The following is a 121896-nucleotide window of genomic DNA, read 5'->3' as shown; positions in this document are numbered from 1 at the left end:
ATAAACATGAGTTTAGAACTTGCCTCTCAATTTGATGTTTATAATATAGATTACAACCCTTACAAGTGATTATTATTTATTGAGATACAGCACGGAATAGGCCCATCCAGCCCTTTGATCCGCACCCTCCAACAACTCCCGAGTTAACCCTAATGGGGCAATTTACGATGACCTACCAACTGGTACGTCTAGAATGTGGGAGGAAACTGGAGCACCCAGAGAAAACCCATGTAGTCGGGGAGAACGTACAAGCTCCTCACAGGCAGCGGCGGGAATTGAACCCAGGTTGCCATGTCATTAAGTGGCATTGATAAAGGCACTGGTTGAAGTGAGATGAGATGTAATATGTCTTCTTGATGCACAAAGTTTTCAAGGTATCGATAGAATGCAACAGCTGTAAACGTACTAGAAGATTTTAGTGTATATGATGGAGAAAAAGGTGCATTTGGGTTAACTTTATAATTGCATTCTCCTTTGTAAATAATTGTATAATTGCAGATGTAGGTAACTTAATATGTGTTGACATTACAAAATCTCAAAAGAGTAATCAATTTAATGATTTTAACAAATGCAGTTACAAAATTTATTTTGCACATTATTATGATCTCAGTGGTAATAGTTTCTAAAAGCAAAAATCTTAAGATGCTGGAAATCTTTGCTTCACAGAAACATGGCTTACCCCTACCATTTCAGATGCAGCACTGCAGCCCGAGGACTTGAAAAGATGGGACATCTGAGGAGTATAGTTTATGGTTAACTCATTGTGGTACACAGATGTGGCAGTTCTGTCTCAGTCCTGCTCACCTGCCTTGAAACATCTAGCAGTCAAGTGTCATTCATTTTATCTGCCAAGGGGGCTTTTTCATTGTTAATCATAGTAATGGTGTACATTCCTCCTCTGGCCAATGTCAGGCACCACTGGAAGAGCTGAGCACCGTGAACAGCAGACATGAATCAACACACCCTATCACTGAGTGAAATTTCAACCAGGCCAGCTTGAAGAAGTCTCTGAACAACTACTTCCAATATATCACCTGTGGAACCAGAGAAGCCAACATACCTGACCATTGTTGTACCACCATCAAGAATGCTTACCGTGCCATTACCACACCACTCTTTGGAGAGTCTGAACACCTGGCTGTACATCTACTCATAGCGTACAGGCAGTAATTGAAGATCGCAGCACCAGTGGTGATGACCAGAGAGGTGGAGGAGTGCTTACAGGACTGCTTTGAGTCGGTGGTCTGGACAGTAGTCAGAGACTTATTCAGGGGTAATTGGAGGCAGAGCGGAGTGAAGATGGCACTAACCGGCGACTCCTTTGCTTGCAACTTTGGGACCAGCTCTTTTTCCATCTTCAATATCTTTATTTTTCCCTTTCAGGGTTCTTTTGAAGACCCTGACCTGGAGTTACACGTTGACTTCAGTTCTTTGCAGGAATGGGACAGGCTCTCAGGGTTTCACAACTGGCCATTGTTTGGCATGCCAAGGGCTCGGCCTAAAGAGTCCAGCTCAGCTCTGGAGACAGCCAGATGAAAGGTCGGTGTCTGGGCAGGAGACCTGTGTGTCGTCGGGAGAGTCAGAATATCAATGGATGTGTGACCAGATCTTTGGGTTTTAAAAAAAAAGCAACTTAACAGACTTTTAACATGGTAAACTATGAGTTGTTCGTTATGTCTCTCTGCTTGCTGTGAAAACGGAGCCACCTCTTTCTCCCTTATTAGGGAGGGGAGAGAGCCTGTGGGATGTTGAATACTGGGTGAAATGCGAAGTCTTTGGGGTAACTGCAAATCTGTGTCTTTGCTGTTGCTTTGCTCATGCTTCAGTGCTCAGTAGTGGGTACCGATGTTTTTTTTTGCCGGTGAGGCCGGGGGGGGGGGGGGGGGGGGTTGTTTGCTGCTGCTTATGTGCGGGAGGGAGGGGGGAGCTGGTGGGAACTTTGGGGTTCTAACATTCAACTGTCATTCATTCTTTGGGGCACTCCTTTGTTTTCCTGGATGGTTGTGAAGGAAAAGCATTTCAAGAAGTATATTGTATACATTTCTCTGACATTAAATGCACCTTTGAAACCTTTGTCATCTGAATAAATGCTTCACACTTGTCTTTGAGTTTATCAGGACTTGTGTGGATGAATGTGTGCCTTTAAGAACATACCAGACATGCTCTAACCAAAAACTGGATGAATCATGAGATTGATAGTCTACTGAGGACTAGATATGTGGCATTCAAGACTGGTGATCCAGAACTATATAAGAAGTCCAGGTACAACCTACGGAAGGCTATTTTAAGAGTGAAAAGACAATTCCAATTGAAGATAGAAATGTAATTGGATGCATGCCAGTTCTGGCAGGGTTTGCAGGCTATTACTACTCACAAGGCACAATTTAACACTGAATGGCAGTGATGCTTCACTCCCAGGTGAGTTCAATACCTTCTATACATGTGTTTTGAAAGGGAGAACAAAACTACACATTTGAATCCCTGCAGTATCTGTTGACCCTGTGATCTCTGCCGATAACAGAACATCTTTCGAGGGGGTGACCTTGCAAGGTGTCAGGCCCTGATGGTGTACCTGAAAACCTGTGCCAGCCAACTGCTGGAAGTGTTCGAGGATATCCTCAATCTTTTATTGCTGCAGGCAAAGTTTTCCACCTGCTTCAAAAAGGCAATGATCATACCAGTACCTAAGAGAGCAAGGTGAGCTGCCTCAATGACTAATGAGCTGCACTCACATCTGTGATTAAATGCTTTGAGAAGTTGTCATGACCACAGTCAAGTCCTACCTAAGCAAGGACTGGGACCTGCTGGAATTTGCCTGTCACCAAATAGATCTATAGCAGATGCCATCTCACTGGTTCTCCACTTGGTTCACCTGGACAATAGGGATACCTATGTCAGCATGCTGTTTGTTGGTTACAGCTCAGCATTAAACACCATCATACCCTCAGTACTAATCAACAATCTCCAGAATCTGGGTCTCTGTACCTCACTCTGCAACTGGTCAACAGGAGACCATAGTCAGTGCGGATCGGAAATAACATCTCATTGACAGTCAACACTGGCACACCTCAAAGATGTGTGCTCAGCTCACTGATGTCTTCTCTTTACACCCAGGACGGTGTGGCTAGGGTCAGCTCAAACATAATCTATAAATTTAGCAGCAACTCAACTCTTATTGGCGGTATTTCAGATTGTGACAAAGAGGCATATAGGAGTGTAATAGCTGGTTGAGGGTGATGTAGCAACAACCTTCACTCAATGCCAGTAAGACCAAGGAATTAATTGCGGCTTTCAGAAAGGGGAATTTGAGGGAACACACACTAGTCCCCTCATTGAGGGATCGGTGGTAGAAAGGGTGAGCAATTTCAAGTTCCTGGGTATCAACATCTCATATTTCATCAGGAGTTTGAGGAGACTTAGTGTCTCAAATTTCTACAGATGTATTATGCAGAGCATTTTAACTGGTTGCATCGCTGTCTAAAGTGGAAGAGCAACTACACAGGATTGGAAAAAGCTGTGGAAAGTTGCAAACAGCCAGCTCCATCATGAGTGCTAGCCTCCCCAGCAGCCAGAACATCTTAAAAAGATGATGTCTCAAAGACGCAGCATCCATCAGTCAGGGCCCCATCATCCAATACCTGCCCTCTTGTCATTGGTACCTTCAAGGAGGAGATAAGGGGACCTAAGGACACATACTTAATGTTTTAGGAACAGTTTCTGTACACTACCTCAATATTTTTTTGGTTTCTCTTGCTCTCACACTATTTTTTAAAAACGTTCCTTATTTTAATGTGTTTTTAAAATTACTATGTTATACATTGTGCTGCTGCCACAAAGCAACAGATTTCAAGACATATGTCAGTGATACTGATTCTGATCTGATCTGAAATGATGTATGTGCATGCACATGACTGTTAATGTCTTCAGTATGAACATAAGAAATAAGAGCAGGAGTAGGCCATCTGGCCTGTTGAGCTTGCTCCGCCATTCAGTAAGATCATGGCTGATCTGGCCATGGGCTCATCTCCACCTGCCTGCGTTTTCCCCATAACCCTTACTTCCCCTCCTATGCAAAATCTATACAGCCTTGTCTTAAATGTATTTACTGAGATAAATAATTTTAATATTGTTGTACCAAGCTTCTTGATGTCTTGTTCTCAATAAAAGATATTCTGTTAAAGGCCAGTCTGACTGATCGTACTTACAGTAACACCAAAGACAATTAGTTGCCCCAGTATATCCTTGGGTAGGTTGGAGCACACAAATGCCTCATTTCACTGCATGTTTCCATGTACCTGTAATAAATAAATCTGAATCTGAGCTGATTTTAGTTTATGTTGTATTCCCCTGTGTGAAATTAATGATCGTTCTTGGGGAACTAATCATATTCAAAGGTAGCTTTGAGAGATAAACTTAATTGTTTTAACTCTGACATTCACTCTTTCCCAATGGTTTCCATTTTTTTTACTTCCTTTTTAGTTTCTAGCCGCGGTAGCCATTTGTGTTCTCGTATCTCCCGCAAGCAACTGTTCCAACGCTCACACCCCACTTCCCCCACAACCCCATTCCACCTGCCTTTCCTTTTTTTCCCCTCATTGTCTGCCTCCATCTGTTTTTCAACTGCCACTGTGTCCGATATCCATCCCGCCTCTCTTCCCTTACCTGGCGCAACCTGCCACCGTCATTTACACTTTGTCTACCATTCACCGTTCTCCTTATAATGGTAACTCTTAGTCCATATGAATGATTGCAACTCGAAGCATTGGCATTTCCTTTTTCTCACAGATACTGCTCGAACCAACGTTTTGTTGCTCCAGCATCTGCAGCCTCGCGTCTTTTAGCAGGAATTATTTTCGTTCGTGAGTTCTACAAGGTGTTGGTTTTAAATTTCACATCTTAGTTTTTTCCCCCCACTTATGTTAATCAGCCGCTGGTAAATTACAACAGGTTTTATGTGAAGAATGCTGGGATTAAAAGTATTATACTGAGCTTCCCATTCAAAAAGTATTGACACCACGCTATGGTTTGCTCCATAATTCATTTTAATAACTATTGCGAATAGTTTTACACAAAGCAGGTACTGTAGCACCGGTCTGGGTTGGACGGTACCGCCACTGCATCCTGCAGCAGTCGCAATGCCGCGCACAACAGCCGGCAGCGGCACCGGATTACCCAGCAGGCGCAGCCGGCCGCGCAAGCGCAGTACACCCGATTCAGACTTCAATGGCGGTCTGTGTCCTCTCCCGGCTCTGTCTCGGGTCAAATGGAAGATCCGTGGCTTGTCGCTTCTCCAGGGTGAGTGCCGATAAAGAGAGGGGCTGCTGAGCTGGGGGTTTGGGTGCGGAGAAGTTGGTGTGCTAGCAGCCGCACGACACTGCGATCGCAGGCCTAAAGGCGACCGTGCAGATTAACCCTCCCCATGCCCAACACTCTCGACCTTTACCCTATCCTTTGCCAGTCTTTCCAACCCCCCCAGCTCACGCTGACTCCTCCCCGCTAGCCTTTCCTACCACTCAACTTGCCGACTCCCCAATCCCCGCCTGTTCTATCCTATCCCTCCCTCCCCTCCCCATCCACTCCACTCCCCACCTCATCCGCTCCCCGCCCCATCCTCTCCCCTCCCCATCCCTTCCCCCTCCTTCTAGCCAACCCCTCCCCATCCTCACTCCTCCCCTCCCCATCACCCCTCCTCTCGCCCTTAGCCCTCCTCTCCCCCTCACCCCTCCCCATCCTCACCCTTCAAACCAGACTTCCTACTCCTTACCATTATAGTTGGGTAAAGAAGTAATAGGAATTCCTTCTGACCTCTCCCCAAGTCCTCTGACCACCAGTGTCTTTTTCTTCTTTCCTCATCCCTCCAGACTAACGTGTTCTTTCCTCTTATTTTGTTGTTCCTGGCCCCTCTTTACCTTCTGTTCTTGCCTGTGCATTCTCCTGTATATGAGTGTTTTTTCTGCCCTCCATCTATCCATCCTCCATGCCTTGCATTCTTTGGACAGTGCCTGCTCTTTTCTCTCCCTCTTGCTCTCCTCAACTACATTGCTGCTCTGTACCTGCTTTCATTCCTTTGTGTATCCATGTTTCAATCTTGCGTGCTTTCTTAAACCCTTTGTTTCTTGTTCACCTGTCTCTGGGATGTGTGCCTCTCATCCTACCAGATAACCATGCTGTTCTTTTTTTCAATTACTTTAACCCGCGTTCATTTGCAATGAGGTCTCTTGCTGGTGTCCTTTCCACTCTTATTATTTGTAACTTCTTTGTGTTGCTGGGTTGTGTCATTTCTTTTGCTCCCTTTTTTCTGTCAGATACTGCAGATACTTCCCCTGCATACTCACTTCCCAATTCACCAGTGCCACTAGTCTTTTATTCCTTATCCTCCAGCAGTTTTTTTGCTCTAGATTTAAGCATCTTGGATCTCTTAGCTTACTCTATCGTCAATAATTTGAATTTAAAACTTACTCTGTTGTCTATGTTGAAATTTTCATTTGTCTCTTTCCTCATGAACTGAGTAGTTCAAAATATTTGCTTTGAATCACTTAAAGTTTTTTTTAAATCACTGCTGTATGCTTCTGTAATCAATTCTTCTTTAATCCAGGAATTATTTGAAATTACTTGCTCTCAGTTTACTTTGTGGACTTCTCCCCATCTTGGATTACTGTCAGCATCAATTATCCTTGTTGTTCTTCAATTCTGACTTTTCAGTCATCTCTTGCTGGCTGTGTCTTCAACCATCAACACCACAACCTCAAATACTAAAGGGCATAGCTTGAAGGTGAGAGGGTAAACATTTAAAAGAAATGAGTGAGACAAATTTGTTTTATAGTGTTAGCTGTCTGGAACACACGGCTGGGTTGGGCGTGGGGAGAGGGGTAGTTGTGGGGGTGTAAAATACAACAGAGATACTTAAGAACTATCAGTCAAGCACATGAACTGCATTACCTGCAGGTACATGGAGTTAGTTTAATTTAGCACAGGCATTTCTAGTGCTGCACTGTGGCATATCAGCATCACACAATCTTAATGACAACAGCAAACTCTTTGAAGTTGCCACCTGCACTAACATACAAAACATTGTGTACACATCACAAACAGCACTGATCTTTGTTGAGCACTAAGCACAGATATCCAATCACAAAATCACATTTGCCACCCTAACCACTTGCTGCACTCTCCACCTGCTAACATTTTGTGATTCACATACAGGAACACCTAGTTCCCTTTGTACTTTGTTCATATGCAATCTTTCTGGTTAGATAACAGCCTGCCTTTAGATTTGACTTAGCAAAATGGATGACCTCACAATTTCCCACATTAAACTCCATTTGCAACTGATCTGCAGAGTCCAAGTACCCTCATCGCAGTATGTCCTTCCACTTAATTTTTGTCTGCATCACCTTGGATAGCTTTCACTCTGCCACCTGATTCAGATCATTAATAACAATTGTAGATAATTAACCAATTACAGCCTATCCTCGATATATGCGGGGGATACATCCTGTGAATAATTATTTAAATAGAGAAAACAGGGTTGCGTTCTGGAGGGCCTTCTAAGTAAGTTTTATCTGTAATTTATTCACATTTTCATACCAATACGATACAAAGGCAGTACCACAAGGCAACATTCGTATTATATTTAATCAATTTAAGGTATTATTCGATGTAATAAATCATAAGAAGTTAACATACTAGGGTGTACTAACAATGGCAGGTGTGTTGGCTCCAGGAGATGAGAGGTTGTTGTGGTGTCTGGCAGCTTTACATGGATGAGGTGGATGGTTGTGTGTTGTCAGGATCATCAGAGGTCTCAAGATGGCGCTTATGGAGTGAAGCAGTTTCAGGCTTCGCTCCAATCCTTTTACTTTTTTTTACCTACAAGCACCCCCTAATTGATCTGTTGATACCTATTCTAAAGGGGTTCAGACATATGAAATCTTTTTCAATTGTTTGAATCATTTTCAACTCATTGAAATGTCTAAAGAAAAGAATTGAAACAGATGAAAGAACCATTACCTTTGGAAGCAATTGCGAAACTTATGGACAACTGGTGAATAAATTAACCTCAAAGCTTTCTACGTTTGATGAAATTTTAAAGACACTTGACGCAAAACTTCAATCACTTACACTGGATTCACAAAAACAACAAGCAAGTATTTTAGTTCTTGAAGATGCCGCTGGCTAGAGAGATCACAGAATTGAAACTCTGCAACAACAGCAAGCTTCGTCTTCTCAACTGCTGATCGTTATAAATCTAAAATCACTGATCTTGAAAACCGCTCTTGAAGACAAAATCTCCGGATAATTGGGATTCCAGAAAAATTCGGGAATGGTGATCTCACTGTATTTTTCTCCAACTTTGTAATGGATGTCTTCGGCTCAGAAGTACTGGATACCCCTCCAATAATCGACCGTGCACATCGCATTTCTTGTTTTCAATCAGCTTCAGGTTTGAAACCACGACAAGTAATTCTCCGGATCCATTATCCTCATACCAAAGAATGTTTGATTCGGGCTGTCCGGAAAAAGGGTATGATCAGCTTTCAAGATTTTAAATTCCGTATTCTGGAAGACTATAGTCCCGAAGTTTTAAGGGCAAGAATGGCTTTTAAATTGATTATGTGGGAAATTCATCAGGAAGCGCTGTTATTTCCAGCACAATTGAGAGTTACTCTCAAAGATGGGACTTATCGGCTGTTCAAATCTCCAGCGGATGCTCAAAGATTCCTTGAAGAATAATACTTTTTTTCTACTATGGGTTGACTAATGTAATAATTAGTTTATAGATTTGGATCTTTTATAAAATGATGATTTTTTTACGTGCTGGCTTACACGTATTTCTTACGGTTAAAGTCCATTTTTGGTTTATTCTGAGTTTGTTCTTTTTATATTATTATTCTGTTAGTTTTGAAAGTAACTCAGAGTTTTCTTTTAAGTTCATATTCACTTTTTTATATTTTTGATGTTTAAGTATTAAGATTTTTAAAATAAAAAACTTTTCTAAGATGTCATTTCTTTTCCCCGAAAGTGCTTGGATACGTCACATCTGTTTTGATGTGTCTGAATAAGTTTAAGGACTTTCTTTTAAAACATTAATACAATATTATCCATTTATGGGTTTTATTGTTTTAATTTTTTAAAATCTTTTTTATATATATAATACTAATTTTATACTTTAATCTTTGTTATACTAACCCTTTCTTATGATATGGGTGGTTTGTATCTTTTATTTAACTTTTTTGTTTGAGTTACCGTCTTGAGACATGGGGGTAAATTTAGTATTAGATCGCTTGCTTGCCTCTTTTTGGCTTTTTTCCTGGGGTTTTGAGGGTGGAGGGAGGGAGATTTTTCTTTTTGCTTGCTTCACACTTAGTTTTACTTCATGGGCTGATTCGCAACTACAAAAATGGTTGCAGTGTCCTGACTTCCGGTTCCTCCTTGAACTTACTTCCATCTTCCGGATTCATGAGTTCATCTTTTTTTTAACCTTATGTGTTAATTGTAATAAATATTGGCAATATGGATAAGATTATTAATTTTGTTTCTTGGAATACTAATGGTTTAAATCATCCGATCAAATGGAAAAAAATATTCAAATTATTCCACAGAATGAATGCTAATGTTATCTTTGTACAAGAGACTCATGTGAGGAAGGTGGATAGTCAACGTTTTTTTAGGTTTTGGAAAGGACAATAGTATCACTCGAATTCCCAAGCCAAAGTAAGAGGCGTTTCCATTTCTATAGATTCTTCAACCTCCTTTATACACTATGAAACAATTTCAGACCCACAAGGTAGATTTTTGCTTATTACTGGTCTACTTTTTAATCAAAAAGTTGTTTTAGTTAATGTTTATGCTCCAAACACTGATTGTCCTGAATTTTTCCTAATTTGAATCAGTACATGCTGATAATGGGTGGGGATTTTAACTGTTGTTTGAACCCTTTGATGGATAGATCTAAGCCCACCCAAACTCTTCCAAATAAATCGGCCTCTCTTATTAATTCCTTTATGATTGATTCTGGAATTTCCGAAATTAGGCATTTTTTACACCCCAATGACAAAGAGTTTTCATACTTTTCTCATGTTTATCATAATTATTCAAGAATTGTTTACTTTTTTATTGATCACCATTTACTTACAGATGTTGATTGTAAATATCATTACCATTTCTGACCATGCACCTTTGAAGCTATCTATTAAGACAATGGACTCATCTACTAATGCTAAATCTTGGAGGTTCAATTCTATTTTATTGCAGGACTTAGACTTTCTTAATTTTATTAAACAACAAATTGATTTGTTTTTCTCAACAAATTCTACAGCAGAGATCGCTAGTGGAATTTTATGGGACACTTTTAAAGCATTTATTCGTGGACAGATTATTTCCATACTCTGCTGGAGTTAGGAAACGAACTAATTCTAAAATATTAACATTGGTTGATAAAATCAAAGCAATTGATAAGATTTATTCAGTGACCCCCAGCAAAGAACTTTATAAAGAAAGAGTTGAACTTCAAATGGAGCATGGTTTGTTGTTATTCTCTTCGATTGAAAATCAGTTAATTAAATCTAGAACCCAGTTTTAAGTACATGCAGTTAAGTCTGGCAAATTATTGGCTAATCAATTGAAAACTGCTTCGGTTAAATGACAAATTACTAGGGTTCATAAACGAGCTGGCACTCTGACAATCGACCATAAAGAGATAAATAAAGCCTTTCAAGATTTTTATTATTCTTTATATCAATCAGAATTTATTGAGGATTCTTCTATAATAGATGAATTTTTAAGAAAATTGAATATCCCAAAATTAACAACAGAGGATAGTGTATTCCTAGATGCACCTATTACGGAAACTGAAATAAAAGAGGCTACTTTTTCAATGAATTCCGGGAAAGCTCCTGGTCTGGATGGTTATACTGTAGAATTTTTAAAATCCTTTTCTTCTATACCCTCTCCTTGGCTTTGTAAAATTTTTAAAGATGCGTTAACTATAGGTAAATTGCCACAATCTTTTTATGAAGCTTCTATTTCTTTAATTCTTAAAAAAGATAAAGACCCCACTGAATGTGCATCCTATCGGTCTATATCCTTGCTGAATACGGATTTTAAGATTTTCAGTAAAATTTTGGCCACTAGATTAGAAAATATATTATCTCAAATTATTTCTGAAGATCAGACTGGATTTATTAAAAACCGCTACTCATCTTTTAACATTAGAAAATTAATTAATATTATTTATACTCCTTCACCCAAAATACCAGAACGTGTCATTTCCTTAGATGCTGAAAAGGCATTTGATAGAGTTGAATGGCCATATTTATTTAATACATTGCAGCATTTTAATTTTAGTTTGAAATTTATATCATGGATTAAATTAATATACTATCAACCCTTGGCTTCGGTCTTTACCAATAATCAAAGATCTTTTTTTTCAGTTATTCCGTGGTACAAGGCAAGGTTGTCCTTTAAGTCCTTTACTATTTGATACTGTTTTGGAACCCTAAGCTATAGCCATTTGTGAATCACCTAATATTTTGGGTATTACTCATGGGGAAGGGACGTATAAGATCATTATATGCTGATGATTTGTTACTATACATATCCGACCCTGAGAGATCTATTCCTGCTATTTTGTCCTTGCTTGCTTAGTTTAGTAACTTTTCTGGTTACAAATTGAATTTTAATAAGAGCAAATTATTTCCATTAAATATACAAGTTCCAATTTATAAACATTTACCATTTAACGTTGTCACAGATTATTTTACTTATTTGGGTATAAAAATTACCAAAAAAACAAAGATTTATTTAAAGTTAATTTTTTACCTTTAATTGACAAAATTAAGCAACTTGTTACCAGGTTGTCTCCATTATCTTTGTCATTGGTTGGTTGAATTAATGCTATTAAGATGATGGTATTACCCAAATTCTTATATTTATTTCAAGCATTGCCAATTTTTATTCCTAAATCTTTTTTTGATATTATTGACTCCAAAATATCTTCCTATCTGTGGCAGAACAAAAATCCTAGACTAAGCAAAAAATATTTACAGAAGCCTAAGAAGGAGGGTGGTTTGGCTTTGCCAAACCAGAGATTTTACTATTGGGCAGTTAATATACGATATTTAATATTTTGGACACAAGAATCGACTATAGCAGCTTGCCCACAATGGGTAAGTTTGGAATGTAAATCTGTACAAGACTTTTCATTGATTTCAATTTTAGGATTTTCACTTCCTTTTTCTTTATCTAAATTGAATAAACAGATAACTAATCCTATAGTTAAACTTACATCGCAAATATGGTTTCAATTTCGTAAATTTTTTGGCTTGAATAAGTTTATCTTATCAAGCCCTATAATATCTAACTTTCTTTTTCGGCCCTCTTTTATGGATCAAGCCTTTGTTTTATGGAAAACAGAAGGTATAACATGTTTTCGTGATCTATTTTTAGATAATAGTTTTATGTCCTTTGAACAGCTATCTAATAAATATAATTTAACTAAAACTCATTTTTTTAGATATTTGCAAGTCAGAAATTTTTTGAATAATGAGTTACAGTCTTCCGAAATTATGTCCATCGGACATTACGGAAATTTTTTTAGCTCTGAATCCTTGTCAGAAGAGTTTAGTAGCCATCATTTATTTATAATATGATCATGAAAATACAACCAGAAGTATCAGAAAAAATTAAGAAGGAATGGGAAAAAGAACTTCATTGTCTTATACCTACTGAGCAGTGGGGGAAAATTTTACAATTAGTCAATTCTTCTTCTATTTGTGCTAAGCATGCCCTAATACAATTTAAGGTTGTACATAGAGCTCATATGTTTAAGGATAAACTTGCTCGATTTTATTCTTATGTTAATCCAACCTGTGGCAGATGTCATTCTGAAGTTGCTTCATTGACCCACGTGTTTTGGTCTTGCCCTTGTTTGCAAAATTACTGGAAAGGTATTTTCGGTATTATTTCAACAGTTCTGAATATCAATTTTCCAGCTGCATCCTATTACTACAATTTTTGGTTTACCAATGGCAGATAATAGTCGTTTATCCCCCTCAGCTCGACGGATGATTGCATTTATTACATTAATGGCTAGCAGATCTATTCTACTGAATTGGAAAGAAATTAATCCTCCAACTATATTTCAGTGGTTTTCTCAAACTATCTCGTTTGAGCTTAGAAAAAATTAGAAGTGTTGTCTTTGATCCTTAAGTTAAATTTGAAGAAACTTTGGAGACCATTTATTCAACATTTTCATACGAGTTAAATTGTCTTTTCCTAAACCTCACTTTTATTATCCTTAATTATTTGGATGGAGGTTCGGAGTTATTGGCACTACTGTATATATTTGACATTATGCAATGGCCCATGTTGGTTAGTTTTTTTTTCTTTTTTTTTGGGTTTTTTTTTACTTTTGTTCGTAATTACCATGAGTTTGGGAGGTTATTATATATTGATTATCATCTATTTGAATGTTTGTTTAAACTATTAACTATGTACTCTCAAACTCTCTGTATTCATGTTTCATTTATGTTGGTTTAAAAATTAATAAAAAGATTTTAAAAGAAAAGAAAGGATCATCAAGGACAGTAAGGGGTGAAGGAAGACTCACCTGGCCTCTTTCCAAGATTCATCAATGTTGTTGATGGCATGTCTGATGTTGAAGGACTTCCACCATTCCCTCACCGTTAGTAAACTCCCGGGAGTTTCAAAATCTTCTGTTGCTTGCAGCATCTGAGAGATAGTTCGCTGTAAAAAAAAATGCCTTGAATTTGGATAGCACACTTTGGTCGAGTGGTTGAATCAGTGATGTTGTGTTAGGCGGCAGGAAACGCACTGTTAGGTCAGGATGGATGCTGTCCAAATGTTTAGGATGGACTGGCGCATTGTCAAGCAACAAAAGAACTTTAAAGGCAAGATTCTGTTCCCGGCAGTAGCGTTCAGCCTCAACAGCAAAATTATTAGCAAATCCATCTTCAAAGATTTGACTAGTGACCCATGGCTTTCTTGTTAGCTGCCCAGAGTACAGGAAGAATATTCTTACTCAAACCCTCAAGAGCATGGGAGTTTAGTGAATTGTAAACTAAGAGAGGTTTCATCTTACAGTCTCCTTCGGCACTGGAACAATCTATCCTTTGCTGCTTTGAAACCTGCCGCAGTTTTTTCATCCTTACTTAGCTAAGTACGTTTCGGCATATGCTTCCAAAAAAGCCTGGTCTTATCTGACGCCACTCTGTTTATAATTTCCAACTTTTTTTTCCAAGTGTTAAAGCAGTTTTCTGCCACTTGGCTGATGGACTAGGACTTGACATCGGACACTTAGGAGGCATAGTTAAATATTTCAAGCACAAAATCACTGCAGCATAGGTAAAAACAACAAAAGTTTAAGAGCGCAAGATCGTGCGTCCATATGTTGCCAAAACCAATGCGAGACTGGTGTGAGTGAGACGTGAACACGTTACTTGTATTGGTGGGAAAGCAGTGCTCCTCGCATAACTGAGTTTTGGATGCATATAAAGAGACATTGGTAGAAATAGGTTCCTTGTATAAGTGTGAATCTGCATAATCTGAAGACACATATAACGAGGATAGGTTATACTGCTGTCAGCCTAAAGAAGGGCTTGTTTATTCTAACTGTGCTTATAAGATGTTCAAACCATGCTGGCATACCTCCCCAACACCATAAACTCCTACCTTTTGCACCAGCTTTTCAAATGCTTTTGAAAATCTAAATGCTGTATATCAGCAGGTTTCTCTGACTCTCTTTGTTTCATCCATGAAGATTGTTAGCAAGTTTGTCAAACACAGTTACCAATCATAAGATCATGTTAACTTAGTTTGATTGTGTTAAGCTTCCTAAAAAAGCAGCTATTTCTTCCTTGATTTCAGAGATCAGTGTCTTGCCAACAAAGAAGATTAAGCTAACACTTAACACAGTAGGTCAAGAAAAACATTAAAGTCAAAAACTCAAGCATACAAAAATGCCTTTATGTTTGAGTCCCATTTATGGTTTTCCAATCCACTAGTATGTTCTAGGAACTAGCTGTGTTTTGAAAAATGGTTCTACTGTTTCTGAGGTAACTTCTTTTAAAACCATCTTACTTGTCTGTCTTTAGTCCCATTAGTTTTTCCCAGTACATTGCCCATTATGATACTTGTAGCGTGTCCTTCCATTCTGTGTGAAACTAGAGTATCAAGTATCTTTGTGGGATATTTGTGATATCCTCCACCTTAAAGACTGATGCAAAGTATTGATTTGATTTAGCTAGCATTTCTTTGTTTCTAGTTAATCTCTCCCTGCCTCTCTCCTCCCCCCTTTTTTATATTTCATTAGAAGCTCTTACTGTTTATTTTGCTATTAATTGCCAGTTTTCTCTCATTATTTTTCTCCTTCCTTTTTAGCTTTTTGGTCTTTCCCTGTTGCTTGTAAATTTCCTGGTCCTCTTGCCTGCCACAAGCCACTTTGCCGTTTTTGTAAGCTTGAATCTTTAATTTAATGCTTTTCTTGACTCACTGTGTTAACTACAATCTTGCTCCTGGATCTCTTTAATTGGGATCATTTTGTGTATGAACCATCTGTTTAAATACTTGCCACAGCTCATCCACTGACCTATTCCTTAGCCTTTTTTTATCCAATCCACTCTAAATACTCCACCTTTTATACCATTATAATTGTCCTTATTTATATGGAAGATGTTGCTTATGAACCTCTGGCGTTTACCCTTGAAGTGCATCCAGAATTCCTCTATGTTGATATGTTGCTTGCTAGGGGATCCTTAAACAATAATTTTCTTTCTTACTCATGACCAAATCTAAAGAGCCTGTTATCTGGTAGGGTCTTTCTTCTTTTACTCTAAGCAACAATTCCCGATGCACTCTACAAATTCTTTCATGAAACCCCTGTGTGTTTAACTAATCCAATCAAAATGCCAGTGGAAAACATCAACAATAATTCCTTGCATATCCTTGATATTTTCCAATTAATGCTCAATTGGAATTATGAGAAACAACACCTTGTTCTTTGTAAATTTCTCCCTCCGCTTTATTTTTGCGCTATTTCTTATTTTTACCCAAATTGTTCCAACTCATTCACTGCATTCTATTGATACTCAATAGTATATGTATTCCTTTCTTGTTAAACAAAGCTACCCTATCTTCTTTCCCTCTCAATTGCCCTATGTTTCTTTAAAAGTGCAATTTTTAACAACGTTATTTGTTTTTCATTGAATGTCTAGGGTAAGTGATTAGATTCTTTCGTGATGGAGGTTGTCGTTGCCCACTACTTTTGTGGTGCAAATGTTGCTTGCTACCATCAATCTGCAACTGAATATTTTTTAGGGTAGTGGTAACCAGCCAAGATCCCCGGAGGCAAGTTCAACCTACTAAATCGGTTAGTCACTCGCATGCGCACCGGGGAGAAAAGACCAGAAGTAGAACCCCACAACCTGGAAGTTGAAATAATGTATGTACACTGTGTAGTTTCATTTAACAGAATCGGGAAGATTAAGCCAAAACCGATTTGTAGAAAAAAATCGACATGTACACGCATGTGCACATACGAGCCAGCGCAGGGCTTCATAGTCATGGTAGCCTTTTTCGGGGAAAACACAAGTGTCCCGTATTCGTCTGCTACTTTTGTCCCTTATCTGGGAGTGAGAAAGTTGGCTCATAACTACAGACAGCCAGACTGTAACAGTCTGTGAGATGTCTGTCAGTAAGACAGCTTCTGTACTTAGATTTAATAATTTTCATCTGTTTCAGCAGAGCACCCTCGCAAACCTCCTGACAGACTGAATATTTGAATGAACAGTTTCCTTTGTTAGACTGAATGTTGAATCTGCCATGTTTTTCAGGTGTTTCGTATTGGTAAACTGTTACTGAGACACCAGTATAAGTTTCAGAGGTACACAAGATAATGACACCACTGTTTGTTTGTTTCCCAGTTATTTACATTTTGGGAATGTTGGAATTTAAAGGGGGAGAAGTGTTCTAATGTGAGCATTATAAAGATATGTTAATACAAATTAGGATAATGATAATATAGCAATAACCCTCGCTGCGGAAAGCTGTTTGTAAAGAGAGGTTGCTTCTGGGTTGCGGGGTTTTACTTCATGTCTTTTCTACCGCGGTGCATGGCAGGGGAGCTACACACATGCACAGTGGGCAGAAAGAATGGAACTAAAACTCCGCAACCCGGAAACAATCTCTCTTTATAAACAGCTTTCGGTAGCGGTAGTATTTCTATATTACCGTTATCCTAATTAGTATTACTTATTTTTATAATGCTCACATTACAACAGCATTTGTGTATTTATTTTTCATTTCTTTTGGGATCTACTGGGAAAGTCTCAAAGATTGACCGGTCGATCGTGATCGACGGATTGACGACCACTAGTTTAGGTCTTGCTGCATGCAGACATGAGCAGCTTCATTTGCTGAGGAATTGAAAAAGAAATTCTATTCTCAATTATCAGTAAACATTTTCTACTTCTGACATTACGGTGGAAAGAAAGTTATTGATTAAACAACTGAAGATGTACATCTAAGACTGCCCTGATGTATTCCTACAGTGGTGTCTTGGATTGAGATGAATGACCTCTGCCACTTACACCTATCTTTCTTTGTTCAGTGTGTGACTCCATGAAATGTTTTCCCCTTTGATGTATGTTGACTACAGTTTTACCAGGATGCCTTAAGGTCAAGAATAGACACTCACACCTAATCTCTGATACTCAGTTCTTTGTCCATGTTTGTCTTAAGGCTGTGGTGAGATCTGTCATGCGGTCTTGGTAAAACCCAAACTGGACATTAGTAATTTGGTTATTGGTCTATGTGTGCCACTTGAAGGCACCATTTACAACGGGTTCCATCTTTTCTGAGTAATTGATTCATTTAAACCCACGTCCGTTTCAGCTGTCAAGTATCTATCTCTGCTAATTCCAGTTTCCAGTAAGCGTAAAGAGAGACAGCTTGGAAGCAGGCCAATCTAAACTAATTCCATCTGTCTGTACATGGCCCATTTCCTTCTATTTCCTGTCAGTTTTTGTATACCTAAATACCGCTTAAATGTTGCTGTTCCATCTGATTCTGCCAGCAACCCTGACTGTCTGTTTGAGGACCTACCACTTTGTGATGAGGGAGAACACTCCCCATTCATATCTCCTTTAAGTTTGCCCCTCTCACTTTAATTTGATGACCTCCAGTATTTGACCTTTCCGCTTTGGGGGAAAGCCAACTCATCTATCTCATGTATCTCATAATTTTATATTCTTCTATCAGATCACTGAAGCTCTGGAGAAAACAATACAAGTTTGTATACTCCATTATGCATATAATATATTTCATTATATGTAGGAGCTTCTTTGGCACCCTGTCCAAAGCCTCTATGTCCTTTCTATAGAGCAGTAAAGAGAACTGCACGCAATGCCCTCAAATATGTAACCAAAGATTTATTCACCAACATTACAACTTACCAGTATTTATACTCAATGCTCAGATCGATGAAGGCAAGCATTGCCTTATGCTTTTTTTTAACCACCCTCCGGTTGTGTTGCCATTTACAAGTAGGAGTGAATTTGTATGCCACAATTCCTCTGTATGTTAATGTTCCTACGGGTCCTACTATTTACTGTAAACTGCATGTTCCTCTTTCGTTTGACACCCCAAAATATTTCATCTCATACTTGTCCAGATTTATCTCAATTTGTCATTTCATTACCCAAGTACTCAACTTGTCCACATCCTACTCAATCCTTGACAGCGTTCCTCCCTGTCCAGAACTCCCATCAATTTTTGCCTAACATTGCCTAATATTATAACAAACAACAGATGTCCCAGCATGTATCCTTGTGGAAAATCACTGCATACACTAGAGTTTGATCTCTAGTCAAAGAAACACCCATCCTTCACTACCCCCTGTCTTCTATGACCAAACAAACAGTAAACTGGATATTCAGTGAGGCTTTGTGTGTGGAAAATCATGTATTATAAATTTGATTGAGTTTTATGAAGAGGTACCTCAAGAATTTACAAGGGCAGAGTAGCAGACGTTGTCCACAAAGTCCCACTTTGTATGCTGGCCTGGAACGTGACATCCATCAGGTCCACCATGAGTTACCCAGATACAGAGTTGGCTTGGTGTAAAGAGGCAGAACATGGTATTGTTTTGTTTTTCAGATTGGAACCCTGTGACTAGTGCTTTTCTGTATGGATTGGTGCAGGGTCCACTGTTGTAAGAAACAATTTGTGAACCCTTTGCAATTACCTGGTTTTCTGCTTTAATTACTCATAAAATTGAAGTCACAATAATAGACAACAATCTGCCTAAACTAATAATACATAAACAACTGAATTTCTTTTCGTCAATCTTGAATATACCATTTAAACAACAACAGTCTAGATTCAAAGTACACGAATGTCTGGGGTAGTGTGTTCCAAAAATGCTATTTGGCATTGGGTGTTCCAATCAATGAAAGCAGATTGGAGGTGTGGATGTATAGATGGCCTGCCCTGTAAAAAAGACAGAGAAAGTCAGGTTACTGACAGAGCCTGCTCTTCTCAGGAAACATTTGTTTATGTGCACCATGCCTTGATCAAAACAGTTTTCCGAGGACCTTAAAAGAAGAATTGTAGAGATGTTTGAAGCTGAAAAAGGCTACAGAAGCATTCCTAAATACTTGAGTGTTCATAAGTCCACAATAAGAGAAACTGTCCACAAACGGAGGCAATTTAATACTATTGCTACTCTTTCTAGGAGTGGACATCCTGCAAAGATCACACCAAGAACGCAGCATGCAATGCTGAAGGAGGTGAAACTGAACCCAAGAGTAACAGCAAAAGACCTGCTGACATGTTTAGAACATGCTAAAGTTTCTGTTCATGAGTGAACACTGAACACTGAACATGAGTGGTTTTCCTAGAGGGACATCATAGAGGAAACCACTGCTCTCCAAAACAGTGCTGGATGTCTCAAGTTTGCAAATGACCACCTGAATGTGCCACAACACTTCTAGGGCAGTGTTCTGTGTACAGATGAAACAAAAGTTGAACTTTTAAACAGAAGTATACACCTCTATATTTGGCGGGAAAAGGGCATAGTACACCAACACCCAAACTTCATCCCAACTGTGGAGCATGGTGGAAGGAACATCATGGTTTGGGACTATTTTGCTTTCTCAGGGCCTGGGCAGCTTGCAATTAATTCAAAGTTGTATCAAGACATTTTACAGGAGAATGTCAGGGTAGTAGTCTGGCACCTGAAGCTTAGTAGAAGTTGGATGATGCGACAAGGCAGTGATCCAAAACACATGAGTAAATCAACAACAGAATGGTTTAAAAAGAAGAAAATCTGTGTTTTGTAGTGGCCAAGTCAGAGTCCAGGTCTTAACCCAATTGTGATGCTGTGCCATGACCTAAAGAAGGTTGTTCATGCCTGGTATCTCAGAAATAATGGATGAACTGACACAGTTTTGTATGGAGGAGTGGTATAAAATTCTTCCTTGCCATTGTGCAAGTTTGATCATCAGCTACAGGAAACATTTGGTGGAGGTTATTGCTGCTAAAGGAGGTTCTACCAGTTATTACATATAAGGGTTCACATACTTTTTCCACACTGGACTGAATGATTAAACTATGTGTTTAATAAAGACATGAAAAAGTACAATTGCTTGTGTGTTACTAGTTTAGGCAGATTGTGTTTGTCTATTATTGTGACATATGAAGGTCAGACCACATTTTATGAGGAATTCATACAGTGCAAAGGGTTCACACATTTTTCTTGCAACTGTATGTACACTCATTGGCTACTTTAGTAGGTACACTTTTATACCTTGTTAATGAAAATATCCTATCAGCCAATCATGTGGCAGCAACTCAACACATAGGAGGTTAATTTGTTGTTTAGACCAAAGATCAGAATGGGAAAGAAATATAATCTAAATGACTTTGGCCGTGTAATGATCATTAGTGCTAGACACGGTGGTTTGAGTATCTCAGAAACTGCTGATCTGGGATTTTCACACGTAATAGTCTCTGTCTAGAGTTTACCGAGAACGATGTGAAAAACAAAAAACATCCAGTGAGCGGCAGTTCTGTGGGCAGAAACTCCTTTGTTAATTAGAGAGGTCAGAGGAAAATGACTGGATAGGTTCAAACTGACAGGAACTCAGAATTCCATGCTTTGCAGCAGTGGTGTGCAGAAGAACAGCTCTGAATGCACAACACGTTGAACCTTGAGATGGGCTACGACAGCAGGAGGCCACACCAGGTTCTACTATGTTACTTAATAAAGTGGCCACTGACTATAAATGTTAATACTTTGGATGGGAATTAGGTTGTATGATGAGACTCTGCATAAGTCTCAAACCTTGTGGAGCAGCCAGATGAACCTGCTCATCCTTTGCCTCCGGCCCCAACACCTTGACCATTTCAGTCTGGTTTGCTGATTAAATCGTTCTGCGTTCTCAGGCTCAAGCCACCGCCTTGTTTTGGCCCATATCTGATCTTTTCTATTTGGCCTGGCGCTTAAATGAGTCAAACTTTGGGTTTGATTGATTTAAGCCCCTCACCCACCCTGGCACTCCTTCTCTGCTACCTGTCTCACAGTCCTCCTGCAACGCTCTATCCTCGTATTTCCCAGTGTCCTCTGCTCTCGCCAGATTTAAAGACTTGCTCTCCACTCTATGTTAACAAGTAGAATACTGTACAATAGTCTTAAGTGCCCTAGCTATATATGTACAGTGGCATGCAAAAGTTTGGGCACCCCTGGTCAAAATTTCTGTTACTGTGAATAGCTAAGCAAGTAAAAGATGACATGATTTCCAAAAGGCATAAAGTTAAAGATGAAGCATTTCTTTAATATTTAAAGCAAGATTACTTTTTTTACTTCCATCTTTTACAGTTTCAGAATAACTAAAAAGGAAAAGGGCAGAAGCAAAAGTTTGGACACCTTGCATGGTCAGTACCTAGTAACACCCTCTTTGGCAAGTATCACAGCTTGTAAACGCTTTCTGTAGCCAGCTAAGAATCCCTCAATTCTTGTTTGGGGGATTTTCGCCTATTCTTCCTTGCAAAAGGCTTCCAGTTCTGTGAGATTCTTGGGCTGTCTTGCATGCACTGCTCTTTTGAAGTCTATCACAGATTTTCAATGATGTTTTTGTCGGGGGACTGTGAGAGCCATGGCAAAACTTTCAGCTTGCGCCTCTTGAGGTAGTCCATTGTGGATTTTGAGGTGTGTTTAGGATCATTATCCTCTTTTCATCTTCAGCTTTTTTGCAGACGATGTGATGCTTGCTTACAGAATTTGTTGGTATTTAATTGAATTCATTCTTCCCTCTACCAGTGAAATGTTCCCCGTGCCACTGGCTGCAACACAAGCCCCAAAGTATGATCGATCCACCCCCATGCTTAACAGTTGGAGAGGTGTTCTTTTCATGAATTTTTGCACCCTTTTTTCTCCAAACATACCTTTGCTCATTGTGGCCAAGAATTTCTATTTTAACTTCATCAGTCCACAGGACTTGTTTCCAAAATGCATCAGGCTTGTTTAGTTGTTCCTTTGCAAACTTCTGATGCTGAATTTTGATGGTGGGGATGCAGGAAAGGTTTTCTTCTGATGACTCTTCCACGAAGGTCATATTTGTGCAGGTGTCACTGCACAGTAGAACAGTGCACCACCACTCCAGAGTCTGCTAAATCTTCCTGAAGGTCTTTTGCAGTCAAACGGGGGTTTTGATTTGCTTTTCTAGCAATCCAACGAGCAGTTCTCTTGGAAAGTTTTCTTGGCCTTCCAGACCTCAACTTGACCTCCACCATTCCTGTTAACTGCCATTTCTTAATTACATTACAAACTGAGGAAGCAGCTACCTGAAAACGCTTTGCTATCTTCTTATAGCCTTCTGCTTTGTGGGTATCATTTATTTTAATTTTCATAGTACTAGGCAGCTGCTTAGAGGAGCCCATGGCTGCTGATTGTTGGGACAAGGTTTGAGGAGTCAGTGTATTTATAAAGCTTTGTAATTTGCATCACCTGGTCTTTCCTAATGATGATTGTGAACAAACCATAGTCCTAACAAGCTAATTAAGGTCTGAGACCTTGGTAAAAGCTATCTGAGAGCTCAAATCTCTTGGGGTGCGCAAACTTTTGCATGGTGCTCCTTTCCTTTTTTTCCACACTAAAATTGTACAAAACAAAAATAGTACACTCATCTTGCTTAAAATGTTGAAAAGAATGTTTCATCTGTAACTTTATGACTTGGATATCAGTTCATCTTCTACTCGTTTAACTATTTACAGTAACAGAAATTTTGCCCAGGGGTGCCCAAACTTACATGCCACTGTATGTGCCTAAGACTTCTGCACAGTACTGTAAATTTGCGGATAACGCCACAATTGATATAGCGGCTAATGAAGCAGATTACCTCAGTTTATAAGAGTATCTAGATCGATTGCGAAAGAGAGCAAACTCAGACAAGTGCGAAATAATGCATTTTGGTAAGTTAAACCAGAGCTTGAAATACCGAGTGATTGACATGGCCGTGGGAATTGTTGTAAAACAGTGAGACCTGGGGTACACTTACATTATTCCTTGAAGGTAATAACATAGTTAAATAGGGGGATGAAGAAAGCATATGGCGTGCTTCCGTTTGTTGGTCAGGATGAAGCACGTGAGTTGGGACACGATGTTACAGCTATGCATGAAGTTGGTAAGATTGCTTGGAGTATTGTGTACTTTTGTTTGCCATTCTATAGGAAAGATGTGACTAAGTTGGAGAGGGTGCAGAGCAGATTGAAAAGGATGTTGATGGAACTGGAGGACTTGAGTTATAAGCAAAGACTAATAAGCTTGGTACTGTTTTACCAATAGCAGGGAAGGGTGAGGAAATGAATTTATTTGTTGTTGTTCAGTCTTTAAGTCGAGTCCGACTCTTTATGACCTCATGGACTCCTGCACACCAAGCCTTCTTGTTGGAAGCTGCCTCTCTAAGATCCCCCAAGGATCATACGCATTGTCTGAGTAATATTATCTATCCATCGTAGTCTCTCATCCTCTCCTTTTACCTTCTGTTTTACCTAACATTAGAGTCTTCTCCAAGGAATCCTGTCTTTTCATGATGTGGCCAAAATATTTGAGCTTTTGTCTCATAATCGAGCCTCCTAGTGAGTAGTCTGGCTGTATTTCTTCAGTATTGACTTATTGGATCTTCTTGCTGTCCAACAAACTCTTAACACTTTCCTCCAGCACCCAAGTTCAAAGGCATCGATTCTTTTGTATTCAGCCTTACTAATAATCGAGCTCTCACAGCCATACATCACAACTGGAAATACCATAGACTTGACTATATGGATCCTTGTAGACAATGTTATGTCTCTGTTCTTCAGTATTTTATCAAAATTTGCCATTGCCGCCCTCCCCAGAAGTAAGCGTTCTTTAATTTTGTGGCTGCCGTTACCATGTATAGAAATCTTTGAACTGAGGAAGACAAAATTTGTCACTGCTTCCACTTCGTTTCCATTTATTACCACTGAGTTAATAGGGCTGGTCAATATAATCTTGGTTTTCTTAAAATTGAGCAACAAGCCAGCTTTTGCATTTTCTTCTTTCACTTTGATTAGAAGCTTCCTCAGATCCTCCTCACATTCAGCCATTAGACTAGTATCATCCACATATCTGAGGTTGTTAATATTTCGTCTGGCAATTTTGATTGGAAAATTTGAGTCCTCTAGACCAGCATTCCTGATGATGTGTTCAGCATATAAATTAAATAAGTGGGGTGACAGTATTCAGCCTTGTCGTACTCCTTTCCCAATCTTGACCAGTTTTTTTGTTCTGTGTTCATTTCTAACTGTTGTTTCTTGATCTTCGTACAAGTTTCTCATAAGGCAGATCAGATGTCCGGGTATCCCCATTTCTTTAAGGATCTGCCATAGTTTATTATGGTCCACACTGTTGAAGGCTTTAGAGTAGTTATTAAAATATAGATAAATACTTTTCTAGAATTCCCTCAATTTCTCCATTATCCAGCATAGGTTAGCAATTTGGTCTCTGGTGCCTCTTGCCTCTTCTAAAACTAGCGTGTACATAAAGGTTATAGATGAGCTTACAGAGGTTCATAAAATCATGTGCTGTATAAGACAGGTGGATGATCATAATCTTTTTCCTAGGTCGGTGAGGTTGAAAGCTAAAGGGCATAGGTATAAGGTGAAGTGGAAAACTTTTAAGATCTCAGAGTTAAGTTTTTCACACAAATGGTGAATGGAATGAGCTTCCTGAGGAAACTGGACCGAGGAAGATCAATATTCTTGTGGGCAGATTTGTTAGAGCTGTTGGGGATAGTTTAAACTAATTTGGCAGGGTAGTGGGAACCGGAGGGAAAGGACTCAGAATAGGATAGATTTAAAAAAAAAAGATAGCGTGCAGTCAGACTGTCAGGAAGGGCAGGTAGGTGATAAGGACAATGTTGCAGTCAGCTGGGTGAGTATCATTGCATTAGGGATGCAGAATCAAATACTGTATTCAAAGTGTAATATCTCAATGCATGGAGTATAAAAATAAGGTGCATGATCTTGTTGCACTATTATAGGTCGGGCAGGTATGATGATGTAGCCACCAGTGAATCATGGTTGTAGTTGGGAGCTGAATGTCCAAGGTTACATGTTGTATTAGAGGGATCGGAAGGTAGGCAGAGAGGGTGGCTTGGCTCTGCTGGTAAAGAATGGCAGGAACTCCATGGAAAGATGTGACATAGGATCAGAAGATGTTGAATCCTTGCAGTTGAGATGAGAAACTGCAAGGGTAAAAGGACCCTGATATACAGGCCTCCCAGTAGTTGCTGAGATGTGGACTACAGATTACAACGGGAAATAGGTGTGTCAAAAGGGCAATGTTATGATAGTTCAGGGAGATTTTAGCATGCAGACTGATTGGAAAAATCAGTTTAGTAATGGATCTCAAGAGAGTGAGTTTGATTCTTTCGAGACGGCTTTTTAGAGCAGTTTGTTATTGATCTTACTAGCAGACGAGCTATACTGGATTGGGTGTTATCTAACGAACCAAAGCTTAAGATAAAAGAACCCTTAGGAGGCAGTTATCATAGTATGATTGAGTTCAACTTAAAATTTGATAGGGAGAAAGTAAAATCTGACATAGCAATATTTCAGTGGAGTAAAAAAAAATTACAGTGGTATGAGAGAGGAGTTGGCCAAAGTAAATTGGAAGGAAATGCTGGCAGGGATGACAGCAGGGCAGCAGTGCAGTACGTTTTTGGGAAAAATGAGGAAGATTCAGGATAGATATATTCTAGAAATGAAGAAATACTCAAATGGCAAAATAGTGTAACTGGCTGACAAGGGAAGTCAAAGCTAATGTAAAAGCAAAATAGAGGCATACAACAAAGCAAAAACTAGCAGTAAAATTGTGAAGGAGGATTGGGAAGCTTTTCAAACGCTACAGAGTGCAACTAAAAGAATCATTAGGCAGAAAAAAGATAGCAAAAAAAATAGCAAACCAACCTAGCAAATAATATCAAAGTGGATAGTAAAAGCTTCTTCAAGTCTCTAAAAAATCAAAGAGAAATGAGAGTGGATATAGGACCACTAGAAAATGAGTCTGGGGGAATAATAATATGGGACAAGGAGATAGCAGATGAATTAAATGAGTAACTTGCATCATCAGTGTTCACTGTGGAAGACACTTTGTAGGCCTCCATTAGTTTCAATAGACTATGGATTTGCGCCTTGGAAAGTTTCCAGGGTGCAAGCCTGGGCAAGGTTTTTAATGGAAGACCGGCAGTTGCCCAAGCTGCAAGTGTCTCCTCTCCACGCCACTGATGTTGTCCAAGGGAAGGGCATTAGGACCCATACAACTTGGCACCAGTGCCGTCGCAGAGCAATGTGTGGTTAAGTGCTTTTCTTAAGAACACACACGCAGTCTCAGCCAAGGCTCGAACTGGCGACCTTCAAATCACTCAACGAACACTTTAACTACTTGACAACACGCCAACTCTGTGGAAGACACTAGCGGTGTACCAGATACTGAACGGTGTGAGAGAAGAGAGGTGGGTGCAGTTATTATTACAACGGAGAAAGTGCTCAAAAAGCTGAAAGACATAAGAGTACATAAGTCACCCAGACCAGATAAACTGCATCCTACTTCTGAAAGAAGTACTGGTAGAGATTGTGGAGGCATTAGTAATGATCTTTCAAAAATCATTGGACTTTGGCATGGTGCCAGAGGATTGAAACATTATAAATGTCACTCTTTGTAAGAACAAAGGAAGGCAGCAAAAAGGAAACAATAGACCAGTTAGCCTGACCTCAGTGGTTGGGAAGATGTTGGAGTCAATTAATAAGGATGAGGTTATGGTGTACTTGATGACACAGGACAAAAAAGGACAAAGGCAGCACGGTGTCCTTAAGGGAAAATCTTCCCATAAAAAGCTGTTGGAATTCTTTGAGGAGATTACATGTAGGATAGTTAAAGGGAATGTTGTACATTTGGACTTTCAGAAGACTTTTGACAGGGTGCCACACCTGAGGCTGCTTACCAAGTTAAGAGTCCCATGGTATTACAGGAAAGTTACTGGCATGTTTAGAGCATTGGTGGATTAGTGAGGTAGCGAGTGTGAATAAAAGAATCCTTTTCTGTTTGGCTGCCAGTGACTAGTGGTGTTCTGTAGGGGTTGGTGTTGGGATTGCTTCTTTTTATGCTGTATATCAGTGATTTAGATGATGCAATGGATGGCATTGTTGCAAGTTTGCAGGTGATATGATATTGCTGAAGGGGCAGGAAGCGTTGAGGAAACAGGAAAGCTGCCAAAGGACTTAGACATACTAGGAGGATGTAGAAATAGATGTGTAGACTACTTTCTAAACAGGGAGAAAATCCAAAAATCTGAGACGCAAGGAGCCTTGTGAGTCCTTGTGCAGAACACCCTGAAGGTTAACTTACAGGTAGAGTCAGTGGTGAGGAAGGCAAATGCAATGTTAGCATTCATTTCATTTCAAGAGGTCTGGAATACAAGAGCTGAGGCTTTATGAGGCACTAGTGAGGTCTCACTTTGAGTACTGTGAACTGTTTTGGGCTCTTCATCTAAGAAAACATGTGCTGGCGTTGGAGAAAGTTCAAAGGAAGTTCACAAAGATGATTCTGGGAATTGAAGGGTACGAGGAATGTGTGATGGCTGAGTCTGTACTCGCTGGAATTTAGAAGGATGAAGGATGATCTCATTGAAACCTTTCAAATGTTGAAAGGCCTAGACAGAGATGTGAAATGATGTTTCTTGTGGTGTGGGAGTCTAGGATAAGAGGGCACTGCCTCAGGATAGAGGGGCATCCATTTAAAACAGATGTGAAGAAATATGTTTACCGAGTGGTGGATTTATGGAATTTGTTACCACAGGCAGCTGCGAAGGCCTGGTCATTGGGTGCATTGATAGGATTTTGATTGGTTACGCATCAAAGGTTACAGGGAGTGGGGCTAAGGAGGGGAAAAAGGATCAGCCATGATTGAATGGTGGAGTTGACTCGATGGACCATTGGCCTAATTCTACTCCTTTGTCTTGTGGTCTCATGATCTTATGAAATGATGGGGGCAGGAATAATTACAGCATTTAAAAGACATTTGGACAGGTAAATGGATAGGAAAGGTTTGGGGATATGGGCTAAATTCAGACAAATAGCACTAGCTTAGGTTTAGAGGGATGAATTGTGCTGAGGGACCTTCTTCCATGTTATGTAACTCTATTACTCCTGCTAACTCCTGCGGATCTCGTGTAATTTAATCTACTGGGCCACCCTAAGAGGGAACTTACTAAATACCAAATGGTGTACTAAAGTCCATTAATTTCCCTATCCCTGTCAACCTTCTTAAAAATCCTGTCATATTTGTGAAGTAGTAGCTTCTCTGCACAAAGCCTTGCTGACCATCCCTAAAATGTTCACGATTTTTCAGGTAAATACAGTAGTTCAGAATTTTCTCCCATAATTTCCTTGCCAGTCTGGTAAATGCATCAGCCTGTAATTCCAAGGATTATCCCTGCTGCCCTTAAACAAAGGAACAACTCTGGTTGTTCTCCAGTCTTCTGTGACCTCACCAGTCCGGAACTACTTCCTTTGGCTCCATACATTAATTCCCTGTTTGTTCTTGAGTGGATCGCCCCTTCCCCTCCATTTCTGCTTGTAAAATGCATTAATATTATCTTTAATTCTACTTGCCAATGACAATTGATGGCCTCTTCAGTTCTTTCTTTGTTGTTTGTCCTTTCTGTTCTTCAAGAGCCTTTCCTGATTTTGGCTTCTGCTTGACTAAACTTAGAATATCTTGTCATCCAAGGTTCACAGGATTAGTCCTGACGAAGGGTCTCGGCCCGAAACGACGACAGTGCTTTTCCCTATAGATGCTGCCTGGCCTGCTGTGTTCCACCAGCATTTTGTGTGTGTTGTTGGAATTTCCAGCATCTACAGATTTCCTCGTGTTCACAGGAACATGCTGTTCCTGTACTTTGACCAGCTGGCTTATAAAAGATTCTCACTTATTAGAGGTGGATTTAACCTGAAACCACCTCTGACAGTCTAGGTGATTGTTCTGATGACTGTTGACTGTTCCCAATGTGCTCCCTGCTGAAATTTGGATTACCTATTAAAACTCCTTTCTTCATCAAACAATTTACATATTGATGCTTATACAATGTCTTTTTGCTCCCAGCAAACAAAAGTAGCTTCTCTCTATAATATAGAATAACTCTTAATAACATACAGAAACTCATATGTTTCTGTGAAATTCACTGTTTCCCCCAAACACAGTGTATCCTACCTGAGGTACGATGCAGATCTCCAGTTGAAAGCTGGACCATTCTTTTTGAAACCTGATGCTGGTCAGCTAAAGGTCTTGATCTTTCATATTTGGGTTTTGTTTATGTGACTAAACTGGCAGTTGGTGATTGTATTATATCCCTCTTAAGTGCTTTGAATATTAGCTAAGTTAAAGAAGTTATCCAAATGCAGTTTTTGACCCTGCAATGATGAAAAAATGGCAAAATATTTCCAATGTACTCAGCTGTGTAACTGATAGGGGATCTTGGCAATATCATGTTCTAAGATTTTGCTCACAAATCCTATGGTCAGTTGTATAGCAAAATCACCACAGAATTGTTTTAAAATTACAAAACACCTTCACATTGTCCACTGCAAATGGCAAAATCTCCCTGTGGCTACTCATTTCGGTTTTACTTCCCATTCCCTTTCTGACATATCTGTCTGTGTGTCTCAGGTTGAAGGAGTAACACCTTATATTCCATCTGGGATGGCAACCTGATGGAGTAAACATTGATTTCTCCTGAGTAATTTCTCCCCCTCTCTTCACACTCTTTTTCCATACCTTATTTTGGTTACACTCTCACCCCTTATCTTCTCCTCACCTGCCCATCACCTTCTTCTGGTTTCCCTCCTTCCCTTTCTGCAATGGTCCACCATCCTCTCCTATAAGATTCTTCCTTTTTCAGCCCTTTACTTCTTCCGCCTATCCCAGGGGTCAGCAACCTTTACCACTGAAAGAGCCACTTGGACCCATTTCCCACAGAAAAGAAAACACTGGGAGCCGCAAAACCCGTTTGACATTTAAAATGAAATAACACTACATACAACGTTTTTTTTGCCTTTATGCTATGTATAAACAAACTATAATGTGTTGCATTTATGAAATTGATGAACTCCTGCAGAGAAAACGAAATTACATTTCTGCATGCAACAAAAACATTTTGAACTCCGAAAAAAAGACGTTGGGTTGAAAGTTACTTTTAAGTAAAATATTCAATGTCTATTTGAGTCCTTCTTGTATTTATGAAAAACGCCGAACTTAAATTTTCCGCCAGCAGCAAACCAAAAATAACGTCAGCCAGCTGTCATCCTGAAAAATGAAAGGACTATTTCACTGAACAATGAAAAAATATGAATATAAGTAAAATAATAGGCAATTAAAATATTTATCATACTTGGTTAATGGGATTTCTGCTCCTGGACAGCGCACAGCGTCTGCACATCAGGGCTGTATGATGTCACCTTCATCTTTACACAGGATCGCAAGCTGTCATCTGTGAGGTTTTCAATATCACTCCATTTGTGTTTCTGAGCAAGAACGGCCTTCTGACGGGCAACATCTTCAAGGTCTGCTGTCAAGCGTCTAAACTTGGACACCCATATGTCTTTGTCGGCTATGTCGGCCAGTTCCATCTCAAGATCAGGTTGACTCACACCTGCCAATGCAGTCGTATTCAGTAGGGAAGGATCGATGCTTAAGGGAGTGACCGGGAAGGATAATGTGTTTTTTTCCTCTCTGAACTCACAGAAGCGTTTCCCAAACGATGTTTGCATTGCGATGATTGCAGAATGTAAATACTCCGAAATTATCATGTCGTGACCTTGTTTGAACTCTCTCAAATTGGGGAAGTGAGACAAAGTGCCTTTCTGTAAATCTCTGGCAAGCACTGTCAACTTGCGCTCGAATGCCAAAACATCCTCCAACATGTGCAGGGCTGTACGTCCTTTCCCCTGAAGAGCTGTGTTCAGCGTGTTCAGGTGCGCTGTCATGTCTACCATGAAGTGTAGCTTTTCCAGCCACTCTGGCTGTTCCAGCTCAGGAAAGGTGAGCCCTTTGCTGCCCAGGAAAGTTTTCACTTCTTCCAGACACGCGACAAAGCGTTTCAGCACCTTCCGTCTGGACAGCCAGCGATAAAAACACGTTGTAGCGGTGTCAGTAAACTGCAGTCAAAGATAGCTTTATTCGAACTAAACAGCCTTGCTTTTCAGCTTCCCTCAACCCAGCCCCCATGGACGCAGATGCTGCAAAAGACGCGTACTCACAAACCCCCGTAGGCTATCTCCCTTAGCCGGAATGCTGGCTAATTGTGAGCCGTTTCGGATGTGGCAGGAAATGTGTCGCTACACTTAGGTTGTACAAGATCACCATAATTACATTTCAAAAGCTAACAAACTAACATAAAATACATTTTAATTAAATACTGACCAATTATTTCCCAAAGCCACAGGGAGCCGCAGCACAGAGGTGAAAGAGCCACAAATGGCTCAGGAGCCGCAGGTTGCCGACCCCCGGCCTATCCCCTTTCAACTTCTTCATAGCCTGCCCCACCCACACACCTTTCCCCTCGCCTGGTCTCACCTATCACTTACCAGCTTGTACTCGTTTCCCTCCCCCATCTTATTATTCTGGCTTCTGCTCTCTTTATTTCCAGTCCTGATGAAGGGTTTCGCCCCGAAGCATTGACTGTTTATTCCCCTTCTGTAGATGCTACCTGACTTGCTGAGTTCCTTCAGCATTTTGTCTATATTGCTTAAGATTTCCAGCATCTGCAGAATCTTTTGTTTAAAATACAAAATTATTTTGTGATAATGATATTTTTGAGTTCTGAAACAAAAATTTCTATTTAAATTTATACTTAATTTTTTTTTGTGGAAGGAATTAACCAATTTTGAAATAGGAACATGTTAATTTCAGTAACTGTGATGATTGCGCTCCTTCAGGAATCATTCATAATCTAGAGTAGTGGCATGACACGTTTCTGTTCCTCACATCATCTATCTGGCATTTCTCTTCAGTTAAAGTGGAAACTTGATAGTTCATTTCTGCATAGTTGATAACCACTGATTTGACTGAGGTTGCCCACCCTTGCAGCTAAGTGTCAGAGGAGATTTGCTGATTGCTCTTGGCTGTTTTGGAAGCTTTGTCCCAGAATTGAAAAGCCACTGAGTTTTTTTTGTAGGAATGATATCTGCGGAGGCTAAAGAATGGTTGATCTTTCAGAACAAGACCTTGCATCAGTTGCAAGATGATCATGGGGGCATTAGCAAAGAAGCATGCCTTTGTGAGAGTGAGATTGTTTTCTACCAGGCTATTCATTGACCTCTTACTATAGTCTACAGTCTTTCCATTTTATTTAAAAGTAGCACTGAGTTTCAAAACACAAAAGGTACAGAGTCTTAAAGTTTTGCCTTTACTGGGATTTTGCTGATTCCACTTCGCTCATATCAATTTAAATATGGAATTTAAGAGAGCCATGACTTACTGATATCAATCTCCCTTTGTAACAGTGCCCTACTTATCTTATATTCAGTTTGATTTACACAAACCTATTGGACTGAGGCGCATGTTTACCTAGAAGTTGCTGTGCTGTTAAGTGAAATTTGCTGTGGCATCTGAAGAGGGCAGTAATGCTTTAAAATATGCATTAGCTGGCATTCAATTCAGTGTTTGCTGAACATCGCATTTGTTGTTTTAGCTAACAGAAGTACATAAAATGTTCAAATATTCTCAAATATATTATTTTAGAAATTTTTCTAATTCCACTGCTTTACAATTCTTTAGGTAACAAATTCCTATTATTCTGGAGCTACAATGCCAAGCTCTTTGCCTTCTATTGCACTTAACCCCTGGATCTTATTTTTTAAACATCTTTTTCCATTTAGATTTTTGGTGGGCCCCTAAATCTGGTTGGAAATGAAGCTCAACAACAAGACAAAAGAAATCTTTCCCTTCATGAGTACCTCAGCATGGATTTACTGAAAGATGCAGGCATAAGGATCCCTAAAGGACAAGTTGCCAGCTCTGCTGATGAGGCCTTCAAGGCTGCCAAAGCAATAGGTATGTCTGTGCATGCAAGTTAACCTGTTATGACGATTTAAATATCTTGCTCGTTTTGATGTTATGTTTGTATTTAAATAAAGATGAGATTGAGAACCAAAGAAGGGCAATTAAAATATCTATTCATTATTTTTTTTTAAACTTTTTTTATTGCATTTTTAAATGGTTACAAAGTATGAAAAAACAATGTATATAACCCTTACCCCCTCCCCTTAACCCCTCCCCCCTAACTGCCCTATAGGAAAAAAAAGAAAGAAAGAAAGAAAGAATGCCTGGTTGTTGGAAGATCTCCACATGCTCCATGAAATTCGTAATAACTTTAATATGTATATTTATTTCTTTCCCCTAATAACCAATTGTTTCAGAATCAGAAAGAATTTATAAAAATTGCACTGGCAGTAGCCAAAAAAGCTATTGCAGTTACTTGGAAATCGGATACACATTTAAGTATAGATTCTTGGAAGAAAGAAATCTATGGTTGTATTCCATTAGAAAAAATTACTTATAATTTAAGAGATAAATATGAAACATTTTTGAAAATTTGGAGCCCTTATTTACAAAAATCCATTCATTATTTTGAAGGAATCTGAAGGAAGCATTTAGAGAATTTCAATGTTATTTCTGAATTTCAGGTGATTGGCTTTTGCCAGGAGGTTGAATTAAAAATAAGTATATAAAGCAATGCTAATGCGAGTAGTACCTATCTTTGATCACTGGGTGGTATGAGTCACTAGTATAATGTATAGAAAAAATATCAGGGATGAGAGAAGGCTACTTGCCTTCTGCAAAGATTTTTCCTACATTTTTTAATCTTGTCTAGCAAATATTCTAAATATTGACAAATACTATCACCTAAATGCTAGAATGCAGCATAATTTCCTTTTGAAGCGCCTGTGTATGCCTCAGGTGAGCTCTTCTACATCTAATTGTGAATGAATTATCTTGTGATGAGTTTATACCGTATCTGGACACTGTCCTTTTGTCCTCATTCAGACGAAGCATGCACTCCAGTTGTTGTCAGCTACCTCATGGCTCTTCAAGATCCATTACATGCTTTCATTTATATATGTGCCTACAAATTGTATTTTATTAAAGAGAAATTGCACATAGCGCAAACATAAGAAAAAGAGGATATTGGCCACAGATCTAGTCTTTAAAAACAAAATTTGGTGCACTTTTCACCGAGTCAAACGGTAAAACTTTTACTTATACTGTACCCAATCATTGGATTCCTGGAAATGAGGAGTTTATCTTGTGAGGAGCAGGTAAGTTATACTGCACTAAGTATAACTAAGAATGAAAGGTGATCAACCTTCTGATAAAACTTCTGACCAACACTTTGGTAGTGACTCATTGTTCACCTATGGTAGAGTTCTTAATAGTGAAGTGCAGGCCCTTCTATATATCAAGGGAGTTCACTGTTATTGTGATTGTTGCTGCTTACATTCTCCCCCACCCCCTTGTGCTGTTGCTGGGGAAGCACTCTGCGAGCTCTGTGGTGCCATGAGTGACTTGTGAACCACATACCCCGACGGTTTCTTTGTTGTTACTGGCAACTTCAACCATGCTAACTTAAAAAAAAGTCCTGCCTAAATTCTATCAACTTGTTGACCTTGCTACCTGGATGAAGACACATTAGACCTGGTTTATACCAACATCTGGTACAAACGAAGCTGCTTCCCTTTGGATTGGATTCTCTGAAACTGTTAAGCTAATGCTTCCATATAGACCACTGCAGCTCAGTTAATTGAAGTTCCAAGAGACATTTTCAGCATCTCTCTGGAACAGTCCACTGTCCTCTCAGGCTTCAAGGCAGCCACCGTCTGTCAGGGTCTGGTCCGGAACCACGTTCCGGGTTTCGATCCGGTCTGAGGGCTCTGGACTCCGGGTCCTGCAGTTGTCCCTCCCGTCACCTGTGATCTAGTTGGGACCCTCCTGGTTCAAGGAGACACTCGTGTAACTCATTGAGCTGCAGGTGTTTATAAGGGGCCTTGGGACTGGGACCAGGCGGGTGGTCATTTTGTTCTGTTTCCTGTTTCCCCGCCGGCTCCGAACTCTTCTCTGCATTCTGTTATCCTGCCTGGGCTCAGATCTATTCTTCATCATGCTTCACTGCCCGTACCAGTACTGCCAGGTTGGTCCTCTCCCCCACCTTTCTTCCCATGCACTGGTCCCGCTTCTCCACTCGTTTGTTTTTTTCGCGCGGTTGCGCTGTCTGCCGGCCATTTCTGATTTTCCCATTATCATGACTGTTGTGTTGGTCACCCTGGACCTATGCCCACTCCTATCCCTTGCCTCCGTCGGGCAGGTCCGGCCAACCTGTCGCTGCCTGACGGTGGTTCTGCCTGTTCCTATCCCTTGCCTCTGTCGGGCAGGTCCGGCTGACCTGCTGCTGCCCGACAGTGGTTCTGCCTGTTCCTATCCCTTGCCTCTGTCGGGCAGGTCCGGCCGACCTGCCGCTTCCCGACAGTGGTTCTGCCCGTTCTTATCCCTTGCCTCTGTCGGGCAGGTCCGGCCGACCTGCTGCTGCCCGACAGTGGTTCTGCCTGTTTCTATCCCTTGCCTCTGTCGGGCAGGTCCGGCCGACCTGCCGCTGCCTGACGGTGGTTCTGCCTGTTCCTATCCCTTGCCTCTGTCGGGCAGGTCCGGCCGACCTGCTGCTGCCCGACAGTGGTTCTGCCTGTTCCTATCCCTTGCCTTTGTCGGGCAGGTCCGGCCGACCTGCCGCTGCCCGACAGTGGTTCTGTCTGTTCCTATCCCTTGCCTTTGTCGGGCAGGTCCGGCCGACCTGCCGCTGCCTGACGGTGGTTCTGCCTGTTCCTATCCCTTGCCTTTGTCGGGCAGGTCCAGCCGACCTGCCGCTGCCTGACGGTGGTTCTGCCTGTCCCTATCCCTTGGCTCCGTCAGGCGGATTCGGCCGACCCGCCGCGGCCTGGCAGTGGTTCTGCCCCGTCCTCCTCTTCCGCCCGAACCTTGGGATAGTGCCCCACACCTGCCTAGGGGTCCGTTTGTGCCCAGGCCGGAGTTTCCGCCTGGGAGGCAGCCCTACCTGGGATATATGTGGCCCGCCCAGGGAAAGCTCTTTTCTGCCCCGTCCTCCTCTTCCGCTCGAACTCTGGGATTGTGCCCTGCACCCGCCTAAGGGTTCACGCCTTGCCCAGGCTGCCGGTGTTTCCGTCTGGGGTGCGTCTATACCCGGGATATATGCGGCCCTCCCAGGGAGGGCTCTGCACCAGCTTATCTAGCCTGAACCCCAGGGAGCTGCCTGCCTGCCTGCCTGAACCCCGGGGACCTGCCAGCCTGCCTGCCTGAACCCCGGGGACCTGCCAGCCTGCCTGAACCCCGGGGACCTGTCTGCCTGCCTGCCTGAACCCCGGGGACCTGCCAGCCTGCCTGCCTGAACCCCGGGGACCTGCCAGCCTGCCTGCCTGAACCCCGGGGACCTGTCTACCTGCCTGAACCCTGAACCCCGGGTCCTGTCTGCCTGCCTGCCTGCCTGAACCCTGAGGACCTGTCTACCTGCCTGCCTGAACCCCGGGTCCTGTCTGCCTGCCTGCCTGAACCCTGAACCCAGGGTTCTGTCTACCTGAACCCCGAGGACATGTCTACCTGACTGCCTGAACCCCGGGGACCTGTCTGCCTGCCTGTCTGAACTCCGGGAGCCCGCTCCGCTCTGCCTACCTGAACTCTATCTACCTGAACCCCAGCTCTACCCTGCCATGGCATCCCCATCCTGTCCTCCCCCTAGTACTTCAGTGTCTGCTTCCTGCGTTTGGGTCCATCCGGCCCCTCCTGACACCGTCATCCCAGTACCTTGGAAGGTAACGGTAACCTGCCTCAATGACCACCATCCAATGGCACAGACCTCAACAATGATGAAGTGGCTGGTTATGGGTCACATTAAATCCCATCTTCCTTGTACATTGGACCCTTTTACCTTTTGCTTATTGCTCTAGTCAGTCTACTAATGATGCCAAGCCCCTGCACTCCACTCCATCCTGTCCTAGCTAGAAAATGGTACTTTGTATGCCGGGTTGCTGTATCTTGACTTCAGCTTGGTGTTTATTATGATCAAACCTCAGAAACTGGTGGGATAACTGTCCACATCTTCTCTCTGTAACTGGATCCTGTACTTCTTGACAGAAAGGCCACAGTTAGCTGTGTTGACAGAAACATCTCTACCTCCATCGTACTGAGCACCAGTGCGCTCCATGACTATATGGTTACCCTGCTGCTGTTTATGTTGCTGGTGCATGACTGCACTGCTAGATGTAGTCCAAACTGAATCATTAAGTTTGCTGATGACACAACAGTGGTTGGCCTCTTCAGCAACGAAGATGAGATGAGGAGGTAGAGCAGCTGGTAAAATTGTAAAATTGTAAAATTGTGTGAGCTCAAGGTGGACAAGACTCCTCAACCATCGGGCTCATGAACAAGAGGAGTTAACTATACTCATTTAAGGACTCTTTTATCTAGTTATTTCATGTTCATTATTTATTGTTGTTTATTTATTATCTGCATTTCCACAGTTTGTTTAGTTTACAGTTCCTGATGTTTATAGTTTACAGTTACTACTCTATAGATTTGCTAAGTATGCCCGCAGAAAATGAATCTCAGGGTTGTATGTGGTGATGTGTATGTATTCTGATAATAAACTTTGAATCAGAGAAATGATTGTGGACTCCAGGAAGGTGCAGGCTGACCTCTCCTCACTGCACCACTGTGGAGAGAGTTAGGAACACCAGATTTCCAGGAGTGTACATGACAGACAATCTTACCTGGTCCCTCAACATTACCTCTTTGGTCAAGAAAGCGCAGCAGCATCTCCACTTCCTGAGGAGATTAAGACGAGTGAGACGCTCTCTCTGCACACCCCCATTTTAACCCATTTTTACTAGTGCATCATCGAGTATCCTGACCAGCAGCATCACTGTCTGGTATGGGAATTGTAAGGCACCTGTGTATGCAATGTCAGTGATCCTTCCCATCCATCCAACAATGTGTTTGACCCCTACCATCAGGCACGAGGTACTGTAGCATTAGGACAAGAACTGTTAGGTTGAGAAACAGATTCTACCCTCAGGTCATAAGATTACCGAACTCCATGCCGCCCTTTGGGTCTCATCACGTATGAAGCATCAATAGCTTTATACGGTTTCCTTTTTAACTTGTAACATATATGTACCTTATTAGTTATTTTATTTGTGGTAATATCACTTAATGTGTTAAGTGTGTGAGTTATATGTACTATGTAGTGTACCTTGTCAGGAAGAACGTTTTGTTTGGCAGTACAAACGGTATGGTTGAATGACAATAAACTGATCTTGAACTTGATAGTGTTTATCTTTTCAGCTGTGTAAAATTTCAATGAGTATAATTATATCCTTGTTTTCTCCTCAAAAGACCCACCCTCCTTTCACAAACCATCGTAAATTGAGTAACATTGCATCTGAATTAACTTCAGTACCTGCAAGACAAGTATATTTTTACATATTGTAAGCAGTTGTCAAAACGACCTACAAGATGTGGAAAGATTTACCTGCCCTTATAGTTCAACAGTCTTGTTATGACACTCAGTCTTTATGAATGATTGTTCGATAATATTTTCTGCATCAGTACGCCTAGCTCTCTCTATAACTCAACGTTTCCAAGATTTATGTCTTTTAAGCATTATTCTGTATTTGTATACGTACCTACCAAAATCAAAAATATAATATTTCCTCATTACATATCATTTACAATTTGGTACTTTCTTGTTCACTTAGCATCTTTAGCCTTTTGTATATGCTTTGCTCCACACAGTCCAATCCAGTATTCATTCCTTATCTGTATTAAGGGTCATGTCTTTCACCTCTGTGACATGTGTAGTTTGGAAATTAGCTGCCATATTTTCTTCAGTACAACAATAGCTACATTTCAGATACAGTTTATTGACAGTAGTCTGCGAGGTTCTCTTAATAAAAGTTTGTTGTTTTGTTAAAAACACAAAATGCTGGCAGAACTCAGCAGGCCAGACAGCATCTATGGGAGGAGGTGTCGTCACTATCTCTTCCCATAGATGCTGTCTGGCCTGCTGAGTTTTGCCAGCATTTTGTGTTTTTATTTATTTCCAGCATCTGCAGATTCACTTTTGTTGTTTTGTTGTTGGCTATACATCAGCTGATACATATTGTCATCCAAAAGTGAACAATTCCTGATTGTGGGTAGACTCATTTGTCTCCCTTCCCTCTTTGGCATCCGCCCCCCAGTCCTTCATAGAAAAATGTCAGATGTTTGTGCTCATTGGATTAATGAATCCTTCTTGCTTTGACAGGGTCAAAAGATGTGGTGGTGAAAGCTCAAGTGCTTGCTGGTGGTCGTGGGAAAGGAGAATTTGAAGGTGGTCTGAAGGGAGGAGTGAAAATTGTATACTCGTAAGTCTGGAGATTACAATTCAGTGTACTGTAATTAAATGCACTGCTTCCACAGAAGGTTCTCCTGTCCCACCATTCAGACTGTTGAAATTGTATGCTGAGCAGTACTCAGTGAGTTCTCTCTTGACTATGGCAGTGAAAATATGATTATATTCAAGAATAATCAAGAATGAACATTTTGTCATGTTGCCAAAGTTATGTTGCTTCATGCAGCTTAAGTAGTTTCAAACTTTTTTGGAATTTAAAATTGTGGAAAGTGTCCAATATATCATTAGTTGAAAGAATTTTTACCTTTTCTCTCTGGACTCTCACTTTCTCCTGGGTAGCCTCCTCCTTTCCTTTCTCCTATAGTCGTCTTTCCTCTCTTATCATATTCTTTCTCCAGCCAGCCTTTTACCTTTCCCACTCACCTGGCTTCACCTATCACCTCTAGCTAGCCTCCTTCCTCTCACCCCACCTTTTTATTCCAGCATTGCCTCCTTCCTTTTCAGTCTTGGAGAAGGGTCTCAGCCCGAAATGTCGACTGCTGTTCAATTCAGTAGGTGCTGCTTGACCTGCTGATTTCCCCCAGTATTTTGTGTGTGCTTTGGATTTCCAACATCTGCTGACTTTCTCTTGTTTAAAATTGTAGGTGAGTTGGCATGATGTAATTGTGTGGTAAGATGTTAGAGTCCATTATTAGGGGCAAGGTTTGGGGTTATTTAGAGGCACACGATAAAATAAGCCGATTTTAGCTTGGTTTCTTTAAGGGGAAATCTTAGCTGTTGGAATTCTTTGAGGAAGTAACAGGCAACATAGACAATAGAGTGTCAGTGGATTATGTTTAGATGAATTTTCAAAAGGACTTTAACAAGGTACCACACATAAGGCTGGTAGATAAGATAAACGTAGTATTACAGGAAAGACCATAGATTAGACAGAAGAGTGACTGACTGGAAGAAGGCAAAGTGTGGGACTTCCCTGGTTTGTCTGCCGGTGACAGGTGTTGTTCTGCAAGAGGCAGTGTTAATTCCGCTATTTTACATGTAATTGATGGCTCTGTGGTGAGGTTTGCAAATGATACAAAGTGGAGGGGTGAATAGTGTTGAGGAAGCAGGAAGTCGACAGAAGGATTTGGACAGATTCGGTGAATGCACAAGAAATTGGCAGATGGAGTAAGTGTAGCGAAGTGTAAGGTCATGCACTTTGGTAGAAGAAATAAAGGCATAGACTATTTCCAAATGGGGAGCAAATTCAGAAATCAGAGGTGCAAAGGTACTTTGGAGTTCTCGTGCAAGATTCACTGAAGGTCACTTGCTGATTAATGTGCAAATGCAGTGTTAGCATTCATTTTGAGAGGACTAGAATATAAAAACAAGGTTATAATGCTGAGGCTTTATAAAACAGTGGTCAGATCACACTTCTGAACAGTTTTGGGCCTCATATCTAAGAAAGGATGTAGTAGGGAAGATTTATGAGAATGATTCCAGTAATGAAAAGGTTCATGTATAAGGAGCGTTCATTGGGCCCTGGTCCTGTACTTGCTGGAGTTTAGAAGAATGAAGGGGGTGTTTTCACTGAAAGTTGTGGAATACTGAATGGCCCAGATAGAGTGCAGAGTATATTTCCAATAGCAGCAGAGTCTCAGAATGGGACAGAGAAGAGGAATATCTTTAGCCAGAGAGTGGAATCTGTAGAATTCATTGTCACAGACATCGGTGGAGGCCAAATTGTTCAGTATATTTAAAGCAGAGGTTGATAAGTTTTTTTGATTAGTAAGGGTGTTGAAAGGTTACAGAATAAAGACTGGAGGGTTGGTTTGAGAGGGGAAATAAAACAGTTATGATTGAATGGCTGAGAAGTCTCAGTAGGCCAAATGGTCAAATTGTGCTCATATGTCTTGTGGTCTTGGAGTCCCCAGGGCCTGATGGCATATATCCCAGAATACAGAAAAAAAGCAAGTGAAGAGATTGCTGGAGTTTTACAGTTAGTAATAGACGAGGTCCTGGAGGACTGGAGAGTAGCAAATGTTTCTTTGTTCAAGAAGAGAAATGAGGATAATCCAGACAATAATAGTCAGTGAACGTCATATTAGTACTGGGGAAGCTATTGGAGGGATTGCTGTGAAATAGGATTTATGGACATTTGGAAAAGCTTGGCCTGCTTGTCAACAGTTAGCTTGACTGTACAGGGCTGGTCACACCTTATAAATTTACAATTTTTGAGGAAGTGACAAAGCTGCTTGATGAGGGTAGGTTGTGGACATTACCTGCATGGACTCTAGCAAGGCATTTGCTAAGTTCTCTTGTATTAGCTTGATTCAGAAGATAAAATGTAGGTGATCCAGAATATATCGCTAGCATGATCTCAGAACTGGCTTGCCCATAGAAGACAGACAGTCTTCTGGAGTGGAACGATGTAATCCGACTGGAGATCTGTGATCGGTGGTGTTCTTTAATGATCTCTTCTTTGTTACTTGTGATATGTAATCATGATTTGAGTGGAATAGGAAGTTTGCTGATATTACATGGGTTGTGGACAGTGTGAAGGACTATGACAGAATACAGTGGAACATGGATCAACTCCAGATATGGAAAGGGAAGTAGCAGATGGAGTCTAACCTGGGCATGTGTGAGGTGTTGTACTTTAGGAGGTCAAATGGGGGGGGAAAAAGTATACGGTTAACAATAAACGCCTGAAGTTAATAGTAGATGGGTGAATGGAAATGTAGAGTGCTGTTTAGGAGGGAATGGTTTAGTCTGATTTTTAGATTTGATTGAAAGGTTGGGAAAGCTTAAGGGCCTGTACCTGGCTGTTATGTTCTATACATTGAGGTACAGAAGGGTCTTGGGGCCCAAGTCAATAGTTCATTAAAAATGTCATTGCAGGTGGTTAAGGTGGCAAAGATGGTGTATGGAATGTTTATCTTCATATGTAGAGGTGATGAGTAGAAGAGTAAGAAAGTTATGCTGCAGCTATTTAAAACTGTAGTCACACCACACTTGGAGTTAGTGTGCAGTTCTGGTCACCCTATTCCAGGAAGGATGAGGAGACTGGAAGAAGCTGCAGAAGAGGTTTATTAGGATGCTGCTTGGATTAGACAGTAGGAACTATAAGGAAAGGTTGGGCAAATTTCAGTTGTTTTTCCTAGAGCTTCAGAGATTAAAGGGAGACATAGTAGAGGGTTTTAAAATAATGACAGGGATAGATTGGGTCAGTAATCAGAGTCTTTTCCCCAGTGTAGAATGCTAATGCTACAATGGATAGCTTCAATGTAAGAGAGGGACAGATGTGCATGGTAAGTTTTATGTACAGAGAGCGGTAGGTGTCTAGAAAGTACTGCCAAGTTGGGTGGTGGAGGCAGAGACAATGGTAGCATTTTACAGGCATTTGGACATTCCATGTGAACATACAGGGAACGGAGGGACATAGATCACATGCAGGCAGATTAATTTGGCATCATGGTCAATGCAAATATTGTGTGCCAATGGGCCTCTTCCTGTGCTGCGTTTTGATATTTTGCTGCTGGCTTTTGGTTTTATTGAGCTACAGGCAGAAATTGTCTCATACTTACTTACTACAATAGGATCACATTTTGCTCCTAACAGATTATTTGCAGCACAAAGCTCCCATCTGCAAGCAAACTTTGTACAAGAGCTGATCTGACTCAGTGACAACAGATTTACATCAGAGATGGCTAGCACTGCTTTGACAAGGGCAGATCGTGTCTGGTCAATCCTGTTGAACCTTTAATGGCAAAATGAGTTGTTGAGGGCAATGCAGTTGTATAAGTGGGAGACTTAACATTTGTCAAACCACAGCTGGAGTACTCCATACAGTTCTGGTCACCACATTGTAGAAGTGATAGTGATAGTGATGGAAAGGTTGCAGAAATGATTCACCAGGATGTTGCCTGGTGTGGAGCATTTCAATTATGAAGTGAGGCTGGGTCTATTTCCCTGGAGCAGAGAAGGTTAAGAGGGACATGGTTAAAAGCTTGAGAACATGTACCACTGGGCTCAAGAATAAATTCTATCCCACTGTTGTAAGACACTTGAATGGACTTTCTATGATAAAAATGAACTCTTGATCTCTAAATCTACCTTATCACAGCCCTTGTACCTAATTTGTCCACCTGCACTGCACTTTTTCTGTAACTGTGACACTATATTCTGCGGTTAATCATTTAAATTCCTTTTGTACTCCTTAAATGTCTGAATGGCATGCAGCTGAAAACATCTCATTATCCTAGTATATGTGACGATAGTAAACCATCTGTAGCTAATGAAGATGCAAAAATCTTTGTTAGCTCTCTAGCAATTTCCTCCCTTTCTTCCTACAGCTTCCTGGGATAGATAGGATGCATGGAGTTGGGGGCGATGTATTAGCATGGATAGAGGATTGGTTAACTAATAGAAAGCAGAGAGTTTGGGATACATGGATGTTACTCTGGTTGGCAATCACTGGTGAGCGGTGTGCTGCAGGGCTCAGTGCTAGGCCTGCAACTGTTCACGATATACATTAACGATCTGGAAGAGAGGACTGAGTGTAGTGTTTGTTGATGATACTAAATTGAGTGGAAAAGCAAATTGTGCAGAAGATAAGGAGAGTCTGCAGAGAGATATAGATAGGTTAAGTGAGTGGGCAAGGTTCTGGTAGATGGAATACAATGTTGGTAAATGTGAGGTTATCCACTTTGGAAGGAAAAATGAAAGGACATATTATTATTTAACTGATAGAATATTGCAGCATGCTGCAGAGGGATTTGGGAGTGCTTGTGCATGAATCACAAAAGGTTGGTTTACAGGTCCAGCAGGCTATCAAGAAGGCAAATGGGATGTTGGCCTTCATTGCTAGGAGAACAGGGAGATTATGCAGCATCTGTACAGGGTACTGGTGAGGCTGCAACCTGGAATACAATGTGCAGTTCTGGTCTCCTTACTTGAGGAAGGATATACTGGCTTTGGAGGTAGTACAGAGGAGGTTCACCAGGTTGATCCTAGAGATGAGGGGGTTAGATATGAGGAGAGATTAAGTTGCCTGGGATGGTACTCGTTGGAATTCAGAAGAATGAAAGGAGATCTTATAGAAACATAAAATTATGAAAGGGATAGATAAAGATGGAGGCAGGGAAGTTCTTTTCAGTGGTAGGTGAGACTAGAACTAGGGGACATAACCTCAAGATTCAGGGGAATAGATTTAGGAGGGAGATGAGGAAGAACTGCTTATCCCAGAGGGTGGTGAATCTGTGGAATTCTCTGCCCAATGAAGCAGTGAAGGCTACCTCAATAAATATATTTAAGGCAACGTTGGATAGATTTTTACATAGTAGGGGAATTAAGGGTTAAGGGCAGGTAGGTGGAGATGAGTCGATGACCAAATCAGCCATAATCTTATTGAATGGTGGATGTCCTACTCCTGCTCTTAATTCTTATGTTCTTATACTATCAGCTCTGGGGTTTTATTTGTTTTAAAGTGCTCCAATAATTTTAGCTCTTCCACTTTTCTAATACAATATGCTGTAGAATATCCCCACGTACCTCTCCCTTAAATCTCCCGCTTCCATGTCCTTCTCCCTGGAGACTACAAATGCAGAGTATTAATTTAAGATCTGATTCCTGTCTCCTGATTTCATGACTTCCTGTAGTTGCTGAGGAGCCTGTTCCTTCCTTAGCTATAACAAACCAATTTACTGATTACTTGGAGACTATTTACTTTCAACTTTTTTGATGTTCAATTTAAAGCTTTGGAATACAGGCAGTCCCTGAGTTATGAATGTGCAACTTACGAACAACTCGTACTTATGGACGGAGGAAGGAGAACACCGTCCGCCATTTTAAGTCAGATCACGGCGTCTTCTGCCATTTTAATTTGTTGTCGTTAACGCTGTGTTGAGTGTGTTACTTTGTACTTAGCTTAAATTTTTCTTAGCAAGATTCGCCCTGACCCCCCCCCCCCCCCCCACTTTTCCAGTCAGTACTGCCCCCAGTGCGGGTGGACTTTAGGACCTGGGGGAGCCAGGACCCACCGCTCGCGGCTGCTGCTGAATCCGCAGTGTTTCTGTTGACGGAAAACGATCACGATTGAAATAAAGTGGAAATAATACAGTGATCGGAAAGAGGTGAAACGCTATCGGTCATTGGAAAAGCATTAAGTCAGTCAGCGATCAGAACCATTTTAAAGGATGAAGTGAGAATAATGGAGCATGTGAAAGACCTTGCCCTGATGAAAGCTACGATTATTACTAAGCAACACACTGATTTAATTATTGAAATAATAAATTTAAGTGTTTTATATGCATAGAAAGGTAAAATATATACTATATACTGAGACAAATGTTTGACTAACTGACGCTAAATACCTGTTCCGACTTGCATACAAATCTGACTTAAAGACGGACTCAGGAACGGAACTCATTTGTAACCCGGGGACTGCCTGTACTTCTCTTAAGTCAGGTACTGCCATTGTTAAGTAAATGTCATTCTGTTTAGTAAGTATATTGAAATTACTGAGGAAAAAACCTTTCGAAGTCCCCGTTGTGAGCATATGATGGATCTCTTTGAATAAGATAAACCTAACTGTAATTTAAAATCTAATTAAATATGAATCACAGACTTGTGTCAATTGTCTGCTCTACTGTAATTAATATGATTCTTTGACTATATTTCTGAATTCTGTTTCAAAGAACATTAAATCTAGTGTTAAGGATGCCTTGCAGCCTATCTTATTTCCCCAGCTACTTGCTTAAAGTCAGTCCAGCAATGAATGTTTATTAGATTCTTCCTTCAGTTAGGTCACAGTATTGCCCTTTGGACTATCAAGTTTGTTCCAGCTCTGTATACTGTAAATACCCTTGTTTTTATACTTGTCCTTCGCTCCATAGCCCCACAAATTCTTTTCTTTCATAGACTTGCTCAGGTCTCCTTTTGAATACTCAAGTTTAGTATGGTATACATCAGAAATCCTAATTACTTGATGTGTGATTAAACAAAAATATCTTTGTGTCACTTTTGGAACAAGTAGAGTATTAATTATTGATTTGAAAATGGGAAGTGTGAGAAGGGCAGGGTTACCAAGATGTGCCAGTGTCAGCTGTTGCTGTCCACTTGGACCTAGTCGGAAAACTACACTAAGTTGACCAAACTGAGCTGATAGTATTACTGTGTTCCATGGTTAGGTCATTAATGAAAGACCCATCAGGTTATCTGATTGCTAAATGTCAAAATGATCAGATGTCTGACTATATGGCTTATCAGACAGTCTTACAAAGGATTAAGTTAATAATATGTGGGATAGGCTAAGTTGGGATGCCAAGTTACTCCCTTGGGTGATATTAATATATGTGTTTATTGCCCAGAATTATTGAGTTATCCGGGTGGAAATTGAATTTTTTGGTTTGGGATAATTCCATTCTATTCTCTCTTTTTTTAATTGTGAGAGGACCAATTGTTCTGGACAACATGCACTTCCATTTCCTTGCACATTTGCTCCGAATGGAGGTGAATAGCACTCTTCCATAGTGACTCAATTGTGTAAAAGAACTTAAGATTTTTGTGTAGTGTCTGTGACAAAGTCGACGCTTTAATTTTACGAACAAGAGATCCAGTCCGCATGAAGGATTTTGACCTGAAACTTTGACTGTTTACTTTTTTCCATTGATGCTGCCTGGCATGCTGAGATCCTGCAGTATTTTTGTCTATTCAATTTTTAGATGGTTCCTGGTTTTTCATACGTCATTTTTGAAGAATGAAAAGAAAAGAATTAAATATCTAATCTAAAACAGCTCCACAAAAAAGGCACCTTCAGGGGAAAGATTTGTTGCTTGAATTATTTTTTCTCTAAATTCATGGTTACATTGTAAAATTACAGTTTTGGTCTTTGATTTGACTTGATTTGTCTGTTTATTTCAAGTTTGCACATGTTGATCAGTTAGATGAGAGTTTCAAAAACATTTAAAAATTTCTTGTATTAAAAACTGTCAATTTATGTATTTTGCTAATTATGTTCAGTAAAGTATTGATCCCCTTGCAGCCCAGAAGAAGTCCGAGATATTGCTTCAAGGATGATTGGAAGAAAATTAATCACTAAACAAACTGGAGAGAAAGGAAGGATATGCAACAAGGTGTTTATCTGTGAACGCAGGTATCCAAGAAGAGAGTACTATTTTGCTATCACAATGGACAGATCTTTTCAGGTGAATAATTAATGTTGTTCGTATCTTCATTAGTCAAATACTAAGGATGAAAAGCAAGAATTATTGAAACATTCAACTTTTTGGGCAGTATTTGTGGTATAGATAAACAGCTGATCTTTTTGGGTTGAAGAATGAAGATGCTGAAATTCTGAAATAGAGGTTTTTATGTTTAGCTTGGTGAATGATCATTGATCTGAAATGTTTATCTCAAACCACAAATACTGTCTAATATCTGGAATGTTTCCAGCATTTTTTATTTTATTCATGTTAGTTTATGGCTGCAATATTTAAATATAGCAATTCTTTTGGAACAGGGGATTGCAGAGAATTAGTTAATGCTTTGTTTGAAGGGTATTGACAATACTCGAGTTTACATCATATTGAAATTTTTGTGTGAGATGTTACAATAAGTATCACCAGACTAGTTCCTATCTAACCTTGGCTCAAGTAAGCTTTGCAGCATTTGGATCATGAATAGAATTATTGTAGTTCTTGTCTTTTCCATATCCTTTGAGAAAGATTCAAGCTGTAATTTTCCAATCGCCATATTGTTTGAAGTTGACTAATCCTGCATTGGAACTAAACTTGCATCTTAGAATTTTTTGACAACCATGGCAAGTTGTTGTTAACTTGTTGTATTGCCATACAGACTGTAAATAGATTGATAGGTCCTTTAGCCACTGACTGCACACCCATCAAGTACCTGTATGCACCACTCTGAAATTTTTGCTCAATCCAAGATAACCAAATTAATTTGAAAGCGGATATTATCTCTTTTTTTAAAACTGTCTAACTTAAATTAATTGGACAGAGTCTTAAAATGAAATCATGGATTTCTGCAGAACGTGTAACGATTAATGAAATTTTATGTGAAGAAATTTAGGTTAAAATGAGGCTTAAATCTATTTAATTTGACAATTATAACTAATATAAAAGTATATAAGGGCAAAAAGAAGTATTGTAAGAGAGTGAAGAAGTCTCCCAGGTTATGTATAGTATGCGGCAAAAATCAAGGATTGTATACAGAATAAGTTAACTCATCAGGATATGATTGAGCTGATTTGGAAGTAAACAGAAATGTTTTAACACTGGTTAAAGGCATGGCATAATATTAATTGACTCCTTTGTATCAGATTTTACAAAGAAAGATTGTAGAAATTAGAGGAGAAATAGGAAGTGAAAATGCTCATGTTGTTAGAGATGTAACATAGGATTTGGTTTAACATACTTCCAGATTGGCAGTTTAATGAGAGGATGTTCACAGTTTTTCATCTTTGCTCATGTAAGAGAAAGGGTTAAAAAGCACCTGTACAAAATGCCCATCCAAACTAACCGGTTGCATACCGCCTCATCTCACATTCCCATTCTATCAGTTGGCTTTGACTTCTCTCGTTAGCCACAGTTGATTCATCTTTTGTTTAGAATACTTCTTCAATTTTGGGATGTACATATCTTGTGCCTTCCAAATTGTTTCCGGAAATTCCAGCCATTGTTACTCTGCCATCGTCACTGCCAGTGTTCTTTTCCAATCAGTCCTGGCCAACTCCTCTCATGCCTTTGTAATTCCCTTTACTCCACTATAATTCTAATGTATCTGGCTTTAGCTTCTCCTTCTCAAATTTCTTGGTGAATTTGTTCATATTATAATCACTTGCACCTAAGGGTTCTTTTACCTTATGATCTCTAATTAATTCTAGTGGGCTCAACCACGAGCTGCTCTAAGAAGCCATCTCGTTGGCTCTCTAGAAATTCCTCCTCCTGTAATCCAGAATCAAACTGATTTTCCCAATCTTTCTGGATTTTGAAATCCCCCATGACTATTGTAACATTGCCCTTTTGGCATGCATTTTCAATCTCCCGTTGTAATTTGTAGGCCATATCCTTACTATTGTTTGGGGGTCTGTATGCAACTCCTATCAGGGTCTTTTTCCCTTTGAAGTTCCTTAGCTCTATCCATAATGATTAAATACCTTCTGACTGTATGTCACCTCTTTCTAATGATTTGATTTTTTTTTAACAACAGAGCAACGGCCTTCCTGCCTGTCCTTTCAATACAATGTGTATCCTTGGACATTACAGCTAAAATATTCTTTCAGCATTGATTTAGTGATGCCTACAACATCATACCTGACAATTTGCAACTGCGCTGCAAGTTCATCTGCATTATCCCGCATTCTGCACACATTCTGTTCTGTATTCACCTTTCTTGATTTTGTTTGATTTTTATGTTGCAATTCATTCTGTTGACTGCAATTTTGCCCTATCATCAGCCTTTCCTGACTACACATTGCCTCTGTTTATAAACCAGCTATTCCTATGATTCTTCAAAATAAATTGTTGAACCAAAATTCAGTCTTCTGGCATATTAGGCTTTGTACCGACCTACTGGTGCCTTATCAGCTAAACCACTGGGGAAGCTAAAGGTGATCCTGTTTGCTTTTGGAGGAGCGGTTAGCGGGTATGGTGAACATAACAGCAGAAGTAGGAGGAGAGGTCCATTTATTCTATTGTTTCATAAGGCCATCGTTGATTTTCTTCTGAGCATCACTTCTCTGCACATATCACATGGTTCTTTTAGAGCCAAAACAAAATCTAGCTGTACTTATTTTGAATGTTGGTCTTAACTGTGTCTCCACAACCATCTTGGGTAGGGTGTTCTAAATATTTACTACCTCTCGGTGAAGAAATTTCTTTTCATCTCAGTCATGAATAGTTGACCTCTTTATATTGGGTTTGTGATCCCTGGTCCAGCCAGGGAAAACAACATTTCCACATTGAGCCTGTCAAGCTCTTAAAGAATTTGATGTATATGACTGAGATCCCCTTTTTGTTTTTCTAAGTGCTGGAGAGTGTAGGCCCTGTCTGATTAATCTCTCTTCACAAGACAAATTCCAGTTGCCTACCACCAAATTCCAGGAATTAATCTGGTAACTCTTTACTCTCTGTCTACCATGATTCGGGGAATCAGAAATGCAAGCAATATTCCATGTGTACGCTCTACAATTGATCTATGTGAGCATGATAATATGTTTTTACTACTGTGTTTCTTCCTCATGTGAAGGCCAGTGTAGTATTTGCCTTCCTAATTGCTTACATAACATACATATATGTTCACTGGCGGTGAGTTCTAGAACATAGAATAGTACAGCACATTACAGGCCCTTTGGCCCACAATGCTGTGCCAACCTTTAAACCCTGCCTCCCATATAACCCCCCACCTTAAGTCTTTCCATATACCTGTCTGGTAGTCTCTTAAATTTCACTGGTGTATCTGCCTCCATCACTGACTCAGGCAGTGCATTCCACGCACCAACTACGCTTTGAGTAAAAAGCCTTCCTCTAATATCCCCCTTGAACTTCCCACCCTTTACCTTAAAGCCATGTCCTCTTATATTGAGCAGTGGTGCCCTGGGGAAGAGGCGCTGGCTGTCCATGCTATCTATTGCTCTTAATATTTTGTATACCTCTATCATGTCTCCTCTCATCCTCCTCTCCAAAAAATAAAGCCCTAGCTCCCTTAATCTCTGATCATAATGCATACTCTCTAAATTAGGCAGCATCCTGGTAAATCTCCTCTGTATCCTTTCCAATGCTTCCACATCCTTTTTATAGTGAGGCAACCAGAACTGGACACAGTACTCCAAGTGTGGCCTAACCAGAGTTTTATGGAGCTGCATCATTACCTCACGACTCTTAAACTCTATCCTTCAACTTATGGAAGTTAACACCCCATAAGCTTTCTAACTACCCTATCTAACTGTGAGGCAACTTTCAGGGATCAGTGGACATATACCCCCAGATCCCTCTGCTCCTCCACACTACCAAGAATCCTTCTGTAGTCTCTCTACTTCCTCAAAACTAACTACCCCTCACCTGTCTTCATATTGTCTGCAAACTTTGCAACAAAGCCATCAATTCCATCATCCAAATCATTGACATATAACTTAAAAAAGAATTGGTCCCAACACAGACCCCTGTGGAACACCACTAGTCACCAGCAGAAAACGCTCCCTTTATTCCCATTCTTTCCTTCCTGTCAATCAGCTGGAATCTTTTGTGTAATATTATGGGCTTGTAGCTTGTTAAGCAGCCTCGTGTGGCACCTTGTCAAAGGCCTGAAAATCCAAATACGCAGCATCAACTATTTGTCCTTTGTCTATCCTGCTTGTTATTTCTTCAAAGAATTCCAACAGATTTGTCAGGTAAGATATTCCCTTGAGGAATCCATGCTGACTACGAACTATTTTATCTTGTGCCTCCAAGTGGCCTGAAACCGCATCCTTAAGAATTGGCTCCAACATCTTCCCAACCACTGAGTTCAAACTAACTAGTCTATAGTTTCCTTTCTTCTGCCTCTCTCCCTTCTTGAAGAGTGGAGTAATATTTACAATATACCAGTCATCCGGAACTATTCCAATATCTAATGATTCTTGAAAGATCATTACTAATGCCTCCGTAATCTTGTAAGCCAATGCTTTCAAAACTCTGGGGTGTATATCATCTGGTCCAGGGGACTTATCTTTCTCCAGACCTTTCAGTTTCCTAAGAACCTTTCCCTTTAGAAACAAAACAACAGCAGTACAAGCCCCTTTCCTCCTTCCTTCCACTTGCACAGGCCTCCAACCTTGGGACAGACCACCCCTGTGCCACACTTGCAGACTGGGCCTCGGACTTCCAGGCATGCCAACTCAGGAATTTTGACCTTCGGGCTCGCCAAATTTGGACTTCAGATTTCATGCTTTGATCTCCAGTATCAAACCAGGTTATGCTGATCAGACTTTTGAATTCTGGGCTTCAAATTCCAGACTCATATGGACCTCTGACCTCAGGATTTATCAGCCTCATCCATGAGGCTCACCAACCTCCATCATTGACCATGGGGATCGTGGGCTTTGTCCTCAGAGCCCGCTGACCCGGCATCTGCCCACAAGGATTGTTGACCTTTGACTATGGTACATTCTAACTTGGAGTTGATCACTGGCTCCAGCCCTTACTCTGCTTTACCTCATTTTCCCTAAACCCTGATCTAACCCCTAGCTCCATGTGCTGTCCCCTGAACCACCCTTATGAACCTATAAAACAACTAAGTCTGAGTTATGACTCCGATGGGAACTGCATCTTGACCAGAAGCAAGTGTGCATTAACCCGCTTATATTTTCCAATACCCTTGCATTTTCCTCACAGCCCACAATGCCACCCAGCTTTGTATCATCAGAAAACCTGTAAATATTACTCTAGGTATGTGCTCCTTTAATAAGATTGGCAAAAGATGTTCCGCCCCTCCCCCCACCTCCTTTTCCCATACTCTGAACTAAAAACATTTTGAGTTGAAATGGCGTGGTCTCATCTGGTGTAATGCATGAAAAGATGAAGCAGTAGTAGAGTTCATAGGAACTTTTAAAAACTTTCTACATGTTTTTGCTTGAAGGGGCCAGTTCTCATTGGTAGCAGTCACGGAGGGGTGAACATTGAAGATGTGGCAGCTGAGACACCAGATGCAATTATCAAAGAACCGGTGGATATTATGGAGGGCATCAAAGGAGAGCAGGCTGCCAAGGTATTGTTAATTCACTATTTAACAAAGAGAAATTGTAGAAAGCATTTTTGGCAGAGCTTTGTATGATTTTGATTCCAGAGGATGCTACGCGGCTAATTTTATTTTACGGTGAACACATGGCTTTGGTTGCTGACTGTGCAGCTTTCACTTTAATCAGTCTTCAGAGATGCAGCTGTGATGCCAGAATATATTTTGGAATCCAGCAGGATATTTAGGCATTTGTTGCCAAAGTAATCATTTGACCTTGTGCAACACATACAAAATGCTGAAGATACTCAGCAGGTTAGGCCTCTTAATGTCATTGTCCATTGTGGTTGGAGTGATGTTTTATAACATTGATCTTCTCACACTCCTTTCACGTAAGGTGAAGAGCTTCCTGGCTGCAAGATTTATTAAGGCTTTGTTTAACCTCAGATCTGCAGAAATGAAACAATCTTGTCCAGTTCATTACAGCTCACTTCCTATAGCACCTTAATTATGTAACTTTATATTATAGAAAAAAACTTAAGGGGTGCTATTTTAGATTAAAAAATGTCTATTCAAGTTCATTGAAGAGCAAAAATGCAAATGGCAGTTGAAAGAAAATCAGAATCAGGTTTATTATCACCGGCATGTAACATGAAATTTGTTAACTTAGCAGCAGTAGTTCAATGCAATATAGAGAAAAAAAAGCATTAATAATAATAAATAAACAAGTAAGTCAATTACATATATTGAATAGATTTGAAAAATATGCAAAAACAGAAATACTGTATATTTAAAAAAAAAGTGAGATAGTGTCCAAAGATTCAATGTCCATTTAGGAATCAGATGGCAGAGGGGAAGAAGCTGTTCCTGAATCAGTGAGTGTGTGCCTTCAGGCTTCTGTACCTCCTACCTGATGGTAACAGTGAGAAAAGGGCATGACCTGGGTGCTGGAGGTCCTTAATAATGGATGCTACCTTTCTGAGACACTGCTCCCTGAAGATGTCCTGGGTACTTTGTTGGCTAGTGCCCACAATGGAGCTGACTAGATTTACAACCCTCTGCAGCTTCTTTCGGTCCTGTGCAGTAGCCCCTCCATACCAGACAGTGACGCAGCCCGTCAGAATGCTCTCCATGGTACAACTATAGAAGTTTTTGAGTGCATTTGTTGACATGCCAAATCTCTTCAAACTCCTAATAAAGTATAGCTGGTGTCTTGCTTTCTTTATAACTACATCAATATGTTGGGACCAGGTTAGATCCTCAGAGATCTTGACATCCAGGAACTTGAATCTACTCACTCTCTCTACTTCTGATCCCTCTTTGAGGATTGGTATGTGTTCCTTTGACTTATCCTTCCCGAAGTCCACAGTCAGCTCTTTTGTCTTACTGACGTTGAACACCAGGTTGTTACTGTGACACCACTCCACTAATTGGCATATCTCACTCCTGTACGCCCTCTTGTCACCACCTGAGATCCTACCGACAATGGTTGTATCATCAGCAAATTTATAGATGGAATTTGAGCTATGCCTAGCCACACAGTCATGTGTATGTAGAGAGTAGAGCAGTGGGCTAAGCACACAGCCCTCACATGCGCCAGTGTTGATTATCAGTGAGGAGGACATGTTATCACCAATTCACACAGATTGTGGTCTTGCGATTAGGAAGTTGGGGATCTAATTGCAGAGGGAAGTACAGAGGCCCAGGTTCTGCAACTTCTCAATCAGGATTGTGGGAATGATGGTATTAAATGCTGAGCTATATTCGATGAACAGCATCCAGATGAAGGTGTTTGTGTTGTTCAGGTAGTCTAAAGCCCTGTGGAGAGCCATTGAACTATTGTGGCAATAGGCAAAATGCAATGTTTCCAGGTCCTTTTTGAGGCAGGAGTTGAGTCTGGTCATAACCAACCTCGCAAAGCATTTCATCACTGTCGATGTGAGTGCTACCAAGCAATAGTCATTAAGGCAGCCCACATTATTCTTCTTAGGCACTGGTACAATTGTTGCCATTTTGAAACAAGTGACAACTTCCGCCCGTAGCAGTGAGAGGTTGAAAACAGAAACTGCTGCAAATACTCAGCAAATCAGGCAGCTTCTTTGGAGAAACCCTTGTTTCTCTCTCCAAAGATGAGCTTGACTTAAGTATTTACATTATTTTCTATTTCTAATTCTCTTGTTTCTTCTATTTTAAGTAAAATGGATAAAGAGTTAATGGAAATCCTTCTATGTTAATGACCTACCAATGTTAAATCTATAATTTGCCTAGGTTCCCAACCACTAGAAATTTATCTAGTTGTGTTGATGTAAATAATTTATGTAATGGATGTTTAACTAATACTGTGTGGTAAAATAAATTTGATATATTGTCTCAGTACTTGCAAAGTATTTCTTCACACCCTTCTAAGAGATGCAAGGTAACCTACCCATTTCAAAGGGCTTCTTCACTTCATAACTCCATGATTAGTTCTTCCATTCCCACCTACCTCTTCCTTTGCTGTGGAACTACAGATGATATACCTGTCCTTTCACTCTTCCCTTCCCTGAATCTAGGGAAGCAAATAGCTTACTCAGGTGAAACAGCACTTCATCCACTCAGTGTTTACAATGAGATGTTTCCTGCATATTGAAGAAACCAAGCACATATTACGTGATCACTTTGCAGCATATCTGCATTTGATCTTCAAGTGACCCTAGCTTCCATTTGCCATATTCTTCTATCTGAGCCTTCCAGATTTGAAGTGAATTCTCCAACTTCAGAAACCTCGCTCTTTCTGGTTCTATCATAGAGTTGTACAACTCAGCAAAAGGCCCTTCGGCCCAATTTGTACATGCTGACTAAGTTCCATGTTCTACCAATATCCCTGTCACTCTGTCTTTGTCCTGATGGAAGGTTTCATCCCGAATTGTCAACTATTTATTCCCTCCACATTTTCTGCCTGGCCTCCTAAGTTTTTCCAGCATTTTGTGTGTGTTGATCAAGGTTTCCATCATCTATAGAATCACTTGTGTTCATGGTGACACACAGGGACACTAGTTCCCAATGATGGTGCTAGCTTTAAACTTCTAGATAGCATTTCAAAGATCTTAGCCAGGAATATCAGTCGACCAAAGGTCAGTGAATGCAGCATCACTGAGCTCTTAAGCAAACTTACTTTTAATCCGCCAGCAGCAGAGTTAATAGCGATGCTCAATAGACCACAGATTCTAGAGACGCCAGGTCTGGTGACAGTAGCCGGTCTAAGCAGCGCAGCAGAGGAAGCGGCAGGTGCAGGCTGTGCAAGAGGAAGCAGAAACATGGCAAGAGAGCTGGGGCACTAGTAAACTGAGAGCTAACCTGATAAGATCAGGATTGACTTTTCAAGTTTTGATTTGTCAAGATGACTCATTTCAGCACAGACAGGAATTCCCTGTCCGGGAGATCCAAAAGAAGAGAAATCTGTGTGTACATTAACAAAGGTTGGTGCACAAACTTATCCGTTGTTACTAGTATTGAGCAACTTACAATTAAAAGCCAGCCACATTACCTGCTCAGGGAGTATACTGTTGTATTTGTCACATACTTCCAAACGCAGTCACCAAGGACACACTGGGTGAGCTTCACAGTATCATCAACTCTCTACAAAACAAACATCCAGATGGTCTCTTTATAATTGCAGGAGACTTCAATCATGTTAACCTCCAGGATGTTTTACCCAAATTCCACCAAAGCATCACTATGGACATTAGGGGAGCAAATAGACTGGACCATGTTTATACAGATGCGGTACCTGGAAAGCCATCCCATACCATCATCCTGGCCTCTGAGCATATCTCCATAATGTTAATCCACTGCTGAAAATGGAGAAACCAGTCAAGAGGACCATCACTGGATGGCCTACTGAGGCAATCTTTATACTACAGGACTGGTTTGTACGGACCAACTGGCAGATGTTCAAGGAGGGCTCTACAGAAGGAGTAGATGCAGTGTCTGGAATAAGGTCGATGATCTTGTAGCACAGTTAGAGATTGGCATGTATGATGTTCTGGGCTTTAGTGAATCATGGCCAAAAGAAGATTATAGTTGGGAGCTTAACATCCAAGGATACACGTTGTAATGAAAGGATAGGCAGAGGGAGAGGAATGGCACTGTTGATAAAAAAAATGAAATCAAATCCTTAGAAAAAGGTGACATAGGATCAGAAGATGTAGATTCTCTATGGTTAGGATTAAGAAACTGCAAGGTAAAAGGACTCTGCTGGATGTATACAGGCCTCCGAACAGTAGCCAGGATGTGGGCTACAAATTACAATGGGAGATAGAAAAGGCATGTCAAAAGGGCAATGTTATGATAGTTATGGTGGATTTCAGTATGGTGGTATACTGGGAGAATCAGATTGGTGCTGGATCCCGAGAAGGAATTTATAGAATACCTGCAAGATGGCTTTAAAGAACAGCTTGTCGTTGAGTGCACTAGGGAATCAGCTATTGTGGATTGGGTGTGTGTAATGAACTGGATTTGACTAGGGAGCTTAAGGTAAAGAATCCTTTGGAGACAGTGATAATAATATGATAGAATTCACAAACACGAGACAATCTGCAGATGCTGGAAATCCAAAGCAATACACACAAAATGCTGGAGGAACTCAGCAGGTCAGGCAGCATCAATGTAAAACAGTAAACAGTCAATGCTTCAGGCCAAGACTCTTTATCAGGACCATAAAGGAAGGGAGAATGAGAAGGTGGGGGGAAGGAAGGAAGAAGTACAGGTGGCAGGTGATAGATGAAAATGGAAGAGGGGAAGGAGTGAAGTAAAGAGCTGGGAAGTTGTTTGGTGAAAGAGATAATGGGTGAGAGAAGAGGGAATGTGATAAAGGATTGAAGACCATGAAAGAAAGGGAAAGAGGAGGATACCAGAGAGAGGAGGACAGGTAAGATGAGGTGTGAGAGAGAAATAGGAATGGGGAATTGTGAAGGAGTGGGGGGGGGGGGGGGGTGGGAAATAGTGGTTGCATAGTGGCAAGTGCACCACTATGCAACCAGGTGTTGGAGCTCCTAACAAACAAACCTCAGATAGTCGGGAGTCATGCCCACTCCTCCTTACCCATCATCCTCAACCCATTGCTAAGCCCATTCTTGTACACTCTGCTCGCACATCTGACTGTACAGCCATACACCCGATCAATCACATTGCCAAACTTGCTGATGACATGAAAATGGTGGGGCTCATCACCAACAACGATGAGACAACCTGCAGAGAGGAGGTGGAAGAGCTCAAGGCCTGGTGTCAGACAAATAGCCTCTTCCTTAATGTCAGCAAGACAATGAAGGTGGTTATCGACTTAAGGAGAACTCGCATCACGCACAGCCCTCTTTACATCAGCGGCACAGCAGTAGAAACTGCAAAATGTTTCAAACCTCTTCTGGTCCAGGAACACATCCTACACTGTCAAGAAAGCTCATCACTGCCTCTACTTTCTGAGGAGGTGGAAGAGAGCTGAACTGTGCACATCCAGATACAAACAAGAAAATGTACAGATGCTGGAACATTTATACTTGGGTCAGTCTACAAATGTACGGTAACAAATGAATCGTAACAAACTGCACCACTGCTTAGTATGAAAATTGCACTGCGGTGATAGGAAGGCTCTAACGGGTAGTCAAAACTACTCAACACGTTACTGGAACCAGCCTCCATGTCACCGAAGACACATATTTTGCAGGATAGTGCGAAGTAGGCACTTCCGGCCCTTCAACCCACTCAGTCACAGCAGCCCCACAACCCCAATTAACACTACCTTTTACAATGACCATTTAACCTACCCAGTACATACTTGGGCTGTGGAAGGAAACTGGAGCACCCAGGGAAAACTTACTCCACAAAGAGGACATTCCGAAGCCTACAGAACGGTGCTGGAATTGAATTCTGTAATAGTGATTTGCTGACCACTACACTAGATGTCAGAAAAGGGCACTAAAATCATGAACGATCCCACACACCCTGCTCACGGACTCGCTCCCTGTCTCACCCCCCTCCGGGAGGAGGTTACATAGCATCCACGTCAGGACCATCAGACTCAAAGACAGTTGTTATTCCCAAGCAGTAATGCTGATCAACTCCTCCACCAACTAACTATGTTATTATTTCCCATCAGTCACCTTGTGTACAGTGTGTGTCACTTAATGAACATACAATCAATCTATGTATATAAGAAAGCATAGGGTGCATTGGACTTCACCAGTCGTGGGATTGAGTTTAGGAGCGGAGAGGTAATGTTGTAGCTATATTGGACCTTGGTCAGACCCCACTTGGAGTACTGTGCTCAGTTCTAGTTGCCTCACTACAGGAAGGATGTGGAAGCCATAGAAAGGGTGTAGAGGAGATTTACAAGGATGTTGCCTGGATTGGGGAGCATGCCTTATGAGAATAGGTTGAGTGAACTCAGCCTTTTCCCCTTGGAGTGATGGAGGATGAGAGCTGACCTGATAGAGCTATATAAGATGATGACCAGGCGTTGATCATGTGGATAGTCAGAGGCTTTTTCTTAAGGCTGAAATGGCTAGCATGAGAGAGCACAGTTTTAAGGTGCTTGGAAGTAGGTACAGAGGAGCTGTCAGGGCTAAGTTTTTTTACACAGATAGTGGTGAGTGCGTGGAATAGGCTGCCAGCAATGGTGGTGGAGGCAGATATGATAGGGTCTCCTGGATAGGTACATGGATTTCAGAAAAATAGTGGGTGATGGGTAACCCTAGGTAATTTCTAAGGTAAGGACATGTTTGACACAGCTTTGTTTTCTGCTGCATTGGATCCGGATAACAATTATTTCGTTCTCCTTACACTTCTGTACAGGAAATGACATTAAACAATCTTGAGTCTTGAATTTGCCTAAATGTCTTAAACATTGTAATTTTATCTGATGTACCACTTCCTTTGGCAGCTCATTTCATATACTCACCTAATTTCAGTCTCTGCTACCCTGGGAAAAAGACTAACCTTTCACCTTATTTCTGCCCCTTTTATATATCTGTAATGTAATACCTCAAATTTCCTACACTCCAGTGAAAAATGCTGCCCCCCCCCCCCCCGTTTTCTAGTAATATCTTTCAAATCTTTTCTGGAGCCTTTTCTGTTTAAGGACATCCTTCCTTTAGTTTGGTGACCATAACTGCACACAGTATGCCAGGCATCATCTCAACGATGTTTTCTACAACATCCTGTTCCAACTCTTGCCCTCAGGGCATGCATGCCAAATGACTTTTTCATCACATTGTTTACCTGTGTCACTACTTCCAGGGAACCATGCATTTGTAACCAACCCTAGGTCTCTGTTCTACAGCACTGTTCAGGGCCCTGTCATTTACTGTGAATTCCTTCCCTGGCTGAACTCTCCAAAAGGCGACACAGCCTATTTTCCCAATTGATCTAGATCAATATGTAATCTTAAATAGCTTGCACTGTCCACTATACCTCCAATTTTGGTGTCTTCTGCAGATTTTTAATTGTGCCAGCTACATTATCATTCAAATCATTAATGTATCAGACCTGGTCACTTGTGCCTAACATCAACTTCGTTCAGTTTTTCTTTTTCTGTCTTATGTAGTGTGACCTGCTGGGCAATTAGCAACACAAACCACAAAGTGGAAGAGTATCCTAACTACTACTCCTGTTGCTACATTTGCTCATTTTGTCTCATTCTGTCAGAAATATCCTCTTTTATCCACCCTCCCCTCACTTTCTTAGTGACTGGAAGTTAACTTGTTTTTCTCTTAGTTCTGATGAGGGTCCTGGGCCTGAAATGTCAGCTGTTTCTTTTTTAACAGTTGCTGTCTGACTTGCTGAGCATTTATTTATTATCCAGTATCTGTAGTTTTATTTGACTTTTGTTTACTGCCACTATGTTGGCTTAAATATTATTTCCCTAACGCCTGACAGGTCTTCTATTTAGACTCAGATCAGGTGAGACAGGCTGAAGCATTTTGTTTAGTACCAGTTCCTTTACTAGTTACAGTGTAGAGTTTGAAAAACTGGTGTGGACAAAACAGTTACACATGGGTGTAAAGATTAGTGTGGGTTTTGAGGGGGGGTGGTGCATGATTCTGATGATTTAATTGCTGTCTACTGATGGGTGCTATTAAAGAACTTGAATAGTTCAGGTAATGTTCTCCTGTTTTAGGACTTCTATAAAGTTATGGACAGAACAGTTAACTGATATACTTTGTAAATAAGCAGCAAATACAACCAAAATATAGTATATGCAGTTCAGTCTTGACATCAAAAGTAAGACGGTGAATGGTTTGCTAGGAGTATGGCAAAATTGTGCATTTGTGATAAATGGTATTATTTTTATATAGAGGTTCGGTGTTATTCTTGTTGCAGGTACGAAAGGCACCACAAAGGTAGATCTTGCAAAATCCAGCTAGTTCGCTATTTAGTTTTTTAGCATATAATCAAGATAAGCACACATTAGCAGATATTTATCATGTAACTGAAACAACCCCTTCCATTCTCAAGATTTTCAACATAGTACTATTTTGCAAATAACCAAATTGTTGATTAACATGTTTCCAATAGATGAATCAACAACAAACATGTATAAAGCTCATTTATTCAAGTAATTCCTTTATCCATTTGTTTAACGTCCTTGCAGTCAATTCAGTATACAGCTAAATTAGATTAACACAAAAGTCAAAAATGATGTTCTGAAATTAATGTAGGAAAATTATGTAGGAATCAGAAAAAAATTGTGGATTTCTAATTAGGTCTGGGTATTTGAGAAGGCTGCGCTTGATTTAATTTATAAAATAGTTCCAATGTCAAAAAATTAGAAACTTGGATCACAATCTGACTTAGTAGTCAAATTGAAGCTTTCCTATTTAAAACTGTGTTAGTTCTGGGTAATGATATTGGGAGATGATAAATATCACGAACATGAAATAGAATTTATTTGCTTGTTACATACACCTGTTAGGGTGCATTTTCCAGATAACTTATGAGGTAACCGTAGCCTTCAGCCAGGAGCAGATGTCATCCCGTGGTTCCCGTTCCCAACCTTCACAGAGTGTTTCGATCCTTAACCACAATATTGTCCAGTTGGTGGGCCGGCAGTGGTGGCCAAATCACTGCCCATCTGCTCCTGGCTTCCAGCTTCCCTCCTCTCGCCTACTCCAAATCCAACACGAGGCTCGTTCTGCCTCTTCCCCATCCTACGAGCTGCTTATTTTTTGATCCTTTCGTCCAGGCCCAGAGCTGACAACAACCGCCATGCTGATTTGGCTGGGAAACCTCTGCAGCCGGTCTCCACAAGGAACAACCATGCCTGCCATCCCTTGTCTTTGCACTCCTGCACTAAGGGCTGGTACTTCAAGACCTTTCTCTTGTGGGCCTCTTCTCATCCCTCCTCCCACAACACCGTCAGCTCAACCAGAGTTATTTTCTGGTCTTCAGTTGACCATAATACAATGTCTGGGTGGAGGTTTGTGTGCACCACCTCCGGGAACTGCAGCCTCCTTCCCACATCGACCCTCATCTCCCAGGACCTGGCCGTTAGCAGCAGATTTGGCTTTGGTTGTTTGGTTACGAAAGGCCTTGCTCCCTCTTTGATGAAGGTGATGGTCTTCCTCAAATCTGTGTCAGCTGTCTTCTTCTTGAATTTCTCTCGCTGTGGTGTGTCAGCAAGAGCCAGCAGCACCTTATCATGGCACCACTTATACTGTCCTTGAATTAGAGTCTCAGAGAGTGCAAAGTTTTAAAGGTTTATCGTGCATGTAGATAAAGGGAGAAATGTATTGGTTGGTCAGGTGCACATACAGTTAACCAAATAGAATTGTGGATCATGGCAACAACAAAGACCTGGTTTTCAAAAAAAAAGGCAGGAATAGGTTCTAAATATTCCCACATACAAGGTATTCCGGAGGTATTGAGAAGGAAAGAAATGAATATTGATTATAGACAATATTTCAGTGCAAGACAGAGGATATCTTTGAATGACAGAATATTTCTGTTCCTCTAAAATTAAGGTACAGTAGAGGTGTGATAACATTTCATTATTGGCCACCATCTAGTGTAAAAGATGTTGGGGAATGGATTTTCAGGAAAATTGCTCAGTGTGCAAAATACATGATGATAATGGGAGATTTCTATTCCCCAAATATGGACTTTGATAGCAATTAAGGGCCAGAAAATGAAGTTGTTTCTTAAGTGTATTCAGGAGAATGTTCTTGATCTGTAGGTCTTGGTTGTGGGAAATAGGTCAGGTCAAATGGAGGAAATGTCAGTGGTGAGCATCCAGGGAACAGTGGGAACCTATATAAAGTTCAAAATAGCATTGGAAAAGAATGCAGTATACTCCAGCTAGAAAAGAGCCACTTACATTTGGATGTGAGTGATAGATCTGGCCTGGATAAATTTAATTAAAGCTTGGCAGGGAAAAGTAAAACTTTAAAGTTCAGCTGTACTGTATGCACATTTCCACAACAGAATTAAAACCAGAACAAGATCATAAAGGTACAAGAACATATGACAGATGCCGAGTTTATAGAGATGTGAACCAGGTTGCTTATACATGTTTAAAGTAATAATAAAGTATGAGAGACAGGAGTGAACGTGACCAAAAGTGACAGCAAATGTAAAAGGGAAGCAGAAACAGCCAGGTGGGAGGGGTAGGCAAAGGGAGAGATTGAGGCTGAGGATAATGAGTGGAGACATAGGAGGTGTGAGAGCTGGAAGAACAAGTGGGAGAAATCTGAAGTACAGAAAGAAATTCCCACGGTTACCACCAACATGTAAACCACACAGAGGTCAGGATTGAAAATGGTGTCATGAATCAATGGCTTTCATGGGAAAACTGCAAGTAACAAAAAAGGATTCTTGAGCAAATTATTGTGCCTCTAGGTACTAATGAATTTAATGCCAGAGTTGTACAAGCAGTGTCTGGTGCCTGATGGTTGCTTTAATTTTCCAGAATTCCTTAGGATTGGGAAAGGGTCCATCAGAGTGGCAAGTAACAAATTTCATTTATTCAAATAGGACAGAGAGGGGAAACAAAGCAGGAAACTGGAGGCCAGTCAGCTTACTATCCACCATGAGAAAGCATCATTAAATGTGTTGTAGAATGTAATGAGGCAAAGTCAACATAGTTTTGTGATTAGAAATGTTTGACTAATTAATTGGAATTCTTTGAAGTATTGTAGATAAATGAGAATGACATTTGTACAGTATCAGAAGTCATTTTGATAAGGTGTTGCATCAAAGGTTCTCATAAAACTTAAAATCGCATGGTTTAGGAGGTAGCACTTTGTGTAGAAGGTTGACTATCAACAAGCTCTTTACTAGTTGGTATGATGTAATGAATGCTTTGTTGCAGGAATTGGATCTGGCATCTAAACTTTTTACATCATATAAATTGTCTGGACAAAGGCACTAGGTATAGTTGATAAATATGGTAAGGACACAAATATAGATAAACTGAAAGCAAGAAAAGGGTGATGGCAGAAATCCTAGCATATTAGATCATAAGACCATAAGATTTAGGAGCAGAAGTAGGCCATTCAACCCATTAAGTCTGCTCTGTGATTCAATCATGAGCTGATCTATTTCATCCAGTCATCCCCACTCCCCTGCCTTCACCCCATACCCTTTGATGCCCTGGCTAATCAAGAACCTATCTATCTCTGCCTTAAATACACCGAATGACTTGGCCTCCACAGCCACTTGTGGCAACAAATTCCACAGACTTACCACCCCCTAAGTAATTTATCCACATCTCAGTTCTAAAAGGATGTCCTTCAATCCTGAAGTTGTGCCCTCTTGTCCTAGAATCCCTTACCATGGGAAGTAACTTTGCCATGTCTAATCTGTTCAGGCCTTTTAACATTTGGAATGTTTCTGTGAGATCCCCCTTCAGTTTCCTGAACTACAGGGAATACAGCCCAGGAGCTGCCCAGAGCATTCCTCACATGGTAACACTCTCTTTCCTGGAATCATTCTTACTTACATTGTGGGAAAGCTGTTTATTTTGGCAAGATAATTACAAAAACAGCTCAATGTAAGTGGCAAGAGATTGCAAAGTTGTGTCTAAGTTGCAGAGTTAAGTGAAGTATCCAAAGGGACAATTTGGAAAGAGCTAGTGTGCAATTACAGCAAGTAATGAGGACAGCTAATAGAATCTTACTGTTTGTGGCTAGGAGAATTCAGTGGAAACTTTACTGGTGAGACAGCTACAATTCTGTGTATAGTACTAGTCTCCTTATTTAGGAAAGTATGTTAATATATTGAGAGTAATTTAGAAAAGGGTTCGAGAATAGGCAATTTGAGTTGGGAATAAAGACTCTACCAGCTAAGCTTGTGATGCTCTCCCTCTTGGACACCTCTTTCTGGCCTTTTATCCTCTCTTGATCTCTTATTTTCCGGTTGCCAATGTGATAGCAGCCACCTTGACGCCTCCATTCCTCGCATCATCTCCAATCTCACACTAAATGGTTAAGAAATGGTTTGCTCTTCCATTGGTGGAGGAGAAAACAAATTCAGTTGTAGTTTTAAAATGGGAGCTAGGTCAGTATCTGAAAGGGAAAAGAAAGTTACAGGGTTATAAGTACAGAACAGGAGAGTGGAATGAGCCAAGTTGTTGTTGCATAGAATCAATGACTAGAGTAGCTAAATGGGCTCCTGCCATACTGTAAACAATTTGTAAACAGAGCATTAACAAAGAGAATTGTGTTTGCTGCAATATAGACCCAAAAGAAAATGCACCTTAAAACTTCCTTTGCGAAGCAGTAAGTTTTGATTGTATGCATGATTACCATCAAGTTACTTTGGAAAATCTAATATAAAATCATCATCCTTTATGTTCCTCTGGGCCCATTTGTAAAATCAAGTCATGCCACAGCAATATACCACTGGGTTTGTGGTAGACTAGCAACACTTTTACTTGCTCTGGGAGTTTAATTATTTCATTTGGTTCCCATTATTCAGGATAATTAAAAATAATCTTACTTTTAATTCATTTTTTATAGGTCAACTCCAGCCAAATTATTACAAAGTACTTGTAATATTTAAATCCTTATGCTTTAAAATACCTCCTTAATCAGTTTATGGGCCTTGAATGTTCACTGTTGTTGAAGGAGTTCTTTGTTTTTTTATATTGTAGCCACAGCTGATTTTTTAAAATTTCATTTTATAATAGGTTGCTCAGCAAATGGATTTCCCAGCTGCACTAATAGACGACGCTGCTGACATTATTGTACGTTTGTATGAACTGTTTTTGAAATATGATGCTACTTTAATTGAAATAAACCCAATGGTGGAAGACTCATCGGGCATGGGTAAGGTAACTCTTAACGTTCTGTCTTCTGGAATTCACTCACATTAAAGTACTTTAAAAGTGCTTACTAAAAAAGCAGATTCATAAAAGTAATTGAACTGTTAAGAGTTAAATTTCTGCTTCAATTTTTTTGGAATTATTTAATTGTTAAGTAAAACAGAATTCTACATTTAATTTATTAGCTGATTATTTAATTCTAACTCTGTTTTCAGATTTTATGTAAGGATTTTGGTAGAATAGAAAGCATAATTTAGTAAGGAAGTGATTAATAAATTAGCCAAAGTGATAGAAAGATAACGAATGAAGGGTCTTCAGTTAAACATTTTGGAATAATGAACACTATGTATCATGCAAGATTATTGTTTATATCCATCTTCAAATGAGATTGTACTTTTGTTACTATCTCAACTTAAATGGTAAGCTATTGTAAAGTTACTAATCTCTAATAGGTAACTTTCTTAAAAAAAGTCACTTATAGCAAGATCCATTTTTACAAACTCCTACACTCATTGCAGATTTATTAAGTCCATGTCTAAATGACATCTGTACAGCAATAAACTGAAATAAAACAGAACAGAAATGGTGTTCACATTCAGCAGTTTAAATAGCATAAATATGTGGAAAGAGAAATGGGTAATGTTTTAGGGTGAAGACCCCTCATTAGAATTGGGGGAAAAAATTGGCTTTAGGTTCCTGAGGAGATGGAGAGAAGTGGGTCGGACAAAAGTATTTTAGGTAAGGGCTGCCATTGTGCGACTTTTGGTCAACACCTTATCAAAGACAAAACTGAAAGCAGGAACAACTGAGAGCGAAGAAGGCAAAAGAGACTGATGGGACTCCTGCTGGAGAAGTAGCAATATTTTTTCTAGAGTGGCATTCTTGAAAGACTTGCGCAATTAACTGTCCCATCTCCCACTGAGTGTTGTAGAACTTTAATATGCAAATCACGGATTCATTCCTCAATAGCAACACCACAAAATGCCAGAGGAACTCTGCAGGCCAGGCAGCATCAGTGGAAAAGAGTAAACAGTTGAAGTATCGCGCCGAGACCCTTCAGCAGTCCTGAAATGTTGACTGATCACTCTTTTTTGTACATGCTGCCTGGCCTGCTGAGTTCCTCCAGCAATTTGTGTGGTTGCTTGGATTTCCAGTATCTGCAAATTTTCTCTTGTTTATTCCTCAATATACTCTGTTTCTTGTTACAATCCCATTGAATGGAATAAAAGTTTTCTGATCTTGGTCATCTGACTATGGGTTGAGAATTTGCAAATTTCATGTATTTTTGTCCATTTTCTAATCTTTATGTTTTAATTTGATCATCATTGCTTTTAAATTTTCTTTGAACTTAGGCTTAGTAAGCTTAAAATGCTGCTTACACCCAGCAGCACAGACAGGATCTGAATAGAGAAAATAATTGATATCTCAGGTGAACATCCTTTTACAACAAGCTCACAAGCTGCCACAGCTTCTTGATCACGTTTCTTCCCACCCTATTTGCTGTAAGTGCTGTATTCTGTTCCCACAGATTCTGTTATATCTTTTCTGACTGCTCATCCTTGAACAAAAAAGTAAACTGATGCAGGAAGTCAGCAGATGGACCCAGGTGGTAAGATTCATTTGAGGGAGGGTATAGGAAATAGGTGACCCAGTGGGTTAAGTGTATGGGTGACAGACAAACAGAACTGGTTCGATGACTGGAGTGGGATTATTGGAAAAAGAACAAGAGAGAACTTGGGTCAATCAGAAGGAGTGAGAAAAGAACATAGAGTATACATTGCTTACGTTTGGAAAATACCATAGGTTTATAGACTACCCAGGCAAATTTTGAGGTATTATTGTTGTCGTTCCTGTTTCTTCACCCTGTCAACAGAGAAGGTCATGGATGGACAGGCCAGTTTCGGAAGGGCAGTTGACATGCCATACAATTGGGACTTCTGGTCATACCGTACAGTGCACAAATCTGCACAAACCATCACCTATTCTATGCTTGGCTTGGCGAGCAATTTTTATTGATGCATGGGAACCTGCTTGGAATTTCACTTGCTTTTTGTTCAGCTGTTACAGCACAAAAAGCTCTGGAAATTGAGAACACATGCCCTAAAGATTCAATTGTAAGAACCATTCAGCAATTGAGATGCCTAAATTCCAAAGGGACCGATCCATCAGGAGTGATCTGGTTTTAAGTTCCATCATTGATAAAATCCACATCCATTCTCTTGGTATTTTACTAGGCAACTTCAGGAAGGACTAGACCTGCTCTTTATCCTCCAGCCACCCTTGTCACCATTCAGATGAAGCTGCTGTTTAGTGTCACTGCTAGTTTATTGTTCTACGTTTGCAGCTCACACAGTCAATGCAAATTGAGTGGCCACTTTTGAGAATGTTTCTCCTTGTGGGAGAATTTTATACTAGGGGTCTGTGGTTAAAAATAAGAGGTCATCCAGTTGAAATAGATCAGGTTTTATTTTGAGGTGCCATGATGCTTTGGAACTTTACATAGTAGGATAGAGGAAGCTAAATATCGAATACTTTTAAGGCAGATGTAAATAGATCCTTGAAAAATGAGGAGGTGAAAGATTATTGGAAATAGGCAGATTTGAGGTTAGTCAGATCACTGAATGGTAGTACAGTTTCGGCCTCCAGGGGTTCTTTGCTGCTAATTTGATGCTCCAGCCTGGAATTCAGCAAGTTTTATCTTTATACCTTACACTTGAGTACAGGTTTTTCCCAGCTATTTATTCATCTTCTTGAAACAACACGTCAACTCCAGTTTGTTATTCACTGATGCTTTATCATCTGATTTCACTTAGTTCCATTAATACCTTTGACAGGTAATCTCTCCTGCCTGCCATCTTGTCAGAGACTTAATGCTGTCTCCAGTTTTTCTGATCTTCATAAGCTTGTTTACCCGAACCTTTTCTCAGTTCTGACAAGATCATTGACATGAAACTTTAATTCAAGTTCAAGTTTGAAGGTCATTCAACCACATACATGAGTACAGCCAAATGAAACAGCGTTCCTATGGGGCCATGGGGCCAAATACAGAGCACAGCACATTTAGCACAAATAATTATAACAAAAAAAACACAGTTACAAAAAACAAAATTAAGAAGTAATAATATAGAGTGTCCTGGCCTGTAGATTGATGGTGCATAGATGTTATCCTGGAGCCACTTTCTGCAAGAACAGGCACAGAGGTTCCTCATATCATGCAATGCAGATCAAGGCAATCCAGCTTGTCTCCCACTGAACTTTGTTCCTCTCTGTACTTATTCTGACCTGAATATTTGCTGCCTTTTCTGATTTATTACAAGCCTTCAGCATGTATATTTTATTTTTCGATTAGTAAATTTTTTGGTCTGTTTTTCAGTCATGTGCATGGATGCAAAAATCACTTTTGATTCTAATGCTGCATATCGCCAAAAACAAATCTTTGAGTTGCAAGACTGGAGTCAAGAAGATGAAAGAGACCAGGAAGCAGCGAAGTCGGACCTGAACTACATTGGACTAGATGGCAACATTGGCTGTTTGGGTAGGAAAGAATGTGGTTAGAAAAAAAAGTGATTCAGTTAATTAAGAGATTATATCAGCTTATGTATGCTTGCTTCCACTTTTTTTGTTATCATTCCTTCTCCTCTCTTTCAGTAATTTTTAAATATGCCACTCATTGAAAGATGACTTATAAAGGTATCCAGTAACTTAACAAATTGTAATGTGTAAGGCAAGCCTATTATTTATAGACACTATTTAATTGTTTTGTCTACATTGCAGTCTCATCTTTTCTTATCCTATGTCGCAAAGTTTTCCAAAGTATGGCCGTATAGTGTTCTAGAGTGGGGCATTTGGCTGGCTTTATCTCCTATCACTGTATGCCTTATTTGAACCTGTAATGCCAGTGGCATTGAAGAGTGACAGTGGAATTCTAAACTGGCCGAAACAAACTGTTCAACACTGAGCATAAGTTTTGCATGGGATAGCTGCTGTCCATGGCCTTTAGTACTCAGGCCATTGACACTACTGGATATTTTTATTTCAATCATGCAATAGTTTCATATAACCTAACGAATGGCTGGAAACCATATGTAAACTCTCAGCCTAGTTCAGCTTTTTACCCTCTCCTATTATCTATTTGCATTCTGACCTAACTTATTTTTGGCACATAGTAAGTGCTATTTTTAAATTTTCAAGCATATTTTTTCTTTAAAAAAATCTTAGTATCACTCCAGCAGTTTGTTGATCACAATAATTTTCACATTATTTTGTGAAAATGTTATCATTTACCCTCTAAACAGCATTTGTAACATTTCTCTACACAAAATGTCTGGTGCCTTTTGTGAATTTTGCAAAACTTGAATCTTTTTCATTCCCAATGTGATTTTGAAAATCAAAATTACTTTTCTATTATCATGCCCAAATACTTGTGCAGGTTGTTGAGTGCTTTAATTGGTTTCTGTCATTGCAGTGAATGGTGCAGGACTGGCTATGGCAACAATGGATATTATAAAACTTCATGGTGGTACTCCAGCTAACTTTCTAGATGTGGGAGGTGGAGCAACTGCCCAACAAGTTACACAAGCCTTTAAGCTAATTACTTCAGACAAAAAGGTAGGCATAAAAAAAATTAAAAATGGACTTGAAATTTGAAGTTGATGACTCATGCTGAATTGTAATATCATAATTGAATATGCCTCTGGGTAATGTATTTAACTGTGTTTGGCATCACACTAGCTTACTATGATGGCACCATTAAGTGGTGACTATTTGAGTGCAGCTCTGATGGGAACCATGAAATATTACAGTTTAAGGCTACTATAGCTGAAATTCGCAGTGTCAGCCATGGGTACTTCAGTAAGCAGCATTGCTTTAAAACGTTTAAAAAAATCTATTGATGTGGAAAACCAATGAACTTGGGACGGCAGAATCAGGCCGCGAGTGCAGTTAACTTTTAAGAAAGCAGAAGCAAGGAAGCCAAACCAGTTTAGCTTGAAATGTAGAGGTGTTAGACCTCCACTCCCGATGATCCTGCCTCCCAACTGCTGTACTGTCTCTGGAAAATAAAATTCAAGACCTCAGAGCAAGATTGCTGTACCAGAGGGACATCAGGGACTGCTTTGTACTCTGCTTCACGGAAACATGAAGCTCGATGGCTTCGCCATTCTCCATAAAGGTAGAACAGCTCAGTCTTAAAGGCAGAGAAGGTGGAGAACAGTATGCTTTTTGATTAACTCATTGTAGTGCACAGACATGGCGGTTCTGCTTCAGTCCTGCTCATCTGACCTGGATCACCTAGTCGCTAAATGCTGTCCATTTTATCTGCTGAGGGAGTTTTCCGCCATCATCCTGGTGGCAGTGAACACTTTATCTCAGGCCAGCATCAGGCAGACACTGGAGGATCTGAGCAACATAATCAGCAGGCATGAAACTGTGCACCCTGATGCCTTCCACATCATTGCAGGGGATTTCAACCAGGCCAGCTTGAAGAAGTCTCTGAACAAATACCACTAACATATCTCCTGTGGAACCAGAGGAGCCAGCACATTTGACCACTGTTATACCACCATCAAAAAGACTTACCATGCCATCCCACACTTACACTTTGGAAAATCCGATCACCTGGCTGTACTTCTTCTCCCTTATAGGACTGTTTTGAGTTGGTGGACTGGATGGTATTTAAGAATCCACCTTCAAATCCGAATGAATATGCAATTGTTGCCACAGATTTCATCAAGACTTATGTGAATGAGTGTGTGCCTGCAAGATCATACCAGACGTGTAAACCAAAAGCTGTGGATGAACCAGGAGATTCATAGTCTGCTGAGGGCTAGATCTGTGGCATTCAAGACCAGTAATCCAGAACTACACAAGAAATCCAGGTACAACCTTTGGAAGGCTATTTTAAGAGTGAAAAAACAATTCCAATTTAGGTTAGAGATGGAATTGAATGCATGTCAGCTCTGGCAGGGTTTGCAGGCCATTACTTCCTCCAAAGCAAAACCTAACATCATGAATGGCAGTGATGCTTCGCTCCCAGATGAGCTCAATGCATTTTATGTGAATCTCTTTGGTATCTACTGACCCTGTAATCTCTGTCTTGGAGGCTGATGTCAGTTCATCTTTCAAAAGGGTGAATGAACCCTTATAGGGTGTCGGGGCCCTGCTGGCATACCTGGTAGGGCTCTGACAATCAGTGCCAGGTGTTCAATTTCTCACTGCTGCAGTCGGAGGTTTCCACCTGCTTCAAAAGGGCAGCAATCATACCAGTGCCCACAAAGATCAGGATGAGCTGTCTCAATGACTATCGCCTAGTGGCACTTATATCTTTCTGTGACAAAGAACTTTGATCATAACTAGAATCAACTCCTGCCTAAGCAAGGACCTTCACCTGCTGCAATTTACCCATTGTCATAATAGGTCTACAGCAGAAGCAATTTCACTGGCTCTCCTGAGCAGGGATATGATGCAATTAATCTGAAGCCCGGACAAATGATTTGGAGATTTGAGTTCAAATCTTGTGATGGAAATTGAACTCTGTTAGTTAAATGTTGGAATTTAAGAAAAGCACAACCTCAGTCAGGGTTACAATAAAATCACTGCGGTGTTCATATAAACCCAACCATTTTACTAATGCCTTTCAGGTGAAGAACTCTTCCCACTTGTCTGGATGTGAATCCAGGTCTATGGCAATTTACATACACTGACCTGCCCTCCAAAGCTGGATCATCTTCAACAGCTGCACTCTGTCCTCAGCAGTTGCAATGGAGCCTCAACACCAACAGTTACTGCAATTAATGAGTCATGATTCTTCTCATTTACCAGATTATAATTAGTAACTCCTTATTATAAATTATCTCAGTAGGTTGAATTTATAATCGGGAACTTCAACACTTTCCAGTGTAATTTCAGTGTATATTTAAGATGGGGTTTTTTTAGACAGAAAACTAGTGTAAAAACTGTTCCTATGAACTGTTAGTTCAAGGACCGATTGTAAAACCCTCAATATAAAAAGTGGTTATTATCTGGAACTCACTGCCACACCAGACACCAATTTCACAAAGAGTTCCAATAGAGTTAAGCTTCAGATTGGCCATGCTCCAATTTAATTCTGAATAAGAGTGATGGTCTCAAATGGCTTACTTCTGTTTGAGTTTCTTAACTTTTAAATAAGAGCAAAGATAAATTGGTGCAACTTTATTTCTTGGTATTTTTGTTCCATGAACAACCTGCAGGGTGATTGTTCTACTTGGCTGCTTTCATTCGTATTCATAATACCAGAGTTCCTAATAATAACCCTGAAATTAAATTTGATCAGCTTTATTTCCCACGGCGAGCCTGCTGATAAGAACAAGAAATTCATTGGAAACTAATGATTTATTTGGGCTTTGAATGAATTTAAGGTTTACCAGTGGTTCAGAAAATCTTTTAAGGAGTGATCTGTTCCATGATTGTGCAGAAGGAAAGTTACTTATAGACTGTCTTGAAAATATCTTGTGACCATTTAGTGCAAAATTCAAGTATTATTTTAAAGAAATTGTGGAGATGAAAGTCAAACCTAGAGGAGCTGGAAAAATGCTAAAGTACTGGAAAAACTCAGAATTTTAGTTAAACTTTTATCAGTTTAGTGATGTGACCCTTCTCAAGCTTAAATGACCAAGACTAGAAGGGCAATGATGGTTCTCAACTGATAATGGTAAATTGAATTTTCTCTTTAAAGGCCATGATGACCAGGTGAATAATATTATATTACTGATGGTTAGTTGTAATCTGAATAACTCTCTGCCCTCTTGAAATGATGTATACCTTATCAATTTATTGCTAGACTATGTTTTTTTCTCTCCACACACAGACACTATTTGTAAGACTGTAAAGACATTGCATAAGGGCAAGTTGTTAACCCTTACAAATAGTAAAGGTAACAAAAATTTCATGAAATAAAAATATAACTGATCTGAAAAGGCATCTTGACTATTCAGTGCAGCCTTTTATAAAAGATGGTATAAGCTAGCAACAGGACTGAATAAAGGGTAGAAGAATCAGAAGTAACAATCTATATAGAAATCACTTCACAACAACAGCAACATGTGGTAATATGGAACAATTAATGTAACAAAAGGCATTTCATTACAGCTTATCAAACAAACCACATAACAGGATATTGGGGCAGCTTGACGAAAGAATGCTTTAAGGGTCACCTTAAGTGAGGAGAGAGAGGAGAAATTAGAGAAAAAAATTCCAGATCACAAAGCCTTGGTCACTTAATACATAGATACTAAAGGTGTAACCATGGGAGAATGAGCAAGGTTGAAACTTGCTACTTATCATTGGAGGAAGGCAGTTTTCATAGGTTGTGTGGCTGGAAAAGATTAAAATAAGAAGAGGTAAGGTCTTGGAGGAAAAAAGGTTAAAAATTTGAAAACAGGAATAACCAATTTTGATGGATTTGATGAGCGGCTAATATATAATACAATTGAGAAGATGGACTGCTAAGCTTAGAAGACCTCAGGGTGGAGTGAAATGTGGGAATAGTCAACTCTGAAGGTTGTCTTCCTTGATACTCTTGTGGAGACATAGATAACTTCTACTTGAGCAAAAAACAGAATGCTGAAGGAAGCCATTGGGTCAGACAGCATCTCTGGAGGCAAAGCATATACATCAAGTTTTCATCAGGACCGAGAAGAGAAAAGATTGCCGGTTATGTAGCAGTACAAGGAATGAGTGTGATAGAGGCGGTAAGGTAAAGAAGGGTGATAATGGGCAAATGGAACTGGGAGAGTATGGGAAAGGTGGACAAAGGAAGGAGGAAACGTGGGAATATGTGTGTGTATTGGAAGAAAACATGGAGGGAATTGGTTAACTGAAATTGGAAAATTTAGCATTCATGCTGTTGAGGTGTTGGCAGAGTGTGGATAAATGTAATAGCAACTGGGTAGTTGTATTGGGTGACTTTAATTCTCCCAGTATTGCTTGGGACTCTCTTGATGCCAAGGCCTTAGATAGGGTAAAATTTCTTGAAATATTTAGATAGACCAACTAGAAAGGGGGTTTTATTAAACCTTATACAGGGGAATCTGTCTGGCCAGGTTATTGAAGTTATATTGGAGGAGCATTTTAGGGACAGTGATCATAAATCTGAAAGTTTTAAGATGGTTTAGGATATGATAGTTCTGGATGAAAGTGTTAAATTGGAAAAAGACTAATTACAGCATTATTAGTCAGGAACTGGAAAGAATAGTCCAGAGGTAAGTCCACATCGAACATTAAAGGCCAGCTGCATTGAGGTCATGACCAGCATGTTTGTGTGACAATGAAAGATAAGGATAGCAAGGTTCAGGAATCTTGGATGACAAGAAATGTTGCAAATGTAGCCAAAAGAAAAAGGCAGAACACATATGAAATCAGGCAAGGACCAGAAAATGTAAAAGAAGCAGGAAATAGGCCTAAGGTCACAAGAAATGCCCTTGCTAAGATGGATTAAGGCAAATTTCAAGATAATTTATGCATATATTAAAAGCAAGATGATAACTAGGGAATGAGGAAATGAGGAAAGCTATTTCAGGTCAAAGGAAGGAATTTATTTCTTGAGTCAGAAGAAGTGTATGAGGGCTAAATGAGTTACTCACATTAGTATTCACTGTTGGATCTCTGTTTTCTGATCCTCTGGGAGACAGGAATGGTGAGCAGTCTTAATTCCAATATTTCAGTTTATTTTTTAGAGTACAAACAAGTGTACAAATAATAAGCAAATAAAATAAAGAGCTGAGAAACGATGCTAAGAGGTGATTGCAAAGTCAAGAGAATAAAGAAGTGAAGATGGGACCTCTGAAAAAGCCATTACTTTTATAGATAACTGTGGTGAACTACATATACCTGTCTGGACACCCCCCCCCCCACCCCCCCCTGACTGCTCTTGTGGGAGAGTTATTGATGTTGCATCAATAATGAAAGAAAAATTCCTTATTAAGAGTAAACTAGCTAATAGACTATATAATTAAAACAATTACATCATGTAGGTAATGTGCTACTACTTAGCCAATGAAAGATGATAAAGGTGATAAACTGTTAGTTTAGATTCTGTACCGCTTTCAGCCAGTGATTGGGGATGAATAACCACATACTGTGAAAAATACATGAGATTGTTTAAAAAGTACATAGCTTATGAAAAATATTATTAAAAAATCAGTGCTTTCCAACATCACCAAAGAGAACAAATAGATGAAGGTGAGGTCAGGGCAAGAGCATGTTGATATTCTAGGACAAGTCAGTATTGAGAAGGATGAAGTATTGTGTACAGTCGGCGCTCCTTATCTGCAGATTCCGCATGCACGAGTTCAACCAACCGTGAATCGCGAAAACCCTGAAGTGCTCTTCCAGCACTTCTTGTTCGAACATGTACAGATTTTTATTTCTTGTCATTATTCCCTAAACAATGCAGTATAACAACTATTTAACATTTACATTGTATTAGCTATTATAAGTAATCTAGAGATTATCGGAACAGGTACATCCAGTATTATTTAGCGTCAGTTAGTCAAACGTTTGTCTTGGTATATAGTATATATTTTACCTTTCTATGCATATAAAACACTTAAGGACATATGTTTCAGCGCTGGACTCGGGAAGTTCCCGAGTTCAATCCAGTGACAGATCGCTATGGAGTGCGCTCTCCAATGTGCCGGGTTGACGTGGAGGATCAAAAACCCAAAAATTAAACCACTGCGTTGCTTAGTAATAATTGTAACTTTCATCGGGACAGAGTCTTCCTCATTTTATCCTTTAAAACTGTTCTGATCGCTTTATTACCACTTTATTTTCAATCATAATCGTGATTATTTTCGTGAACAGAAACACTGCACATTTAGAGCCCTGGCGCTGGGTCCTAATGTCCATTGCACTGAGACAGGTTAAATAAGGTCTGGGGTTCCTCTGGGTCCTAAGGTCTACCGGATTGAGACAAGTTGAATAAGGGACTTGAGCATCCGCGAGGGGTCCCGGAACCAATCCCCCACAGATCAGGAGGGCTGACTGTATCTTGAAAAACGCTTAAGAGTGGATAAACCTCCAGGCCTGATGGAATCTCCCAGGATACTAAGGGAGGAAAGTGCTGTGGCCTTGACTGAGATCATTATATCCTTTATAGCCACAGGTGAGATCCCGGCAGACTGAAGAACAGTCAGTGATGTTCATTATTTAAGGAGAGTAGCAGGAAAAATCCAGGAAATTGCTGGTGAACCTTGCACCAATGGTATGGAAATTATTGAAGAAGACTCTTAGGATAGGATTTACCTGCATTTGGAAAAGTATAGAGTCATCAGGGATAAACTGTGGACAAGGAAAGTTCTGTCTCACAAATTTGAGTTGAGGAGGTGGTGAAGATAATTGAGGATAAGGCAGTGGACGTCGTGTACATGGATAATGTCCTTAGCTGGCCCAGAGGAGTAGGTTAATTAAATAGGATACAAAATTGGCTTTGAAATAAAAGATAGGTAGTGGAGGGAAGATGTTATTCTGATTGGAAGTCTGTGATCAATGCTGTTCTGCAAGGATAATTACTTGGATGTCCAATGCATGAAAATGTAAATGGATTGATTAATAAGCTGGTAAGAGTCATACACTCAGTTGCTGTTTTATTAGATACACCTATAACCTCATTAATGCAAATATCTAATCAGTCAATCATGTGGCTGCAATTCAATGCATAAAAGCATGCAGAAATGGTCAAGAGGTTCAGTTGTTGTTCAGACCAAACTTCAGAATGGGGAACAAATGTGATCGAAGTGACTGACCTTGGTATAATTGTTGGTGCCAGAAGGGGTGGTTTGAGTATCTCAGAAACTGCTAATCTCCTTGGATTTTCATGCATAACGGTCTATAGAGTTTACAGAGGATGATGCAAAAATCAAAAAAAATCCGGTGAGCAGCAGTACTGTCAGCGAAAATGCCTTTTTAATGAGAGAGGACAGAAGAGAATGGTCAGACTGACTGAAGCTGACACCAAGGCGACAATAAGTCAAATTACCATGAGTTACAACAGAGGTGTGCAGAAGAGCACCTCTGAACACAAAACACAATGAACTGTGAAATAGGCTGGCTACAGTTGCAAATGACAACAAACATCCAGTCAGTGGCCATTTTATTAGATATGGGGTACCTAATAAAGTAGCCTTTTGAGTGTAGATAGTAAGAAAAGTTGTCAAAAGATGTTGCAGATTTGAGTCAAATGGAAATGAGTAGAGAAATGATGAATGGAGTTCAATCTGGACACATCTGTGGTGTTGCATTTCAGAGACCAAATACGAGAATATATTACTTGGCAGAACCCCTGTGAGCATTGGGTGTACAGAGGGACATTTTGGTGCAACTCTATAGTTCCCTGAAAGTAGGAACACAAACAGATAAAATTGTCATGCTTACTGTTATGGGTTATGGAGAATATAAAAATTGGGAAGTGACATTGCAGTTGTATAAAACTTCAGTTTAGTTCACTTTTGAAGTGTGGTGTACTGTTTTGGTCACCTTGCTATCTATATTAAGGATGTGGAAGCTTTGGAGAGGGTGCAGAATAGTATGTTGCCTGGATTAGAGACAATGTTCCCTCTAATTTATAATGACCAGGGTGCACAAAAACCTTGTGCTGTGCAATTTTTTTGTGCAGTGACAACAACGTGTACACTGAATTTTATATATAGAGATATTCATTTTAACAGCTAGCAAAACACTGACAATAAGAGCTTTGATTGTTTTCACTCACATTCATCTGCACTCTCCCAAAACATATGTAGAAGGTAATGAAGAATTTTCTCGCTGGAGCTTTTGCACACCGTCCAGCTATGATTTGCAAAATAAATGACATTTTAAAAAATCAAGATTCCAAATATCACTCCACCTCTTCCCACTTGCAAATTCTCCAGCACTTTTGCATCACAATAATATATTCAAATATCGTCAATTTCTGTATTAAACATTATTATGTCTCGTGGCTGCTCATTCCTGACCTCATGAGCTTCGGTCTAATAGCATCTACTGTTTCGTAAGCCATTCTGATTCAAATCAACTAGCAGCTCTTATGCACTTTATATCCTTTCCTTCTTTGGAATTCGACATAGTGAATTCCACTATGAAATTATACTAATTTCTTTGATGAAAATAGTATAAATAAAACAGTTTCAAAATCTGCAGACAAATCATCGCAAACTCCATGTTGTCCGCATCAGAAACCAGAAGCGGAAATGTGATTATGTATGATTGTGAAATATACTTAACATGCCGATGAGTTAAACCTTTTGAGCGTAATTTAAATTCTTTTGTGCACTAGTAGCAAAAGCTGTGCGCAATCACACACCTTAGAGGGAACATTAATTAGAGAGTATTAGCTGTAAGAGGTATTTGGACAATTAGTTTTCTCGTTAGTCTTTTTCTCAGGTTAGACATTTCAAATATCGGAGGGCAGAGGTTCAAATTAAGAGGGAGCAAGTCTAAAAAAGATGTGCAAAATAAGTTTATTCACACAGCAAGTGTTAGGTGGCTGGAATACCCTTCAATGGGAGATAATAAAAGCAGATATGATGATATTTAAGAGGCATGTAGCTGGCTAGGGGGAGAGTCAGACTGTGCAGGCAGATGGGATTAGTTAAATTTGAACTTTGGTTGGTGCAGACGTAGTTGGCTGAAGGACCTATTCTGTGCTGCACAGTACTGTTCTATGTTTTTTTTTCTGATGTACTGAAGTTTTTTAATTGTTTTAGTTTTCTTGAATAATTCAATGGGAGTGCATATAAAGCCAAAAAGGCATGAATTTTTGTTAATGACCAGCTTTGGGTTGCTATGTTGTACCAGCAAATTCACAGTTTTACTTAAAATAAAATAATGTTTTAGTGTAAAAAGACATGTAGAATATTATTATAATATAATGTTGGTGAGATATATTCATGCCTTCCATTAATGAGGATGCTCCTTTCTTGTTTTCATCTGGAGATTATATTATGAAATTGTTTTATTTAGCATCATAACTCAGATTTTCAATGATCTGTTGCTGGAAAACACGTAGATAATATCACTATATTTGTTTGCTTTATAGGTTCAGGCAATTCTGGTGAATATATTTGGTGGAATTATGCGTTGTGACATAATTGCTCAAGGAATCATTACTGCTGTTTCAGATTTGCACTTAAAAATTCCCATCGTTGTTCGATTGCAAGGTGAGAGCACTTAAAAGTTATACACATTTTTGAAGCCTCTACATAAATGAATGTAGAGAATAACCACTAAACTTTTATACATAAATCAACCATTGCTGTTCTAAATAATTAGTATATTTACTCGTGCATTCTCACCATATATTTGCTACTCTGGACAATTGTGAACTTTGGTGTAGAAGTTTGTTCAGTATACCCATCAGCCTCTGTGTGGAATATATTGCTCCTAAGATCCCCTTTAAATCCTAGCACTGTAACATTAAGCCTATGCTTTCTAGTTTTTGATTCCCCTACCCTGGGAAAAAGTCTGAGTCAATTCACCTTATCCATGCCCCACAAGATTTTACATAAGGTCTCCTTCGCTGAAGAGAAAACAGCCCCAGCCTACTTGTATCTCTTTGTATTCTAAGTCCTCCATTCCCAGCATCACTCTTCTGATATTTTTCTACATTTTCACTAGCTTAATGATATGCTTCCTATTGATGGGCAATAGCAATAAACCACAGGTGAGATCTCACCTATGACTTGCAAAACTGTGAAATGACATCCAGACTCTTGTACTTAGTGCCCTGACAGATAAAGGCAAGCATAGCAAGGGTTATCACCACCAATTTCTCTACTTGCGTCACCACTTTCAGGAATATATATTTGTAATCCCTGGTCTCGCTGTTCTGGCCAAGACCCTTCATCAGGACTGGAAAGGAAGCGGGAAGATGCCAGAATAAGTGTTGTGGGGAGGGTAAGGAGGATGATCCAGAAGGTGAGAGGTAAAGCTAGATGTGTGTGGGGGGGGGGAAGAAGCAAGATGCTGGGAGGTCATAGGTGGAAAAGGCAAAGCACTGGAGAAGAAGGAATCTGATTGGAGAGGAGAGTGGGCCATGGAAAAAAGGAATGGATCAAATGCAGCTGTGATTTAAATTAATTAACTTAGTGGAAGAGGAAAAATTGAGAAATAATATAACTGCAATTACTTCTGACATCAAAAGATTTTTCAATCTTGCCCAGATTACTAGGGCATAGCCTCAAAATGAAGATGGATTAGCACATTTGCAGTATAAATTCCCAGTGGAAATTGTGAAAGCAGTTGGTGTTGAATAATCTAAATGCAAATTAGATTGCTCAGTAATTATACAGTATGTAAACAAGTTGAGAGGTGACATGTTCAGTGTAGAATATTTAGGAGATTGGGTGACTTTAGACCTACTTCTCTTAAAGCTTTCTAAAACTTGGTATTTTCCTTAGCTTGTTGATGTACTCTAATCAATAAAGATTGATTGAACATAGAACAGTATAGCACAGGAGCAGGGCCTTCAGCTCACTATGTTTGTGCTATCCAGTTCTATTTTAAATATATAGGAGAGATGTCGGAGGTAAATCTTTTACAGAGAGTGTGGGTGAATAGAACACCCTGCCAGGGTTCATGATTGAGACAGATATGTTAGGAACATTTAAGAAACTTTTAGATAGGAACATGGATGATAGAAAAAATGGAAGCTACGTAGAGGGAAGGTTTGATTGATCTTAGACTAGGTTAAAAGCTGGCACAATATTGTGCTGTGCTCTGATGATCTATGTTCTAATCCCATCTGTCTGCACAAGGTCGATATCCCTGCTTTCCATTTCATTTAATAGTCAGTGATTAATTATTGTTGTAACCAATAAGCAGAAGAATGAAGAGGTGGTTGTCGTTTAACAAAAACAATTCCAAAGTTCTTGTGTTAATTTTAAGCATCTGCAATGCACTGTTGAAAATACATTTTGTTTCAAGTGATCAACTCTGATAACCTGCAGGATGAAACATTAAGCTGTTACCTAGTCCTCCGCAAGTCAGTCCTAAAATTCAAACTCTTATGAACAACTAAATATTTTTTAAAAGTTTTCATTATTTTGAGGTTATTATGTCTTTATTGGGTAAATAAAATTAATTTGTTTGCAGGTTTGTCCAGCAATCTGACTGAAAACTGAGATAGTGCAATAATCTTTCAGTGTGATAATGCAACAAATAAAACAAGCATAAATCACATATTTACCGAATACTCTTGATCTGGAAAGTAGTCAATTGTCCCATTGTCTCAATCATTTGAATCTAAGAACAATCAAGCTAATTTCACAACCTCATTCCATAGCCTACAAGTTATTTTATTCTGATCCCACTATCTTTTGAAGTATTTAATTGAATCAGCTTCCACAACTTCTGCCATTGTATTTGAGACCCACTCACTCTGAAAAGATTTTTTTCATGTCCAGTTGGTTGTTCCATTGTCTCTCATTCCACATCCTCTGGGTTTTGCTCTTTCAGATTGTGAGAACTGATTCTGTCCAGCTACTCTAAACTAAATTAATTTGACTTTCTATATTAGATCATCTGACAGTCTCTCAGTTGCAAGGAAAATCAGTGTCAGCATCTTCACTCTCCCCACTGAGGTCTGTCTTCTCTGTAATTATTTTGACAAATTTCTTCGGTAAAAAGATTTGGGATCTTTCTTAAAAATTGATGTCCAGAATCAAATACAATATTCCAGTTATGGCCAAACCAGTTATTCATAACAATTCATCATCATATCTCTGGTCTTGTATTTTATATCTCCAGTTGCTTCATTAGCATTTTCTTTATCTACCCTATCATTCTCAATTAACAAAATATACCTCAATATTTTGTTCTTATCTCTCTTTTAGAATTGTATACTTGAGTTTCTATTGCCTTTTCTCACTTTTCTTACAGTCTGCCATTTATCTACTCATTCTATCAGCCTTTTGCTATTCTCCTTACAGTTCACTGTGCCTCCAGATTTGGTGTCATTGGAGATTCTGAAAATGCAAAGCACTCCTTTTATTCAGACTTTTTATGTCCCATACGCCTTTTATTCACAACACTGGGTCCATTTTGATACTGAGCTGCTTCTTTACTCTCTACCCAGATACTGTTCCTGTTCCCTTAACCCACTGTGGCCCTTTTGTCCATGTTCTTTTTAAAGTAATTGGATCTTTGTATCCTACAGTCCTGTTGCTGACTGGACACATTCTCCTCCACTCCTGTTGCTCACAGAGATTTAGTTTCATCAGGTCATTTCACTTTGCAGTACCATTAATCACCTAGACCAAGCTTACCATGTTGCTTTTAACCACACTGGAATCCTGTTTTTGTTTTGTTACTTAGTAACACTGTACTCCTTAAACTTAACAGGGATCTGTGTACTTTTTCTTCCTGCTGGAAACTTGTTCCTGTTCCTTTTAGGCAGTCTTGCCTTTAAACCCCAATCAGTCTCTAATCACCCATACTCTTTTTAACTCACGAACCCAACCAGGACTCTGGCCCATCAAGAATCTGTTCCCTGTGCTACTCTTATTTATTACTATTTTTACTAAATGGCCATCTGTTTTTGGCTGTTTTACTCAGTAATGCTCTGTACCCTGGACAGCTTTTACTCACTGGTTTTTATTTCAAAAATAAACTTCATTCATAATAAAAATATATGTACAAAATATAAATCTTTTACAATCTCTTCCAGTGTGATATGGTCAATACATTTGGTAGTGTTAATTAATTTTTCAAAACCATAATACTTTTTGCAACTAGTATGTCCACCTGGGTGATACATTCCCACCTTCCCATTTCTTGTATGCCCTGGAGGTTCTTGTATGCACTTGGAGCCCATCTCCTGAATTCCAGTTATTGCTGCAACACTGTCTTACACTCTCCCTTTACTCATTGTGGATCTGTTTTTCTCCTTAGTTTTATTCAGCAGGGATTGTTTTCTGTTCTCCATTTAATCTCTTAAGACTTGGCTCATGTGCTCCTTTTATTAAAGGGAATTTGTTCCTACGTTCCTTTGATTTACCTGGGATCATTTTTCTGGGTTCTTTTTCCAACCAAGACTGTTGTTCCCACATTTCCTCAAACAAAACTCCTACTGGCCCCCGGAGACAAGAGAATGTAGATGCTGCGATCTTCAGCAAAATAAATCAGATTGCTGAAGGACATCTGTTGGCTGGAGGGGAGGATAATATGTATATATTTTAGGCAGTGTCTCAACCCAAAATGTCTGCTGTTTTTTCGCAATCCCCACCACTACAGATGTTGCTCGACCCTTGGAGTTCATCCAAATTTTTGTTTTCTGCTGCATCGACACTTGTCTTTGGAGCTCATCACATAAATGGTTTCCAGTATAGCCAAAGAGTTTTAAGGATGATGTCAGGCCTATTTGGGGGAAATCCATTATCTGTATTCTTGGTGATTAATTTCAATGTAAAAAGTGTATCTAAGAAGTTGCTAAGCACCTTGAGTGTAGATTGGAGTCTGCAGTGACCTTGAGGAAACAATGGAAGGAGTCCGTAATATCATGATTATAATTATAGTTATTAATTGATCAGTAATTTGGCCAGTCCAGGTTTTGGGTGGGGCTGATAAATGTTAGCCACCAGTGATACTGCTCCACCACATGTTCTTGCAAAGTGTTACACGGTCAGGAGACAAATAACCAGCATGAATTGTTGGATTTTCTTCCACAGTTATACTGATTATTGATGGTAGTGTTGCAATGTTTCAAATTTGTTGGTTTCTATCTTATTTTAGGTACACGTGTTGATGATGCAAAAGCATTAATAGCAGCAAGCAGCTTGAAAATTCTTGCCTGTGATGATCTGGATGATGCAGCACGAATGGTAATATACATTCTGCAATCAGGAGTTTATGTAAAAATATTTAAAAGTTTAAATTTTGCAATTAACTGCAACAAACAGAAAACAGCTGAAAGCCTGCATGTGTATGCCACTCCTCTCCTCCACTCTCAGTGGAAACCATCATTGAGTCTCCCACCTGGTACAAGAATGAGTCATTTTCTTATTTGTATTATAAACAGGGTTTATTGCAAAGGATGAACTTTGGTGTAAATGTTCCCCCATTAATTAATCAGCCAATAGATAGCTTTCTAGAGCAGCTTGTGGTTGAGCCCACTAGAGGAAAGGCAATCCTGGATTGGGGGTTGTCTAATGAACCAGATTTGATTAGGAAGCTTAAAGGAACCTTTCTGAGGCAGTGATCGTAACATGATAAAATTCACATTGCAGTTTGAGAGGGAGAAGATAAAGTCAAATGTATCAATATTTCAGTGGGGTAAAAGGGAATTACGGAGGCATGTAGAGAGGAGCTGCCCAGAGTTGATTGGAAGGAGACACCAGCAGGAATGGCAGCAGAACAGCAATGGCTGGAGTTTCTGGGGGCAGTTCAGTATAGATGCATCACAAAGATGTAGTTGTAGCGATGTACTACATACAGAGTCGGTAAGTCATTTCGAGACTAGTTTATTCAAACTTCGCGGCGCTGGCATTTGATCCCTAGCGCCCGCCCTCTCCGGGCGGAAATGACATCAGAGGTGCATTACCAAAGTCTCTCCCTGCACGCTGGCTATTTGTGCGCCAGTTCGCCTGCGCAGAATGAGGGTCGCCACATAAATCACCCCTCCCCCCCGAACCGGCAAAATACCCTCCAATGTCCACAGTCTGGATCAGCCTCTGTTTGGGAGGTCTGCCTCTGCACCGCAGTGCCTAAACCTTGACCAGCTGCGCCAAGTCCACATGGGCTGGTTTGAGTCAGTCCACCGTGAAAACTTACTTTTTCCCCCCAATGTCCAGAACTTACGTGGACCCATTGTTGATCACCTTGAATGGCCCCTCGTACGGCCACTGTAGTGGTGCCCGGTGTCTGCCCCTTCATACAAACACAAACTTACAGTTCTGCAAGTCTTTGGGTACATGGGTCGGGGTCAGTCCGTGCTGTGAAGTCGGTACGGGGGCCAGGTTGCCAAGCCTTTCGCATAGTCTGTCCAGGACTGCTGCGGGTTCTTCCTCTTGCCCCCTTGGGGCTGGTATGAACTCTCCCGGGACGGCCAGGTGTGCGCCGTACACCAACTCAGCCGACGAGGTATGCAGATCGTCTTTGGGCGCTGTGTGAATTCCAAGCAGGACCCAGGGAAGCTCATCCACCCAGTTAGGTCCTCTCAGGTGGGCTATGAGAGCCAACTTCAAGCGACGGTGGAAGCGTTCCACTAGTCCGTTCGACTGTGGGAGGTAGGCAGTTGTGTGGTGCAGCTGCGTTCCCAATAGGCTGGCCACAGCCGACCACAGGCTGGAGGTGAACTGGGCGCCTCTGTCGGAGGTAATGTGGGCTGGTACCCCGAAGTGTGCTACCCAGGTTGCAATCAGTGCTCGGGTGCAGGAATCGGCAGATGTGTCGGTGAGCGGGACCGCCTCTGGCCACCTCGTGAACCTGTCTACCATAGTTAGGAGGTACCGCGCTCCTCGGGGCACTGGTAGGGGGCCTACGATATCCACATGAATGTGGTCGAACCTGCGATAGGTGGGTTCGAACTGCTGCGGAGGGGCTTTAGTGTGCCGCTGCACCTTGGCTGTTTGGCACTGCGCGCACGTTCTGGCCCATTCACTGACCTGCTTGTGAAATCCATGCCACGCAAACTTGCTGGAGACCAGCCGGACAGTTGTCCTGATAGATGGGTGTGCCAAACCGTGTGGAGTCGAAAACTCGTTGCCTCCAGGCTGCCAGGTCGATGGGGCGAGGTTGGCTGGTAGCCACGCTACGCAGGAGGGCCCTCTCACCTGGGCCTACGAGAAAGTCTTGCAGCTGCAAACGCGAGACTGCGGTCCTGTAGCTGGGCATTTCGTCGTCTGCCTGCCTGCACTATGCCAGTGCTGCATAGTCCACCCCCAGGGATAGGGCCTGGATAGCGGGTCTGGAGAGTGTGTCTGCCACGACGTTGTCCTTTCCCGAGACATGCTGGATGTCTGTCATGTACTCGGAGATATAGGACAGATGTCGCTGCTGGCGAGCCGACCAGGGATCGGACACCTTCGTGAACGTGAAGGTCAACGGTTTGTGGTCCGTGAACGCGGTGAACGGCCTGCCTTCTAAGAAGCACCTGAAATGCCGGATTGCCAGATACAGTGCCAACAGCTCCTAGTCGAAGGCACGGTACTTGAATTCAGGTGGTCATGGGTGCTTGCTGAAAAACGCCAGTAGTTGCCAGCGCCCCTCGGTAAGTTGCTCCAGCTCCCCACCGACTGCTGTGTCGGATGTGTCCACTGTGAGGGCGGTCAGAACATCTGTCCTGGGGTGCACCAGCATTGCGGCATCCTTGGCTTTAACAAAAGCGGCCGCAGCCTCCTCGTCCCAAGTAATGTCTTTGCTTTTACCCGACATCAGGGTGTACAAAGGGCGCATGATACGGGCTGCTGAGGGGAGGAAACGGTGGTAGAAGTTCACCATACCAACAAACTCCTGCAGGCCTTTGACCGTGTTGGGCCGGGCAAAGTGGTGGATCGCGTCTACCTTGGCGGGCAGAAGTGTTGCCCCGTCTTTGGTAATCCTGTGGCCCAGGAAGTCGATGGTATCGAGACCGAACTGGCATTTGGCCGGGTTGATCATAAGGCCGAAATCACTCAGGCAGGAGAAGAGCTGGCGGAGGTGGGACAGATGCTCCTGATGACTACTGCTGGCTACAAGGATGTCGTCCAAATAGATGAATGCAAAGTCCAGGTCGTGTCCCACCGCATCCATTAGCCGCAGAAACGTCTGTGCGGCATTCTTCAGGCCGAACGGCATTCGGAGGAACTCGAACAGGCCGGACAGGGTGATGAGTGCTGTTTTGGGGATGTCTTCAGGGTGCACCGAGATTTGACGGTATCCCTGGACGAGGTCTACTTTGGAAAAGATTCTTGCCCCATGCAGGTTTACTGCAAGGTCCTGTATGTGCAGCACGAGGTAGCGGCCTGGAGTTGTAGCCTCGTTCAGTCTGTGGTAGTTGCCGCATGGTCTCCAACCCCTGGCTGCTTTGGGCACCATGTGCAAGGGGGAGGTCCATGGGCTGTCGGACCTCCGTACGATCCCCCAATTCCTCCATCCTCTTGAACAACTCCTTCAACAGGCGGAGCTTTTCCGGGGGGAGCCTTCGTGCACGGGTGTGGAGGGGTGGTCCCTGGGTTGGGATGTGGTGCTGTACCCTGTGTCTGGGCATGGCTGCCGTGAACTGCGGTGCCAGAATCGATGGAAAGTTTGCCAGGATTCTGGTGAATTCGTTGTCCGACAGCGTGATGGAGTCCAGGTGTGGGGCCGGCAATGTGGCTTCACCCAGGGAGAACGTCTGGAAAGTCTCGGCATATACCAGTCTTTTCCCTTGCAAGTCAACCAGCAGGCTGTGAGCTTGCAAGAAGTCCGCCCCCAGGAGTGGTTGGGCCACCGTGGCCAATGTGAAGTCCCACGTGAACCAGCTGGCGTCGAACTGCATCTGCACTGTGCGGGTGCCGTAGGTCCGTATTGTGCTGTCGTTTGCGACCCTCGGTGGGTCCTGGCTTCCTGTTGCGGGTGTCGTACCCCGTTGGGGGCAAGATGCTGATTTCTGCTCTGGTGTCAACCAAGAAGCGGCGTCCCGACTGTTTGTCCCAGACGTACAAGAGGTTGTCCTGGTGGCCAGCCGCCATAGTCATTAGTGGCAGCTGGCCCTGGCCCTGGCCCTTGCAAGGCGGATGACAATGGCAGACTTCTGTGCCCCACCGCTGGTGATAGAAACACGACTGTTCACTGTCCTCCTCACTCCTGTCTCTGTGTTGTGTGTGCCCCCCTGCCGGGCCTAGTCTGGTCCGCTGTTGGACGCGTGGCTTGGTAATCTGACCGACGGACACCACGCTCTCCCTCTTGGCTTTCCACAGCACATCTGCCTGGGCCGCCACCTTCCGGGGGTCGCTGAAATCTGCATCGGCCAGCAGCAGATGTATGTCCTCGGGCAGTTGCTCTAGGGACGCTTGTTTGAACATGTGGCAGGGCTTGTGTCCGTCAGCCAGGGCCAGCATCTCGTTCATCAATGCTGACTGCAGCCTGTCTCCCAAACCGTCCAGGTGAAGCAGGTGGGCACCCTGCTCCTGCCTTGAGAGGCCAAAGGTCCCAATGAGCAGCGCTTTGAATGCTTCATATTTGCCTTCTTCCGGGGGCAACTGTATGAAATCCGCAACCTGAGCGGTCGTCTCCTGGTCAAGGGCGCTCACCACGTGATAGTAACGCATGGAATCAGAAGAGATCTGCCGAATCTGGAACTGGGCTTCTGCTTGGCTAAGCCACACGCGTGGTCGCAGCGTCCAGAAAGTCGGCAGTTTTAACGAAACTGCTTGAACAGATGAAGAGTCGGTCATCTTTGGTCCAAATCCTGTTTGGACCATCGGGGTCACCAATGTAGTGATGTACTACATACAGAGCTAGAGACAACGACACGTAAGTCGTTTCGAGACTAGGTTATTCAAACTTCGCGCCGCTGGCATTTAATCCCTAGTGTCCGCCCTCTCTGGGTGGAAATGACATCAGAGTGCATTACCAAAGTCTCTCCCCGCGCACTGGCTATTTGTGAGCCGGTTTGCCTGCGCAGAAAGTGGGTCGCCACATGATATTCTAAAAGGAGGGTGAGGTGTCCATGGCTGTCAAGGGGAGTCAAAGAGAGCATAAATGGAAAAGAGAGAACATATAATATTGCAAAAATTAGAAGTTAAGAGAATTGGGTGGCTTTTAAAAGCTAACCATTTTCAGGGAAATCTAGCCAATAAAATAAAAGATGTCAAAAGTTTTACTAGTATAAAAGAAAAGTGAGGCTAGATATCGGACCACTGGAAAATGACACTGGGGAGGCAATGATGGGGGACAATGAAATGGAAGGCACTAGCAGTATGCCAGATATTTGAGAGTGTCGGGGCAGAAGTGAGTGTAGTCCCTACTATTAAGGAGAAGGTGCTTAGGAAGCTGAAAAATCTGAAGGTAGAAAGTCACCTGGACCAGATCGACTACACCCCGGGTTCTGAAAGAGGTAGCTGAAGAGAAATTAGTAATGATCTTTTAAGAATCACTAGATTCTGGAATGGTTCCAGAGGACTGGAAAATTGCAATGTCACTGCGCTCTTTAAGACTGGAGGGAGGGAGAAGAAAGGAAGTTATAGACCAGTTAGCCTGAGTTCAGTGATTGGGAAGATGTTGGAGTCCATTATTAAGGATGAGGTTTTGGGGTACTTGGAGGCCAAAGTCAACATGGTTCTCTTAAAGGCAAATGTTGCTTGACAAATCTGTTGGAATTCCTCGATGAAATGACAGGCAGGATAGACAAAGGAGAGTCAGTGGATATTTGCTTAGATTTTCAGAAGGCCTTTGACAACAAGATGATGCACGAGTCTGCTCAAGAGTCCATTGTATAACAGGGGAGATACTAACATGGATAGAAAATTGGCTGACTGGCTGGAAGCAAAGAATGGGAATAAAGGGGCCTTTTATGGTTGGCTGCCAGTGACTAGTGATGTTCTACAGTGGTCAGAATTAGGACAGCTTCTTTTCACAAGATATGTAAACAATTTGGATGATTGAATTGATGGCTTTGTGACTAATTTTGCAGGTGATACAAAGATAGATGGAGAGGCAGGTACTACTGAGGAATCAGGGAGTCTGCAGAAAGACCTAGATGTAGTTTACAGGTAGAAGAAGATTTCTACAAGCTGTTGTGTACCATGATCTTGCAGTTGACTCAGACCCTTGATTCTGACAATATCAATTGATATAAAGTATCCAAAATATAAAAGAGTATAGAGGTAAGAGAGAGGTGAGGCAAGGGCTGGTAGGTCAAGATTTTTAGGTCAATTACCTTTCATTGGTCTGTGAAAATTATAAATTACAGAGATGGGACTAGGTGAAGAGAAGAAAAGATATGTTTGTAACTAGTCAAAGCCCAAGAGAAATTGGATGACAATTGACAGGAAATGGTTTATAGCAGCTGTTCTGTCTGGATGATGGGGATCAATTAGAGCAGGACAGTGAGAAATAAACAATGCCAAGACTGAGTTACAGATGCAGCTGTTGTTAGGAATCTTAGAATGTTGTTAGAATATTTCCATCATTACCTTCTATACACTTATATTTATCTCTTGATATATGGATGGTGACCTCGTTCACAAAGGGTGTAGAGATAAACTGTAATAACTAAAGTTTAACTTCAGAAGTAGGAAAAGTTCTAAAAAGGGGGATTGGAGACAATCACTTTGTGTGTGTAATATACAATTTTATTGTAACTTAGTTTTTAATCATATATTGAAATGTACTACGCTGCAAAACAACAAATTGCATGGTAACACACACAAAATGCTGAATTAACTTGGTATATCAGGCAGCGTCTGTGAAAATGAATTATCAATCGATGTTTTATGGCAAGGATTAGAGCTGAGATCAGGTGAGGGGTGGGTTTCATGATATATGCCAGTGATATTAAACCTAATTCTGATTCTGACTGCAATTGTGGGGATCTGGAACAAAATCACTCAAAGGGTCAAGCCCCATCTGTGGTGGGGTTGGGGGTGGGGGGGCAAGAATTGCCGATGGTTCTGGTCGAGATCCTGTTTGCAGAATCTGTCTTGTGATATCCGTGGAAGACAGTGGGAGAGCATTATGTAACCACTTCCCCTCTCTTGTTTTAAACCATCTACCTTCCCTCTCCTGATGTAGGGTCTTGATCTGAAATATCAGCAATTCCTTCCCCCACTATAGATACTTTCGACCTGCTGAGATCCTCTAGCAGATTGTTTTTAGCTGGAGTATTGTATTCTGTTCAGAAGGAACACTTTAATGAGGATGCCACGTTACTGCAAAGGATGGATAAAACAATGACCAGAATATTATCAGAGATAGGCATCTTTAATTTTGTTGCCAAATTCTTTTAAAGAGTTTGATAAAGAGCCATATCATTAGTATACTTGCAAAATTAATGCCAAATGGATTAAAGAAACAGTAACATCATAAGTATAAAATTGATTGTTCAGAATGGAGGGAAGATTTTTGTTCAGTTTCTACCAGCCCCAAGGAAGTAGAATATTATTCCCCAGAAATCTTTATTAGATCATTTGTCTTTTATTTTGTGTTTTTCTGTCAACAAGGCTTAAATATCCACAGAATGGACTGGGAGAATGGCAAGAACAGAAGTTAAACATTTTAGTATGAAGAGTGACACAAAGGGTAGGGTAAATCAGGTACACATACTGTACATTTAATAAAGTCATCAAGCCCAATTGGGAATAAGCTTAAGATACCATATGTATCCTTGACTTTACTAATAAAAGAACAATATTACAATGTCAAGAAGAATGCTGTCAGCTATGAAACATTTCCTATGCATTGGTGAGAGTATTGTTTTCAGTTCAAGGTCCACACTGAATGAATGTGGAGCCCTAGCAAAAGGCAAGGAGAACAGTTCTTGGAGTGTTATCGGGGGTGATGATCTTTACGTATGTGGAATGGTTAAAGGGACAATATGGATGTGGCATCCAGTGTTACCATTCAGAAACAATCAGATAAATACTTAGGTAAAGCTTCAATCAGATTACTGAAGAACTGGCATGATTATTAAATAGAACACTGGATAATGATTTGTAATGGGATTGTATAGTTTATTTGCTTTGAAAAAGAACAAATAATGCTTCAAAGAATAACTGTCATCATGAATTATATTCTGAACACCAATTTTAAAGAGTAAAAGCAAACTGAATTACTAATGTTTTTGATCTGTTGTTGCAGATATTATGTGCCCTCTCTTTTTTCACTTCTATTTTTCCTTTCTGAACAGGTTGTAAAACTTTCAGAAATTGTTTCACTGGCTAAAGAAGCACAAGTCAATGTGAATTTCCAGCTCCCAATCTAATCACAATACTCCAGCCTCGAAAGTGGATGCTTTAAGGGGACAGTTGTTAAACAGCTATTTATTTTTCATATGCTTATGTTTTTTGAAATGTTTGCTTAATAAAATGAATGTGGATAGCAACCTGGAGTTATTTATTTGCTTGAAGGGGAAAGAAAGGTATGTTTTGAAGAAGCAACACTCATTATTGCCTTTTCCAGGCATTATTAACTTATGAAAATCTATCATGCCAGTTTTTTGACATTGGATGATTCAGAGCAATGTACTCTACATGAAACATCTTAACTTGCTTAGCACAAAGGTTATTTTTCTTTGGTGTACATGGTCATAATGGTGTGTCAATTGGCTTCTTCTGATGAAATGTGTAAAATTTTAACATCTACAGTAAAATAAAGAATGTCATGTAAATGTTGAGAGCTTTTGTTAAATTGTTAACAAACAGTACTTTCCGTCTTTTAATTCCTTCATCTGTTGGTCATGCAAGAGACAAAAGTACAATAGTGAAATTATTCGACTAGCAATCTAGAAATCTAGTTTCAGCAATCCCTGTGATCTACAATCAAATCTCTCTGTGGTAGCTGTGGAATTTAATTTTAATTAATAATCAGAAATACATGGGGAAAAAAAAACTTGCCCCTTATCTGATGGGGCCTTTATGTGACTCAAATCTCATATAAGAACCTAGCAAACCCCTTAGTTGAACACATAGAATAGGCAATAAATGCTGTCCTTGCCAGAGTAATGCTAGTCCTGAAAAATGTATTTTAAGGTGAGCATAAGATTTGCATGTACAGAAACAGTAATTATGCTATTTTCAGTGCTTTTTAGATTGCTTTTTGTTCTTCCATCGAAGATGTAAATGGGTCATTTTTATGGCTTGCTTACTGCTGATATGTATCGGGTAACTATGTTCCGTCAGCTTGCACAGTTAATTATATCAGCAATTTTTGTAATTTTGTAAATTTTATCAATAAATAATTTTAGTACCTTCAATGATACAGAACAAATAATATGTTAACTTAGTAAGTTCATTACACAAATGTGTACATTGCATGTAATTTAGTTTTTCTGTTTAACAATGCTCTTCCATTATGCCGCTCCTGTTTATTTTAAACAAATAAAGCACTGGCCCAAAGAATTCCCACTTAGCACAAATATGGAAGATTGAGGATGCAAGAATTTTGAGAAATTTGAAGACTGCAATCCATTGATTTCTGTTTGGTAATGTATCAGATGATATGGAGCAATGGCCATGTGGTTCACTTTAAGTCCATTGTATTATCAAACTTTATGGAAAATTCAAATAAAGACAACATGAGCAATATAAAGCTTAGTGCCATGTGGTGTAATTACAAGTATAATTACAGCTCCCTATGCTGCTGCAAAAAAGTCCTAAATGATTTTTTTAAAAACCTGTAAATGCTGGAAATTGAGAAAAAAAAAGAAAATATTGAGAAAGGCTAAGGTTAGGTGGGATTTGCAGAAATAGAGAAGAATTAACATTTCAGGTAAAGCACCCTTTGTCAGAGCTAGAGAACAGTGAAAACAAGCTAGTTTTAAGTACAACGCTGGTTTGACCCTCTCTGCTTCTTAAAACTAACTTGTTTTCTGTCTTCCTCTCTCTAATGAAGTGTCTTCATCCTGAAAGTCTAATTCTGTCTCTCTTTCCTTAGATACTGAATAGTAATTGCATTTTTTTAATTTCAGAGTTTTAAATTAGTGTAAATTTTCCTTTCTGGGTGGAGCATGTTCACGATGCAGACTTTTCAAGGCTTTATTGTTTTGTTGTCTGTTCAGATTCTCACTGAATTGTGTCTTTCATTTAATGAAAACTATGAATTTGTGATTGTGTATGTGAAAAATGAAAATGCCAGCTCAGAATGAAATGTAGATATCATTTGAACTTTATTTTTAAGTTCAACCGGGGTCTGTGTTTGTGATGGTACTCATAGAGTTTTGATTGAAACTGCAAAATTTAATGAAAATAATTAGAAAAAATGGTCATTCTTTTCATTTAATACAGAAAACAATGAATTCTGAAGATTGCTTAACTTAATCAAGGTTGCCATTTATTTTTAAAAGTTATTTTCCCTATTGAATATTCAGTAATCTATGTTTATTAAATTTGAATGCACTAATTGTGTGAGATGAAAGTATGCCAATCTAACACAAATCTCAATATTTTACCATTTTGAAAGGGTGCATAAAGATGAGAACAACATGAACTCTGGTGTATAATCAGAAATTTCTGATTTTGGAATTAAAAATATTAGAGAAATATTTATATTTATGTAGCTAGATAGTTTGCTCCAAGAGCAATTCATCTTTCTTACCCAGAAGCATAAGCAACTTCTGGTAATAACAGTAGAAGCCTATAATCTCTGGTGTTTGGTGGTATGCTCATGGCATATTTCACCCTAAGTTGATTTTTTTCTTGCATGCATTTTGAGATTTAAAGTGATAATTTAAGTATCAAAGTAAGATTTTTGGATTTGCATTTGTGATTGTGGCCTTTGGCATAAAATCTCTAACAGTCACGGTGCTATAGATTAAAAACAGCTGTGAGTAAAAAGCTGAACAAGTATTTCATTTTTATAGATATTCAAAGCTCTATTTTACTCTGTGTCACGTACCCCGTGACCGGGTTACCAAACCAGCAGAAATGGAATAATACGTTGGAGTCTGGTGGTACTGTAACTAAAAGTGTTTATTAATAAACTAAGTAATACAGTACTATAAAATGCAAATATATGTAACAGGTTAGCAACGATATATACAGAAGTGTGGACATTGGAATCAAAACCAAACTCTATTGAAGTCTAGGGATAAATGAACAGTCTTATGATGGTGCAGAGTTCAGTTCATTTTAATTTAAGTCGAGGTAGTTGCTGTTGTACCATTGGGGGCGGGGAGAGAGAGCGCGAGAGGTGATGCAGTTGCAGGCAAACCTTCCGTTGTCTTGTACTGTTGTAGTCACCAACTGTGACCCCTCCATACCAGGCCAGACCGTTCTTCAGTGGTGAGCTTGTCACCCAGGCGAGGGTGGACACACACACGCCCCCACCGGTTTGCCTTCACACACTGAGCCTCTGATCGATCCTCCAAACCCCCACCTTCTTGTGGGGTAACTAGTAACTTTCTTAGTCACTATTATTTTATAATTTACCACTACTTGAATGCAATTTTAAAGCCTTTAAAATGGTAGATTTGAATGGCTTCTTGTTGAACAGTACAGGCCCTTTAACCTACTCCATGATCAATCTAACACTTTTCTAAAGCCTCTAACACCACCCCAGCAGTACATACCAGGCATTTGCCACTGTGTTAAAAAAATGTACCTTTGACATCTCGCCTAAACTTTCCTCAGCTGCTATTGTATCTACTTTCACCACTTCATCTGGCAGCAGGTTTTAGATACCTACTACCCTCTGTAAAAAAAAAAATCAAGTATTTTTTTTAAATATTCCCTTTTGCACCTGAACATTTTTCTTTCTAGTATTTGACATTTCAACTCTGGGATAGATTCTTATGTCTCACATAATTTTCTATTCTTCTAAAGGTTGTCTCTTACCATCCAATAATCCAAAGAAAACAGTCCAAGTTTGTTCCATCTCTCATAATACACACAAAATGCTGGATGAACTCAGCGAGTCCAGCAGTAGCTATGAAAAGGAATAAAGAGTTGACGTTTTGGACCAAGACCCATTATCATATGTATGATTTGCCCAGTCCCTCTTCAGGGCTAATACTTCCCAACCCCGGAAATGTCTTATGAGAACCTCTTTGGAATCACTTCCAAAGCCTTGACATCCTTCCTACAGTGTGGTGATCAGAATTGCAAACATGACTGCCAGGTGTGGCCTAAATGAGACCATACAATTACAACTTTCATTGTCCTTAACAATTAATGCAAACTTACCATACAGTGCCTTTACCTCCGCACCGCAGCCACTTTCAGGGAGCTGTGGACTTCCAAGATTCCTCATCATCAATCCTCCTTAATGGAATTGCCATTTCCAATATACTTTTAGCATTTGACCTCTCAAAACACAACTCCTCACATTGATTAGGAGAAGAAGAATGTTAGATGGAGGAAAGCAGATAGAAAAGATCTCATCTCCCATCATCTTTGGAGTCTGACAGCTGGCGAGTGCAACAGCAAATTCACATGAGGAGTATTCATACATAGGAGTCTTCTGCTTCTCAGATCTGTAGTGGAAGCAAGTTATCACTGATGCTGAGGAACTGCTTAAGCAGATGAGATAATTGAAATGCAGTTACTGATATAATATGTAAAGCATTTTCTTGCCAAGCTGTTTAAATATGATGATTGATTGCTGTATGTAATCTGATAGCTTCCTTGAACATGACTGATTAGTATGCTTGAGTGAAGCCAATTATGCTCTTGGAAACAACTGATATTTGTCCTGACCACATCAAACCAAATATATGAAAGGCTTCATCTCTGTTTATATCATTTACCTGACTGGAACAGTTCAAATACCTTGAGGAGAGGAACCCTTCCATTTTACTGAGCTTTAATTTAAAATGTTGACAGAATAGTTGTTAAAACCCTGCTTCAGGGAGGAAGTCAAAGCCGCTGGGAAAAGATGGAAGAGATTGATTGACAGTCCTTCAAAGATGAAAATAGGTTTGGAAATAAAAATCGGCCCTTTTCAGAACAGCAAAGGTGAGCTCTATTAAAGTTTTTCTTTTGTATTAATGTGGAATAGCTGTTCCTCCCGGGTAGAGAGTTAGTAAAGGTATATGTTTAAGATAATGTGGGTGGAAGTTTGGAACAGGAAGGGGTCAATAACTCCACTGGGTATTTTTTTTAATAGACCACCCAATAGTAACAGGGATATCGAGGAGCGGATAGGGAGACAGATTCTGGGAAGGTGTAATAATTACAAGAGTTGGTGTGGGAGATTTTAATTTCCCAAATATTGATTGGCAGTTTCCGAGAGCAAGGGGTTTAGATGGGGTGGAGTTTTTTTAGGTGTGTTCAGAAAGGTTTCCTAACACAATATGTAGATAAGCCTACAAGAGGAGAGGCTGTGCTTAATCTGGTATTAGGAAATGAACTTGGTCAGATCTCTTTGGGAAAGCATTTTGGAGATAGTGATCATAATTCTATTTCCTTTACCATAGCATTGGAGAGGGATAGGAACAGACAAGTTAGGAAAGTGTTTAATTGGAGTAAGGGGAAATATGAAGCTATCAGGCAGGAACTTGGAAGAATAAATTGGGAGCAGATGTTCTCTGGGAAGTATACAGTAGAAATGTGGCAAATATTGAGGGGATATTTGCATGGCATTCTGCATAGGTACATTCTAATGAGATGGAAAGGATGGTCGGGTGCAGGAACCATGGCGTACAGCAGCTGTTGAAAATCTAGTCAAGAAGAAAAGAAAAGCTTACGAAAGGTTAAAAAAAACTGGGTATTGATAGAGATCTAGAAGATAAGGCTAGCAGGAAGGAGCTTAAGAATGAAATTCGGAGAGCCAGAAGGGGCCATGTGAAGGCCATATGAATGCCCTGGCAAGCAGGATTAAGGAAAATCCCAAGGCATTCTATAGTATGTGAAGGGCAGGAGGATAAGACGTGAGAGAATAGGACCAATCAAGCGTGACAGTGGAAATTAGTGTATGGAACTGGAGGAGATAGCAGAGGTAATTAATGAATATTTTGCTTCAGTATTCACTAAGGGAAAGGATCTTGGCAGTTGTAGAGAAGACTTACAGCAGACTGAAAAGCTTCAGCATATAGGCATTAAAAAAGAGGATGTGCTGGAGCTTTTGGAAAGCATCAAGTTGGCTAAGTCACCAGGACCGGAGGAGAAGTACCCCAGGCTACAGTGAGAGGTGAGGGAAGAGATTGATGAGCCTCTGGTAATGATTTTTGCATCATCAATGGGGGCGGGAGAGGTTCTGGAGGATTGGAGGGTTACGGATGTTGTTCCATTATTCAAGAAAGGGAGTAGAGATAGCCCAGGAAATTATCGACCAGTGAGTCTTACTTCAGTGGTTGGTAAATTGATGGAGAAGATCCTGAGAGGCAGGATTTATCAACATTTGGAGAGGCATAATATGATTTTTTTTATTACAAAATCCTTTATTACAAATTTCGGTGCTATACAATATTGCTTTGTCAAAGGCAGGTCATGCCTTACAAGCCTGATTGAATTCTTTTAAAGATGTGACTAAACACATTGAAGGTAGAGCAGTAGATGTAGTGTATATGGATTTCAGTAAGGCATTTGATAAGCTACCGCATGCAAAGCTTATTGAGAAAGTAAGGAGGCATGACTTTTCCCTGTAACTAATCAAGAAGTTATCAACCTCCACTTTAAATATACTCAATGTCTTGGCTTCCATAGTCATCCATGACAATGAACTCCTTAGGTTCACCACCCTCTGGCTAAAGATATTGCTTCTCATCTGTTCTAAATGGAAGGCGAAGAATGGTTGTAGACAGGTCATATTCTGCATGGAAGTCAGTGACCAGTGGTGTGCCTCAGGGATCTGTCCTGGGGCCCATACTCTTCGTGATTTTTTATAAATGACCTGAATGAAGAAGTGGAGGGATGGGTTAGTAAATTTGCTGATGACACAAAGGTTGGGGGTGTTGTGGATAGTGTGGAGGGTTGTCAGAGGTTACAGTGGGACATTGATAGGATGCAGAACTGGGCTGAGAAGTGGCAGATGGAGTTCAACCCAGATAAAGTGTGAGGTGATTCATTTGATAGTTCAAATATGATGGGAAAATATAATATTCATGGTAAGACTCTCAGCAGTGTGGAAGATCACAGGAATCTTGGGGCCCGAGTCTGTAGGACACTCAAAGCTGCTGCGCAGGTTGACTGTGTGGTTATGAAGGCATACAGTGCATTAGCCTTCATCAACCGTGGGACTGAGTTTAAGAGCCAAGAGGTAATGTTACAGCTAGCCTGATCAGACACCACTTGGTGTACTATGCTCATTTATGGTCACCTCACTACAGGAAGAATGTGGAAACTATAGAAAGGGTACAGAGGAGATTTACAAGGATGTTGCCTGGATTGGGGAGCATGCCTTATGAGAATAGGTTGAGTAAACTAGGCCTTTTTTCCTTGGAATGACAGAGGATGAGAGGTGACCTGATAGATGTGTACAAGATGATGAGAGGCATTGATCATGTGGATAGTCAAAGGCTTTTTCCCCAGGGCTGAAATTGTTGCAACAAGAGGACGCAGTTTTAAGGTGCTTGGGAGTTAGTACAGAGGAGATGTCAGGGGTAAGTTTTTTTTTATGCAGAGTGTTGTGAGGGCATGGAATAGGCTGCTGGCAAAAGTGGTGGAGGTGGAAACGAAAGGATCTTTTAAAAGACTCCTGGATAGGTACATGGAGCTTAGAAAAATAGAGGGCTATGTGTAACCCCAGGTAATTTCTAAAGTAAGTACATGTTTGGCTTAGCATTGTGGGCCGAAGGGTCTGTATTGTGCTGTAAGTTTTTCTATGTTTCTAAGATTATAAAAGGAGGAAGGACAAGGGGAGGGTCAGATTCTTTTTAAACATGTGCTCCAACAGAAGAGAAATACAGTGAATAAGACCTTAATGCATAGGAGCAGAATTAGGACATTAGGCCCATCGAGTTTGCTCTGATATTCCATATTGGCTGATTTATTATCCCACTGAACCACATCCTCCTGTCTTTTCCCTGTAACTGATCAAGAAGTTATCAACCTCCACTTTAAATATACTCAATATCTTGGCCTCCACAGTCATCCATGACAATGAATTCCTTAGGTTCGCCACCCTCTGGCTAAAGGTATTGCTTCTCATCTGTTTTAAATGGATTTCCCTCTATTCTGAGGCTGTGCCTTTTGGCCCCAGACTCACCCACTATAGAAATATCCTCCCCATACCCTCTCTGTCTAGGCCTTTCAATATTATATAGGTCTCAATGTGATTTCCCAAACTTACCCCCCCCCCCCCCCCACCCCAACCACCTTCTTAACTCAAGCAGGTATAGGCCCAGGGCCATCAAATGCTCCTTATACATTAATACTTTCAATCCCGGAAGCATTATGAACCTCCTCCAATGCTAGCACAACCTTTCTTGGATAAGGGGTCCAAAAGACTTCACAATGCTCCAAATGCAGCCTGATCAATGTCTAATAAAGCCTCAGCATTACATTCTTGCTCCTAAATTCTACCTAAAAATGAAAGATAATATTGCATTTGCCATCTTTTATTTGATTCAAACTGCAAATTAACCTTTAGAGATTCATACACAAGTACTCCCAAATCACTTAGCACCTCTGATTTTTGAATTTGCTCCCTGTATAGAAAAGTCTCCTTCTTTCTTTCTTCTACCAAAGTGCATGACTGTACACTTCCCTACATTATATTCCATCTGTCATTTCTTTACCTATTCTCACAATTTGTCCTTTTGCAAACTTTCTGCTTCCTCAATACCATCTGCCCCTCTCCCTACCTTCCTATTGTCCACACAAACTTGACAGCAAAGCCTAAATTCTGTCATCAAAATCGTTAATATATAATGTGAAAAGGAGCAATCCCAACACCGAACCCAGCCGAACACCACTAATCATAGGCAGCCACTCAGACTAGGCGCCCTTTATTCTACTCTTTGCTTCCTGCCAGTCCGCCAATCTTCTATCCATGTTAGTATCTTTCCTGTTATACCATGGGCTCTTGTTAAGCAGCCTCATGTGTGACATCTTGTCAAAGGCCTTTCGAAAATCCAAGTAAACAACATCCAATGACAAATAAACTCTGCTTGGGCTTCCAGCTGGGTAGAGGTATCAATCATAACTGACATTTTGATGACAAACTCTGCCACCTTCATCAAGGATGATGCTAGGGCATGTGTAATCTGATGGTACTTACACCCCCATTGTCTCTCCCTCCTGATTGGTTAATCCTCATCCAATCAGGTTTCTGCTGTCCCACCTTGTTTATAATAGAGTTCCAGTTCTTACTTAGGGTGAGATCCTTGTCTTTGTTAAATTCTTTTCCCTTAGTTTTATTTCAATGGCTTCCTTCTAAAACTGGAGGAAAAGAATTGTAACAAAGACAAATATCTCGCCGTAGGTGAGAATTGGATTTCCATTGTAGATTGGTTTTTAAAAGTTTCCCTATCTTCTAACTTCCAAATAATTTTTGCTATATTATATGTCTTCACTTTTGCTTTTATGCTGTCTTTGACTTCCCTTGTCAGCCATGAATGCCATATCCTCCTTTTAGAATACTTCTTCATTTTTGAGATGTATCTATCTTCCACCTTCATAATTGCCACCAGAAACTCCAGCCATTACTGTTCTGCCCACATCCCTGCTAGTCTCCCCTTCCAATCAAATTTGGCCAACCCTTCTTTCATACCTCTAATTTGCTTTACTCCATTGTAATACTGATCCATCTTACTTTAACTTCTCCCTCTCAAAGTGCAGGGCAAATTCTTTCAAATTATGATCACAGTTTCTAAGGGTTCCTTTCTCTTAAATTCCTAAATCAAATCTGGTTCATCACACATCTAATACAAAATTGCCTTACCACTAATGGGCTCATTCACAAGCTGCTCCAAGAGTCATCTCGTAGGCATTCTACAAATTCCCTTGCGGGATCCAGCACCAACCTGATTTTCTCAATCTACCTACATATTGAAATTCCTCTTGACTGTTGTAACATTGTCGTTATTACATGCCTTCTCTATCTCCAATTGTAATTTATATCCCACATCCTGGCTACTGTTTGGAGGCCTGTATATAACTCCCATCAGGGTCTCTTTCCCCTTTCAGTTTCTTAACTCCACTGACAAGGATTCTACATTTTTGAATCGTATGTCACCTCTTCCTATGGATTTGATTTCATTTTTTTTCCAACAGAGCCACAGACCCTCTCTGCCTATCCTTTCAATACAATGTGTATCCTTGGATGTTAAGCTCCCAACAATGATCTTCTTTCTGCATGACTTGGTAACACCTGCCAATCATCATATCTGCCAATCTCTAATGGTGCTACAAGATCATGTGCCTTATTCGATATACTGAGGTCATTCAGATTTAACACTTTCCACCCTGTATTTGTCATCCTTTTCAATTTTTCCCCCATGTTACATTTCAGCTCATCCACTAATTGCAGTTTTGCTATACCATCTGCCTCACAGTCTCAGTATAGAATGAATCTACTTGTATGGCAACTGCCCTATCCTCAGCCCTATCACTCTGGTTTCCATCCTCCTGCCAAATTAGTTTAAACCCTCCCAACAGCTCTAACAAACCTTCCAGCAAGGATACTGTTCTCCCTCAGGTTCAAGTGCAAACCATACTATTTATCATAACTTCCTCAGTGAGATCCCAGTGATCCATATATCTGAAACCCTGCCCCCTGTACCATTTCCTCAGCCACTCATTCCTCTGTACTAGCATCCTATTCCTGTACTGACCAGCACATACTGGAAGTAATCCAGAGGTTGCTACTTTAGTGGTCCTGTTCTTCAGCCTGTTCACCAACTCCCTATAATAACTGCCCAGGACCTCTAACTCCCTTCCTTCCTATGTCATTGGTGCCAATGTGCACAACGACCTCTGACTGCTTACCCTCCCCCTTGAGAATTTTCTGCAGCAGGTCTAAGACATCCTGGACCCTAGGACCTGAGAGGCAACACACCATCCTGGTGTCTTTTTCGCAGCTACAGAATCTCCTGTCCATCCTCTTAACTATCAAGTTTCCTATCACTACAGCTTTGCCTGACTTTACCCTTCCCTGCTGAGCCTCAGAGATGGATACAATGCCACTGGCCTGGCTGCTGGTGCCATACCCTGAAAGATCAACGCCCAGCAGTATTCAAAGGAGTATATTTGCCACAGGGAACCCTGCTCTGCCTATTTACACCCTTCTGATTGTCACCCACCTGCTATTTTGAAACCTTCACTCTGGATGTAACCAGCTCAGTAAAAGTCTCATCGATGAGGTTCACAACCTCCCCGACAGTCCCGAGTGCACGCAGCTCCAGCTCCAGCTCCAGTTCCTTGACCTTGTCAGTCAGGAGCGACGGGTGGATGCATTTCCTGTAGGTGTAGTCATCAGGGAGATCATCTGGTACCATGAAATCCCACATCTCACGGGAGGAGAATAAAGACATTTAAAAACAGTTGATAGAAGAGAAAGAATAATATACGACTGAGGGGGGGGGGGGGAATAAATGGAGAGTATCAGAAATTGGGCATGGGCATTGATTGGTTGAATAGCCTGTAAAATATTCCAGTTATTTTGCTTGAAAATTAACAGCAGGAAGTAACTTTATCACAATAAATTGCTTGCAGCTGTTGTGTAGTGAAAGTTGTTTCATAATAAGACTGTGCAGTGAGAAACTCCTTGCCAGTTGTTCTTGGCATGGTTTAACAACAGTCTTCAGTGCTCCTCACACACTTCACCACGCCACATATACTTTGTGGAAACTAGCTATTTGCTAGCTTGTAGGCAGTTAGCCAGAATGAGTTTAAGGAAGCAGAGGTTAAAGCAACATTGTTCAAACATTGACCACATTAGCAGTGAAATTCATCTTGGGAGGTAATACACACTATCCTCGTTATATGCGGGGGATACGTTCCTCGCAGTCGGCGCATAATGTGAATAATTATTTAAATGGAGAAAATAGGGATGCGATCCAGAGGGCTTCCTAAATGTTTTATCTGTAATTTATTCATATTTTCATACCAATACGACACAAAAGCAGTACCACAAGGCACATTCGTATTAGATATAATCAATTTAAGGTCATATTCAATGTAATAAATCATAGAAAGTTAACGTACTAGGGTGTACAGTGCTCACCAACAGTGGCAGGTGTGTTCACTCTGGGAGATGGGTGGGTGTTGCGTCGGGCAGCTTTACGTGGATAAGGCATTAAATGGTTGTGGTCGTCAGGATCATATCAAGCACAGAAAGGGGTGAAGGAAGACTCACAGAACTCTTAGAACTGCCGTCACCGGTTTGAAGAAAGTGGTGAGGGTTGCTTGTTTGGCAGCATTTTGTTTTTCAGCATAAATTTGCTTGTAGGGAAGAAAGGTTGACAGCAGGGAACGACAGAAATGCGGACTCCGTTCTAAACTTGGGTCCACGTCCATTTGTGCCAAGTGTTCCAACTTCCACCATTCCTTCACCGTTGGTAAACTCCCGGGATTTTCAAAATCTTCTGTTGCTTGCAGCATCTGAGAGATAGTTCGCCGTAAAAAAAACGCCCTGAATGTGGATCACACCTTAGTCGAGTGGCTGAATCGGCGATGTTGTGTTAGGCGGCAAGAAACGCACTGTTATGTTAGGATGGATGCTGTCCAAATGTTTAGGATGGGCTGGCGCATTGTCAAACAAAAAAACTTTAAAGGCAAGATTCTGTTCCCGGCAGCAGCGTCCCAGAGCTGTGTTACCTTCAGCTGATGCCGCGCTGCTTATAATATCCAACTTTTTATCAAGTCTTAAAGCGGTTCTCTGACGCTCGGCTGACGGCCCAGGACATGACATCGGACGCTTAGAAGGCATAGTTAAATATTTCAAGCACAAAATCACTGCACCGTAGTAAAACCAACAAAAGTTTAAGAGCGCAAGATCGCACATCAACACCTTGCCAAAATCAATGCGAGACTGGTGGGAATGAGACTGTGAGGCGCGCACACCTGACTTGTATTGGCGGGAAAGCGGGGCTCCTCGCATAATTGTGAATTTTGGACGCATATAAAGAGACATTGGTAGAAATATGTTTTTCGCCAAACTGTGAACCCGCATAATCAGAAGACGCATATAACAAGGGTAGGGTGTACCCAGTAGCAGCACAGAACTCTGTTTTTGTGTGGGAACAAAGGTCCTACTGAGGACTTCTATTTCCAGTCCCAGAATTGCATTTATTAATGTAAAATTGGTGGAATCTTAATTGATTCAAAACTCACCCTTTATTGTCTCCAGAATAAATTATATTGAGCAACACACACAAAACACACTGGAACGCTGCAGGCCAGGCAGCATCTATAAGGAGAAGCAATGTCGATGTTTCTGGCCGAGACCCTTTGTCACGACTAACTGAAAGGAAAGATAGTAAGAGGTTTGAAAGTAGGAGGGGGAGGGGGAAATGTGAAATGATAGGAGAAGACCGGAGGGGGTGGGATGAAGCTAAGAGCTGGAAAGATGATTGGCGAAAGTGATACAGAGCTGGGGAAGGGAAAGGATCATGGGACAGGAGGCCTCGGGGAAAAGAAAGTTGGGGGGAGCACCAGAGGGAGATGGAGAACAGGTAGAGTGATGGACAGAGAGAAAAAAAACTAAATGTGTCAGGGATGGGGTAAGAGGGGGAGGAGGGGCATTAATGGAAGTTAGAGAAGTCAATGTTCATGCCATCAGGTTGGAGGCTACACAGACAGAATATCAAGTGTTATTCCTCCAACCTAAGTGTGGATTCATCTTGACAGTAGAGAAGGCCATGGATAGACATATCAGAATGGGAATGGGATGTGAAATTAAAATGTGTGGCCACTGGGAGATCCTGCTTTTTCTGGCGGACCGAGCGTAGGTATTCAGCGAAACGGTCTCCCAGTCTGCGTCAGGTCTCACCAATATATAAAAGGCCGCACTGGGAGCACTGGACGCAGTATACCACACCAACTGACTCACAGGTGAAGTGTCGCCTCACCTGGAAGGACTGTCTGGGGCCCTGAATGGTGGTGAGGGAGGAAGTGTAAGGGCAGGTGTAGCACTTGTTCCACTGGGTAGCCTCCAACTTGATGGCATGAACATTAACGTCTCTAACTTCCGTTAACGTCCCTCCTCCCCTTCTTACCCCATCCCTGATTTATTTATTTATGCCCCTCCCCTTTTTGTTCTCTCTCTGCCCATCACTGCCTATTCTCCATCTCCCTCTGGTGCTTCCCTCCCCCTTTCTTTCTCCCTAGGCCCGTCCCCTGATCCTCTCCCTTCTCCAGCTCTGTATCCCTATTGCAATCACTTTTCCAACTCTTAGCTTCACTCCACCCCCTCTGGTCTTCATCTATCATTTCGCATTTCCCCCTTCTCCCTCCTACTTTCAAATCTCTTACTATCCCTTCTTTCAGTTAGTCCTAACGAAGGGTCTCGGCCCGAAACGTCGACAGTGCTTCTCCCTATAGATGCTGCCTGGCCTGCTGTGTTCCACCAGCTTTTTGTGTGTGTTGCTTGAATTTCCAGCATCTGCAGATTTCCTCATGCTTACAAAAGGAGAGATCTTTTGAAGTACATCTTGAACTACTCTAAAATCCTGACTGATTTGGAGAAACTGTTGTTTGCTTACCACTTAATTTGTAAATCCAAAATGATGAACAACATAAGCCCCCAGAATCCTTTTTTGACTAGAGCATTGAATTAGTTCTCATACCTCACTTAGGTCTTTTTGGTCTTCTTCACAATTCCAGGTAGAAGTTACCAGTGCTCTGCGATTTGAATTCCTGAAGTCTGAGGAGCTTTTTGACAGTTTCTTGTTAAATATCATCTCCATTAACAGTTCTACACCCACTTTTGCTGGTTAATCTATCCACCCACTCTGCGAAAACTATATTTTATGGAACTTTTATTTAATAATATCCTTTTTGTCAGTTACACTTAAAATTAAGTGTTTAATGTAAGATTTCACAAATTAAAAAGCAATAGCATTCTTAACAAAAATACAGAGGTAAAATATCAGAGACACAGTTTGTACAATCTCTCAGTTCACTTTCTCAGAATTAAAACCAGGATGCAATCTCCAGGCTAAACAGCATTGAGCCAAATTAAATCTTCTTTTGTTTACTTAGCATCAGTAAAACTCTGCAGCCTGCAGTGCATATCTTGTCCTCCTAACAACAAGCCTCTTCTTATTTTCAAGGATTTTAATACCTAAAATGATATATTCTGCAGACTGCATATTGGGTACATTTACTCATATAATAATTTACAATAACCTGCTATTTAATTACCAGAGAATCCCTGATGATTCAGCTTCAAGTTTACCTGGTAATATTTGCAGAACTCCCTTCCTGTTCACAGGGACACAGTTTCCCCATGCACCCTATCCAGTTACCAACACCCTGTTTCATTTGTTCTCTTCTCATTCACCAGGGTGCGATTTTCCATGATCCTTTCTATTCATTGGGGCTCCAGTTACCATAAACTCTTTCCACTCACTAGGTAAACTGAATTCTGCACTCACCTTCAATCCCCCTGGCTCATTGGAAGGTTTATCTTCATCCCATATAACATCTAAGAGTTAAAAGAAATTTCATTCAGTACCCGTCTGGAAAATCCACCATTCCAGCATCACTAAGATCCCAAGTCAGCACAGAAGTAGAACCTTTAACCCACTACATCCATGCTGATCTTTTTGTCCATCAACACTAAACCCATTTGCCTGCATTGGAACCTTATCCATCTGTGCCTTGTTTATCCAAATATACTTGCGCAAGTATAGAAATTACATCTGATACGTTGTAGGTGCTTGTGTTTTTCTGCTGAACATTGTAGGCATTCTATATTGGCGCAGGAATGTGTGGGGACATGTGCGGGCTGTCCTCAGCACATCCTTGGGTTGTATTGGTCGTTAGCACGAACAACACGTTTAGCTGTTACAATGTGCATCTGATAAGTAAACAAATCTAAATCTGAACTTTAATAAGCAAGTCACAATGGGATTAGTAATCACAATGACTTCAATTTCACACAGTATAGACCACTATCAATATTCTGTTTTAATTTCCATTCTATTATTTGTGATAATAGGAACAAAATAATTTATGTGGTTAATCAATTCTTTTTCCTAGTTATAAATAACTTGTTATCTCCCTCTATAATATTATTTTACATGCCAATAAATTATTGGTATCCAAGACAGAGCTGCTTTTTTTTATTTTGTGAGAGAGCCCTGTTACAGACGGCAGTTAAGCTATATTTGATCTTGTCCTTACTTTTACTGGTTTCACTTATTCACTGAGTTTTATTGTTAAAAGGGCAAGATGTAGTAGGTTTGTGATGCTAAGTAAATAATGGATGGCTTCATACAATTTGCTACTGCTGTTGTGGTAATAGTCCAAGCATTGTTCTGCTAGAGCGCAATTAATATGCAGCACCATTTAGGAACCGTTCATTTTATGGCACCTAACTGGGACCAGTCTCAGTGGAACTGCAGTTTGCCAGTGATACTTGTCTTTGTGCATCACAGAGTAAGCATAACCGGATAGGGAAATGAGTGCGAGGGAAAAGGAAAGATATGGACATTGTGTTGGCAGAAGGGATTAGTTTAGTTGTCCACTTGATTACTAATTTAATTGGTTTGGTACAGTATTGTGGACTGAAGGGTCTGTTCCCGTGTTGTACTGTTCTGTGTTCTAATTTATAGCTGATAAAGGAAGCGAAAGAATAACAGGTCTCAAACTTGCTATACAACCCATGGTCAATTGGGTAGGGTCGATCCCTTCCCTCTTATATGCTTCTGGGACTTATGAGGGACCTCAAGGCACTGGAGAGAAACTAGAAGGTTACCTCTGGGAAATCCACCATTTCCACTGGAAGGATAAGTGGCCTCTCCCAGGGCCCACCAGTGAGGCCCTAGTTATACTCAGTCTGTTACGTTGAGTGAGCCACATTGTTCACATGCCCTGCACTCAACACACATTATTCTGGACACAGTCAAGAGAACAGGTGGTCAGAGGAAATGATTCAAAGATATTCTGAGAAGCCTACACTTGCCTCAAGGTCTCAACAGACACTTCAAACTCATGGAGCAGAAGAAACCTGATACCAGATCCCTGGATTTATTTATAGGATGGTGAATTCAGAGCCCACAGACTCTGTGTCTCCGTACTTTATGTTCTTATTTTTGTTAAGAAGGTCTTTTTTAAGTGTGAATTTGCATTAATGTTGAATCAGATATGACTGACAAGGAAGCACATGCATAAACACAAGTTCTATAAAATATGGTTTTCACAGAGTAGGTGGACAGTTGGATAGATTAACCGGTAGTGGTGGGTGTAAACCTGTTAATGGAGGTGATTATTTAAAGTGAAATTGCCTAGAATCTCCAAAAGCTTAAAGCATAGAGCCCTGATATCTTACACCCTGGAACTGTGAGGAAAGGCTGTGCTGCAACACAATTCCAGCAGGAGAACTGAACCTATGCTCTGCCTTTCAAACAGTGGCCCAAAATTCCGTGCGTTTTTCTGCTTGTCACTTTGTAAAAACTAATTAAGTTATATTCTTATCAAAGTGTTGCAGAGTGACAATCAATAATAAGGTGTTGCAACATGAACAAAGTTACTGGAGAGACACTGAAGTTAGTGGATACGGAAGTGTTTTATTCAACAAAAACGTGAAGCAGGTATCATATTGAGGCACTCTTGGAGGAAGAGACCTGCCTGATCCAATATTACATTTTATATTCTGAAGATCAAAGGTAACAGCAGGACAACTCAAAAGTTACAACGTATGCACAATGCTTCCTTTGAATATTCACACCCCTCCTCTGCACCCACACTCCAGACACCCATGATGAATGTTCATCAGCATTGTTTGGTTTTCAATCAACTGGTGTTCACAGCTCCAGGAAACTTGTTCAGGGATGCATTTTAAACTTAATCTACAGTCCATGTTCATGTCTGAAGAATGGCTGCTGTTGAACTTCATATTTTTATATGCCCTAACTCCAGAATATTGTTATGACAAATGCTGGTCAGAATCTTGACAACTAGTCTCTCAGACCCTCTCATCGATGTACTGGAGGGGTTGGGGTGGTCTCTATTTGAATGACTGCAATTCCTCACCCCGGTGGCAAACCCTTCAGGACTGTTCAGTTGGTTACTGGCCCAATGTGTGTAATTTCTTTTCTTTCTTGGTCTGCCACGCCATTGCAATTGTGGCACCTGATGTCTCTGCTGTAACTTGGATGCCATCCCATCTGTTTTTCCCAAATGTTTTCCTAGACAACTAATCATCTGTCTTCAGCACGCAGCCTTCATTACAGTGTACAGATACTGTTATACTTTAACATGGCGTTCACAGCTTGCTGTTGAGCTCTCTTGGTAAAATCTACTTTTGTGTTTGCCTTGGGTCTGTGTCCATTAGCTCTGGTCAGGTCTCACGCAGTCGGCTGGTGTTCATCACTTGGTTCTCGGCAATGACACTGTTACTGGGAACACTTGATGTCTTGCTCCGCCTGTGAGGGCGACAAGAACGTGGGTCATTCGGTTTAACCGAAGTCCAGTGTTTCCACTGGCTGCCTCGCTGGGACTGCTCTCCCACACGGGCATCATTCGTCCGGAGCACCTCCTGTGGTTCCATCCACCTGCGAGTGAAACCTGTCTTTTCAGCCGGCTCCTTACCATGACTTGGTCTCCTGGCTGTGGGAGGACTACCTTCTCCCTCTCCGGCTCTCTTTGATCTGCAATATGTCACTGCTGTTTGCTCGAGCCCTCAATGTGTTACCATGGTTATAGTGGTCCTTCACATCTCCATGTAATCCTACCGATTTGGCATTCGTACATCCTTCCACTGTTCTCCTCACACTGGTGTCTGCCCACTCGTTCCCTTTCTGCTCCTTCCTGTCCCCTTTCTGTTGAGCCTTTACTTTAATCTCAGGCAGGTCCACTACTTCCAGCAGCTCCTGACTGTACCTGGCCCAACCCCTGGGAGCTCCTGACATGATTCCCCCACATCACCTTGTCTTTCCTCCCTGCTCGAGGCTGCTGTCTCTCTGTGGGCCATGTTAGCTGCTTTGCGAGTTCGCTGTCCCTGTCTTGTCCAAGTTATTTCTCCTTTTCCTGAGTCTGTGATCAGTCCTGTCTTACTCAGTGTGTCTATTCCCAGGATAGTATCTTCATTGTTTGGGCACACCCAAAAATCTACGGGAATCTGCACTCCCTCAATCTCAGGTACCTGGGGCCGACTTCCCTCCACCCTCATTGTTTCACCTCCTGCACTGGTAATGTAAATTGTCTCTCCAGTTGTGGGCAAGGGTAGGTCAGTTATCGATACTGATGACTCCGTGTCCACTAACATGTCGCATTGCCGGTCCGGTAATAAACCTCTTGTGTACCTCCGTGAATGACCATCAGAGGCTGCTGTCAGCCATTTGTCTGACCTCATCAGCTCTTTAGTCTGGTCAGCAGTCAAATGGGAAAGAGCTGCTGGATTCTGCCTGCTTTGGTGAGTGATTTTTGCACTCACCCCTCTTTTCAGGACACTAGTTCCAATCATGGCCTGAGAAACTGCAGCTCTAACAAATTATCTCCTTTGACATCAGGCCCACCTTCAGCATTTTCAGGAAGACTGAATCATCCCTCCCTGGATCATCCAACTCTGAATACTCATACACTTGATATTTATATTCTGCATCATCCAAGATCAGAGAACCACTGATATTATTGTTTACTAGTTACTTTCACCTCCCCCAGTCTCTGCCTCACCTCCAATCTCCTTTTGATATTTTCTAACACTATGAACCCAACTGTTCAATTAATAAATATTGGGAAAGCTCTGGTGGCTTATTCCACACCAGCTAGGAACTTGGAGTGTCGTTAAGTTGAAAAACACTTGTGTAGGTGTGGAGAACTATATATACCTGTCTAGACGCACCCCCCCCCCCCCACCGCTGACTGCTCCTGTGGCTCCTCCCACAGACCCCGGTATAAATGCGATTGAGGCCTGAGCCCTGCCCTCAGTCTCCAGGATGTAGCTTGGTGGTCAACTACTGCTTGTTCTTTCTTCCAGTCAATAAAAGCCAAATACTCGCCTCACGTCTTGGAGAGTTATTGATGGTGCATCAATAGGTCTTTATCCTGGTAATAGAATAATTTGTTTTTCTGTTTCTTCTAAAACAAGTCCTACTCCCTTTGTATTTGTCTGAACCTCATCTCACAACAAAGGACCAGTACCAGTTGGCACTGCAGTGGTTGTGGTATCAGTTGTTGACTACATCAAGGGGTAAGGTATATGCAGAAGATCTTGAGGCTTCCAAGCAACAGGGATTGAGTTACCTGTCTTACGTGCTAACCCATGATCTCATTTCTGATTTGTGTCCATGTCAGTATTACCATTACATTCACAGTGAAGTCGTACTTGGGTTCTAAGTCCTTTCTTTCTGAAGCAGCACCCCCCCAAAAAAAAGGACTTCTTATCATTATCCTAATTCTCCCATCATTTCCCCGTATTATCATTATTCAAACACGATTATCAACAAATATTGGCCTCATTTCCTTTACAAAACCTGTATCAGTTCTTCATAACTCCAGTACGGCACAGTAGTGTAGGGGTTAGTACAACATTTACAGTACCAGCGACCCGGGTTCAATTCTCACTGCTGCCGGAATGGAGTTTGTACATTCTCCCTCTGGATGCCCTGGTTTCCCCCCACAGTCCAAAGACATACCGGTTGGTAGTGCAAATTGTTCTATGATTAGGCTAGGATTAAACTGGGGGGTTGTTGGGTGCAGTGGCTCAAAGGGCCAGAAGAGGCTAGTCCCCACTGATTTTGAATAATAATAAAAATGCATACTACTATTTCACCTTTCTCATCCACATAGTCTACTGCCGTCTGATGAAATTGAACGAATATTGTGAATAGTCTATCCATTGCCAACCATATCTTCATACCTTGTATCTGTTCAGATGAATCTTCAATTGGCCAATAACAGACTTCATTGTAGAACATGTAACCTTCAACAGAGCCATCAACCATTATGAGGCCACTTAGCAGTTGTATTCCAACAGCAATCATTTCAAACACCAAAGATTCAAAGCACGTTTATTATCAAGGATTATATAAATTATACACCTTGAAATTTGTCTGCTTATAGGCAAGAAACTTATCTAACCCAATTTTTAAAAAATCATTGCGGAGAGAAAGAGAGAGAGAAAAAACGCACTGTGCAAACAACAGAAGCGAGCCTACAACATCCCGAGCCAGACTGAGTCCCAGATCTGCTCCCAGAGCAGCTGCAGTAGGCCCAAGTCAAGCCTCAGTCCCTGGTTTTCACACCAGTAAAACAGAAATGCGCAGCAGCCCGATCATAGTCTTGGCGCCGTGGAGAAAGGAATGAACATCTGTGGGAGAACGATCAAAATCTGCCTCACCTTGATCTTTTCTTCACGTGTTCTGCCAGTCTGTTGTCACCAGTACAATCTTCTATGTGGTGGTGTGCTGGGGAAATGGCATCAACATGGGTGATGCCAACAGGCTCAATAATCTGATTAGAAAGGCTGGCTCTGTTATAGGAGACAGACTGGACACACTGGAGGCTGTGGTAGAACAAAGGACCCAACAGAAAATCCTGGCAATTCTGGACAATGTTTCTCACCCTCTGCGTGCCACCTTGGCTGAACAGAGGAGCAATTTCAGTAACAGACTAAGACAACCACGTTGTTCCAAAGAGCGCTGTATCCGCTCATTCTTACCCTCGGATTTTAATTAGTGGGTCTATAGCCAGGGAGGTGATGACTTCCTTCTTATAGACTGTTTGAAGTAACTTATTTTTTTTATTCTTTCTTAGCTCTCTCTGATATTTGTATATCTGTGCACTCGTAATGCTGCTGTGGCACTAATTCCCTTTGGAATCAATGAAGTATCTATGTTTCTATCTACCTCTGTACTCAACACTTGGGGCCCCAGTCCACCTGTTCAGTCGTTCACATTGTCCAAGCACTGAGTAGTTCTACATTCTCGGACCTTGATCCCAGTGCCCAATACACCTGAGCTGCCCTGCCTGAAGCCATCTCGAACTCACCAAATCGGCTCGGCACTTGGAGCAATCCAACCTCATATCTGGGTTAGGTGGATGGGCATTGAAACTCTGCCACATTGACCCCCTCCAAATCGCTCACTCCGTCTCTGACAGTGATACCAACTCCATCTGTGAACGAACCTGGCAGCTCGACACTTTGCGTGTCGCAGTGCTCATCTTCCAAACCAGCCTCAACACTGGTTGCTTCCTCTCTGCGTGTGGCGATGGTTGAAAGATTGAAAGATGAAAGATGTTATAAGTAACGTTTTTAGTTGATTCTTATTGTCTTATGCTGTACCAGTAAACTGTCGCACATCTTCGGTTGCACCATCTTAAACCAGAAACAACCAGTGTGTGTTTTAATTACTTTAATGTGTTTAGTCCACTGATAGATTATAATCTAGATAGTCTCATCTGCCTTGCCTCCTTCACGACACATGTTCATTCTACAGTCAAATGAGGATTCAGTGGCAACTCAGTAACAACATAGTCCCACAAATGTTGATCTGTATCACTGCATTAGATTGTGAGGTTCTCCTTTGTTACCGTATTTACTGCTAGCTCAGACAATGTTTGTCCTCCGGTAGCCAGATCCAACATCAAGTTCCTCATTGTGAAATTGTGACTTTCCAAAGGGCATTGTTTCTATCCCTTGGTATAACTTGTCTGCTATTGCTTTATAACATGTCTGTCCCACCGATGCATGTTCTAAGAGAGACTGATTATTCACAGATGAAATAGTCAACAAACAATATTCATAAATGCTAAAACCACAATGTGCAAGTTTCTGATTTGTCATTTCTTCTGGGCAAGACTGCAGGTCTCCCTGTTGATGGCATCTTGATAGTCCCATCCCTTTCCTAGTACCATCCATAACAATAGCCTATGTTGGTGCATTACTTAAGAATCTCCAGGTATACTCATGCTATTTGCTCACATTGTGAACCTTTTATCTCTGCTATCCCCTGTATAATGTTCTCCTGCGTACAGTTAATAAAGAACAAAGCATCCTTTGGAAAATACTTGGCTGTAACCACCCGAATAGATCTATCTCGAGTGAGTCACTGCCCCACTCGCATTCACATGAGTGTGATCCCACAGAACTGTAATCTTACCTGAGGGCTGCTCAGTAACTGGACCTAAATACTGACTATTATTCCCTCTGGGATGCTTGATGTGAGTTTTCCCCTTTATGGCTGTGTTCTTTTATTCTCACATATATCCCACAGTTGGCTGTCCTCTCATCACCCTGTACAGGGGAGCAACCTTATACAAAAGAAAAAGGGTTTCCTTTGTTTGTGTCTGTGTTCTTGGGTACTGCTTTCTGATCTCTTACCTCCTCCCCCATTAATATTTTAATACAAATAGTCCCTGGGATCATTTGTTATCATATCCTGACACCCCTGTGGTTCTCCAGTACAATGAGAATTATCTGCAAGGAAGGTAGAAACTGTAATACCTTTTACAACTGCATTCCAATCCTGCAGTGCCGGGCTACAGCACTCAATGAACCCTGTCAAAAAGGGCAGAATACCTTATTACAACTAGTTCTCCAGGATCTGGTGTCTCCAGAACTTATCATGGGTGCCATTGGGGCAGTGAGTGTTGAAGGTTTCACCCCCTCTTGAAAAGATCCATAGGGAGGCGGGCCACTTCCCCACTCATCCTCTATATTATAGTGCATCGCCTCATATGCTAAGTTACCCCAACCTATATCACCATCGTCGTTAGTCCTCACCCCAAATTCACATTTTACCTCTCCCTGAGTTGAGAGTTGATTTTGCAGCCCTTTGATCTGTTTTCACACTGGGTGTGATTGGCACTGCCTTTCCTCTCAGCTGCTGATTCTGTACGATATTCACAGCAGTCCGTAAATCCTGATGCTGACTTTTCCATTTCTCCACTTCTGTATTCGCCTTTTTACACCCCTCTTTATTTTTCTCCTTTTCTGTTTTCAAATGTTCACACTAAGCCTGAAGATGACTTGTGTATCAAATTTGCATAATCCTGCTCCTTCAGAATTTCATTTACTTTCCCCCCTCTCTCTCTATAACTCTTCCCTACATTTTACACTACTGTTTTTCTCTCTTCCCTTCAATTAGATCGTCCAGTACAAATCCCATCATAGCACCTTTTTAAATCTCTCATATTTTCTTCGATCCCTTTTCATGAACTGCTTTTCACAATGCATCCCTGGCCCTTCACTCTCAACTCCTCATAGTCGGGCCATTTTCTTAATATATAACTAAGAAGGTATTCTCTCTGATCCCCTCTGAATCTCCTGTGTTCTTCTTGTCCTTCCCTTTTCCCATTTTAATATCCTAATCTAATGGGTGGCTCAGCTCGAAACTAGGGTCCCTGACCTCTATTCTTTTATCTATGAGCCCACTCAGGGACACCGAAATATGTTGGCTATTCATCGACAGAACTAGGTTAGAAAACTCACTATGCAACTCTTAATTAATCAAAACTCACATTTTATTGTGTCCGCACACACAACAATGTTGACCGCAGGCAAACAACTTAAGACATGAATTCTCCTGTTCCCATTGTACCAATACTCACTCAGACTGCTTTCCCAATTTATAACATTAAAACAGTAGATCGCCTGTGGGTCAGACGATTGAGCCTTTCTTCTCCCAGACCCTGGCTTGGGGCTTCTTCCTTGTGATGGTTAATCTCTGAAATTGTAGTGCCTTTGCATTTGAAGCTCCTTCTTTTAAATACTTCCTATCAGTTCAAATTATCCACTTCATTCTTGTTGGCCTGAGGTCTTCTGACTCACCTATAACACCTCCTGCTGGATATAGTCCAAGAGCTACACAACGTCATGCCTTAGGTGACTTATTTTATTTATTTGACTCTGGTTCAAACCAATCAAACCAGATCACTCAGGCACTGGGCCAAGATAACGAGACTACTTTGGCAAACCTGCCATTGTACAGTTTATCTGAGAATGATCTCTGGTTTAGCAGGTCAATAGCAGAAACCCCTTGAGTCCACTTCAATTGTTCTGGTTAGATTACCGCAGAGCAAGAATCAATTCTCAAACAGTTCACAAGATGGAAGTTACAGAGCAGCTTCACAAAATGGCAGCCTCCATTCCTTCAACCATATGGTAAGAACAAAAACAATTGGTTTGTTTACTTCCACTGTCCTTGACCCATTCAAGTTCAATGTTTCCTTCCATATTTTAATTCCTCCATGGCCAACAGAGGGGGTAATGCTTGGGGCTGAGGATGCAGCCTTGTGAAGCAGCAATGTTGAGGGTAGTCATGGTGGAGGTGTTGCTGCCTATTCCTAGTGACTGCAGTCTGTTGGTTAAGAAGTAGAATCCAATTGTACAAAGAGTTTCTGAATCCCAGTTCTAGGAGGTTGGAACACACTCAAAATGCTGGAAGAACTCAGCAGACCAGGCAGCATCTATGGAAAAGAGTACAGTCAATGTTTTGGGCTTAGACCATTCAGCAGGACTGGAGAAAAAAGATGAGGAGTAGATTTAAGAGGTGGGGGGAGGGAAGACAGAAATACAAGGTGACAGGTGAAACCAGGAGGGAAAGGAGAGAAGTTTATTGGTGATTGAGATACAGGGCTGGAAAAGAGGGAGTCTAATAGGAGAGGACAGAAGGCCATGGAAGAAAGAAAAGCGGGGAAGAGTACCAGAGGGAGGTGATGGACAATCAGGGAGATAAACTGAGAGGGGGAAAAAGGGATGGGGAATAGTGAAGTGGTGGGGGTGGGGGGGGGGAATTACTGGAAGTTTTAGATATTGATGTTCATGCCATCAGGTTGGTGGCTACCCAGATGGAACTTGAAGTTTGAAGATGAATTTGCTTGTAAATATAGAATTGAAAATGAGAGGTGTAGTTAATCAACAATAGAATAATGCAGAATAACAATAACAATGGAAATTGGCTGATCCATTTCCCTCTCAACCCTATTCTCTTGCTTCCTTTCTTCCATGCCCTGACTCATCAAGAATCTAGCAACTGTTGCCTTCACTGCTGACTTTGGCAAAAAATTCCACAGATTCACCACCCTCTGGCTAAAGAAATAATCCTTCAACTCCATTCTAAATGGATGTCCCTCTATTCTGAGTCTGTGCTCTCTGGTCCTAGACTCTCCACATCTACTGTATCCAGTCCTTTCAACATTTGATAGATTTCAATGAGATCCCTTCTTCATTCTTCTAAATTCCAGTGAGGAAAGACCCAGATCTATCAATCGCTCCACATATGATAAACCTTCATTCCTGGAATCATTCTCGTGAACTTCCTCTGAACTCACTCTAAATCAACACATTCTTTCTTTAACAAGGGGCCCAAAACTGCTCACAATATTCCAAATGAGGCTTCACCAGTGCCTTAAAAAGCCTCAGCATTACGCCCTTACTTTTATATTCTTTACCTCTTGAAATGAATGCTAATATTGTATTTGTCTTCATCACTACTGCTGACTCAACCTTCAAATTAACTTTAAGGAATCCTGCACAAGGGCACCCTTTGCACCTCAGAATTTTGAATGTTCTCCTGGTTTAGAAAGTAACCTATGCTTTTTCTCCTTCTACCAAAGTGCGTCACCATACACTTTTTGGCACTGTATTACATTTGCCTCTTCTTTGCCCATTCCACAAATCTGTTTAAGTTCTTCTGCAGCCTTCCTGTTTCCTCAGAACTACCTGCCCCTCCAATTCTTTTTGTATCGTCCACAAACTTTGCCAGTAGGACATCAATTCCATCATGTAAATCATCAACATATGACATAAAAAGAAGCTGTCTCAACACCAAAACCTATGGAACACCACTGGTCAGCAGGAGCCAATCAGAAAAGGCTCCCTTTTTCTCATGCTTTGCCTCCTGCCAATCAGCCATTACTTTATCCATGGTAGTATCATTCCTGTAATACCATGGGCTCTTATAGTATTAAGAGCCTCATGAGCAACACCTTGTCAAAGGCCTTCTGAAAATCCAAGTAAACAATATGTACAGTTTCTCCTTTGCCTATCCTGCTTGTTATTTCCTCAAAGAGTTCAAAACATTTGTCAGGCAAGATCTTACCTTAAGAAAACTAGAATGGGCAAAAAAGTGGCAAATGGAATACTGTGATGGGAAATGTATGATGATGTATTTTAGGAAAAGGAATAATAGTGCAGACTATTATCTCAATGGGAGGAAGGTTCAAACATCACAGGTGCAGAGTGACTTAGGAGTTCTCATGCAAGACTCCCAGAAGGTTAATTTACAGACCGAGTCTGTGGTAAAGAAGGCAAATGCAATATTGGCATTCATTTCAATGGGAATTAGAATATAAAAGCAAGGAGATAATGCTGAGCCTTTATAAAACACTAGTCAGGCCACACTTGCAGTATTTTCAACAGTTTTGGGCCCCATATCTCAGGAATGATGCGTTGTCATTAGAGGGAGTCCAGAGGAGGCTCATAACGATGACTCCTAGAAAGAAGGGGTTAGCATATGAGGAGTGTTTGGCAGCTTTGGATGTGTACTTACTGGAATTTAAAAGAATGTAGGAGGATCTCATTGAAACCCACCGTAAGTTGAAAGGACTAGATAGGGTGGATGTGGAGAGGATGTTTCCTCTGGTTGTGTAAGATATTGGTGATGCCTAATTTTTGAACACCTACCTACAGAAAAGGTGTAAAAAAGATTTGAAAGTCTACAAGAAAAAATTATAAGGATATTGCTGGGACTGTAAGATCTGAGTTATAAGGAAAGCTTGAATAGGTTAGCACTTTATGCCCTAGAATGAACAAGGGTGAGGAGAGATTTGACAGAGGTATATAAAGTATGAGAGGAAAAGACAGGGTAAATGCAAGCATGTATTTTCCAATGAGGTTGAGTGAGACTACAACTAGAGGTCACATGTTAAGGTGAAAGATGAAATGTTTGAGGGGAACACAAGGGGAAATATTTTCACTCAGAGGGTGGTGAGAATGTGGAATGAGCTGCTAGCTCAAGTGGTGGATGCAATTTTGATTTCAAAGTTTAAGAGAAGTTTGGATAGGTACATTGATGGGAGGAATTTGGAGGGCTATGGTCTGGGTGTAATTCAATGGGACTAGGCAGTTTAAATGTTCTGGCATAGTCTGGATGAGCTGATAGGCCTGTTCTTCTGCTGTAGTTTTCTATGACTATGATCCTAGGATGGA

General features: G+C 40.9%; 1 protein-coding gene across 2 annotated transcripts; it reads left to right on the top strand.

Moving 5' to 3' along the window:
• The first annotated feature begins 5073 nt into the window (after positions 1 to 5073).
• On the top strand, positions 5074 to 94577 carry sucla2 (succinate-CoA ligase ADP-forming subunit beta). 2 transcript variants are annotated; one of them, XM_059977338.1, is made up of 12 exons: positions 5194 to 5295; positions 21896 to 21951; positions 33472 to 33646; positions 39960 to 40059; positions 48070 to 48232; positions 53661 to 53789; positions 66916 to 67054; positions 70424 to 70585; positions 71516 to 71658; positions 81125 to 81245; positions 85816 to 85904; positions 93890 to 94577. In XM_059977338.1, exons 2-12 carry the CDS (start codon positions 21949 to 21951, stop codon positions 93962 to 93964), a joined length of 1299 nt encoding a protein of 432 aa, XP_059833321.1. In that variant the 5' UTR covers positions 5194 to 5295; positions 21896 to 21948; the 3' UTR covers positions 93965 to 94577. The 2 variants fall into 2 exon arrangements, with proteins under 2 accessions (XP_059833320.1, XP_059833321.1); XM_059977337.1 differs by lacking the exon at positions 21896 to 21951 and having other exon boundaries at positions 5074 to 5295.
• Positions 94578 to 121896: the final 27319 nt, after the last annotated feature.

Source organism: Hypanus sabinus, chromosome 8 (assembly GCF_030144855.1).
Source record: "Hypanus sabinus isolate sHypSab1 chromosome 8, sHypSab1.hap1, whole genome shotgun sequence".
Lineage (NCBI taxonomy): Eukaryota > Metazoa > Chordata > Chondrichthyes > Myliobatiformes > Dasyatidae > Hypanus > Hypanus sabinus.
Note: the sequence above shows the minus strand (reverse complement) of the source record. Positions and strands in the feature narration are given on the sequence as shown.

Bases quoted from the DNA above. Each gene is read 5' to 3' on its own strand.
- sucla2 (XM_059977337.1), top strand. From the start codon at position 5,224: ATGGCGGTCTGTGTCCTCTCCCGGCTCTGTCTCGGGTCAAATGGAAGA. The intron at 5,296-33,471 runs GTGAGTGCCGAT...TTTTCCATTTAG, and splicing joins TGGCTTGTCGCTTCTCCAGG to ATTTTTGGTGGGCCCCTAAA. The intron at 81,246-85,815 runs GTGAGAGCACTT...ATCTTATTTTAG, and splicing joins CATCGTTGTTCGATTGCAAG to GTACACGTGTTGATGATGCA.